Here is a 144,179-nt window from a genome sequence, read left to right on the forward strand (position 1 = left end):
AATAAACAACCTAACCTTATGCTTAAAGCAATTAGAGAAAGAAGAACCAAAAACCCCTAAAGTTAGCAGAAGGAAAGAAATCAAAAAGATCAGATCAGAAATAAATGAAAAAGAAATGAAGGAAACAAGAGCAAAGATCAATAAAACTGAAACCTGGTTCTTTGAGAAGATAAACAAAATTGATAAACCATTAGCCAGACTCATAAAGAAAAAAAGGGAGAAAACTCAAATCAGTAGAATTAGAAATGAAAAAAGAGAAGTAACAACTGACACTGTAGAAATACAAAGGATCATGAGAGATTACTACAAGCAACTATATGCCAATAAAATGGACTACCTGGAAGAAATGGAAAAATTCTTAGAAAAGCACAACCCTCCGACACTGAACCAGGAAGAAATAGAAAATACAAACAGACCAATCACAAGCCCCGAAATTGAGACTCTGATTAAAAATCTTCCAACAAACAAAAGCCCAGGACTAGATGGCTCACAGGCGAATTCTATCAAACATTTAGAGCATAGTTAACACCTATCCTTCTCAAACTCTTCCAAAAATATATCAGAGGGAGGAAGACTCCCAAACTCATTCTATGAGGCCACCCTCACCCTGACGCCAAAAGCAGACAAAGATGTCACAAAGAAAGAAAACTACAGGCCAATATCACTGATGAACATAGATGCAAAAATCCTCAACAAAATACTAGCCAAAAAATGCTAGTGTTAAAAGGATCATACACCACGATCAATTGGGGTTTATCCCAGGAATGCAAGGATTCTTCAATAAATGCAAATCAATCAATGTGATAAACCATATTAACAAATTAAAGGAGAAAAACCATATGATCATCTCAATAGATGCAGAAAAAGCTTTTGACAAAATTCAACACTATTTTATGATGAAAACCCTCCAGAAAGTAGACAGAGGGAACTTACCTCAAAATAATAAAGGCCATATATGAGAAACCCATAGACAACATCATTCTCAATGGTGAAAAATGGAAACCATTTCCTCTACGATCAGGAACAAGAGAAGGTTGTCCACTCTCACCACTATCATTCGACATAGTTTTGGAAGTTTTAGCCACAGCAATCAGAGAAGAAAAAGAAATAAAAGGAATCCAAATTGGAAAAGAAGAAGTAAATCTGTCACTGTTTGCACATGACATTATACTATACATAGAGAATCCTAAAGACTCTACCAGAAAACTACTAGAGCTAATCAATGAATTTGGTAAAGTAGCAGGATACAAAATTAATGCACAGAAATCTCTTGCATTCCTATACACTAATGATGAAAAATCTGAAAGGGAAATTAAGGAAACACTCCCATTTACCACTGCAACAAAAAGAATAAAATACCTAGGAATAAACTTACCTAGGGAGACAAAAGACCTCTATGCAGAAAACTATAAGACTGATTAAAGAAATTGAAGATGATACAAACAGATGGAGAGATATACCATGCTCTTGACTGGAAGAATCAACATTGTGAAAATGACTATACAACCCAAAGCAATCTACAGATTCAATGCAATCCCTACCAAACTACCAATGGCATTTTTCACAGAACTTGAATAAAAAATTTCAAAATTTGTATGGAAACACAAAAGACCCTGAATAGCCAAAGCAATTTTGAGAAAGAAAAATGGAGCTGGACGAATCAGGCTCCTGGACCTCAGACTATACTACAAAGCTACAGTAATCAAGATAGTATGGTACTGGCACAAAAAACAAAATATAGATCAATGGAACAGGATAGAAAGCTCAGAAATAAACCCACGCACATATGGTCACCTTGTTTTTGATAAAGGAGGCAAGAATACACAGTGGAGAAAAGACAGCCTCTTCAATAAGTGGTGCTGGGAAAACTGGACAGCTACATGTAAAAGACTGAAATTAGAACACTCCCTAGCACCATACACAAAAATAAACTCAAAATGGATTAAAGACCTAAATGTAAGGCCACTATCAAACTCTTAGAGGAAAACATAGGCAGAACACTCTATGACACAAATCACAGCAAGATTCTTTTTGACCCACCTCCTAGAGAAATGGAAATAAAAACAAAAATAAACAAATGGGACCTAATGAAACTTAAAAGCTTTTGCACAACAAAGGAAACGATAAACAAGATGAAAAGACAACCCTTAGAATGGGAGAAAATATTTGCAAATGAAGCAACTGACAAAGGATTCATCTCCAAAATTTACCAGCAGCTCAGGCAGCTCAATATCAAAAAACCAAACAACCCAATCCAAAAATGGGCAGAAGATCTAAATAGACATTTCTCCGAAGAAGACATACAGATTGCCAACAAGCACATGAAAGGATGCTCAACATCATTAATCATTAGAGAAATGCAAATCAAAACTACAATGAGGTATCACCTCACACTGGTCAGAATGGCCATCAGCAAAAGATCTACAAACAATAAATGCTGGAGAGGGTGTGGAGAAAAGGGAACCCTCTTGCATTGCTGGTGGGAATGTAAATCGATACAGCCACTATGGAGAACAGTATGGAGGTTCCTTAAAAGACTAAAAATAAAACTACTGGGCTTCCCTGGTGGCGCAGTTGTTGAGAGTCTGCCTGCCGATGCAGGGGACATGGGCTCGTGCCCTGGTCCGGGAAGATCCTGCATGCCACAGAGCGGCTGGGCCCGTGAGCCATGGCCGCTGGCCCTGCGTGTCCAGAGCCTGTGCTCCACAAGGGGAGAGGCCACAACAGTGAGAGGCCCGTGTACCGAAAAAAAACACAAAAACTACCATACGAACCAGCAATCCCACTACTGGGCATATATCCTGAGAAAACCATAATTCAAAAAGAGACACGTGCCACAATGTTCATTGCAGCTCTATTTACAAGAGCCAGGACATGGAAGCAACCTAAGTGTCCATCAACAGATGAATGGATAAAGAAGATGTGGCACATATATACAATGGAATATTACTCTGCCATAAAAAGAAACAAAATTGAGTTATTTGTACTGAGGTGGATGGACCTCGAGTCTGTCATACTGAGTGAAGTATGTCAGAAAGAGAAAAACAAATACCGTATGCTAACACATATATATGGAATCTAAAAAAAAAAAAATGGTTCTGAAGAAGTTAGGGGCAGGATAGGAATAAAGATGCAGATGTAGAAAATGGACTTGAGAACACGGGGCGTGGGAAGGGTAAGCTGGGATGAAGTGAGAGAGTGGCATGGACATATATACACTACCAAATGTAAAACAGATAGCTAGTGGGAAGAAGCTGCATAGCACAGGGAGATCAGCTGGGTGCTTTGTGTCCACCTAGAGGAGTGGGATAGGGAGGGTGGGAGGGAGATGCAAGAGAGAGGAGATATGGGGACATATGTATATGTATAACTGATTCACTTTGTTATAAAGCAGAAACTAACACACCATTGTAAAGCAATTATACTCCAATAAAGATGTTTTTTTAAAAAATGGAATAATAGTCAAACAAATTAGAATCTGAATCTAACTAAAAGGCTTTATTTGTGTGCATATGTATGCTTTGAAATGCTTAGGTGAAGTAAGATACTTTTTATATTAAAAAAAAAGGTCAATGAAAGATGTTAAGATACAAAATGATCTCAGTGTGGTTTGGAACCCTGACCCAGAGGTCCAGAGCCCAGAGTCTGGGGACCAGGAGACCATGTAGATGGGTCTGCTGGAACATCTTCTGGGGACTCTGGTGGTTGCTGCCTCCTGAGGTCCAGTTTGTGGGCAGAGCAATGCAAAGTAGGCAAGCAGGGAGCATCCTTTCTAGGAATTCCTTGCATCCCCACTTAAGGATCCTCCGTGTTCCCATCAGTAAAATGTCCCAAGCCCTGTTTGGGTTTGTTGTGAGGATTGAATGTGAAAGGATGGAAGATACCTGGCCTTTCCTATTCACGGGGGCTGACAGGGTTAATATTGCCAGCCCTGATTCCTGGGTGTGAAGATGGCATGTGAAAAAGTCCAGGTTAATAATTTAAAAATTCCTTCACATGACATAAATGCATCTTGAAAACAACAAGCTAAGGAAATGAGCCAGTCGTAAAAGACAGCATATTATATGATTCCATTTCTATGAAATTCCAGAGGAGGGCAGGGTTTCTTTTTGGTGTAATGAAGATTTTTTAAAATTGATTGTGGTGATGGATGCAAAATTCTGTGACTACCCTAAAGGTCATTGAATTGTATACCTTAAGGGTGAATTGTATGATATGTGAATTATATTTCAATAAAGCTGTTTTAAAAAAAAATCCTTTCACATTCCAAAGATGCAATTAGGCTCCAGGAGGTGAAGTTACTGACCCAGGGTCACACACCAGCAAGTGACAAACCTGGGATCCGAGAGTAGTCTGCAGGACCCCAAAGGCTGCTTCATTCTTTTGCTTCTGCGACCTCCCCCAGGACTGGGGGAGGAAGGTGATGGGTAGCGTTTGGCTCATGAAATATTAAACATCTCTGCAAAAGAGTGTTAGCTAATATTTTAACAATGTTGTCTCTGGGTGATCAGATTTTCTCTCTTTGTTCTTTCTGGTGTTGTATAGGTATTTTAATATAATTTAAAACACCCATTTTGAAAGAAAACATTATTCAGGAAAGGTAGGTAACAGTAAATATAATAGGCCTCCAGAGTAAACAATTACTCTTGAAATTGTTCAGCTAAGGTTGAGTGCTTTCTATGTGTAGGGTGCTGCGTTAAGTGTTCGGTGCATATTACTACTTTTATAAGGTAGAGACAATTATTGTCCTCGTGTTACAGATGAGAAAATTGAGGTTCTAAGAATGAAGTGGCATGTCCAAGGTGACACGGCAGGTCTGGGACTTGCCCCTGGGTCTGTCCAGCTCCAGAGTCTGCTTCTAAACAGGCATTTTGTCTAGACCAATAGAGACGAGGCTCTGGCCGCTGGGCACGCTGATGGGCTGCAATGGTCAATTCCAGACTCTGCCTTTGTGGAGGATAGGCAATGCTAGTAGGTAGAGAGGTGAAGGCACAGGGGTGCGTGTTGTATAGGAACAGGCTGGAGGTCTGAGGAGGTAAGGGGTAGGGCTGCAACACCATACTGCTTCAGTCTCTGCCAGGCTGTGCTGGGGTGGTCTTGCTTTGCGAGGCCAGGAAGGAAGAACAGAGGGAACTAGGACGAATGCACGAGCTCAAGTGGGGTGGGGGGTAGGTTGGGATCTAACTATCCAGAGACGGGATTAAGCAGCCTTGTAAGGTAGTGAGCTCCCATCACTGGAGGTGTGAAAGCTGAGGCTTGTACTGGTGAGGAGTGGCTTTAGGCCTCGGGCAGAGGTTGGACGAGATGCCCATATTAGTCAGTGTGTACTGGATAACAAACAACCTCCCCCAACACTCAGCAGCTTGCAACAGTAAGTGGTTGTTTTTCACTCCCTGACCTGTGGGTCAGCTGTGGCTCGCCTGGCTTGGATTCGAATGTGCTCCGTGTGTCTCCAATTCTTGGTCTTCCTGAAGTGAGCTCTTCTCACGGTCAACGCTGTAAGCATGAGAGTAAGAACACACATAGGCAATGCATCTTAAATCCTCTGCTTAGAATGGCCACACTGTCAAGTCCACTCAGGTTCCATTGGTCAAAGCAAGCCACATGGCCAAGTCCAAGCCCATGGGTTAAGGGTGTATAGTCTGCTCACAGGGTGCAGGACGGGAGCGAATACAGTCGACCACGATGACCGTTCAGATGATCTGATCCACACCAAAGAGATAAATTGGCACTTTTCCACATGACTGGACCCCTCCAGGGATGCGTGATAATCAGTAAATTCATGGCTGACTCCAGCTCCAAAGTGCCCCCTTGTTCCCTCCCTTTCTCTTGGTTTGTGGGCCTGCCATCCATTCATTTTTTCTCTCTTCCATCATCCTTCCCTGGCTCTGGGGAGAAACGGGACTGGTGAGATGAAACAGAAAGAAAAACAGCAACACACAAGCCCTGGGACTTCCTTTGCTCCTAGGGACAGGTGATGGGATCCTTGACCTAGCAGTTGGTCACAGAAAGGGAAACGATTAAATCAATGCCTTGCAGGCTCTCCGTGCAGCTCAAGGATGGCTAGCAGGCATGGAAGGCCCTTGGATGGGCTGTGGGTGTGCCCCAAGCTTCTAACAGAGTAGGAACCAGAGAACTAAAGTCTCCTATTCAAGAGGAGATTTAAAATGGAAAGACAGGGAACTGAGAGGGGCTACCAGGCTGTCCTGGAAGGGAAAGACCTAGAAAATGTCAACAAGCAAGCATCTAGCATCAGAGGGTCCATGTGGCCAGCGAGAGACTCCTCCTGGTGGGATTTTAGGATAATATTCAAGTTAAAGCCGTTGCCTATGCTGAGTGATGTGCAATATACACCCTCCATCCTCCTAAACTTTGAGTGAAAATCTGGTACACACAGAACCTTTTGTTCCTGGTAATTTGGGGGAGCGAAGTAATCAGGCCTGCGTCCAGTGCGGGGTGGGGCAGGGAGGCAAAGCGAACGTGGAGGGTGAGAACTCAGAGGAAGTAGTAGATAAGAGCAAAGGCTGCCTAGGAGAAATGTAGCTATCTAACATGGGGATGTGAGCTACCAATATTTTAATTTAAATATCCAAGAGCAGGCCTAGCCCAGCAGGCAGGAGCCCCAGAGATCTTCAGGGGGTTGTCACCTAACTTATATTTGGGGCGTATTTGGGATAATTTTGGACTCCGTGGAAGACCCTTTGCAGCTTGGGCTAACCGCTGGGCTAGGGCTGAGACAGAATCGTGTCTTTGGGGAGAACAGCCCTGGGCTGGGCAGACTCTCAGAGCACACCACAAAATCAGAAGGAAGGTGTGCAAACAAGTCTGAAGTTAGCCCGACAGACTTTGGGGTGTGGGGTTCCTCCGTTTGAAGCTGAACATTGCAGACAGTGTCAAGGCACCTGCAGGACTAAGAGAACTTTTTAGAGCCTTTCAGCCAAGACTATCCCCTGAGGCATATAGATTTGAGGCAGGACAACCCCAGGTAGTGAATAATGGGGTGTGATGGGTAATGGGGTGTGAAGAGGCTATACTTGGTTCAGGGAGGTGTGAGGGGTGAAGCCATCAACTCTGCCCTAGAGGCTCCAGAAAAGCTCTGCTTCATATGGGACCTTTCGGCTGGGCCTTGAAGATAAAGAGGAGTTTGTTACCTGGAGATGGTGGGGATGGGCTCCTTAGGCAGAAGGAAGAAAGTGAGGTAGACGCTAAAGAAGGATGACACATAATTTCACTAGTTAACGTGAGCTTTTAATCTCTTTCCTCATGTATTTCTATTTCCTGTTAAAAAACAAGACATGTATTCAGATTTATGCTAATTGCAGAGCCTGCACCCAGAATAGAAAAAGTCGCAGGCAGTGGCTTCAGAGTCGTCACTGCTGTGGGAACTTCTTGCCGTGCTTGTGGCTTCCGAGGAAGAAATCCGGACCCTGGAGCCTTTCACTCGTCCTGGGGTGTCCCCGCACTGTGGACACGTCACTGAACACGCAATCACGTGAACTGGGGGTTCAGTGCCTGACTCTGGCACTTGAGGGCTGCGTGACCTTGGCCAAGTCATTTTGCCTGTCTCAGCTTTAGCTTCCAAATCCTAAAATAGGGATGCAGATCTGTCCTGTCGCTCTGTCTCCTCTAGGACTGAGCACTTGTACTATCTCCCTGGTAGTTTGCCAGCTGGACGCCCAAGGCACATTCTTAACTTGATCTAGAAGGTGTCTCACTGCCTGGCCCAGAGCACAAGGTCACTTTGATCCATGTTTCACTCAGTTGTTAAAATGTCCTTTAAATAAGCAGGAGCAGGCAAGCACGTCCATCCTCCCTCCTTGCCGCTCAAGTCAGCTTCCTGGTAACTTCTCTCCCATGGTCAACACCCCCAGCTCTGTCAGTGGGGCTGGATCCTCACATCCCTGGCTTCAGGGTGATGCCCAGAGGGGACCTGTCTCCTTTGTACCCCATGTCAAGCAGAGTAAGGTCATCCCTTCTTTGGATCTGGAAGACCTGGGAATGTCCAGGGCCTGGATTTGAATCCTGGCTTGGCTGTGACGCCTTGGACAAGTCCACTAACCTCTCTGAACCTCGGTTTCTTAATCATTTAAATGGAGATGACAGCACTGACCTTCCAGACTTATGGTGAGGAAGCCATTAAATGGGAGAGTATGTGCCAAGTGACAGATGGTGACAACTATATATTTGCTCTTTGTTCCTGGTTCCTGGCACAGAGCTCCTAAAACCCTTGGAACACTCGACTTGGGAGTGGCAAGAACGCTTTTAATAATACACATCAATCTATATACAAAGACAGGAACAGCCTCACAGAGAAAACAAACTTATGGTTACCAAAGGGGACAGGGAGGTGGGGGAGGGATGAATTAGGAGTATGGGGATTAACAGATACACACTACTATACACAAAATAGATAAGCAACAAGGATTTACTCAATAGCACAGGGAATTATACCCAATATCTTGTAATAACCTATAACGGAATATAATGTGCTGAAAAAAACCCGTAATCACTATACTGTACTTCTGAAACTAACACAATGTTGTGAATCAACTCTACTTCAATAAAAAGAAGAATGTCTTTTATATGCTAATGAGATGACTGGTGTCTGGGGGCCCCTAAATAGCTTCAGGAGGGGGAATGGCTGCTAAAAGACAGGGCATGACTGGAGGGTTTGAACTTTCAGCCTCTCCCTTAAGCTCTGCGGAAGGCTGAGGGGCTGGAGAGTTAATCACGAATGGCCAATGATTTATGCCTACGGAATGAGACCTCCATAAAAATCCCTAAACAGTGGAGCTCAGAGGGCTTCTGGGTTGGTGAACACAGCGAGGTGCTGGGAGGGTGGTGCGTCCAGAGAGGGCATGGAAGCGCCCCTTCCCTCCCCCATACCTTGCCTTATGTACCTCTTCCAACTGACGCTTCCTGAGTTACATCTTTTTTATAGTGAACTGGAACTAGTAAGTAAAGCACTTTCCTGAATTCTGTGAATCATTTCTGGCAAAGTATTAAGCCTGAGGAGGAGGTTGTGGGAATCCCCTGAATTTAGAGCTAGTTGGTCAGAAGTACACGTGGCAACCTGGGAACTGTGACTGCTGTCTTAAGTGGGGCAGTTTGTGGGACTGAGGCCTCAACTTGAGGGGTCTGCACTATCTCCAGACAGTGTCAGAATTGAATTAAATTGTAGAACACCCAGTTGATGTCCAGAGAGTCTGTATCAGACCTGATTGTTGGCGTTGAAAAGAATCAGTTCACAGGTGAGTGGTGATCACTCAATAAAGAGCAGCTATGCACCTTCCAACTGGGCTGAATCTATTGAAAAGCTTGTGCGCTGAGAATACTAATGGGTTTTATACACTGCCTCATGGTTTATAAAGAACTTTCGCTTAGGGTACCAAATTTGACAACAAATTTCGGACTTTCCTCCATTCTGTTGCTTCAGTGGGGAGCCCACATAGGGTCCCTGCTGGGCTCAGCGAAGGGTGTCCTGGAGGAACCGAGCACACAGGGTGACCAGGGAAGCAATAAGGGGTACATTGTCTCAGAATTGAACAATAATGACAAAATGAACAAAACGTCAGTTTGCTTATTACTACCATGTGCCTGCAATTCTAAATAATGTTAGTGATAAAATATTCCTCCCTGAAAATATATTTGTTGATGCAAATTCTAAACACTTGCTTTGGTCCTGGTTGAGAGTTTTAATAATATATGTCGGCTTCCTATTAGCACATTTTTATTACATATTACATATTCTTTAAAAATATATCATTCTACCTGGAAATTAATTCTGAGAACACCCAATTGTACAGTTGACCGTGATACACTCAGGGTTAGCTACAAGCTCTCGTTTTAAGAGTAAGTTCATAACGATTTGAAATTGTTTTCTCTTTGGGAGGGGTTAATGATGCTGTATGTTCCCAAGTTTGGACAATAGACTTGAAATAAATGAAAGCATAGTAACCGCAAAGAAAAGGAAACTGAACTTGCGTTTCTTCAATTATGTTATTCCACGTGGCTACTTAGAGCTTGTATTTGTGTTTAAAATTTTAAACGGTGGAACAAAGTACCAACTGTGAGGTGTAATATTTTTGTTTGACAGTACAAATTTTAGTTTATACACAAAATATGTCAATTTCACTTTAGAATATGATTTTATTTCAGATTATTATAATTGAATATCCCCTTCATATAGAGGAAGGAATGCTAAAAAATGATCCACTGTGGGTGTCAAATATGGCAGGTACACTCCTGCCAGGGAACCAGCCAGGCTGAGGCCAGGTCTCTGGGGGAGCTGAAGTGGCTCCTGCCTTCCCCCCTCAGAGCAGGACTGCCCAAGGGTCTGGGAGACTGAGCCTGTGTGTGTTGTCGTCACATGAAGGAGGCAGCAGCTGGTGTGACAGATGAAAACACCGGCTTTGGAATCAAAGGAGCAGGTTTAAATAGCTGTGTGGCCTTGAGTAAGTCACTGCACCTCTCTGGGCCTCAGTGTTGGCATCTGTAAAATAGAGATGATCTAGCACCTACCTTCTGCTTTGATTGGAGGGTGCAATGAGATCATGGGACCAAACTCTGTCTGGCTCTCATCTGGTGGACAGGGGTTAGTGGCCATTGTTATTGATATAATTTCCATACACTGAGGGCTGGCAGGGAAGGGAAAGGCGGTAAGGCGAACAGAGTGTGAGCGTGGGTATTTCCAGTATGACCCAGGGTGGCTGTGGTGACCAGAAGAACAGAGGCTCTGTTTAAGGACTCAGGTCCAAGTGCAAGAGGTCCAAGCTTCAAAAGAAGCTGGAAATGGGAAGTGAAGTCTCTCATTTGAAAATGTTGGCTCAAATAGTTTTAAAACACTGCGAGGGTCCAACAAAACATAACCGTGGGCTGAGTTTGATCCATGGGCCACTAGTTAGCAACCACAGTCTAAGAAAAGATGGACCCCCAAACACAACAATAAGGAAGTCTACTGCTCTGAGAAACATCAATGAAACTCTCTTTCCCTTTATCTCTGGCTCTCGATCTCTTTGTCTTTGATGTTGACATTGATCATGTCATGACATTGACAATGTCAATGTCTTTGACATTGATCTCGATGTCTTTGTCTCTCTCCCGCTATCTACTTTATCTGCCACTCTGTCAGTAGTTGTCTCGAAAGATAAGGACTCTAAAAATGTAACCACTATACCATTATCGTACCTAAAAAATTAACAATACTTCATCAGATACGCAGTAAATTGTCAACATTTCCCCTGCTGCCTCACATTGCGTACTTTACAATTTGTGTGTTTTCAAACCTTTTCTTCATCACGGCCCCCTTAAGGAGCGATTTAAGACATTTTCTCCCCCCAGTCACAACCCTACCCACCCTGCTCCGTGAAATTTTAATACCACCGATGAACTGTATATTTCTTTATGTACTGCAGCCCTTTGGAGGGCCACATTCCATTGTAATAGCTAAGATTTTTCCACTCCCTCAAGAAGCAAGTTTTGCTCCCTTAGGGGGTGACTGCCCCCCTCTTGCCTCTCTTAAAAACGCATGCTGTAATGGGATCCAAGTATGGCATGGATTGCACCATAACAACTGATTGATGTATTCACCTCCTAGATCCCTTTTAAGGTTCCCCTGCCATCTCTCTCTCTCTCTCTCTCTCTCTCAGTTTTTAAAAGCAATTGTTTGTTGTTGAGGAAATGTGTTCATTTGTCTTGTTGCTTCTACCCCTCCCCCTCCCCACGTTTGCTGACTGCAGCCACCTGGCGTGGTTTAACGTGGTCCTCTGTCTCCTGCACTTCCTGTTCGTTGATGAGGCTGAATCAGTATGAGGATTGATCTTTATTTTCTTTCTTTTGCAAGACGACGCCTCTTTTTAAAATGGGAGCAGACACTGATGATCAAGGCCTGGACCCACTAATTCATTAGGAATTTCTTTCCCTTTTAAGGAAAAGAGTTCGATAGTCAATTCCTCAAAGGGCTGGAAATTTTAGCATTTCTTAAGGGTTTATCCATTGCACTCCCCTGCAAAGATATTTTAAACCTGTTTAATCTAAAACACAAAGGCTCTAGTTAAAAGTTCAGTTCTGGTGGCTTTTGGAAGGCAGTAAGATAATATACTTGAAATTCACGCATTTCATAGCCCTCTACAAACATGAGGGAAAAGGATGACCAGCCAGAAAAGGTATGTCTTTCTGCCTTCTCTTCCTTCTTTCCTCCATAAACAAGTCCTTTCCAAGCACCTATTGTGGGTGCTGGACCCTGTCTGAGGCACTTGCGATCCAGGGCTTTAGCTGGACTGAGCGGAGAGCTTACATTTGCAGAATGGACCCACTCCTTCCCTGCAGCTCAGTCACAATTTGTCTTTTCTCTTGCCCTGAATTTTTCTGTAGCATGAACAACAACAACAAAAGCATACCCTTGGTTGGGCCAGGGATCCTGGGGCAGGCATCGGGAAGAGTCCAAGCTGGGAACTCTGGAAGAAAACAGATGTCTCCTTTGCTGCTTCGGGAGACCACCCCCTGCCCCTGCAAGACTGCAAGCGCTGGTCCCCTTTCCTGCCTGCCTGCACCGCCATGTCCCAGGGTTAGGCACAGTGGTTCGTTGTGAGAAGGACTGACAATCCCTGGCTTCTGTCCACTCACGTCCCTCACATGCAAATATCCTCCCAAGGATCACCAAGTGTCTGCTGGCGATGCTGTTTTGTCCTTATTTTCGCCACTTCTAACTTCCTGTCCCTTCCCCATTGCAGATGCGGGGTGTCACACCTGGGGGCCGGGTGGAGACTCTATGCTCAGCTCCAAACAAGAAGAGCTTTGCCCCTGATCCTGCCATCTCCAGCTCCTGCCCTCTGTTTTCGCCTTCTCCTTAAAATAGAACGTCAGCTCCCACCTGCCGCCACAAGGGGAGGAGGCTGGAAAAGGATCTGCTAAGTAAACCCTTTAGGGACGGGCATTCAAAGAGTATCTTCAAGGTGTTTTCAGAAGGAAAGAGGAGAAGCTCCTTTAAGAGCCAATGTAAGCTTGGAAGGGAAATAGTCCAGCAGAGCTGGTTGCAGTGTAATTTTCACCCAAGGCCAGATTGTGCTGGGCCGGGCTTAGCCAAAGGCTTGTTTGCAATGCTAATTAAGCGGAATCCTTGAAGAGTGGAGGGAGAAAATGTGAGAATCTGAGAGGGGCTAAGAACTGGGATCTGCCTTCCTCCCTGAGCTGGTGTCTCTGGATATCTCGTGGGTGATCAAAACCAACTCTTTGAACATTTCAAATTACCTGAAGATCAAGTGAGAGCATGTAGAAGTGCTTTTGCCGTCTGTAAAATGCTGTAGTCGAGTGAAGGATTTTCTTTATTAAGGTGAATTTTTATCTTTTTTTTAATGGATTTTACTGGAGTATAATTCTTCACAATGCTGTTGGTCTCTGTCGTACAACAGAGTGAATCAGCCATGTGCACACATACATCCCCACATCCCCTACCCTCTGAGCCTCCCTCCCACCCTCCCTGTCCCACCCCTCTAGGTCATCGCAGAGCACAGAGCTGATCTCCCTGTGCTACGCTGCTGCTTCCCACCAGCTAACTATTTTACACTCTGCAGTGTATATATGTCGACAAGTCCACTCTCTTTGTCTATGTCTTTATTTCTGCCCTGTTCATCAGTTCCATTTTTTTTTCTTTTTTTTTTTTAGATTCCATATATATGTGTTAGCATACGGTATTTGTTTTTCTCTTTCTGACTTACTTCACTCTGTATGACAGACTCTAGGTCCATCCACCTCACTACAAATAACTCAGTTTCGTTTCCTTTTATGGCTGAGTATATTCCATTGTATATATGTGCCATGTCTTCTTTATCCATTCATCTGTCAGTGGACATTTAGGTTGCTTACATGTCCTGGCTATTGTAAATAGTGCTGCAATGAACATTGTGGCACGTGTCTCTTTTTGAATTATGGTTTTCTCAGGGTATGTGCCCAGTAGTGGGATTGCTGGGTCGTATGGTAGTTCTATCTGTAGTTTTTTAAGGAACCTCCATACTGTTCTCCATAGTGGCTGTATCAGTTTACAATCCCACCAACAAGGCAGGAGGGTTCCTTTAAGGTGAATTTTTATCTTGACCTTGGAGAGTGAGGGTGGAGTAAAGAAGGTAGGAAGGGGCGGGAATATTATATGCCAAGTGCTTTCAAAACGTGGATCTCGTTTAATTTTTATAAACTTTATATGAAGTAGGAATTCTTATTCCATGATTTATCAGACCAGAAGTTCATTTCTTATTTTACACATTCCAGAAACATACTGGATTGCGTGCTAGAATGAAGAAAGCCTTCCAGACAATTCTCCCAATCTGTTCGTTTCTTTATTCACTCATTCCTTAAATATGTACTGAGTGCTTGCTTCCCAACCATTTTACAAATGAGGACAGTGGAGTTACAGAGCCAAGGGCTTACCAGCTGGGTGACCTTGGCCAAGTCACTTTCCCCCTCTGCACTTTCATTTCTTTATGTGTAAAACGGAGATAATAAAATGGTCTTCTGGACTGCTGTCAGGATTCACTGAGAACCTGGCACACAGTGGGGACTCAATAAAGCCACAGATCAGAAGTTTTCCTTTACCATGTAGACCTGGGTTCTTTCCTGGATAATAACATCTCCAAGGGGGGGCATTTTGCAAATGGAGAGCAGTGATTCTTATTGTCCCAAGGATTGGGAACGCTGCTGGCATTTGGGGGAGGGGGCCAGGATGCTTGAGTCCTGCTCTGGGCATGAGGGTCCCACACAGCAAGGTACAAGGAAGAATTGTCCGCATTTCTCCAGGCTTTAAAATGTCTCCCCCAGGCTAAACAGTATAAATATAAATAATAACACTTCAATATTTTAAAGGAAAACTTTTTACAATACGCTGAGTGAAATCCCAGTAATTCAGGGGAAGATTCTTACAGAGGGAGAGACTTAAATGGAAGAAAAATTCTCTCTTGAGATTATTGACCAATTTCTCCCATCCAAGTACTAAGCAGGTCCCACCCTGCTTAGCTTCTGAGATCGGGTGCGTTCAGGGTGGTATAGCTATAGCCAATTTCTCTCTGACATGCCTCTAACTCATCTTCTCCCATCCAGTTTCCACCTCCATATTTAGTTGAAAAGGGCTTCCAGCAGACTGTAAAGCAGTCACTCCTTGCATATTCCTTGTAAGAGACTTAGAACCAAGTTTTATTAAATTAGTGGTGATGTGTGACGTGTAGAACCCTCACTAAATTTCATCACTAAAAATTTCTAAAATATTCAAAATTCTTGCTGTTCAAAAGAATTTAACGTTTTCTTTTGGCCTAATGATGAGAGAAATCTATGTTCTGAAAGTTACACATTAAATTTATTTATTTGGGCGTTGCCTGGGATTTTCCATTTTTACTCTGGTAGGATTTTCAGTTGACCATATACATAGGAACCATCTTCTAACGTAGTCAGGTCAGGGCACCGACATATTGAAATACGTATTATTGTATTATGAATTATTTTCTTTTACACTATGGGTGGGAGAGTTCCTATATATGTGCATATATATTAAAATCATGTGTATAGGTACATTTTATTATCTAAAACTTCAGGATAGTAAAAGGAATACTTTAAAAAAAAACTTAAGCAAATTCAGCTTCCCCGTAAGAGAGAACTCTTCGTAACAGCACAGATTGGATATGCCAGTTGCACATATTTCTGATTCACTTTCAAACATTTATTATGAAATGGTGGGTATTGTGTGTTTGAGGATTGGGAACCTCAGATCTGGAAGAGTCCAAATTACATCGGTCTCTGCGGAATTCAAGGCTCATATCCTGTCCTCGGGGGTCCCCCCCAGGACGTGTCTCCTCCCTGCTCTGCCCTCTGGCCTCTGTCACCCCCAAGTGACAGGCTCCCTGCATCCCTCCCTGCTTACCCACAATCAAGGAAGGGCATTCAAGACAGACAGTATGGGGCCCTTCATGTTTGGAGAAGCAGACGCAAGCACTAGTCCGTCTCTGTTGTCTCGGGAGGCTCAGTGAGTGGTTGGAAGGACCCAGGCAGCTCTTTACATCATGCTTCCTGAATCACTCCTTTGGTGCATTTTGAGGCCTTAGAATGGCTGAGGCAGAAGGGATGACTTGCTGGGTGCTTCCCAAATGCTAGTGTTTGGAGGACATCGCCATGTCCTGCCTGTGTCATGAAGAGGCTGTTAAGAGCACAGAACCTACGTCTCAGCTGTCTAGGTTCAGATTCTCCCTCTACTCCCTACTGTGTGGCCATGGCTGAATTACCCCACCACTGTGCACCTCTGTTTTCTCCATCCGTAAAATGGGTATAATCATGGCACCTACCTTATAGGATTATTATAAGGTTTTAATGAATTAATCCATGAATAACGAGTAAGCATTATAGAATTGCTGGATACACATTGTTTAATATTTTCTTGAGCTCAGTTCACTTTAAAAAAAAACTTGTGTAGCTCTACTCTAAGGAATAGCTCTCCATAACAGCACAGACTGGATATGTGAGTTATACATTTTTCTCATTTGCTTCTGAATAAGCGCACAACTATTAAAATGAAGACTGCAGTATGCACTTCACATCTTAGGAGGGCGGATAAATCTGGTCCCTTCGATGCTGGCAGGGAAGGCCTATCTTGAACCCTCAGCATCCAGGGCCTGGGCAGAGCAGGTGCTGCTGGGTAGTTCTTGGGTAACTGATCTGACAATTGAGGGAACTGAGTCCTGGGGCTTGTCCAAAGGCTCCTGCCCGCACCCCCCTCCGCTGCCTCTGGATTCATCACCACTGCTCCCCAGAGCTGCCAGGGAGACCGTGATTCCTTTTTGCTGAAATCATGTGTTTTGGAGTTATTTGGCTTGTCTCACACCCGCCTCTAGTCGGGGTGGCTGTGGAAATCACACTTTGGAAGAGAATTCAAATTTCAGGTGAGGGAGGAGCCAGGAGGCCTGCATCTTCTTCCAAAGAGATGTATTCATCAGCGGCAGGAGAGGGCCCAGCGGGACGCGGAGCCGCCCGACCTGCTCTTCAGCCCGGCCACCCTCTGCTCTGCTTCAGGCTGCAGCCTGGTCTCGCCCCTGCAGGGGTTCCTTACCTCCAATCCAGCGTGAACACAGCCCTTTCCAAAGCAAAGAGGACTCTGCCTCTCCTGATGAAAGCCCTTCTGTGGTCCCCATTACCCGACCAGCGGTTCTCGAAGTGAGGTACCCAGACCAGCTGCAGCATCGTCCAGGAACTTGTTAGAAAAGCAGATTCTTGGCTTCATCCCAGGCCTACCGACTCAGGGGGTGGTACCCAGAGATCTGTGTTTATCAACCTCCCCCTGCCACAGGTGATCCTGTTGCTTGTTGAAGGGGGAGAACCCCTGCCCTAGACAATGTCCAGCCTCATCAGCTGGGTGTCCAGGGCCTTTAGGGTCTGGCATCGGCCCTGCCTGCTGCGTGGCAGCATCTCTGCCATTGACTCCAACCAGACTCGGAGGTAGCTGCTGCACTGGCACTTACTCTGTGTCCTTGGGCGAGTCCCTCCACCTCATGGTGCCTTGCCTTTCTGCCTGTGCAACTACACACAGGAGTGTTGAGACTTGAAATGGGATGGCCGCAGAAGGTGGCTGGCTCAGGGCCTGGGGTGGAGCAATTCAATGACTGCTACTCATTGAGCAACTACTATGTGCCAGGCACTGTTTTAGGCATTTGGGGATAAGTTGATGAACAAAACAGATAAAGCTCCCTGCCCTCAGGGAGCTTATGTTCTACCTGGGGAAATACAGACCACAAACAAAAAAAACCCACCATAGATCAGGGTGGTCAGGGAAAGAGACACTTGAGCAGAGACATCAGGGAACGGCGTCCCTAACGAGCAGACACAGAGCCAGAGCAGAGGCCCTCAGCTTACTGGAGCAGAGGGCGCGAGGGGAGCATGGCACAGAGGGGGTTGGAAAGGGCACAGGCCCGGACCTCGTGGGTGGCCCAAATTAGAACTAAGGCTTTTCTTTGAGTGCAAGGGGACTCCGTGGGAATTTAATTTCAAACTTATACAGGCAGACCTTGTTTTACCGCACTCTGCTTTATTGTGCTTCCCAGACATTGCATTTTTTACAACCTGTGGCGAGCAAGTCTATTGGTCCCATTTTTCTGACAGCATCTGCTCACTTCCTGTCCCTGTGTCACAGTTTGGTAACTCTCGAAATATTTCAGGTTTTTTCATTGTTATTATATTTGCTATGATGACCTGTGATCAGTGATCTGTGACGTCACATTGCAAAAAATTACGACTTGCTGGAGGCTCGCATGAGCGTTATTATTTTTCAGCAATAAAGAACATTTTTTTGTTTGTTTGTTTTTTGCGGTACGCGGGTCTCTCACTGCTGTGGCCCCTCCCATTGCAGAGCGCAGGCTCCGGACGCGCAGGCTCAGCGGCCATGGCTCACGGGCCCAGCCGCTCCGCGGCATGTGGGATCCTCCCGGACCGGGGCATGAACCCGTGTCCCCTGCATCGGCAGGCGGACTCCCAACCACTGCACCACCGGGGAAGCCCTGTAGGTATTTTTGAGGCAGAAAAGTCAAGGGCACAGCTGGGGGGGTTAGGGGAGGGCGCCCCTGGGAAGACACGAGACATTCTCTATTTTTCAGTAGCTGGGGATGCTCAGAGAATGACTGTAGTTGGGTTTAAAAACAATGTCTGGCAGACCCTTTGGGGTTTTCTGATTCTCTAGGGGGCTGTGCCCTTCACGGTCTTTGAGCGAGCTATTTTACATCTCTGTAAGCTGTAGAAAACTGACAGTAAAGCAAATGACTCTTGTCCACATTGATGCAAGTGAATTTTGCTGTGGCGACTCAGTTGATTTCTGTCATGTGGAAGGCGGGATTTGCATCCACTAACAGGTTCATGGCAGTGTCCCTGGTTACTGATTCAAGTCTGTTCCTTGGATTCTCCTGGAACCTCTTGTGATAGCTTCTTTGTTCCTTCATGATTAATGAACTAAATCATATCTTTGACACAGGTTCATTTTGTATTTGTATGACAGTCATGATTTTGCCTTTTTAAAAAAATGATCCTTTAACAATCGTTTAATTTGAAAATGATAGCTAGTGTAGTCTGTGGTGAGTAAGCAATGGGCGTGGGGATGGATAGAGAGCAAAGAGAGAATGTTTGCTTTCCAAGGGATAAAACCCATCCAAACTAGTCCAGCTAACGTTGAGTTTTACTAGAAAGATCCAGGGTCTTCTTATGGAACCAAAGGGTAGGCAGAATGGTCAGGCCTCATCTAAACTGGGAAGGGGGTAGGGGACTAAGTTTGGCTGCATATAACTGAAATAAAATATATGAGAAATATAAAAGAAGTATAGAATTCAGAAACTCAGGGCTAGTATGACAGCTTCTCAGTGTCATAGAAGACTCAGACTCTTATTTTTCTGCCCTGTCATCCTCAGCATGCTTCCATCCTCAAAGTCACCATGGTGCCTCATATGACTGCTGAAGCTCCAGCCATCACTTCTGTACTCCAGGCACCAGGAATGAGGAAAGGAAGAATGACTCCCTTTTAAGAAAACCTCCAGCTAGATTGGCTACACAAGATTTTAATTGGCCGGAACTTAGTCAATGGCCATACTTAAATGCAAAGGAGGCTGGGAAATGAGGCTGCTTACAGCAAAATTAGAAACTCACAGTGTGGTTTGTAGATGTATTTTGGCTGGCCTTGACAATTCTGAATGCTTAGAAACATGATCAGACATTTAAATAAGGTTTAACATTTCTGGCCTCTCTTAAAAAAAGAAAAACTCAGAAGGTCTGACAGCCCCGGGCTCCTTTTAAAGCCCAGCTTGCCCCACCCCTTCAGGTTGTTTGCAGGGCTCATGCCTTTGAACTCCAGCCTGTCCAAGGGAGGAGCTGATGGTCCCAGATCACCTGGCCCAGTCGTGCTGGCCACTGGGAGAAGGGGTTGGCGGCCAAGGGGCAGTTCTCCAGATCGGGCTGTGGGGCAGCCTGTCTGTTAACAGATGAGAATTCATCTGCGTCGGCACCCTGGGGAGTCTTGCAAGACAGGGCCAGCTGTCAGAGCCTTAAGCTAGCTACCCAATGCCACATCCATTGGACTCCAAACCCGGTTTTACTAGAGTTTCTCAAAGTGTGGCACAGAGACCTGCCTCTGGCATCGGCATCCCCTGGAGAGCCTGTTGAAACCGTTGACTCCTAGGCTGCGTTCCAGAACTGCGGAACCAAACTGTCTATGTGGGGGCCAAGGACTCTGCATTTCAGCAGCCTCCCCAGGGAATTCTGACACTGCGGTTTGGGAGTGGCAGCATCATGTCAGTCAGCCCTGCCGTTCGGAGCGGGGCCAGGGGTCTGTCCAGGGAAGGCAGGGAGTCAGTAGAAGCTCTTTTATCAGGAGGCTGCTGGCCCTTGCAGGGCTCTCTATCAAAGGCACTCTGAGGCCACCAGCACATCTTCCACCCTCACGGCTAACCCTGGGCTGCATGGAGGGTTCTTCTCTTAATTGTCTGTTTCACTGAGGAGCGGGGAGGGAGAGGGACAGACGGGAAACCTAGAGAAGAGAATGGTCACATCAGGTTCCCCTCCTCCCTCCACCCTGGGCCTGGCTCACTCTTTGAGGCTGTTTTCTCCCCCTTATGTGGGCAATCATTAGTGTAATGGCTGATAGCTGTTTCATGCTATCTAAATGCTATCAGTTTTTACTTATCTATTCACCCCTTCTGCTAACATCACTTTCCTTTCCTGCGGGAGACTTCCCCATGCGCAGTGTACCAGGATGGGTCAGTGAGAGCCCGAGTTAGAACTTGAGTGGAAACCACGGGGAAGAAGGACATTCCCCTCCCTGGCTGGGAACTGTGGGGATGTAGGCTGTGCCAACTCGTCCCCTCAAAGGGCAGTTCTGCCTTGGAAGGAAGCCAGAGTGAGGGAAAGCAGGGCTGAGAGAAGAGAGGCCAAGAAAGCATCAGATGACATCCTGTAAGCCCCTGCCTCAAAGCTAGGCCCACTTCAGTATTAATGTGCCAGTGGATTCCTGTTTTCTGCTAAAGTTCACTTGAGTTGGTTTTCTATTGCCAAGGGAATGACAGAAGGCCCCAGTAGCTACCAAATCTGATAACCTGTGTTTGCTGTTAAGTATTGCATGGCTGCTATACAGTCAGTGCTTGGGCACTATTTTGCATCTTCTTTGGCTTCTTATAACTTGTGCTAGATATTTGTTCTTTTTCCCTTTATTATTTCACTCCTTACTGCTTGACCCATGGTAACAGCTGGTAGAGTTAAATGTGTATGCAGGAAAAAGCTTTCATGTAAGTGACAACTCTTTCCTAATTTGCTGCCTGGAGGGCTGGGTTAAGAAATCAGTGGGAAACAATGCAGGGCGTGATTAGCAATGTCTGCCATGGGAGCTGCAATCTAGCGTGGGTGTGCATATTATATTCTTGCCAGTGTGAATTATTCTTTTATTGGTGTTAATTGTTCCAAATCAATAAAAGGGAATTTTAGTGGCTGTGTGCTCCATGATTTCCCAAGTTGGGGCCACTTCTCAACCCAATTCAGAAATTGGAGGATGGGAAGATTTGTGGCCGGAGGTGAGTGAGGGAATTTGCAAAGGACTTGGGGCGGAGGCCAGAAGCCACATTTAGTGCCTGCCACCTGCTGGGTGATGCTGAGCAATCACTTTCCCTCCCTCAGCACCAGTGACTGAATCTGCAGTGAGAGGGATTTGAACCAGGAGGACTGGAGGAGGCCCTGTGACTTGTGTGCAAGAGGCATTGCCTGTGCTGTCCTGCCTCTGGTCTTAATGCTCTGGTGATGTTGACCTATATGTCATTCTCCGAACAAATTGTTTTGTCTCTGTCCCTTTGAGGACGTTTGTCTCCCTGTGAGACGCCACCCTCACGCACTCCTCATAATTCCTCAGCACCCTGCTCAAATATCCCCTCTTCCTCCTCGGACAGGAAGGCTCAGAGCCTCTACTTGGCTTGTTGTTTGTGCTGTGAGCTGCCTGAAGGCAGGTACAGGTTGGATTCAGCTTGTGCCCCAGAGCTTGGCCTGTGACCTGGCACAGAGCAAGTGTTCAGACAAGCTTTGTTGAATTCATTAGTAAATGACCGCTTTTCAGAGGCATGAGGCTGCCGAGAAATTGAGAGAAAGGCAAAAATACCAAGAAGTCTTTTTTGTATGTTTTCTCTGTATTTTTCCCCCCGCCCTCCCCTCCCTTCTTTCATCTCCCTTAAAATTTCCAAGAAGAAAGGGCTTGTGAGTTCACTGTCACCACCTTTGGAGGGGAAACCCCTGACTCACGGGACTGGCCTGGGCTGGCAGGGCTAGACAGGGTGGGAAGGCTCTGAGATTCCTGATCTGCTCTGACCTCCAAAGGCTGTGCAGCCAGGACTCTCCAAAGACTCAATCAGAGCCGCTGTTTACATGCTAAAGCCTGTTTCTCTCTGAACTGCCTGCAAATTGGACTGAATGTGCTAAATACATAATGACTCTGCTAAACTGTTTAATGCACTTCCAGTGCTTATTGATTTCCTCGTTGATTACATATAATTTGCAGAACTGATTTGGCTGTGTGACTTGAAAGACATTTGGGAGAGATCTCTGCAATTTGTCGCTCAGCTCGCCCTGGACTTTAAAATGAATACAGAATGATACATTAAAAGAAATCTCGGGGCTGCGATCCCAATTGCCTTCAGCTGATGGTGCCACATTCTGTGCAGCAATTTTTTAAACTGAGTTCTGATGATATGCCAGGCCCTGTGTGAGCTGCTGGGGTTTCACTGATGAATAGGAGTGCGTTTCTGACCTTGGTGTGCTTACAGTCTATGGGGTGGGGGGTTGGGGGGGGTAGATGGATAGGCCCACAGGTGCTTACCATTCAGAGAGTGGGAGCACAGAGGAGGAGCATATAAACTCATTTGTGAAGGTCAAGGAAATCTTCGGAGAGAATTTGACCTTTGACCTATCTCTTGAAAGATGTGCAGGAGTTTCCAGGCAGGCTAGGTGGAGAAGACAGCCACTGCTCTTGCCTTCCCAGCTTCCTTCTTCCCTTCACTGAAGACAGCTTGCAGGTTTTCTCTGAGAACTCGCCTCCTGCATTCCATATCCCATGAGGTACTAGAGAAACCAGGTGTACCCCACCTCCATCCCACAGCCAAGATATGGGTCCTTCAGACCTTATTCCTGGGACTCTCCATTTGCCAAGGTGTCTTAAAGGGACAGAAGGCAGCTGGAACCAAGACATCCCAAGATGGTCCTTGAATTTCTGCCGCTGAGATTCAGCCCTGTCTGGAGTATTTCCTTCTTGAATGTCAGTCTCTGAGATGCTCAGTAGCCAGGGTTGATTTCTGTGGCTCATAATCAAAAGGCCCTGAGTGACACACTAGGTGTCAAGGGACTTTCCCTCCTTCACTCACTCTGGGGAAGAATTGCTCCTTCCCTTCTGGTGAGACCATGAGCCCACAGCTATGCCTCTATCAGGGCCACGCGCCCATGACTCACATTTATATCTCCATCCTTGTGTTCTCCACTGAGCTGGGAATTTGTATATCCAACTGCTCTACTAACACGGTCACTCGGATACCTAATACACATCCAGAACATCAATCCCTCAATCCCCACTCCCCTTGCCCCCCAAACAATCACCTCCTCCCCTTCTAAGTAAATGACATCACTATCCACCTCTGAGCTCAAGCTAGTTGTTATCTGTCTACTTGGTTCTCTGCCTGCCCAATCCCATCCACCTGCCTGTCCTGTTGGTTCTACTCTCCTTCCCCTACAAGTTCCATTTTGAACGCATCGTTTTCTTTCTTTTTTTCTTTTAAATTAATTAATTTATTTATTTTTGGCTGTGTTGGGTCTTCGTTGCTGCACGCAGACTTTCTCTAGTTGCAGTGCACGGGCTTCTCATTGTGGTGGCTTCTCTTGATGCGGAGCATGGGGTCGAGGTGCGCGGGCCCTCGAGGTGCATAGTTGTGGCGCACGGTCTTAGTTGCTCCGTGGCATGTGGGATCTGCCCGGACCAGGGCTCGAACCTGTGTCCCCTGCAGTAGCAGACAGATTCTTAACCACTGTGCCACCAGGGAAGCCCCCTTTTCTTTCTATGTTGACTCCACACCCCTAGACAAAGTCACCCTCTCTCCTGGATCCTGTATTAGCTTCTGAAATCCAATCTTAGACTCCTCAATCCTATATGCCCCTCTGCTTAAAACCCTTCCAAGGCATCTTATTGCAGTTGAGATACAATTCACATTTCCCACTGTGGTCTTCTGGCACATCCTGCCCCATCTAGCCCTTTCCCACATTCCTGTCCTCACCTCCTAACGCCTCTTCCCTTGTATCCAACCTTCAGCCGACCAGCCTACCTGTTCCTGGCTCTCTCTGTCTGGGTGTGCTTCTCCCCCATCTTTACCTGGTGGCGCCTCCTCATCGTTTTGCATCAGGGTCTCCACTCAAAGGTCTTCTCCTTAGTGAAGTCCATGTTGATCACGCCAGGCACCTCTCTCCCCCACTCTAAGCAGATCTATCCAGTTTTGTTGTTCTCATCGCACATACTGCTGTCAGACATTGTCGGGTTCCTTTGTTCACTTGTGTGGTGTCTGTCTTCCTCACTGGAATGAGGGCTCCAGCAGAGCAAGCGCTTGTCTCTTTGGCTACTGCTGCATTGCTGCAACTCTGCACATAGAGTGTGCTTAAATATCTGTGTTGTGCAAACACATGAGTGAGTGAATGGACAAAAGAATTGAATACCACATATCTGAGTGTTTTGCACGTGCCATCTCTCCTGCTACTCTGAGCTCCTTGAGGACAAGTACTGGGTCTGTTTTTCATCTCAGTATCCCCAGCACCCTCTAGATAGCTGGCACACAGTAGGTATTCAATGAATGTGTGTTAAAAGGATGCAGAAGTAAATGGCATTTGTAGCAGAGGGAACAGGATAGGGAAAAATGCAGAAGCTTAATTTATGTTAAGCAGATTTACATACTCTGTTCTTGGAGAAGCAGTGAGCACAGCTATTTATGGTACAGGAGTGTGCATGTACACACATGCAGTATTTCGAGGGAATAGGTGAGGCAATGGAATTCCATCTGATAAAACCTTTAACGTGAACCCTCCCCTCCCATCTAAAGCAGTCCAATAGAAATGATTTCCAAGGATCAGAGCTCCCAGGGAAAAAAGATAGGAGTCAGGAATTCCCCTGTGAAGGGAAGTGGGGGGAGGGATGTTGAGACTTTGAGAACCATCCAGACTTTGTAAGATTGCGGGGTGAAAAGGGGTTTGATATTCTTCTAGACCAGAAGTTCTCAAATGTTAGCAAACATTAGAATGGAGATTTTTTTTTTTGGTAATAGCTAAATTTCTTTCTTTCTTTTCTTTTCTCTCTTTCTTTCTTTCATTGAAGTATAGTTGATTTACAATGTTGTGTTAGTTTCAGGTGATTCAGCAAAGTGATTCAGCTATACATATATACACACATATATATAAGATTCTTTTCCATTATAGGTTATTGCAAGATATTAAATATAGTTCCCTGTGCCATACAGTATGTCCTTGTTGCTTGTCTATGTTATATATGGTAGTGTGCATCTGTTAATCCCAAACTTCTAATTTATCCCTCCCCCACTTTGGCAAGCATAAGTTTGTTTTCTATGTCTGTGAGTCTATTTCTGTTTTGTAAATAAGTTCATTTGTATCATTTTTTTTAGATTACACATATGATTGATATCATATGATATTTGTCTTTCTCTGCTAGACTAACTTCACTCAGTATTATAATCTCTAGGTCCAACCATGTTGCTGCAAATGGCATTATTTCATCTTTTTATATATATACAATAGAATATTACTCAGCCATGTAGATAGACAGACAGTTAGATACCATATCTTCCTTATCCCTAGAATAGAGATCTTGAGAAAGGGGAAGATTCCTGGGGCCCATCCCCAGAGATTCTGGTTCTGTAGGTCTGGGCTAAAGTTTTGATCTGTGAATCTATCTTTTGATAATCACCCCCTGGTGACTTTGACATAGGTAAGTCATCAACCCCCAGACTGGAGAAATCCTGAACTGAAGCAAACCCTATTTGTTGTCTTGAATTCTCTCTGTAACATCCCCTCTGAATGCCCTTCTTTCTGCCTGTGATACCCCGTGATGGAAACTCACTGTCTTTGGACATCTAAGACTGTTAGGAAGTTTTATTCTGTGTGCATGTCTGCGTGTAAAGAATGCCATTTGAAGCAGAAGGTACAGCATATACAAAAGCTTTTAAGAAGAAGGAAAATTGGGCTTCCCTGGTGGCACAGTGGTTGAGAGTCCGCCTGCCGATGCAGGGGACACGGGTTCGTGCCCCGGTCCGGGAGGATCCCACATGCTGCAGAGCGGCTGGGCCCGTGAGCCATGGCCGCTGAGCCTGCGCGTCGGAGCCTGTGCTCCGCAACGGGAGAGGTCACAACAGTGAGGGGCCCGCGTACCGCAAAAAAAAAAAAAAAGAAGAAGGAAAATTGCTGGTTTGTTGCTGAAGGGTGAGTGGTGTAAAGCAGATGGAACATTGGATGACAGGGAGAAGTGCAGAGCCTGGAAGCTGGAACTGCAGATTGAAGCCAGATGAGGAAGGCCTTGGATGCCAAAGGGTGGAGTTTGGACATTGTTACCAGACACTTGGGACCTGCTGAAGAGTTTTTAGCAGAGAACATCTTACCTAAACCAGCACAGATGGGGTATGATTACTGGTGGGCATGACTTGATCTGGTACCCAGTTTCTTTCTCTCCCCTTCTCTTTGCTATGCTTTTTTACCAGGCCTCATATCATAAGAAGGCTACAGCAGTTCCAGCTCTTCCACCTTCTCTCTAATTCCTCTCTAGGCAGGAAGAGCCACGGCATATTTCTTAAGTTCACAGAAATGGGCTAAGGGCATCTCATTGGCTCTAAGTGGATCAGGTGCCCATCTCTGACCTAATCACCATGATTAAGGGAATACGACATTCTGATTGGCCTGGCTTACGTCACATGTCTATGGAAGGGGTAGAGTCAACTCGACTGGAAACAAAGTGATTGCCCATGGAGGATGGGTGGTCCCCCAGAAGGAGATGTGATGAGTCAATTTAGAATGATTTATTCAATGAGTACAGAGAACTGCTCTACTCTTAGCAGTGTGTTGGGTGGAGAAGTGTGTTTCCCCTCTGTGGCTCAGGGAACCAGGTCCAGGGAACAGGAGGGTGTGAGGTGGAGACAGTGGAGTGGCAAAGGAGGAAAGTTTTGGAGGAGACAGACCGGAGTGCGTGACACTTAGCAGGTCAAATCCTGGCTCAGCCATTTACTTCCTGGGTGGCCTTGGACATATTATGCCTTTCTCTGAGCCTCATTCTTCATTGCTGAAGTATTACATGAAATGTTTCCTTTAGAGAGCTGCTGTAGGGAGCTGATGAACTTATGTATAGTCCCTGGCACAAAATAACTGCTCAAATAACAATCAGCAATTACAGTATTTTCTTGGTTCTATGGAAGCAGTGATTATAGATGAATCATTGATTTAATAGGCTTTTGGAGAGAAAAAAGCTGTCATATCAATGGTATGAAATTTCAGAAATGTTGAAATTTGAAAAAGAAGTGTCTTTGAATTGAAGAAATGGACAGCAATGATGGTGATGGTGATAATGATGACGATGATGATGATGACAGTGATGATGATTTTTGGGGGGCAGGTGATCAGTGGGTAAGAGCACAGATCTGGAGCACAGAAACCCTGGTTTGGGCCCCCACTAGCTGCCTGATGTTGAGATATGTAAACCATAAAAAAGGACTCAACAAGCGGTAACTTCCTCTCCTTGCCCGCTCGGTGCCTCAGTTTCCCTTTTCACTCTCCTGTCCCATGACACCAAACTTCATGATTTTTATCTTCCTTATACATAGTTGTATTCACCTACTTTTCTACAATTTTTTAAAAAATAATCAAATTGTTTTGATAATTTAGGAAAATTTCTTCTAGAAAATTATAAAGAAAAAATCATCCTATTTCATTCCTGCCCGCTGAAGATGGCTCTTTACTATTTTATTGGATTCCCTTCTATGGTATTTTTCTGAGTATAAGGTTTTGTTGTTGTCGAACTCCTAATCATCCTGTAATTTCAATTTTGTATCCTATTCCCCTCCCGGTTATTACCATCTCTCCCTAAATAGAATTTTAATGACCATAATATTTTTCATCATGTGTCTGGAATTGGTTGACTTAATCATTTCTATATTTGAATGCTAAGTAGTTTCCAAGTTTTCACTGGTGTTGATGACATAGGGATGAACAATTTTCTGCAAATATTTATTTCATATTTCCGATATCATGAGGAAACAATCCTGGGTGTAGAAATATTGGGTAAAAGTTGGGACATGTTTTCAGTTCTTGGGTGCCAACATGTTTTTCAAGATAATTTCAACACCATATGATCTGGTAGCTATCTGAAAGGCCTGTTTCAAATGCTTGGTGTGTACACAAATGTGAATGCATGCAGAAAAACACATGTGTGCACACATGTTTAGCATTTGCCACGAGTCACCCGAGGACTAGGAACAGTGGGTCTATGCAGCCAGAGAAACAGCCCTTCAAAACCCTGCCACCCCCGACTCAGTGTTAAAAGAACCCAAAGAGGCTGACATAGGAGCAGGTTGGCAGGGGCCATTTCTCTTTCCAATTCTGGCTCAGACACTAGGTTTTTGCCATAACTCTGGGGCTTCTCCCTTAAATAAGGCTGAAACCTTCTTTCCCCCCTCCCTACATAGGGCAAAGGCCCCAGGGTAATTCCTTAGGGCTTAAGTGATTATGTTCCCCCCTATGCTTTCTTGTCCCGGAAATTCTCTGCTGGGCTCTAGGCAGCTACCCTCACCAGGGAAATTTGCTCTCACAGAGTGCAGGAAAATACACTGGGATGTGAGAATCAACATTAGAAGTTCTCATATTTTTAAAACTTTTTTGTGTTGAAAAGTAATACATGTTCAGAAAGGTACATGCAATACAAATGTACAGTTTAATGAATTGTTCTAAAATGAACATCCATGTAACCACCACCCAGGCCAAGAAACGAAAACTGGTCAGTGCCCCAGAAGCCCACCCCTTTCCCATCCAGGTACTAACCAGGCCCAACCTTGCTTAGCTTCTGAGATCAGACAAGATCGGGTGCTTTCAGGGTGATATGGCCGTAGACCCTACCCTTTTCAATTACACACCCTTCCATCCCTGCCAAACGTAACCATTGTCCTGCCTTTTATGGTAAGAGCTACATTAATGTTCTTCATACTTCTGTTATTTAGTTATGCATTCTTAAACACTCCAACTTAATGCCTGCTTTTGAGTTTTCTATAAATAGAATGAAAAATATGTGTCCTCTTATATCTGACTTCTTTTGCTCAAAAATACCTTTTTAAGGTTCATCCATGTTGTTCTGTAACTTTTTTGTTGGAAAGTATTATTCCATTGTATGAATATACCACAATTTATATGATCATTCAACCAGGGGTCTGCAAGCTACTGCCCATGGGGCCAAATCCAACCGAATGCCTGTAGTTTATAAATAAAGTTTTATTAGAACACAGCCCAGCCCATTCATTTTCATATTGTCTATGGCTGTGTTCACTCTCCGAAGGAGAGTTGATTAGTTGTGGCAGGGAATGTATGGCCCACAGAGCCTAAATATTTACTATTTAGCCTTTTGCAGAAAAAGTTTGCTAACCCCTCCCTTCTGCAGTTGATGTACAGTTGTTTGCCAGTTTGGGGTTATCACAATTATTTTATGCACATTTTTCCTGGTATGTAGGTGCCCAAGATTTTCTGGGGTATATACTTAAGAGCAGAATTGTTGGTTCACATGATATATGTATGTTCAAATTTTCTAGATAATGCCAAACTGTTCCAAATTAGTTATATTAATTTATACCCCTCACTCGTGTATAAGAGCTCTGGTTGTTTCACATCTTCTGAACACTTGTATGGTCAGACTTTTTTTTTTTTAACGCAACATGAGAAGTTATTAATTATTATTACTGCTGCTCTTAAGGACCTTGCAGTCCAATGGGGAAAGGCCATTGAGCAATTATTGCTAGGTTTGCAGAAAATACGTGTTAATTTTCCTTAAGTGTTATCTTTCTTGCCACCCTGACTCTTGTCTAACTTTGGTATTCATTTGGGAAATTACAAATACAGCTTATGTTAATCAGAGCTAGTGTCTCTGGAGTTTAGATGATGGAGGGAAAGTGCTCTCAGGCAACTATGGGTAAGTTCCTCTTGAGAACGTAAGAAAAGGTCACATCCTTCTTGTGGACAAAGGTGCCATTAGGTAGTTGCTCATTCTGGTTCCAGATTCCTTCCTATGTTGCCTCCGTTGCATTTATTCAGCAAGAACACCTCTGGGTTCGGCCTCTGTTTTGCTTGGAAACAGTAGAGGAAGACTCAGTTTTTAGCTTGTTTTTGTCACTACCTGTGACTAGAGGTGTTTCAAAATAAATTGATGGGTCAGATATGCCTTTACAATCTTACTCATGGTTGATTACCTCACTGTTTTACTCCAACTTTATCATGCTAAGGTGGTCAGACTTTTTAAATTTTGCCAATCTGACAGGTGTGAATTAGTATTTTGTAACTTAGTATTTACATCTCCCCGATAACTAATGAAGTCAGGCATCTTTTCGTTTGTGTTTTGGCCCTTTTATTTTCCTCTTCTGTGAATTTCTTGGTCATTTTGCCCATTTTTCATACAGTTGTCTGCTTTTTTTCTTCTTGATTTATAGGAATTCTTTAGAGTATTCTGTATATCAATCTTTTGTTGGTTATGTATTGCAAATACATTTTCCCTGCCTTTGACTAATCAATTTCACTTTCTGGTTAGCCATTTTCACTCAGAAGTTTTACATTTTAGTCAAACCAACTCCTTTCCCTTGTGCTTTGTGCTTTTTTTGTATATTATCCAAAAAAGGTTTTTCCTATTCCACTATTGATGACAATTTTCCTATAATAGCTTCTAAACTTTTGTCTGTGGGAGTCATTATATACAGCATCTTAGTCCTTTAGACAGTTCTGTGGACTGGAGCTTTATGTCCCCAATTTAAATGAGGAAAGAGGTTCAGAGAGGTCAATGACCTGTCCGCTGTGGCACACCTGATAAAAGCCAAAATGGCGTCTGATCTAGGCCTGCCTGCCACTCTCCAGGACACAGCCTCCAGAGTCCTCCCAGAACATCAAATCTTTCCTCCTCAACCGACTGGAGACAGAACACTCTGTTCAATTCCATTGCCCTGGAGGAAGAAGTTGAAGCTCCGAAAGGGAAAGTACATTCAGTGCTTTGTCCAGGGCGGTGAAAAGCATTGTATTTTTATGGGGCAGGCGGCACCAGGATGCAGACCACAGAAGCACCCCAGTGGCCTGCTTCCAGTGGGTCTCAGAACAGCTGGCCTGGTTGCCAGCCCAGCCCAGCTTGCCGGGTGGCAGGGCTGTTTTTAGGTCCCAGTCAGATGTGGCCTGGTCTTGGGGCTCCCTGGGGCTCAGCTGCAGACAACACGCCCATCGCTTTCCCACGATGGGCCTTCAAAGGTGGATGCCTTCCAAAAGGTCCTCTACTTTTCCCCAAAGTGGGAGCCCTGCTTCCCAATCTGCCTGTTCCAGGCAAGAAAGCTCACAGCAAGGTGTTGGGTATGTTTCAAGGACCCACTTCATAGGTCGTAACCACTTCTGCAGGAGGATCCATTTTTGGGTGGCCACTGGGGTCATGGTCCTGAGGGTGCGGAATCTGGGTCTGTCTCTCAGTGGTACCACCGGGACACAGAGGTGAATCAGACGTGTTTCCCACCTTGGACCCCTCTCTCCATGGGTTGTGAGTTGTGATGTAACCCCAAGTCCATAAGCGGCCTGGCCCCTTCATGGGGTTGCCTTTGATGATGGGGACCTAGATGCAAAATTTACTCTGGGGTCCAGTATTCACATATTCCCCTCAAACCACAAAAGACGTCCCTCCTACTTGGGCATTTTACTCCATAAGTAAAGAAGTTACTGTTTGGGTTTTCTGTGTATCATCTCACTGAGTTCCCATAACTGGTCCTATGAGGTCCCATTCTACAGGTTAAGAAACAGAGGCTTGGGACAGTCAGGCACCTTGACAACAAGGGCACACCCCTGGTAAGTGGCAGATGCACGACAATTTGTTTATTCATTCAACACATACAATCGAGATCTTACTACATGCCAGGTACCGTGCTAGATTCATGCAGAGATCTGTGGGAACAGGAATCTTGACAGAGAGAATAGCCAGCTAAAGGCTGCAAAATAGGAACAAGCCTGGAGCTTGAGGAGCACAGAGAAGGCCAGTGTGTCCAGAACATGGTGATGAGGGGGAAGAGGAGTGAGGGTGAGGTCAAGGCAGGCAGGGGAAAAATCACGCAGGGCCCTGTAGGCCACAGGAAGACTAGATTTGATTCCAATGCAATGAGAGCGCTTTACCTAGGGCAGGGACAAGACGTTATTTGCACTTTAAAAGTAGCACTCTGGGTGCCCAGTGGGGCAAGAGAGGGCTAGTCCCAGGGCCACAACTTCAATTCAGGGTGGAGCTGGCATTAGAGTGTGGGCAGAGGAAGTATAGACAGGCCAGGGCAGAGAGAGAACCCTGTATCTCCCAGGGTTCTTTTTTTAAAATTAAGATATAATTTGCATCCCATAAAATTTACCCTTTATGAGTGTACAGTTCAGTGGTTTTTAGTAGATTCACAAGGTTGTGCGACCATCACCACTATCTAATTCCAGAACCTTTCATCATCCCCAAAAGATGTCCCATTCCCATTAGCGGTCACTCCCCATTTCCTCCTTCCCCCACCACCTGGAAGTGAGTAGTCTCTAGCAATCGGTCTAGTCTGGACATTTCATACAAATGAAATCATATAGTAAATGGTCTTTTGTGTCTGGCTTCTTTCACTTACCATAAAGTTTTTAATTCACCCGTATTGTACCATAAATCAGAACTTCATTTCTTCTTATTGCCAAATAATGTCCCATTGTATGGATATACCACATTTTGTTTATCCATCAATCAGTTGATGGACTTTTGGATTGTTTCCACTTCTTAGCTACTATGCATAAGTTATCCTATGAACATGTATGTTCAAGTTTTTGTGTGGACATATGTTTTCAATTCTCCTGAGTATATTCCTAGGAATGGAATTTCTGGGTCATGTGGTGACTCTATATTTAACTTTTGGAGGAACTGCCAGATTGTTTGCCAAAGCAGCTGCACCATTTTACGTTTTTATCAACAGTGCTATGAGAGTTCCAAGCTTCCACCTCCTCATGAGCCAACACTTACTGTCCATCTTTTTTATTCTAGCCAACCTAGTGGTTGTGAAGTGGTATCTCATTGTGATTTTGACTTACATTTCTGTGATAACTAATGATGTTGAGCATCCTTTCATGTGCTTATTGGCCACTTGTATATCTTCTTTGAACGAATGTCTACTTAAGTTCTTTGCCCATTTTTTAATTGGGTTATTCATATTTTTATTACTGAGTTGTAAGTGTTCTTTATATATTCTAGATATAAGTCCTTTATCAGATATAAGATCTGCAAATATTTTATCCTATTCTGTGGGTTGTCTTTTCACTTTCTTGATAGTGTTCTTTGAAGCACAAAAGTTTATAATTTTGATAAAGTCCAATTTATCTATTTTTGTTATTGTCATTGTCTGTGCCTTTGGTGTCATGCCTAAGACATCTCTGGCTAGTACAAGATCACAAATATTTACCCCTATGTAAATATAAGAGTTCTATAGTTCTATCACTTATATGTAGGTCTTTGGTCCATTTTGAGTTAATTTTTCTATATGGGGTGACGTAGGGGTCCAACTTAATTCCTTTCCATGTGGATATCCAGTTGTCCCAGCAAAATCTGTTGAAAAGACTATTCTTTCCCCATGTCCCAGGGTCCTTGAGAGGACTTGATGAAAAACAAGAGGGGAAAATGCTGCACAGATGAAGTTTTCCCCACAATAACCTATCCATGAAATTCCATCTAGTCCTGGGCTCTCCCTCAGTTCCTGGGGAGAGAGCACAGTTGACTAGAGAAATGAGCTCAGAATTCAATGGACAGTTCCTTGATGCCTCACAGACTCAGAATGATGTCCCCAGAGGCTGGGACGGGAAGATCTGCTGAGTCCAACAGCCTCACTTTGCTGAGGAAGCATCCAAAGCTTAGAGAGAGGTGACTTGCCCAGGGTCACAGCCAGGTAGCTGTAGCTGGGCCCAGAGCAACCTCAGCACCCTCAGGATGTGATCTCTAAGTGAGCACAGAAGAGGCCCTTCCTCCCCTGCAGGCCTGGAGAGTCCCCAGGGCACAGGGCTACCTTTGAGGACTCTGGGGGAATGAGCTGCTTTTTTGGCGTAGATTCAGCAGAAAATAAAATACTTATCACTAATTGCAGCATGGAAAAATAATTATGGCTTTTAAAAATGCAAATGTTGAAGTCCTCTCTCTCTAGAAGGAATGTCTGCACTGCTGGTGCTGCTGGGCCATCACAAGCAATCCTCCAGGTGGGGGAGATACCAATGGTTGGTGGGAGCAAAGGTTTCTCAGAAGAGAGGGCTTGGGAGGGGGCCTTCAAGGACAAGTCTGTCCTTGCCTGGAGGATATAGTGTCAGGGAGAAGTAGGCACGTCAGTGGAAAGAATAGCAAGGGGGAAGGCAGGGATGGTTCTTCGGCGACATCATTCAGCAGAGACTCAGTTTCCTCTTCTGTAAAATGAGGTGTATCCACTGAGATGCTTTTGGCTATGTGAACAAAATACCTAACAAAAGTGGCAAAACGTTGGGGTTTTTTTAATGTCCTCGTCTGACAGGAAATCTGGAGGTTGACAGTTCCAGGCTGGATGCCCCAGCTCTGTTTGTCAGGACTTCCAGGCGGCCTCTCTGAGAATCTCTTTCCTTCTCATGCTTGCAATATGGTAGACCTGGTTCTCCAGTCTAGTAGGGCAAGACAGGTCATGATCTATCAATAGAATGCAAGCACATGCATGAATGTGACATGTGATAAGTGCTATGAAAATGGACAGGCCATGGTGGCAGAGAATAACAGGTGGGCTCGACATATATAGGGTGTCAGAGGAGAAGCCTCTGAACGCTCATACTTAGGCTAAGACCCAAAGTAAGAGAAGGATCTAGATGACAGAATGACTCAGGGAAGAGAGATCCAGGCAAGGGCCCCGATCCAGGCAGAACTCAGCTTCTCACCTTCTTAGCTTGTGACAACTGAAGTGGTACCCCTGGGGGCCATCATGGACACCACACAATCAGGAGCTCTGAAGTTTGGTGCAGGTACCCAGTTCTAAACGGGTCATCCAGGGCCTTCGGAATACACTGGCATTCACTTCCCAGTGATAATAACCACAGACATTTTTAGAGTGCAATAAACAGTCCAGGTGAGAGCAAGGAATCTCTGAGAATAGGGTCTCATGGAAATGCTGGTTCACTGATCTCCTTGTTTCTTGTCCTCCTACAGTTTATTCTCCAACCAGAAACCAGAGAGATATGACATAAATGTCCATTGAGATAATGTCATCCCTTTGCCCAAGGCCCTCCAATGGCCTCCAACTGCACTAGAACTAAACCCAGAGCCTTTCCCATGACTGCTAAGATCCTGCAGCATCCAGCTCCTTGCCACTTCTCTAATCCCTTGGCTCACCATCCCCTCTCACTCACTCAGTTCCAGCCTTCCTGGCCTGCTTTCGGTTCACTGCTGCCTCGGGGCCTTTGTACATGCTGTTTCCTCTGCCTGGAATCCTCTTCCCCAAATATCCACATGGCTGACTCCCCACTTCGTCCAGGGGTCTGCTCCAAAGTCACCTGCTCAAAGTCACTCTCTATCACCTTGCCCTGCTAATATATCATGGAGTTGTCTTTATATTGTCAGCTGCATCAGAGCAAAGTCTTGTTCTCATGTCTCCAGTGCCCAGACAGTGCCTGGCACATGGTAGGCATTCAATAAGTGTTTATTAAATGAATAAATGAAAAAAACATAGACCCACATTTGAAATCATACAGGTATTTGATATCCCAAGTTATGGTTTCTGAGCATGGCAGCGCTGTTCACAGCGACTGCAGGAGAGGGGAGCGGCAGGGAAAGAAAGATGGTGCGCCTGGTCAGAACACTGTGCGGTTGAGATGTCACTGAGGCGTCTTGGAAGATTATCAGGAGGGTGGGCTGGAGAGGGGGACTTAGGAATCATGGGAATGATGAGGGTAACGCAAATCACAGGGCCTGCCCATGGGAGTGTGCAAGACGAAATGGGAGCCCCATCTTGTGTGGACTGGGGGGACAAAGAGGAGGGAGGAAAGAGCATTAAAAGGGGGATGAGGAAAGGCAAAAGAAATAAAAGCAAAAGTAAACAAATGAGACCTAATCAAACATGTAAACTCTTGCACAGCAAAGGAACAAAATGCAAAGACAACATATGGACTGGGAGAAAATATTTGCAAATGATGCAACCAACAAGGGTCCATCGTTTTGCATTTGTAATTTCCAAAATATACAAATAGCTCATATAGCTCAATATCAAAAAACAAAACAACCCAATCAAAAGATGAGTAAAAGACCTAAATAGACATTTCTCCAAAGAGGACATACAGATGGCCAACAGGCACATGAAAAGATGTTCAACATCACTAATTATTAGAGAAATGCCAATCAAAACTACAATGAGGTACTACCTCACACTGGTCAGAATGACCATCATCAAAAAGTCTACAAATAATAAATCCTGGAGACGGTGTGGAGAAAAGGGAACACTCTTACACCATTGGTGGGACTGTAAATTGGAGCAGCATTATGGAGAACACTATGGAGGTTCCTTAAAAAACTAAAAATACAGCTACCATATAATCCAGCAATACCACTCCTGGGCATATATTTAGAGAAAACTCTAATTTGAAAAGATATATGCACCCCAGTGTTCATAGCCAAGCAAGCTAAGTGCCCATCAACAGATGAATGGAGAAAGAAGATGTGGTATATAGTCAATGGAATATTTCTCAGCTATAAAAAAGAATGAAATATTGCCATTTGCAGCAACATGGATGGATCTAGAGATTACCATACTGAGTGAAGTAAGTCCAACAGAGAAAGACAAATATATGATATCACTTATACGTAGAATCTAATCAAAATGATACAAATGAACTTATTTACAAAACAGAAATAGACTCAGAGACATAGAAAACAAACTTAGAGTTTTAAAGAGGAAAGTGGTGGCGGGGAGGGAGGGACAAAGTAGGAGTTTGGGATCAACAGATACACACTACTATATATAAAATAAATAAACAACAAGGTCCTACTGTATAGCACAGGGAACTATATTCAATAGCTTGTAATAACCTATAATGGAAAAGAATATGAAAAACATACATGTATAACTGAATTACTTTGCTGTACACATGAAACTAACACAACATTGTAAATTAACTATACTTCAATTAAAGAAAAAGTGGCGGGGTGGCGATGGGGGTGGAGGAGAGCCAAGGAGGCCCAGGGGACAGCGGCAGTGTCACAGGGAAATTGGGACAGGGAGGACTGAGCAGCGGTAGTGCTTTCAGGCACAGTGGGAAAATGAGACCTGGAAATGCATTTTTAAGATCAATTGTTTCAGTTGGCCTTTGGAAAATAAAGTGACATTTCAAAAATAACCATGAGGTTTAAAACTAAAAGCAGACAAGTTATTCCCAGTGTGGAAAGGACTACTTTTAATCAGAGCAATGAGGTTTGGCTTTTTTCCCTAAGTCCCAGATGAAGGGCTCACAAGTTACACTGGATCCACAATGAGGTTGTTCAGGGATCTTTAAAAATGCAGAATTTGCTGCTAACACTTAAAAATTGGGAGCGTTTCCATAAAAACCCAATTTCAAGCTTTTTGAAAAATGAGAATATTTGAAAGCACTGGCCTCTAATTCCCATGAAGTACCAGTTAGCTGTCCTCTTTATTTTATATTTAGTTTTGAATGTTTCAGTTAAGCAAATAACAATTTAAAAAAAGACCTTTTTATTATGAAAGCTTTCTAACATACTAAGAAGTAGAGATGAGAATAATATAAGGGCACCTCCCTGTATCATCACACAAATTGACAATTTTTAACATCTGCTTTTCTTGTTTCCTCAATTTCTTTTTTTTAAATATTTTTTTATAATTTATTTTTATTATTTATTTATTTAGTTTTGGGTGCATTGGGTCTTCGTTGCTGCATGTGGGCTTTCTCTAGTTGCCATGAGCAGAGGCCACTCCTCGTTGCGATACGCGGGCTTCTCACTGCGGTGGCTTCTCTTGTTGCGGAGCACGGGCTCTAGGTGCATGGACTTCAGTAGTTGTGGCATGCGGGCTTCAGTAGTTGTGGTGTGTGGGCTCTAGAGCACAGGCTCAGTAGTTGTGGCTTAGTTGCTCCGAGGCATGTGGGATCTTCCCAGACCAGGGCTTGAACCCGTGTCCCCTGCATTGGTAGGTAGACTCTTAACCACTGGACCACCAGGGAAGTTCCATGTTTCCTCAATTTATATCCCAAACTTTCTTTTTTTTTGGCAGGGGGATGGGAGGGCTGAAATAGTTTAAGTCAAATTCAAGACATCATATGATTCCACCCATAAATACAATAGTATTACTTTCTAAGAGATGAAGACCTTTAAAAATCATAACCACAATGCATTATGACACTCAACAAAATTAGTAACAATTCCTTAATATCATCTAATGTCTAAATTGTGTTCAATAAGACCCACATACAGCATTTAGTTGACATGTCTCCTAAATTTCTTTATCTACAAGGGTTCCTTCTCCCTCTTTTCTTTTTCATATTTTCCATTTATTGAAGAAACTGGGTCATTTCTCCTGTAAAACTTTGCATATTCTAGGTTTAACTGTTTCCACCTGCTGTATTTAACATGCTTGTCTATCTTTGTATTTCCTCTAAACCAGTTCGAGTTAAAGGCTTGGTTAGAATCAAATTTATTCTTTTCTTTTTGTTTGCAAGTGTTACTCATTGGTAGTGCTGTTTATTTCCTATTGCTTTGTATCATGTCTACTGTTCAACGCTTTTAAGAATGATTAGCAAGTTCAGATGGTGTCAGTGGATCTCACTGCAGTAAAGTTCACCATCATACCATCAATGATTATTGTCTAGACCACGCATTCTCAGTGGGGTGATGATGCAAAATATTGTTCTTGGATGGGGTTAGAAAAAATCTTGTTTTTTCCTATGCATAAAGCATAGGAGAACATATACTACATAGGTAGGTATACAGTATATTTGTGGTATTAAAATTTCATGGGAGTAGGGTGTGATTAGGGAGAAAAAAAGTCTAAAAAGACTCCTTAGGGAGGTGATAATGAAAAGTAAGTTGAGAAACACTGACATGGATATACTATTTCATTAGGGACTGCAAATTCTTGAACTTCTAATGCTATCATTCCTTTGCTATGATTCTTTTATATAAAAGAACTTTTCCATGCTATTTTATTTCCCTGAAATCTAATCCATGCAGGTAAGGCAAGTAAATGCTTAAATCTTATTCTTTATTAGTTTTCAGCATAATGAGTTGAAGGAAACCAATGAGATTTTAAAAGTATCATTTTGAACTTAGAGATGTCATATATTTTGTGTGATTTCTTTCAATCTATTTCAGTGAATATTCTTAATGCTCAAATTAATCTTGCTTTGGCCAATGAGAGCCCCTCCAGATAGGCTCTTATGTCCATTGACATACTCCCAATAGTCTGATAGATTCTTGATTTCACAGTCATGACACGATGCCCCAGATTTGTCTTTGACATTTCTTTTGCCAGATCTTCAAATACCTATTTCTCTGAGGAGCACTGGTTCATTTTAGAGAGAAATAATATTTAGAGACCACAGTGAGTGCTAAGGATGCTCATTGCTACTTGGTTGTCAGGGCTTCAGTAGTTGTGGCTTGTGGGCTCTAGAGCGCAGGCTCTGTAGTTGTGGTGCACGGGCTTAGTTGCTCCGCAGCATGTGGGATCTTCCCGGACCAGGGATCAAACCCATGTCCCCTGCACTGGCAGGCATTTTCTTTCTTTTTTTTTTTTTGTTACTTCTTTTTTTTTCTTAAACATCTTTATTGGAATATAATTGCTTTACAATGGTGTGTTAGTTTCTGTTTTATAAAAATGTGAATCAGTTATACATATACATATGTCCCCATATCTCTTCCCTCTTGCGTCTCCTTCCCTCCCACCCTCCCTATCCCACCCCTCAAGGTGGTCACAAAGCACCAAGCTGATCTCCCTGTGCTATGCGGCTGCTTCCCACTAGCTATCTATTTTACATTTGGTAGTGTATATATGGCCATGCCACTCTTTCACTTTGTCCAGCTTACCCTTCCCCCTCCCTGTATCCTCAAGTCCATTCTCTAGTAGGTCTGTGTCTTTATTCCCATCTTGCCCCTAGGTTCTTCATGACCATTTTCTTTTCTTTAGATTCCATTTATATGTGTTAGCATACGGTATTTGTTTTTCTCTTTCTGACTTACTTCACTCTGTATGACACACTCTAGGTCCATCCATCTCACTACAAATAACTCAATTTCATTTCTTTTTATGGCTGAGTAATATTCCATTGTATATATGTGCCACATCTTCTTTATCCATTCACCTGTGGATGGACACTTAGGTTGCTTCGATGTCCTGGCTATTGTAAATAGAGCTGCAATGAACATTTTGGTACATGACTCCTTTTGAATTATGGTTTTCTCAGGGTATGTGCCCAGTAGTGGGATTGGTGGGTCATACGGTAGTTCTATTTTTAGTCTTTTAAGGAACCTCCATACTGTTCTCCATAGTGGCTGTATCAATTCACATTCCCACCAACAATGCAAAAGGGTTCCCTTTTCTCCACACCCTCTCCAGCATTTATTGTTTGTAGATTTTTTGATGATGGCCATTCTGACAAGTGTGAGATGATATCTCATTATAGCTTTGATTTGCATTTCTCTAATGATTAATGATGTTGAGCATTCTTTCATGTGTTTGTTGGCAATCTGTATATCTTCTTTGGAGAAATGTCTATTTGGATCTTCTGCCCATTTTGGGGTTGGGTTTTTGTTTTTTTGATATTGAGCTGCATAAGTTGCTTGTAAAATTTGGAGATGAATCCTTTGTCAGTTGCTTCATTTGCAAATATTTTCTTCCATTCTGAGGGTTGTCTTTTCGTCTTGTTTATGGTTTCCTTTGCTGTTCAAAAGCTTTGCAGTTTCATTAGGTCCCATTTGTTTATTTTTGTTTTTATTTCCATTTCTCTAGGAGGTGGGTCAAAAAGAATCTTGCTGTGATTTATGTCATAGAGTGTTCTGCCTTTGTTTTCCTCTAAGAGTTTGATAGTGTCTGGCCTTACATTTAGGTCTTTAATCCATTTTGAGTTTATTTTTGTATATGGTATTAGGGAGTGTTCTAATTTCATTCCTTTGCATATAGCTGTCTAGTTTTCCCAGCACCATTTATTGAAGAGGCTGTCTTTTCTCCACTGTATATTCTTGTCTCCTTTATCAAAGATAAGGTGAACCATATGTGCGTGGGTTTATCTCTGGGATTTCTATCCTGTTCCATTGATCTATATTTCTGTTTTTGTGCCAGTACCATACTGTCTAGATTGCTGTAGCTTTGTAGTATAGTCTGAAGTCAGGGAGCCTGATTCCTCCAGCTCCATTTTTCTTTCTCAAGATTGCTTTGGCTATTTGGGGTCTTTTGTGTTTCCATACAAATTGTGAATTTTTTTGTTCTAGTTCTGTGAAAAATGCCGTTGGTAATTTGACAGACATTGCATTGAATCTGTAGATTGCTTTGGGTAATATAGTCATTTTCACAATGTTGTATCTTCCAATCCAAAAACATGGTATATCTCTCCATCTATTTGCATCATCTTTAATTTCTTTCATCAGTGTCTTATAATTTTCTGCACACAGGTCTTTTGTCTACTTAGGTAGGTTTATTCCTGGATATTTTATTCTTTTTGTTGCAATGGTAAATGGGAGTGTTTCCTTAATTTCCCTTTCAGATTTTTCATCATTAATGTATAGGAATGAAAGAGATTTCTGTGCATTAATTTTGTATCCTGCTACTTTACCAAATTCATTAATTAGCTCTAGTAGTTTTCTGGTAGAGTCTTTAGGATTCTCTATGTATAGTATAATGTCATGTGCAAACAGAGACACCTTTACTTCTTCTTTTCCAATTTGGATTCTTTTTATTTCTTTTTCTTCTCTGATTGCTGTGGCTAAAACTTCCAAAACTATGTTGAATAAGAGTGGTGAGAGTGGGCAACCTTGTCTTGTTCCTGATCTTAGTGGAAATGGTTTCAGTTTTTCACCATTGAGGACGATGTTGGCTATGGGTTTGTCATATATGGCCTTTATTATGTTGCGGAAAGTTCCCTCTATGCCTACTTTCTAGAGGGTTTTTATCATAAATGGGCATTGAATTTTGTCGAAAGCTTTCTCTGCATCTATTGAGATTATCATATGGTTTTTCTCCTTCAATATGTTAATATGGTGTATCACATTGATTGATTTGCATATATTGAAGAATCCTTGCATTCCTGGGATAAACCCCACTTGATCATGGTGTATGATCCTTTTCATGTGCTGTTGCATTCTGTTTGCTGGTATTTTGTTGAGGATTTTTGTATCTATGCATCTATGTTCATCAGTGATATTGGCCTGTAGTAGTCTTTCTTTGTGACATCTTTGTCTGGTGTTGGTATCAGGGTGATGGTGGCCTCGTAGAATGAGTTTGGGAGTGTTCCTCCCTCTGTTATACTTTGGAAGAGTTTGAGAAGGATAGGTGTTAACTATTCTCTAAATGTTTGATAGAATTCACCTGTGAAGCCATCTGGTCCTGGGCTTTTGTTTGTTGGAAGAGTTTTAATCACAGTTTCAATTTCATTACTTGTGATTGGTCTGTTCATATTTTCTATTTCTTCCTGGTTCAGTCTCGGAGGGTTGTGCATTACTAAGAATTTGTCCATTTCTTCCAGTTTGTCCATTTTATTGCTATAGAGTTGCTTGTGGTAATCTCTCATGATCCTTTGTATTTCTGCAGTGTCAGTTATTACTTCTCCTTTTTTATTTCTAAGTCTATTGATTTGAGTCTTCTCCTTTTTTTTCTTGTTGAGTCTGGCTAATAGTTTATCAATTTTATTTATCTTCTCAAAGAACCAAGTTTTAGTTTTATTGATCTTTGCTATCATTTCCTTCATTTCTTTTTCATTTATTTCTGATCTGATCTTTATGATTTCTTTCCTTCTGCTAACTTTGGGGTATTTTTGTTCTTCTTTCTCTAATTGCTTTAGGTGTAAGGTTAGGTTGTTTATTTGGGATGTTTCTTGTTTCTTAAGGTAGGATTCTATTGCTATAAACTTCCCTCTTAGAACTAATTTTGCTGCATCCCAAAGGTTTTGGGTGGTTGTGTTTTCATTCTCATTTGTTTCTAGGTATTTTTTGATTTCCTCTTTGATTTCTTCAGTGATCTCTTGGTTATTAAGTAATGTATTATTTAGCCTCCATGTGTTTGTAGTTTTTATGGATTTTTTCCTGTAATTGGTATCTAGTCTCATAGTGTTGTGGTCAGAAAATATACTTGATATGATTTCAATTTTATCAGATTTACCAAGGCTTGATTTGTGACCCAAGATATGATCTATCCTGGAGAATCTTCCGTGAGCACTTGAGAATAAAGTGTATTCTGTTGTTTTTGGATGGAATGTCCTAAATATCAATTAAGTGCATCTTGTTTAATGTGTCATTTAAAGCTTGTGTTTCCTTATTTATTTTCATTTTGGATGATCTTTCTATTGTTGAAAGTGGGGTGTTAAAGTCCCCTACTATGAATGTGTTACTGCTAATTTCCCCTTTTATGGCTGTTAGCATTTGCCTTATGTATTGAGGTGCTCCCATGTTGGGTGTATAAATATTGACAATTGTTATATCTTCTTCTTGGATTGATCCCTTGATCATTATGTAGTGTCCTTCTTTGTCCCTTGTAATAGTCTGCGTTTTAAAGTCTATTTTGTCTGATATGAGAATCAGCTTTCTTTTGATTTCCATTTGCATGGAATATCTTTTTCCATCCCCTCACTTTCAGTCTGTATGTGTCCCTGGGTCTGAAGTTTGTCTCTTGTATACAGCATATATATGGGTCTTGTTTTTGTATCCATTCAGCAAGTCTATGTCTTTTGGTTGGAGCATTTAATCCCTTTACATTTAAAGTAATTATCGATATGTATGTTCCTATTACCATTTTCTTGATTGTTTGGGTTTGTTATTGTAGGTCTTTTCCTTCACTTGTGTTTCCTGCCTAGAGAAGTTCCTTTAGCATTTGTTGTAAAGCTGGTTTGGTGGTGCTGAATTTTCTTAGCTTTTGCTTGTCTGTAAAGGTTTTAATTTTTCCATCAAATCTGAATGAGATCCTTACTGGGTAGAATAATCTTGGTTGTAGGTTTTTCTCCTTCATTACTTTAAATATGTCCAGCCACTCCCTTCTGGCTTGCACAGTTTCTGCTGAATGATCAGCTGTTAATCTTATGGGGATTCCCTTGTGTGTTTTTTCTTTTTCTTTTCCCTTGCTGCTTTTAATATGTTTTCTTTGTATTTAATTTTTGACAGTTTGATTAATATGTGTCTTTGAGTGTTTCTTCTTGGATTTATCCTGTATGGGACTGTCTGTGCTTCCTGGACTTGATTAACTATTTCCTTTCCCATATTAGGGAAGTTTTCAACTATAATCTCTTCAAATATTTTCTCAGTCCCTTTCTTTTTCTCTTCTTCTTCTGGAAACCCTGTAATTCGAATGTTTTTGTGTTTAATGTTGTCCCAGCAGTCTCTCAGACTGTCTTCAATTCTTTTCATTCTTTTTTCTTTATTCTGCTCTGCAGTAGTTATTTTCACTATTTTATCTTCCAGGTCACTTATCCGTTCTTCTGCCTCAGTTATTCTGCTATTGATCTCTTCTAGAGAATTTTTAATTTTATTTATTGTGTTGTTCATCACTGTTTGTTTGCTCTTTAGTTCTTCTACGTCCTTGTTAAACGTTTCTTATATTTTCTCCATTCTATTTCTAAGATTCTGGATCATCTTTGCTATCATTATTCTGAATTCTTTTTCAGGTAGACTGCCCATTTCCTCTTCATTTGTTAGGTCTGGTGGTTTTTTGCCTTGCTCCTTCATCTGCTGTGTGTTTCTCTGTCTTCTCATTTGGCTTAACTTACTGTGTTTGGGGGTCTCCTTTTCACAGGCTGCAGGTTCGTAGTTCCCATTGTTTTTGGTGTCTGTCCCAGTGGCTAAGGTTGGTTCAGTGGGTTGTGTAGGTTTCCTGGTGGAGGGGACTAGTGGCAGGCAGATTCTTAACCACTGTGCCACCAGGGAGGTCACAAATCTTTTCTTTTAACTTCCTCATTTCTCTTTCATTGTTTTTCTTTTTTTTCTCTTTTCACTCTATACTTCTCTAACAGTAATTTTCTATTGTGCCTATTAATTTTATCTCTCATTCATTCTTGGGATTGTCTAATTCTGTTTTATACCATTCTTTCTTAACTGCTATTTTTTTTTTCAGTTTTCTAGCTCATTTTGAAATATTAGGTAATAGTTTTCCTCTCACTGGGGCTACATATTTCTAATGTGTTATTGCTTTTCATAGATATATTACTCTGATAATTATCTGTTTTTTCTTATTCTTTGACCACAATCTTCCTCTGTTTACTCATATTTAAGCAGGATGGGTTTTCATACATTTTGGAGGAAGTTCTGATGTTAAAAGATGATTTTCAGAAACAGGTAAAATCATGACTCTCATGCAGATGTAAATATGAACACACGTTAAAAATTTTAATCTATTTGTTAATCAACAAGGGAACAAGGTGGATGTTCTAACACATTCAAAGAAAAACTCAGAAAAGCACTAATGTATGTGGAGTAAAGGAGTGTTGAAATGAATTGCAAATGAAGACAAATGTTTTGCACTTGTGTCAATGGGTATAAGACAGGACAGAATCCACGTGTCCATCAGTTACAAACTACTTACAAAGTTGTAAAAGGACTCCCACAGAATCAGTCTAATAAGGCAAAGAGTGTGCGATAGAATATGCATAATTTTCCACTAAAGTATGAGATTTTTTTCTACGCTGTGCAGGAGATGGGGTGGGCCATCTCTCCCAGCTACTGTGAACCATGGACTCCCCTATAGCACAGAGGATTTGCCCACACCATGGTAAGAGACTTGGCTAAGCCTTAGCCTGGCTTCCACCTGCACTAGGCCATGTCTCAACAGGCGACCCTAGGCCACTGTGCTGAATCTTTGTTCATGTCGACTGAAAAAAATTGCACAATGTGAGAGTTGTGAGTTAAGTTTTATTTGGGGCAAAATGAGGACTATAGCCCTGGAGACAGCATTTCAGATGGCTCTGAGAAACTGCTCCAAAGAGGTTGGGGGCAAGGCCAGTATATATGTGATTTTGGTGAGGGGGGAGTACATGCAATAAAGCATATATATTTTGCAGAAAGTTGCTGCTAGTCACGAGGAGCAGACGCCACCATGAAGGATTTTAGTGCTTTTCTAGATAAAAGGAGATGCAAGAATTGGCTCATAAAATCTTCTCCTGAAAATATCTAACTATCTGAAGACCTGTTCTGCCAGTTTTTTCCCAGAGCACAGAGTGCCTCATTCCTGATCTCCACCCTGATCTCCTTTCAGGGGTGTTGAAGGACAGGGCCTGCAGCAGCTCATGATTTAATACTTATAGAGGTAGATGGCAAGTGCTAATTTGTAGTTGGCACTCAAAAAAACATAATACAGCCAAACCACAAAATGTACCTTGTCCCAACCCACATGCTCAAACTATTTTCAGTAATTCTTCATTGAACTCCCTTCTGTGATTTTCCATTTCCTCATAGCCCCTTTCTGTTCTCCCTTAAAAAACTTCAGTCACCTTTGTCCCAGTCAGAGTTGAGCTCAGTTTGTACCTGGGTTTCTGCCCTACTGCCCTGGTCTGAATAAAATCTGTCTTGCTGCCTTTAACATGTGTCTGGTACTGTTTTTCTTTGACACTCCACACTTTTCTCTCTCTTTGCTGTTGCTTCCACAAAGTATTATCTTTCAGTACAGCCAGCTCCCTTTTTATTTTTATTTATTTATTTATTTATTTATTTTTGCGGTACGCGGGCCTCTCACTGTTGTGGCCTCTCCCATTGCGGAGCACAGGCTCTGGACGCGCAGGCTCAGCAGCCATGGCTTACGGGCCCAGCCGCTCCGCGGCATGTGGGATCTTCCCGGACCGGGGCACGAACCCGTGTCCCCTGCATCAGCAGGCGGACTCTCAACCACCGCGCCACCAGGGAAGCCCCCAGCTCCCTTTTTATTTTCAGAGCTCTGTATCTTCTGGTCATTTCCCTCACAGATAATTAAACCTTTTTTCACTTTTACTCACAAACTTTCTACCCTGGTTGTATTGCGTACTATTCTCAGCAGTTTCCCCCATGAGTGACTCTGTCTCTTTCCTGAGCATTTTGGAGAGCTTCGAGGTCCCAGGTTATCTCAGCACCCAGACCCCTTCTGTCCCTGTGCAGCCACCTGCAAAGCAGAGCCTTGTAGGCCTCTCCCAGTTCTGTGTACTCCGGACTGTTTCCGGTGAAAGTGAGGTTCTTGTCTCATCACAGAAAGAATTCAGAAATGAGACGGGGAGATCAAGAAAGTAAAGTGAGGATCTATTTAAGCAAGAATACATTCTCAGAGGGACAGCAGGCAGACAAGCGAGCAGCTGCTTTCCTGAGTTTCTTTGGCAAGCCGGTTATAAGGGGCGTACAAATGAAGGGGCAGAATAGTCATTGCGGAGGAAGAGGTTTGGGGGTCAAATTCCCTGACTTTCATCCCAGCTCCACCTTCCCTAGAGGGAAGGGAAGGCTTTCTGCCCACGATTCAATCGCCTCTTTTATTATGCAAATACTCCTTATTTAGCTTTGATTGATAGTATCATGGCATGGGTGCATGGTGGGTACTTTTAGCTGCAAGGCTAATTTTATTGTAATGACAGCATAATGAGCAAAATGTTACATTTGGACACTGGAGATTCCTGCCTTTTCCCACCTTTCTTAGTCTGTCTCTAGGGCACTTATCACCCCCAAATATGTGGTTTCCTGTCAGTCTGGAGGTTCCTGCTTTTCTTTGTCTGCCCATAGACCCCCGCTGTTTACAAGATGTGTGGTTTCCTGCCACCTGGCTGGTGCCCCCCGCCCCGCCGTTTCTCTGCTCATATGTAGCTACATGCCCGCTGTAACACGTCCACCTCTCAAGGACTCACTGCTGTCAGTCTCTGCAGTGCCTGGCTCTTAGAACGTCTGGAAGTCTTTGTTTTCCCTCTATCTGCTCCCACACAGCTGCGACCCAGGTGACCTTGTTGCCATCAGCGGTGTCACTGCAGCCTCCTGTATTCTGGGATCCTTGGTCCCCTGGTTTTATTAAATATGTTGTCTGTGGCTACTTTTCTTTTGCTCTCCTAGTTATTCTGTGCATGTGTGTAAGAGGAGGCAACTACACTGCCACTATCTCTTCCATCCTTGACTGTGCCCTTTTAGACAGGACACATGCAGTCCACAGTGCCAAGGTCCCCACCAGGTGGCTTCACTTCCTTACTCAGCGGCATGTGGGATCTTCCTGGACCGGGGCACGAACCCCGCTGGTCTCCAGAGGTCTGTTTCCACATAGCCTCTATTTTTCTCGGTGTATTTCTGACGCTCAGTGTGTGTTTCAGAATCTATCTGCTTATATTTTCTTTATATTTTTTTCTCTTTATAATAGCTAAGGAGTCAACCCCCACCCCCCTTCTTTCTTTGTTCATGTGTTCTTTTTTGGGGGAGGCAGGTATCTGTTTTTTTTTTTTTTTCTATATTGCTTTCTTTGTAAGAAAAACAATGAGATTCAATCCCTTCCTCAAGCACTTTCCTGGGACTTTCTTGAAACACCTACACCTCATTTCCTCATCTGTAAAATGAAAATAATATAAACACATCAAAGACTTTGAGAAGATTAAGAATATGGTAGGTCCTCAAGTAGTGCCTTTCTGCCTCTCCAACTGGTCATAATGTTGAAACTCAAGTACATTTCCCAGTGTTTTGTTTGCATTTATCAAGCAGTTTTACATCTTGTTTTTTTTTTTTTTTTTTAAAAAAGGATGTGAATTCAGAACGTTTTAAAATTCCACTTTGAAGAAATACCCTTCCCTCACCCCCTGCTGGGTAAGAAGAAGAAGAAAAGAAAAAGGAACCAGGAAATCAGTTCCTTTTCCTTCTGCTGCTGTCAGTCACTGCTGTCCCTGTCTGGGTCAGGGCCCCTCACAGCAAAAAAAAAAAAAAAAAAAAAAAAAACAGAGAGAGAGAAAGAAAAAAGGCTTTCTGCCCACAATTCAAATTAACCCCTTTTATGACCATTTTTTTCCCCTCCTGAATTGGTATCTCCCTGTGACACAAGCTTTAGCCTTTGAAAAAAACTGCTAGAAATGATTAGAATGGAGAACAAAAGGATTGCAGCCTCTGAAAGGTAAAGACTGTACACGTTTGAATTCAGTCACCTCTTTTATTATGCAAATACTCCCCCTTGGATTCCGCCTTTCTGTGTGATTAAATGGAGACTCTCTTAGGATAAACAGAGCACAGATGCTTAAATAAAGGACCCACATTTCTCAAGTCCCCTTTCCTCAGAAGCCAAATAACTCTCCTCTCCATAGTCCCAGTTGTTTCTTTGGAACGTTGTCCATGTTCCCTGGGGGAAGATAAATTTTGAATGACTGTTCCTGGCCATGGGCTAAAGACAAAAACAAAACCCCAATTCTCTGGTTTCCTAGAGACTCCATCATCCAGGTTGAGATCTGGGTAGTGTTTCCTGCCCGATAGAGGAAATAATGGCTCACATTTTTTTTTTCCGAGCACTTCCTGTGTGCCAGGCACAGTGCCAAGCCCTCTCTCTCCATCCAGTCCCTCCTTTCCTCCTCCCAACAGCTGCATGAGGTGGGCACTGGTTTGGATTATCTGATTTTGCAGATGGGGGGCGGTGCCCAAGACTTACCCAGGTGGAGTCACTCAGCTCGTTAGCGCCAAAGCCAGGATGGAAACCCACAGGCAGAATCACAGAGTTGGCACCATGTGCAATGCACAGAATCTCATGGGCTTTAGGGCAGGGGTGCAAGCCTGGGTTTTGTGTCCTGGACCCTGAGCTTCTGGAAACAGAGCCAAACATGAGGACTGGCATCATGTGCTCCAAAGAAAAACAAAGAAAGAATGAAAGAATAAACGAACAAATGAATGGATACCAATCTAAGAAAAATGCAGGATGATGGAGCAGAAAGAACATGGGCTTTGGGGTTGGGCATCTGGGTGACAGTCTCAGATATGCCAGGGGCTTGCTGTGTGGCCTGGTGCACATTATCTTTCCTCTCTGGGTCTCTCTTTGCTCTCTCAAGGTTGTGGGGAAGATAAAATAAAATTATCCCCAGGAAGCTCTTTGGTAACTAGCATTTTGTAGAGGGGGACAATATATTGTCCAAACCAGGATGATTTGGAAAGGGGCGCTATTACCAAGGACACCCAGTCAACCTGAATGCGGGACCATTCTCTTCTCAATGTGCAAATGATCTCCTGGCTTCCCTGAGAATAGAAGAGAAATCCTGCAGGAGGAGACCCTTGGGAAGTGTTTTTAAGGTCAGTAACTCAGCCCTCTAGGCACCTGACTTTGAGTACCTTGCTCTGTCCTACTCACTCACTAGATCTCTGGGTCACTTCATAGAATGGAGCCGTTTTTGGTTTAACTGAGCAGTGGTTGGGATGATCGATGCCAGAGTCTTTCTTTTTTAAACATCTTTATTGGAGTATAATTGCTTCACAATGTTGTGTTTGTTTCTGCTGTATAACAAAGTGAATCAGCTATACATATACATATATCCCCATATCTCTTCCCTCTTGCATCTCCCTCCCTCACACCCTCCCTATCCCACCCCTGTAAGTGGTCACAAAGCACCGAGCTGATCCCCCTGTGCTATGCGGCTGCTTCCCACTAGCTGTCTATTTTATGTTTGGTAGTGTATATATGTCCATGCCACTCTCTCACTTCGTCCCAGCTTACCCCTTCCCCCTCCCGTGTCCTCAAGTCCATTCTCTACGTCTGCAATGCCGGTCTTACTTTGAATATTTGAATCTCTTACAAGCTGTGAGATCTGGGACAAGATACATAACCTCTCCAGGCCTCATTTTTGTTTCCTGCAAAATGGGGCTATGAATCCCCAAGTGCACAAGTTGTGTGAGGATTGGGTGCTTACATGGTCCCTGGCACACAGAAGCCCTCCGTAACTGGTCGCTTCCCTTCTTTCCTTTGCATGGACCCTGGAGGCTGTTCAAGTATTTATTGAAATCCAAGCATCACAGAGGACAAGGAAAATCAGACTGAGTTGGTCATAGCAGTCTGTTATATTTAAGTGGGTAGTGAAAGAAAAAAATACCCTACTATGCATACCTGTTGTTACTAGTAATAATAATGGTAACTGTAACAGAAGTGATTGAAACCCCGCTGTACATGCCCCTGGCCCTCCGGGGTTGAACCGAAAGCTGAGCACCTCCCTCCTCGAGCTTCTGCATCTCTCTTCTCTGCCAAGGGCTTCTCTCCTCATGCAGCTGTGTCCAGATGCGCAGTGGGGCTGGTCACTGCCTCCCAGGGCAGACCCCTACGTCATGGGGGTGAGAGTCGGGGTAAACGTCCCAGCCTCCTTCCCGTCCTCCGGGGGGATGATACTGACATGATTCCACACTGTTTCTCAGAGGCTCGCACAAGGGCCTGAGTCCCAGGTGCCCCCAGCAGGAACCTGCTCAAAACAACACCCAGTACTGGCTTGGCTTCTGTCACACTCCTCCCGGCCCCCCACCGTGCTTCCTGGCATCACCTCATAAAAAAAACCACGAGCCCAAATTCTACTCTTTGATGAACCCCAGATGAGATGGTAACTGCTGTAGTCTGAACGTTTGTGCCCCCAACCCCCCAAATTCATATTTGAAATTAACCCCCAAGGTGATGGTATTAGGAGGTGGGACTTTTGGGAGGAGATTAGGCCTTGAGGGCAGAACCCTCCTGATTGGGATAAGTTCTCTTATAAAAGAGACGCTGGACAGCCAGCTCGTCCCTTCCACCCCGAGAGGTTATAGTGAGGAGATGGCCCTCAATAAGGAAGCTGGTCCCCACTAGACGCTGAATAAGCCAGCACCCTGCTTTCCACTCCTCAGCCCCCAGAACTGTGAGAACTAAATTTCCATTGTTTATAAACCACCCAGTCTATAGTATTTTTGTTACAGCAGCCCTAGCGGATCAAGATAGTGCCTAACACTTAAGTGCTGGCTGTGTGTGGGGCTGTGCTTAGCCCTCCATAAGCATCATTGAACGTGATCCTCCTGAAAACCCCATGAGGCAGGTCCTCATGGGACCTGCCTGGGAAGTGATTTATGCAAGTTCACACAGTGACTTAGTAATTTTCCAGGACAGAGATCCTGGGCCAGAAGCCAAGGTTGCACTGGTTGATTCTGTTCTATGTCTATTCCATTGATTTGATGTGAAGAGCCTCCTTCAGTGGGGACTTTAGAGACCACCTCCAAGGGGATGGGGGAAGAATATCTAGGCTCTAGAGATCTGGGTCATGAGATATTGACGAAAGTGGGGTTCTGAGCCATAGAAGAGCTCAGTCGAGCCCTGGGAAGAGGCCATCAGTGTGTTTTGATGATATTACTAGAGGCACAAAGGAGTTAAGTTCTCTCAGCCATTCTCTGTCTGCTTGACTCTTGGGAAGGAGGTGGGCCTCCTGGAACAAGAGGGGCAGCTAATGCATCACGTCTGTGGTGGGGCAGCTACCACACTGGGAGCCACCCGTGTCATTCTTTGAGGCACATTTCTTTCCTTCCTTCCCTCCCTCCCTCCCTCCCTCCCTTCCTTCTTTCCTTCCTTCCCTCCTTCCCTCCTTCCCTCCCTTCCCTCCTTCCCTCCCTGCCTCCCTCCCTCCCTCCCTCCCTTCCTTTCCTCCCTCCCTTCCTTCCTCCCTCCCTCCCTTCCTTCCCTCCCTCCCTCCCTCCCTTCCCTCCTTCCTTCCTACCTTCCCTCCCTCCCTCCCTCCTTCCTTCCTTCCCACCTTCCTTCTTTTTTTGTGAGTCTGCTTCTTTTCTGTTGTATTCACTAGTTTGTTGTATTTTTTAGATTCCACATATAAGTGAGATCTTACAGTATTTGTCTTTCTCTGCCTGATTTATTTCACTTGCACAATACCCTCCAAGTCCATCCATGTTGCTGCAAATGGCAAAATTTCATTCTTTTTTATGGCTGAGTAGTATTCTATTGTAGTATACACCACATCCTCCTTATCCATTCACTTGTTGATGGGCACTTAGGTTGCTTCCATATCTTGGCAATTGTAAATAATGCTGCTATGAACAGTGTGGTGCATGTATCTTTTTGAATTAGAGTTTTTGTTTATTCTGGATATATGCCCAGGAGTGGAACTGCTGGGTCATACGGTAGTTCTATTTTTAGTTGTTTGAGAACCCTCCATGCTGTTTTCCACATTGGCTGCACCAATTTACATTCCCACCAACAGTGTAGGTTGGAGGTGCATTTCTGATGCAAGGGGTCAGCCAACCCTGTTCTTGCTCTAACCTACAGCATCTCCCGAGTTTGGGTCTTTGGCCTTTGAGGGTTGCCAACCATGGGGAGACCGAGGCAGATCCTCCTCCACTCTGTGTGCACCGAGCGCTCTCCTTCCCACATTCTGACTCACGTCTCCAAGGTGGGACTTCTGATGCAACTTTACCAAGGAGAAGCCTTTCATTTCAGCTCTTGCTAAGGAATTTATGACCAGATTACCAGTAAACGTCATTTCCTAATTGGTCAAATTCCAAGAAGGGAAGTGTATTTTTAAAAATCTGGAGTTAAGGGCTTCCCTGGTGGCGCAGTGGTTGAGAGTCCGCCTGCCGATGCAGGGGACACGGGTTCGTGCCCCGGTCCGGGAAGATCCCACATGCCGCGGAGCGGCTAGGCCCGTGAGCCATGGCCGCTGAGCCTGCGCGTCTGGAGCCTGTGCTCCGCAACGGGAGAGGCCACATCAGTGAGAGGCCTGCGTACCATCAAAAAAATAAATAAATAAAAAATAAAAAATCTGGAGTTAATGAGAGTCTGGAAAACATCCAGGTGAGAGGGCGGAGCAATGAGAATGCTGGAAAGCTGCTCGGCATCCTCCCTTTGGGAGGGATGCAGACACCATCTCCAAGTCCAAGCCTGGCTCCTCCTCCCATTGGCTTTGGCCCCCGAGAGGAGCCACATAATCTTTCCACTCCTCGGTTTCCTCATCTATAAAAGGGGGATGATATCATTTCCTACAGCCGAGGATTCCTGTGGGGAATAAATGGCAGTGCACGGAGAACATCAGTGCCTGAGGTGTGCTAAAGGCTCGGTAAAAATTAGCAGAGCCACGAGGTTAATGGGCATAACGCCCATGAAAGATAAAGGGGGAAGAGGCAGGGAAAGCTTCAGACGGTGGCGCAGCTCTGAAGTTCAGCCAAGGCAGCATCAAGTTCTAGAGCAAAGGTTGTTTTTAGAAGAATCTGCATTGGACAGAAATAGCCAGACCTGAGTACCCATGACCCTCTCCTCCATCCCTCTGCTCTTTTTTTTTTTTTAAAATAAATTTATTTATTTTATTATTTTTTACTTTATTTTTTTTTGGCTGAGTTGGGTCTTCATTGCTGCATGCAGGCTTTCCCTAGTTGCGGGAGCAGAGGCTACCCTTCGTTGCAGTGTGTGGGCTTCTCACTGTGGTGGCTTCTCTTGTTGTGGATCACGGGCTCTAGGTGCGTGGGCTTCAGTAGTTGTGGCATGTGGGCTCAGTAGTTGTGGCTCACGGGCACTAGAGTGCAGGCTCAGTAGTGGCGCACGGGCTTAGTTGCTCCGTGGCATGTGGGATCTTCCCAGACCAGGGCTCGAACCCGTGTCCCCTGTATTGGCAGGTAGATTCTTAACCACTGCGCCACCAGGGAAGTCCCAATCCCTCTGCTCTTAAACTGTGCCTCCCAGCTTTGGGGAATGAGACAGTGGTCCAACACTGAGCCAAATACGTAACGTCTGCTCTCTTAGCAGCCGAAGACCCAGAAGGACCCAGAAGCAATCACATGTCATGTCTTGAGGTCATGTCTGTCCTTGTGTCTGGGGGAGAGGAACCCAGGAAGGAATCTTCTTTTGAATGCATGAGAAGCTTGTGCTTTAGAAGTCAGCCAAGGTGTGTGTGTGGGCTTGACTTTTTTGTTAGTTAGTTAATTAATTAATGTATTTAGCAGCCATTTATTGAGTGTCACCTATGTGCCAGGCACCTGGAAATTCTCTCAGAGGAAAAAGACACCTACTTGGACCCAAATATGAACAAAGAGGCAAGGCCAAGCTTCCTCTCAGAGAGTAATTTAGAATTATCTAGGTCAGGGCCCTAAAGCACTACTTTAGAGAGCACAGACTAAGACATTTCAACTGAAAAATGCTCAAAGATTAAAGTTATTTTATTTTTTTCTAGTTATGAAATAGTTACTCATGTCGAAACATTTAGAAAGCACAAAAAAGTATAAAACAGAAATAAATATCAGTCTCACTTCAATATTAATATTTTGGTGTTCTTGTTGGTTTTACCCTGGTCTCAAGAGGGGCCATTTTAACTGGGCTTTGAAGGATGAGTAGGAGTTCACCAGGCATATCAAAGATAGGAAAGCTTTCCAGGAAGAGGAAATGGCATGTGCACAGGCCTGGAGATGTGAAAGTACATGGACATGGTTTGCAAAAGCCAACGGGAAAAGGACAGGAGGGCCAGAGAGAGGATATTCATTTGCATAGTCTGGCAGGGAGGAAGTCATGGAGGCTCTCACATGTCAGACTGAGGAGCCAGGACTTTGTCAAATGGCTTCAGGGGAGGGTGTGCCTGCTCAGGCAAATGTGGAGGATGGGCTAAAAGAGGGAAGCCTGGCAGCAGGAGCCAGTGGAGGCTCTGGTCCAAGTAGGGGAGACAGTGGTCCAAAAGAGAATGGTAACAGTGGAGGTTCAAAAGATCTACCCCAAGGGATGAGAAGTAAATTTTTAAAAAGTGACCTTTAGATATTTAGTTCTTACAAAGACAACTATATCCTATCCTGGGGAGGGTGTGGGCCCTGTTGCTAGAGTGAAATACCTTTTTGGAGGACAGTCCATTTACTCCTTGGGTGGTTTGGGGCAAGGGTTTCAACCTCTCTAGGCCTCAATTTATTGTGTGAAAAGTGAGGCTAATAAGAGAATTTATCTTATAGAGTTGATGAGAGGCTCAAATGGGATAGTGAATAAATTGCGCTTATCAGACCTGGCACATCAAAATAAAGGCTAAATACAGTTAGCTTTCATCATCATCAACAAAATTTTAAATGCTCACATCCTAGGACCTAACTAATCTCCCTTCTAGGAACCTCTCTTAAAGAAACAACAGCGTAAGAATATAAAGCTTTGCACAAGGATATTCACAACAGAAATTTTTTTGTAGTAGCAAAATTGTGGAAATAACAGAAATGCCCGTCAATAGAGGAATGAATTATAGGAATTCACGTTTCAGAATTCTATGAAGCTCTTAACAAGAATGAGGAAGATCTATAAATATTACCTAAAAAATAAAACATTTGATGGGGAAAAGTGAGATTGTAGTAGAATATGTATATTTCATTTGTATAAAGTCAAACCAAATACACTTACAGGTGAGCGCATACATATGCAGTGGCCAGATGAACGGAGATCAAAGTCCACAGCCGTTACCCCCGGAGAAGGTAGCCTTGGGGTTGAGATTAGGAAAGGAGAAGGAAGCCATCTCTTTATACACTTCTGCGTCATCTTAGTTTATTCTTATGAGCGTGTATTATTTTGGTGGGGCTTCTTAGGTCAGAGAGGTTGAGGCAGAAAAGAAGGCTGAAGAAGGAGGAGTGTGAGGTGGAGCCTGACGGAGCCTGGATGGGAAAGGAGGCAGGAAGCAGCCGCGCGCCCAGAAGAGAGCACCAGAAGCTTCATCTTTCACATTGCAAACTCCACTCACACTGGAATCCTTCCAGAGCCACATTGTCCAGAACTAACAAGCCACTGCGGTCCTGGGCACATCTGTTGTTTGCCTCTGGCGATGTTCCAGAATTCTTCTCCCAGGCCTGTGGGAATGGAGCCTTGGTTGTGCTTACCCTGGGGTCAGAGGCTGGCTCGACACTACCCCCCGCCCCCCCCACCCGCGATGGATGGCAGGCTAAGGGGAGGGTCTGGGCAGGACACATAGGCCGAGGGCGTTCTGCCTACCTCTGCCACGTGTGAGCTGGCTATCTCTGGCAAGTCCCTGAAATGCTGCAGTTTCAGGTGTGAAGTGGGAGCAACTAGAGTCGCAGTTACTTGACAGGGTGTTGTGAGAGTAAATGAGGCTGCGATAGGGTAAAATAATTGCTCAGTGCCTGTTAGCCATCGCTGTCTGTAATGGAGGCTCGACAGTGGTCGAGTGCAAATAAATGATAACACAGGTCCACACTCCTAGTGTCCACACTCCTGGTTCACTGCGGGACGTCCCGTCCCCACCACGGCAGAGCACTAACCACTGCCCCCGCTCCCCAGCACCTCCAAAGCCGTGGAATCACTTTAACGTACTCTTCGATCTCGAGAACAACAGTTCTCAACCCTGGCTGCACTTAGAACCTGAGCCCTGGGGAGCCTAAAATGCCGATTCCCAGGCCACCTCCGAATATTGGGATGTGATTGGTTTGGATGGGACCTGAGCAATGAGACTTGTGAAAGGCTCTTCAGGTGATTCTGGAGTGAAGCCAAGGGGGGAGAAACCCTACCCTACACCCAAACGGGGTGCCTTCTTAATGCCCAGCATCAAGGATGGGGGCTGCCCATTGCTGCCTCTTTGTGTCCCCTCCCCCAAACCCTGTCTTCCCGGCTCTCAACTCCCAGACTTGAGAGTGCTGTCTACACCTGGTCCAGGCAGCTTTTCTGTCCAGCCTTCTCTCCCTCTCTCCATTATTTTTATTGTCAGCCTCTACTTGGGAGCCCTTTGCTTTGTTTTCTTTTGTTTCCCCATTGTCCAGATTTTGCCTTGCAAAGGAGCCCTGGGAAGCTGGAGGTGCACTGCAGAAGTAGAATCCAGTCCCAGCTTCTCTTTCGGTGACAGTATCCTTTTCCTCCTCGTCGGGTCATCCTCACTAGATTTGCCGATGTGACTCACCCCGCCCAGTGAGAAGGCTGTTGGAAGAAAACTTTCTGCTTCTTTCCTATGTCAGCCGTCCAGCGGGTAAGCCACCCGGCTGCACCTGAGGCCGCTCCCCTGGGGAACAGGGTTCCCAGCAACCCCACTCCTAGTTCTGGACCGAAATTATTATTCAGGGTTTGTATCAGGAGGTGGCATCCTTTGGAATTTCAATAGCATCGTCATCTTCGTCTCTGTTTTTAGCTTTGCGTTATTAAAAACCTTGTTCTCTCCTGCTACCATCTTTCTTGGAGATTGCACATGATTAAAATACATTTTCATCATAAATGAGAATACGAGGAAAGAACTTGTTCTTGATTGCAATCACACATGATGAATCGATTTCCTGGCCCCTGGAAACGTCACACTTGCCAAACCGACACTGTGACATGCTGGAAATGGCCTGCTTGTCTGTCTTTTCCATTTGGAAAAGGAAAAGGAAAGTCACGACTTCAGGTTCTCCATTTACCCATTTTAAGCTTCACAGCAAGACTGTAATGTAGGCTTTATTGTCTCCATTTTACAGATGAGTACACTGAGGATCGGAGAGGGGAACTGGCTGGTCCCATATGACAAAAACAGCAAGTGACAGAGTTAGGATCTGATTGTTGTTCCTCCCCGGGACAAAAGCCTCCAGAAGGAGTCCCTGCTTTCAGGATGAAGCCCGCACTCCTTCCCTGGGCACTGAAGGGCCCTCACGACCCTGAGATCCTGGTGGCATCTTCCCCAAAGTTCCCTCCTTTGCACACACCATTCAGCCACACTCTCCCTGGTTTCCAGATCTTTCCATGGAAAGGGAAGCCCATTCCGGTACGGAGAAGCCCTGGTTTTCTTCTTGCCCCTTTTCTCCTCCCAGTGAGAAATTTCTACTCCTCTTCCCGGTATCAGTTGAGATGCCACTCTTTAAATCCCTGATTCCCAGCTCCCTTTCCCTGAGCCAGCTTCAGGTGTGATTGGCCTGTGTCGCAGCACTGATGGCCCCGAGGGCAGGGGCTGGGTCTGGTCTACAATTGTTCTGTGTTCCGCACTGCCCCCCTCCTACCGGGAGTCAGGTGCCCTGTACAATAAGCCCCATTCCTAATTGTTGGCATCTTTCCAGCTTCCTGAAGCTGGAGAGATCATGTCCTCCTGGCTTCCTGCACCATCTTCCCGACCTGGCCTTGGAAATCCAGAGATGCACGTTCGAGGGCCGCAGTCTGTTGCCTTGCGCCACCTGCCGGCAGCTCTGGGGATCGGTGGGCTCCAGCCGCGCGATGTTGTAGGCAATGCTGCTCCCTGGCGGCGTCTCTCGGCGCTGCGGATCTCTCCGGGCCTGGAGCTCCAAAACCACAGGTTCAGGCCTGTCTATAAGGTAGATACTGTTTCCATCACTTCCAGGAGAGAGATGGAATCAAGGGGAGGGTCAATGATTGGCTCGGTAATCCCAGGGCTTGGGAGCTGAGAGGCTGGGGGTCACTCAGCGGCCTGAACTTGACGTGTTTCTGATTTTAGAACCAATACAGGTACATTCCAGAAAATCTGAGAAACAGAAAGCTGTAAAGAAAATAAAGATTACCTGTAAATCCAGAGATACCAACTGTTAACCATTGTGGTATATATTCCTCTAATATGTCTTTTTATATATATCAGTGCATATATTATTATAAAATTGGGACTATAACCTACAGGGTTGTTTTTTTTTTAAGTAGCATTTAATATGTCCTGAGTTCAGAAACAGAAGTAAATCTGTAAAACTAGAAAAGCATAAAGGAGAAAATTTTAAAATCACTTAAAATCCCACCATCCAGAGATAGCCTTTCTTCCCAAATTAGCTTATATTTGTGACAATCAACTGTTATTTATCCTTCTATCTTGCAAAAATCCAATTCAGAAATTAAAAAATTCTTTTTCCCAAGTGAAAATTTGTTCTTATACTTGGGATTACCCACAATAGTGTACACTTTTTTTTCCTACCTGGCAGTTTCTCACCATCTTCTGGAAATATTCTCCAACCTCCCCCTTCCTTCACTTCCCCCGACCATTCCATTCATATGGTTCCCTCCCAGGAGTAGACAGGTCTCCTGTGAACCCGAGTGTATCCATCTGTGGGATTAATTCTTAGACGTGAAATTGCTTTAAGGAGGGTACGTGCTTTTATAAGTTTTGAGAGATACACCCAAACTGTCTTGCAGGAACACTGCAGCAATTTGGATGTCTACCAGCAGTCATGAGAGTGCCTGTTTCCCTGTAGGATCACCAACAGTGTTGTCAAACTTCTGGCCCCGGGGATCGCATAAATTTAGCTACAATGCGTTGAGTGTACCCTGTGCCAGGCTAAGTGCTGTCCATTTATTAATTCTCATTGAATCCTCCCAATAACCCAATGACGGAAGTGGCATTAACATCATTTTACAGATGAGGAAACAGGTTTAGAGAGATTAGCCTGCCTCAGTTCATAGAACGGAGCTGAACACGACTCTAGCATTCATCCTAACAACCACCCAGTGGTTCTCAAGTTTGAATGGACTGTGTCAGAGTCACTCAGAGGGCTTGTTAGAAGTTGGCCGGGTCCCACCTTCGAGTTTTTGATTCACTACGAGAGGGCCTGAGAACATGCATTTCTAGTTCCCAGTGATGCTGATGCTGCTGGACCGGGGACCACACTTTGAAAACCATTGTTCCTATTACTCTAATAGGGGACCCTATCTGGAAATGACCTTGCTGATCTGCCTGTGACCTTGGTTGGGTCCTTATTGGAATTCCGTATGTTCCATAAACCTTTTGTTTGTGGGGGTGTGTGTGTGGGAACGTGAATACATCTTTTATAATCCTTTGAATCCCCCAAGTTAGGTTGGTGGTAAGTGATTTCACTTCTTCAAGACTGTTTCCCCACTTTTTAAATGGAGATGATGCTCAGAGGAAATGTTGGGGGTATTACAAGGAGTAATGTATGCAGAAATAAAAACACGTTGAAGATTGTAAAATGCTGTACCGAAGCTAGTTCTAATTATTCCTATTGATGGAGAAGCTGTGAAGTACAGCGGAAGACACTGGAGTCTGACAGGTCTGGACTGAGATAGCAGTTGGGCCACCGCATGACAGACAAATCAGCCCACATCTCTGAGCCTCAAATTCCTTCTCTTTAAAACTGGGCATATCGTGGTCTCCTTGAGGGCTCAACAAGCCCCTATGTGTATTGTCCCAAGTGCTCCTTCGTCTCCAAAAGCTACAGGGGCAGTGGTGTCCTCCGTGACGGTTGGGCTGGCTCCAGAACAATGGGTACAATTGGATGCTCATTTTGCCTCTCGGTTCCCAAGGATAACATTCATGGCCAGCTCTGGTCCCAGAAACCCTCAGATTCCCTGTTCTTTCCACATCTTGGTGATGACCTCTCCGTGACGCCAAGTGGCTTCCTTTCCACAACTGGAAATCGGAAATGTGAAGACCCTTCTTCAGATTCCCAGAAAGAGCCCAGGATGAACCCGATGACCATATGGGGACCCTTCGCTGGTGCCAGTTGTTCTAGGTGATGGAGCTACGGCCGTGGACAAAACGGAAATCCCTGCCCTCGTAAGCTTGTTGACCCTATGTCCCTAAGAATGTCAACATTGAAGCTGGAAGCCTCCTTGGAATCTGGTGAGGGGTAAATACGCAAATTCACAGAGTATTAGAAGTTGATCTGAAACTGACCCAGTGAAGCTCGGGTCCCTGGGAGCGTCGGAGATGTGGCACAGCCAGAACTTCTCCAGCTGCGATGCATACGGGGATCTCAGGGCTCCTGTTATCTGGCAGATGCTGGCTCAGCAGGTCTGGGCTGGGGCCCAAGAACTTGCATTTCTAACAAAATTGGATGTTGCTGGGCTATGGACCATACTTTGAATATCTAGAGTTTGATACTTTCTAACATCACTAACAGATGTAACCTGATCTTTCTTTGGCTTTTAGTGAAATTCTGAATACACAAGAATACACCAATTTGAAAAACGAATGTTATTGGACTGTTCCAGTCATTTACACTTTTGGACAGGGCTGTAGATTCAGGTGTCAGACCTTGGCTGCCACTATAGTTTTCAAGCGACCAGGAGCAGCCTTGAACTTGTACTACTTGAAGCCCCAGCCTTCTCATCTGTGAGCAGAGACTTTCCTACCTCTGTCTCATTTAGGCAAAACCTTAACTGTTGGATGTTTTAAAAGGATGGATTCAAGTGTCTCCCCGTGGCCACTTTAATCTGCTACTTTTAGTGAAGTTGTGGGTTATCTCTGGGGAAGTCGCCAAGATTCTGAAATCTTACCAGTAGATTGATATACTGGCATTTTGAATGCACGTCCAGCATCTGTAGACAATTGGCAATCATCCACTGAATGGTTACTCTGTGCCAGGCACTACGTCAACCGCTGTGCTGGAATTATCTTGTTTACAACGACTCTATGAGGTAGATTCAATTATTCTCTCCAAACGATCTAAACTAATAAAACTGAAGGTCACAGAGAATGTCACCAGCCCAGATATGTTTATTTTAAAAGTGGGTACAACCAAGATTGTACTGGCTCTGACTCCTAGGCCCAAGCTCTTGAATATATTTCAATAATTTAAGTGATAAACAGAGGTCCTGTAGCAACACAGAGCAGAGACGTGACCACGGTGGGTAAAATGCTCAGTTCTTTTTTACGTCTCTTAATAAGGCACTCCCCAATCCTGGGCTAAATTTAGATTTTCTCTGTGAACTATGGTAAACGCTAGTTCCACATCAGAATCTGACAAACAATATAAAAGCAAATTGACCTGACCACATGTGTAAGGGTGTCAGTCATCAGGGTCTAAGGCAGAATCTCATTCCCCCTGTGTCATAATGAACGTACCTGGAATTACGCTGTGTGGGGCTGCCAGGGGGTGGGGGTGGGAGCCTCTATGGTGTTCAAGAAGGTGGAAAACTGGTAGCCAGGACTAGAAATATATTTCCTGCTAAAGGCATAATACAAAAATATCTCTTCATCAGGAGTTACTGATGGTACCCAGATATTAAGTTAGAATGAAAGGTACCATTGAGTATAACATCAAAACTGCATCATCCTTTACATACAAATAAAAGAGAGAATTTTTTTTCATTCTGAGTTTATTTAACATTTCATCCAGTTGAACTGAAATAATACATCGACTCCAACACTGGCCAGACACTGTGCTAATACTGAAAAAAAGCTGCCAGTCGTTTAATACTTACAGTCATAATTCTTTATATCATGTTGCTAGAAATATTAATAACTATTTACCTTTACAAGCATATTGCACTTCATGTGAACTTTTCTCCAGAAGAGGTATTCCTAAGAGATCAGCAAAGATCGCCAATCTTGGTTCATTTTGTTCCTTTTTATAAACCATGATTCAACTATACAATTCATAGTTCTCTATAAAAGCATCAAGAGTCAGAAGCTTCAACAGATGATGTTTAAAAAGACACATCTCCAGGCTCATTATCCCTTTTGTAATGATCCTTTGGCCATCTCATCCTGGTGTGTATTAAAATTTTGGTCAGTTTGTCAATCTTCCAACCAGGCACTCATTAATTTTTCAACAAAGGTTAAGATTTGGACATGGAGCTGCCACCTGACTGGGGGTAAGCATTCTGAGATTAGCTGGGGCGAGTGGGGTAGGCCTCAAGGGCTTTAGTTTCTTGTTAAAAGTGCCCTTTAAGCACCTCGTGGAGCTCTGCCTTGAATTTCCTGCTTTTACCCATTTTTAAAGAGAAGCATCTATGGCCACAAAAGACATCCAAGGCCAGAATGTCACGGGGAAGCTCTTTTGCTTCAAATGGCTTAAGACAGGAAATCTAAATGAGAATATTCCGGCAGTACACAAAGGAAGGCTCAGAGTGGCCCAAAACCTTCAGGTCCATTCATCGTTTCAGAGAAAAGAGAAACACAGACACGAGGCACACCATTTTTTCTTTATGAGGAAATTCAGTCTGGTCACAGTGTCAGGAAAAATTTGCCCAAACTAGTTTCTACATTTTTTTCCCACTTTTAAGTCTCTGAATTACAGATCGAATCGAGTGGTCTATACTCAGTGAAATGACCACCTCACGTATGCCTTTGAACCTCTACAGAATTGAAACATAATCTATTAACATTAAATATATTATATGTGAAGATACTACAGATGATGTAAACAGTGGTCCATGGGTTCATTATTTTCAAACAGAGTGGAATGTAATATACAACATTCAAGTAAAATTCATTGAGTCATTGATTCACATACACATTATTTCCGTATCTTTCTGAACGCCAAAGAGATCTACGAGGATGACAAGAAAAGACATGTAGGCAGAGGGAACTGTTCTCTCGCTTCTAAAAAAAAAAAAAAATCAAACACGCCAGATTCAACCCAGTCATACAGCGTTGGTTTCGAATATACTTCCAAAATTTGACATTTGTGCATTTCCGTTATTTGATTAGTTGATTTAAATGATTGAATATAAAGTCAACAAGTGCAAGGTAAGATTGATATCTTCATAAGAATGTAAAATAGAATAAATTTCAAACTCAACCGAAGAAATCCACCAGCAATACGAAAGCATACAGCTGTTGACAGCAGGGACCTTTCACAATTGTCTATCACTCTGACTTCCGGGAGGTGTATGAAGGAGCTTTTATCCTACAAATGCAAAGAACTCATCATCTACTTCGGGTCACCTCCAGCCCGAACTGGGCAGGAAAGTAAACTGTCCTTAATATTTACGAGTCATTTTCTTTTACAGTTTAGCTTCAGAGCTTTTGTGGTTTCTCAACTCACTACTGAGCTCTCCTTGATTTGAAACAAGAGTAGGATAAAAATTCAGTATTTTAAACAGATTTCCTTTTCATTGACTGACAGTCAATATACTGAACATCTACTCTATACCTAGCGGTGCTTTTGAAAACTCTGGGTGAGGGTTGGGATATTGTCTTTGAAAAAAGTGACTATGAAAGCTACAGGAAGGGTGTTTCTGTAAATTATACCATGATTCAAATGTAAGGGGAGGCCACCCCAGGCGCTGTGCTATAAGTAGCAGCTTGACTCTAAAACGCTAATGTGGATCGTTAAAAGGTATCTGTCACCTGTCGACCAGAACCAGGATATTCCTTACCAACTTGGCTACACCACACTTGTGGTTGGTAGGATCCTCTGAAGATGTTTCTTTCCCTACTTTATAATCCCTTGTTAAAGTACACGCGCCGTATTTCAGGATGGGTCTCTCGGATCCTGGCTTGCAGCTCGGCCTCCAAGCTTGTCACAGACATGGAACTGGGAGAAGGGAGAAACGACAGACAGGGTCATTCCACGGGCGGAGGTGGGAATTAGAACCTGGAGAGAGGAGAGAGAGGAGCCCCACCCACCCCCCGTGGCTGGGACAACAGAGTCCTGTTTGAAAAATGCTTCACGTGCCCAGAAAACGAGTATCCTGTTCCTCTCAGAAAACTGTCACTAAATATCAAAGAAAGGCACCATCAAAACCCAACACTGAGATACGCTTTTTACCTCTCATCTTATTAAAAGCCTTAAAAACCACTTTTGCCAGCAAGGAGGTATGGTGATGACACTCTTAGACCCTGATGGTATTGGAAAACAACCTGTGGTCACGCCACTTCCCAAGGAAAACAACATAAATGTTCACCGTTAATTAAAAAAAGATATATGCACTCAGTGGAATTTTTTAGCACTACAAATTCACTTGCGTTAATCTGCTTTTGTCCATTGTATAGTAAAACATACTTATTCTAAAACTTTCAGAAAATACTAAAATGTATGAGAAAAAACATCTCTTGTTGACCACTGTTAGTGCTTGCTTTATACATTTAAAAATGTACTTGAATGTTTTATATGTGCATATGTATTAAGGATGAAGAAAAACTGTCCAGAAAAACTGTGGACATTTTGTTATTGAAAGCAACTCATTTGCCCCTTTCCTGTTTGCCCATTTCTGTTCCCCTCTAATCTTAAAAGAACCTAATGACAGGGATGAGATCACTAGGCGATTAGCCTAACTCCTGACTTGTGCTGTCCTGAATGCACACCATGCCTTGTCTAACCTGTTGATTCTTTTCCTAGATAAAAAGAAGAATGAAGAAGTAAGCAGTTAAAAAAATGACTAGTTCTCTACCTGCAACGAATCTCCCTAAGCAATCCCACAGGCAGATCATGTGGGCAAGATAACATGTGAAGAGAGTCAGCCAGTCTGCACTCAACGCAACGGAGAATGATGCAGAATCCAACCTCCTGCCTCGATGATTCGCTGAGATTCTTCCCCCTCCATTTTTTTTCCCTTTAAAAACTGTCATGGCTGAGCAGAATCATCAGAGCTGGTCTCTGGACACAAGTCCACCATCTCCCCAGACCGCCAGCTTTTCTGATTAAAGCACCTTTCCTTTCTACTGACACTTGCCTCTTGAATTATTGGCTTCTGAGCGGCAAGCAGCCGAACCTGGGTCTGGTAACACTATATAATTAGTCTTTTAAAAAGATTTGTTCTTTAATATAGTTGAGATGTGGTAAACTACGAGGTCAAAAAGGTAGGAGGCCTCTTGCCTTCCAAGATGGCCCACAATCTGTCTATGGAGTGTGTATCTCCCTGAATCAATCTTCTTTCACTTTACTACGTCTTGCTCTTGAATTCTTGCCTGCACACAGCCAAGAACCCACACTTGGCGGCCATCCCAGGGACTCAGACATGACTTGGGATGTGACCATCCTCTCGCACCCCACTCTCTTTCCTGCAACATCTTTTCTGGCACCCAATGCGGGGCCTCCAAGGCCATGATCTCGATCCGCCTATTGGGCTGTGGCTCCCCTCTGAAGGGTGGCTGGGACTTACCCTGAGCCATGTAGATTCAAGTAGCCCGTTAAGGGGCAGCTGACGTCGCCTGCAGGATCTGGCAGAGACCAGTTCTCTGGCCGTGAAGAAGCGCACTGAGGCCAAGACTTTCCCCCTCAGTCTTTCTCATTCTCCTATTGCTCTATCTCTTTGGACTTGAAAAGATCCACCCAGACGACCACCGAACATCCAAATGAAGACTGCGCGGCAAGTAACTGACAAGTTGGTTGGGTCTAAAGAACTTCCGCCAGGGGGCTTTCCTGGTGGCGCAGTGGTTGAGAGTCTGCCTGCCGATGCAGGGGACACGGGCTCGAGCCCTGGTCTGGGAGGATCCCACATGCCGCGGAGCAACTAGGCCCGTGAGCCACAACTACTGAGCCTGCGCGTCTGGAGCCTGTGCTCCGCAACAGGAGAGGCCGCGATAGTGAGAGGCCCGCGTACCGCGATGAAGAGTGGCCCCCGCTTGCTGCAACTAGAGAAAGCCCTCGCAGAGAAACGAAGACCCAGCACAGCCAAAAATAAAAAAATAAAATAAATTAAAAAAAAAAGATAGGATATAGATTTATAAACATATGCAAAAAAGAGAAAAACTATTAATATATAAAAAAACTAGAAAAAAAAACACAATGGCTATTTTTTTTCCATATAGTGGGAGCTTGGGTAATTTTAAAATCATGTTGCTGATGATAATGATAATGGGTATGACTTAGTACTCAGTTTCGGGGTCCGACGTTATGCGTTTTAACCCTTATAAAAACCTGGCAAGTCAGGGATTATCCTAATTTTCCAGATAAGGAAACTGGAGGTGTCACTGAGATTTGAAGTCAGATCTTTCTCGACCCAAATGCCATGTTCCTAAGTCACCAAGCGCAAGGTCAAGGGCTGAACACACATTCCAATGCGATATGCTAATGAAATAAACATGTCTTACCTTAAGCCCTGAGATGCTGGGGTTTGTACAATTAAATAGGTATGAGTGCTCCTCCTTAGGAAATTCATCTGTATTGGGCTTCAACAGAGGTTCTGAAGGTCCCGCCCTCTTCAAGGGGGGCTTAGCTATAGGCATCAAGGTGATAAAAGTTCCCCCTCCTTGAAATTTAAATCCCCAACTGAGAACAGTGGGGGTCAAAGGCAGAAGTGAAAGACTGGATAAAAGATGGATTTTTCTATCAGGTAGAGGGACCTGATGAAGTTAGTTCTAGAACAGAATACCTCATCCCAAACCCACTGTGAAAGCCTAGGGCATTAAAGGCCATATGTTTGGGGCCTGCTGGCCCACGAAGGATATTACAAGGGCAGGAGTCTGGTAACACAAACCACAGCAAAACAACAAAATGCTGCTCCTCTGTGCCTTGATGTTAGAATAGAAAAAAGTTGAAGCCTTAGATTTATGGGATGCTGATTTAAGGCCTGTCAATACAGTTCTTACATCAAAGGCAGGATTCAAGGGCAGCTTGTGATGAAAGACACGTGCACAATCAAGCTTTTAAGGCAAAAAAAGAAAAAAAAAAGAAAAAAAGAAAAAAAAACCCTAAGTAGGAAGAAGGGAAGCAAATATACCAACCACCAAAGCTAAGTGCATATAACTGCTGTCCCTGGGGGTGGAACTTAAATTCGAATATATCTGCATTATAGACGCATTTGCCAATGGATTGGACATCAAGCCATATTTACATTCTTATAAGAGCAAATTGGCACCAGAGTTAACCTGAGTCTTACACAAGAATAAAGAATTTTCAAATGTAACAGTAGCAGGTAGAAAAGAGCTGGGCAAAGAGAATTTTGATATGAGACAGACACGCATTTCATTTCTGCCTCTTATCTCTTCCTTTTAGAGGCTTGGCTTCATTATCTTTTTGAGACTCAACTTTCCTACTAGTGAAATGGACCTGTGTCTTCAACTGGTTTTTAGGATTAAAACGCATGATCACTCTGAAGAATAACAAATACATACCTTTTCTGAGGAAACAGAGCACAGCACAGAGGTGTAGCAAATACCAAACTTAAAAAAAAAGGAAAAAAATCAGAGCATTTTTGAAATGGTCGACTTTTCAGATTCTTTTTTATTATTTTACTTTGATGACAATCCCCTTTCTTTCTTTCGAGTATTATGCTGCCTCACAAAAATATGTCCTGTTCGTATAATTTTACTACCAAGGACTGCCAAAATAATTTTTTTTTTAAATCAAAGAGATAAAAGGAGTTTAAAAAAGAATCACACAAATAGCCCCAAATGTTGTAGGTTTCTCTAAAGACAGCTTACGTCTAGCTAATGACTGGGACCATAAGTTCCAGATGTTCTGGGATGGTCTCATTTTCAAAACGTGTGTCCCATATTATCCCTCACATTTCATATGCTGTATATTTATCTTAAAAAAAAGAAATTAATGACATCAAAGTAATTCTACTCACCAGAAGCCAACTAATCCAACTTGAATAGGCGCGCTCATCCATGGGAACCTCTGTGTTGAGAAATAAATTATTTTGAGTACTTTTTATACAGGCTCTTAGAAACAATTTCTTCTGCTGGTTAACTGGGACAGGAACCTCGCCACATTACAAGATCCAGCTGGAATGCGATTAGTGAAACGCAGGGATAACACTGTAACAGCGCTACAGTTAGTCCTGACTTCCCTCTTCGATCTGCTCATGAATGCACAGGCAAAGATTAAGCGGCTTCTCATTTTTCTCCCTTGCACATATAATCTGAGAGATGCCTGGCTATATGGGAGCTGGAGAAATGGTTATCACTTAGCTATAATTTCTCTCCTGGCTGTGGGTCTGTAGAGCGTGGTTCCAAGGCTGGAAGACAAACAAAATTGCAATCAAATCTCTGCCCTACCAGTTCATCCCCACTGTGGGAAAAGGGCATGGTCTCCAACCTTTGGTTCCTTCTCTGTAAAATGAGGATCACGACAGCTTCCTAAGAGCGTGTGAGTGAAGATATGCCAGATAACATTCATAAAGCACCTAGCACCGTCCCGGAACGTAGCAGAAACCCAACAAGTATCCCCCCTCCTCCTCTGCACCTTTCCTTTCTTGGTTTTAGTTGCTGTCGGTATGGCTAAAACTATTGCTGGCATGACAAATTTTTGCCTGTTACTTTTTTGTTAATGGAAACGAATGAGTTGGTTGGTCTTTTAGAGAATAAGTGCTGTTAGATTTTTAGTGTTCAAAAGGGAGTTTTAAAAAAGCATAATATGCAATATAAAGAGCAACGAAATATATAGATTATATCAATAAGGCCACTGAAAGAGCTGCAACCAAGTTGTGAACTGGCTGTAATGAAATCAGCCAACTTAGTTAAGTGTCAACACAAGCTGTTAAAAGATCATGACCCCAAGGAGGCTTGTGTGACAGGCATACCCTGGTCCCCGAGCAGACTCCTCTGGCGAAGAGGTACATCACATGGGTGAACGTGAAGGGAGAGAGGCGTGGACTGGAGAGGAAGGGAGAGATGTCATCAAGCAGAGACAGACCATGGAGCTCGCACAGAGGGGCCCCACCCCTCCAAGGAAAGCAGGAAAAGGAAATATTGTATCTGGGGCAACTGGCTCTGTCTGATGATGAAGGATTTTCATAAGGAGATGGTAAATCCTCTTCCTAGCACTTCCCAGATGTGTGTCATCTGTGCAGGTACACAGACTTGGTGATGGGAAGGCAAGCTAAGCCCTGAATGAGACCTTGAGGGAAGATGAACCCATGAGAGCCCATCCTCAGGTCAAGTGGACTCTTGAACAGCTGTGTGTAATCTCAACAATGGATGTGTACAAACCAAAGGCTGATGGCGGCTTGTGCAGAGGGTTTTGTTGGAAAGGCTCTCGGTAACGACAAGGATCCTGGAGAATTCTGATCTCTCCCATGAAACCCAACCTGGATGTCATCCCTCCTCCCGACTCCTTCCCAGCATCCCATCCTGCCTCCTTCATCCCTACTTCTTTTTTTTTTTTTTGCGGTACGCGGGTCTCTCACTGTTGTGGTCTCTCCCGTTGCGGAGCACAGGCTCCGGACGCGCAGGCTCAGCGGCCATGGCTCAGGAGCCCAGCCACTCCGCGGCATGTGGGATCTTCCCGGACCAGGGCATGAACCCGCGTCCCCTGAATCGGCAGGCGGACTCTCAACCACTGCGCCACCAGGGAAGCCCATCCCTACTTCTTAAACAGAAATTAGTCTGAGATTAAATAAGTGAGCTGAGGATGTTTGGTTTTCCCCTAGATAATCACAGAACTCCGTGAGGGAGGGACACACCTTATTTAGCACAGAATTGTGCAAACAGAGGATATTTTAAATGAAAAGTTTAAATGAATTAAAGACAGTAATCACAAGTTTAAAAGATATGTATTCAATGAAGTAAAAGCTCAAAAAGTTGATATGAGTAAATTCTTTCTCCTCCCAATGATTTTTCCTCCAACAGCTTTATGAAATATAATAAATTGCACATACTTACTGTGTATGATAAAAGTTCTGACATAAGTATTCAGCTGTGAAGCCATCACCACAATCAAAATAATTAACACAGCCATCATCCTTCATGTTTTCCTTGTTCCTCGTGCCCTTGGCAATTCCACCATCTTCCCTAAACCCTGTACCCATTCCCTGGCAACCTCTGATCTACTTTCTGTCATTATATACTAGGTTATAATTTCTAGGATTTTCTATACAGTATCTACTTTTTTGTGTAATTGTTTTGAGATTCATTCATGCTCTTGTATGTATCCATAGTTCAGGACTTCTTATTGCTGGGTTAGGTATTCCACTGCATGGAATGTATTGCTTTGATACTCCATTCATTCTCCTGTTGAGGAACATTTGGATTGTTTCCAGTTTTGGGCTATTACAAATAAAGCTGCTTTGAACATCTGTCTTTTATGGACATATGTTTTCATTTCTTCTAGGTCAATACCTAGGAGTGAAATGGCTGGGTCACATGGTAAGCATAGGTTTAACTTTTTAAGAAACTGCCAAACTCTTCTCCAAAGTGGTTGTATCATTTTACATTCCCACCAGCAGGGGATGAGAGTTTCAGGTCCTCCACAGCCTTGTCAACACTTGTTATGGTCAGTCTTTTTGATTTTAGCCATTCCAATAGGCGTTTAACGGTAGCTAATGTGGTTTTAAACTTGAATTTCCCCAATGACTAAAGATACTGAGCATCTTTACATGTGATATTATTTTATATCTATATATACTTGGTGAAATGTCTGTTCAAACCTTTTGCCCTTTTTTTAAAAAAAAAAAAACTGGTGGGATAGGGAGGGTGGGAGGGAGGGAAATGCAAGAGGGAAGAGATATGGGAACCTATGTATATGTATAACTGATTCACTTTGTTATAAAGCAGAAACTAACACACCATTGTAAAGCAATTATAATCCAATAAAAAAATGCAAAAAAAAAAAAAACAAGTGCGTTGTTTTCTTTAAAAATTATTGAGGACTCTTTATATATTCTGGATACAAGTCCTTTATCAGACACATACTTTGCATAAATTTTCTCCCAGTCTGTTTCTTGTCTTTTCAATCTCTTTACAGTTTTCAAAAAACAGAACTTTAACCTTTTGTTGAAGCCCAATTTGTCAATTTTTTCTTTTATGGACTGTGCTTTTGGTGTTATGTCTAAGAAATCTTTGCCCAAGTCTAGATCTCAAAGATGTTCTGCTATATTTTCTTCTAGAAGTTTGACAATTGTAGATTTTTCCATTTAGATTCCATGAACTATTGGGAGTTGATTTTTATATATGGTACAGTCAGTTCCCTACACATGGCCCACATCCCAGGCCACCTGACCATCTACAAGTCTCCCGACAAGCCATGCTCTGTGTCTTCTCTGAGCTTCTGCAAAGCAGATGTCCCTGGCCAGTTGTCTTCAAGCCTCTGCCCACCTAGGGCAGTTGGGGGCGAAACCTCTTCTATGCTCCCTCTGTGCCTCATGCTGTACTCACCGTGTATTGGAACCATTTGCCCTGTGCCTCTCCCCACCCCCATGCTATATGGTCCCTGAGAGCAGGGCCCAAGCCCTATTTCTCTGATGCTAGGACCTAGCACATTGCTTGGCATGCAACAGGCAGTCAACAAAGGGCTGCTGAATAAAATAAATGAATGAACAAATAAATGCTACATTCACACTCCATTAGCAGACAATCCTGAAAATCTACTGAGTAGACAGAGCCGTGCACTTTTATTAAAGAAAATATAAATGAACTAGAACTTAAGGAACGAGCAGCTCTTATCTGACCCAGACCATATCAACTTTATTCCCAATGAAAGTGCCAGCAAAGTAGAGAGACCACAGGAGCTATTCTTCAAGAACACTGTTGGGAAAAGCACCAGATTTTAAGCAGTGAACTTTTTGGTTTACTGCAAAGATTTCTGTGAGTCACCTGCCCACAGCTGATGCTTTTTGCCAGCGCTCCATTTGGGAAAAGATAAAGCGTGGGGGGGGAAGGATGAGTCATGCCGAAGGCTCCCCAAGCTCACCGTTTAAAAAAGCCAAGAACATTCAATTCATTTCATGTTTGCAGAGGAGTCTGGTCATATTCAAGGTAAAAGCCCAGATAAGTACATCCTTGCAGAGAGGCACATCTGGCCGCTGGAGCTGCGGGAACAATCAGAGGGCTAACCGACCCAGGCAGATGCCACCCACATGGACATGAACGGCCGAGGAAATGACCTCTAAGCCTTTGTAAAAGGGCTCAGAAAAGCCTGCCCTTCCAAATAGCATGTGAAAGTGCTTTGCAGATGGAAACATATGGATAGGAAGATAAGCTGCTCTGCCTATGCTTTTGTAATGGCCATAGGTATCAGTGAAGTCCTACAGTCCTCGCTACATGGGCAAAATGCAATATTTTGGTGTAACAGCAACCCTGAACATGGGAGTGGGATGTTATGTCTGAAGAGCTCAACGTTTAGCCATTGCTTTTTCAAAGCATCATCCTCCACAGAAGTCCGAACGAGTTCAGCTGCAGCCAGACCCTTTGTAGCGAGCGAGGTGCTCGGACTGACCCATGAGCTATTCTGACCTCCTCCCCCAACCCTGCCCCATGGCTTCTGATGCCAGCGGCCCCTTCCGGTTCCACGTGAGGCCCTTCAGTAGTGGAGTGGGGCGGGCAGAGGGGAATCGAGGTGGCACACCTCTATATGATTATTGAAGGGTACGGTACCAAGCAAAGCTGAAAACCACAAACAAAAACAAGGGAGGAAAACACAATATTTATTCATGTATTGCTGTGAAAAGCCTAGGGCAGAGTGGCAACAGTGGCTAACCGCTGGTATCATTTGCTGGTCGCTTCATGGAAGAAAATGCCAGGCTGTATCTACAGCAATTTCTGTCTGTCCCAGCAAGAAAATGATACAATATGCCCAGCTATGTCTCCTGCCCAGTGTTTGTCACCAAGATATGAGAGTAACCGTGGCAACTTTTCCAACAATGCCGAGATCCCAGGAGTTCAAAGGCAGTTGGGAGAGTAAAGGACCAAGTTCATTTCACATGTCTTCCCCAGTGACCTAACTCTTTAGCATGAATGTAGGTTCGAATGCAGACTTTCCTACGGAATTTCTGGAATCCCACGCCATGATCAGCTCACATGTAAGCAGCCACGTGTGCTCAGTATCCAGAGCCTGGAGTGAGACTCCGGGGAATAATGTCCCACCAGCAGCGGCAGCTGGCAAGATTAGGAGTCTCCACTCCAGAGCCGGGCTGCTGACACACCTCTGCTAACTGGGTGACGTTTGAGAGGCAGAGAGAAGGGGATGGGAAAGCTTCAATGGTGGGGACACACTGTCACTGAAGGTGGCCTCCCAACTGTTCTCACAGTCACCTGCAAATTCACGACAATCATATATTATTGATGGAATGACCCACACTTGCAAAAGTTCACTTTTATGCCAGACAAACTAACATGATGAGATGACAATTTCCAAGCCTTGTTATCTACCCAGAAATCTGGTCTTGCTTTAAAAACCTGATTTTGCTTAAATTCCATGGGAGGGGGAAGTTGGGTTTATTAAACATGGTTTTTGATTCTCCATTGTTCCCAAAGTTGGCATGCCAATACCTGAAGAAATTAACAAGCAGGCAAATCCAAAGGTTGCCTGGGTCAACATATGCCCTTACAGAAAGACTATAATCCTAATGACTTATCAGATCAAGAGCCAGCAGAGAAGAACCCAGGGCATCAATTCCACGTCTGCAAAGTTATGGATCCACTGGATGGGTCACTTCCTATTAGCATCCTGGAGGATGATGTTGATGGCCCCCTTTCTAAGTTCATTTGATAGGTTTTCTCCCTCAAAGCCTAAATTAAGTCCCATAAGGAAAGCAGGGATGGATAGAGGAAGGAGCATTAATTTTCTTTTTTTTAGATTATTTGAAAAATCACTGAGATGTCAAAGTTGGTGAGTTTTAGATGTTTACATAATTTAGTAGTTTTAAGATCTAGTCACTGTTCAAGCACATACACTAATTCCTTTGGCAGCTTTAAAGAGTTCATCTGTTTACATAATTTGGTAATTTCAAGATCTAGTCCCTGTTCTAGTACATAAACTAATCCCTGAGCAGCTTTAAAGCATTAATCTTTTCTAAATTTTGCAGCAGAAACAGACTTCAGCAAAGCCTTTTCATGAATCCTCAAAATAAGGGCTTATCGAAGTAGGTAAATTATGTCAAATGAGGTCACATTTACATTTTGGTCATCACTAATAGTGCTACTGATTAAATCAGTGTAACTGTTTTATATTTTTGTTTAATCTTACACTTAAGGCTGTAGACACCCTCACAGGAGATGGGACGGGGACTCAGAGCGCATTTGATGGGACGGGGATGCAGCCTCCTGGGGTGGCCCGGGGGTCTGTGGACACCCCTGGGAACGTTCCCAGGAGCAATGGGATAGTTCAATCACTACAGAGCCACTGTGACACCCTATCTTGCAATTCACATCGACATGTAAGATTGCCAGAGGAGGAAGCTCAGGGGTTATAATCTGCTCACGTACCCAAAGCTCCCAAGGAAGACCGGGAGGGGGCTGCTGAAGAGAGGGTCCCCTTTCCCTCACATGGGGTTGGTGCATTGACATGCCGGTCAAATGAGGCACACAACACTACTATTTTTTCAAAGCATCCTTTCTTGGCTTATTTTTCTAAGAATGTGATTGTATTGAAAGTATTTAGTATTGGCCTGGATGGAGCCCATAGGGTGAATAAAGGTCAATGAACATTTACCTGTTGGACACTTAGAATTCTCCTAATCACAGAAATCATTCAGGAAGTGTTTGGTCTGTGAACCATGTCCTTTTTTCAAAGTCCGATACTGTCCTCTCAGTGTGACGGTTCTGTCGCTAAGACCCAAACCAATTCACCCCAAGAGAGCTGCAGTGTTTACAACACACCTGCTCCTCCAGCAAGGAACTGGACCCATTCCTCCCCACAGGTGTAATGGTGTCAGTTTCTAGATACAGCAGGAGCCAAACGAGTCACTCTATCCCACTCTTTCCTACTTGTTACAAGAACTGGAAAGCTAAGATGGAGCATAAATATGATTGCATTAAATCATGGAAGTTACAAAAACAATGCAGACAGTGCACAGAGATTTCTCAGTGACAGTTTCATCCTGTAATATTTTCAGACCCTGAGGGGGGGGCGGCTGATAGATTAATAGATTATTAGATACGATCACCAAAGAAAAATACATCAGGGCACTAAATTCAGTGTTCTGTGAAGCTACTACTCCAGGTTATTTTTTCCTTTCTGATAGTATGTATCGGGACTTACAAACACATCATTCCAAATTCACACCATCTCCTCATTATTATCTAGCTAGTGATCCGACTGCTGACTACGATGAATGTGTACCCGGGTTATAAACTCTCAAGAGGAGTGGGCAGCATTCAATAAATGAAGATTTATGAGAGCTTTTTCAAATATCTGATATTAGAAATAAAATATTCCCTGACGTGCCCAATTGCCACTGGCCTTCAAATTCTTTACTCACTATTCATGTGGGAAATACTGCAATTTGAAGTCTGAAAACAAACTGAAAGGATTGAGACAAGGATAAATAGAAGTGGGGCTTACCTTGAGAAAGGCTTTCTTTTCCAAAGTGTTCATGATAAAGGGAGGGATGGCTGGAAGTAAAGATAGATCCACTTAAATCTTCATGTCTATTTTCAGCTCACTTTTTTTTTGTTCCCCCCAACAATTTCACAAAAGGCTTATATTACTTTTAGGCTATTTTCACACTGGCAGAGTAAAAGTAATTGCAATAATTCTTTAAAATACCTTAGTATTTTTTAAAAAAATCCATTGTTTCCATTCTCTAGATTTTTGAAAAATAACACAATGCTCTTTGCCAGCCAGAAAATTTTATGATATTGAAGAGAACTTTATATCTAACATTAAATACACAACAGTACAAACATCAGGAACTTCTCCCTCCTATACCAATGAAACAAATGCAGCCTTCCTGGGGTGTCCATCCCACGTAGAGTCCAGTATAAAGATTCCTGCTTTGAGTCACGCAGACCACTTGCTAGCTGGGTGAGCCTGGAAAACAATTCTCTGAGCCTCAGTTTTCTGTTTTCCTCATCTATATAATAGGCACAATTGTATCAAACTAGCCAGGATGATTAGATGCAATGATGCACGTAAAACACTGGATAGTGTTAGTTCATTTATTCATGATTTTTATCAGACTAAACTGTCACATCAATTTCAATATATGAATTACCTTTAGAGATTTCGCTGGGATAGAAAGATTGCGTTCCTTCTCCGGGGACTAAATAATGTTTAAAGTAACCAAGCCACTGGAAACAAATTTGTTGGCCCGGCTGAACTTCAAAGAGGAGCGTCCTTATTTCAAAATGGGAAAGAACAAAACCAAAAGCCCACCCAGGGTAGAAGCCGGAATGGCCACCTTGATTTCGGCAAATTGGAAATCTGGGCTCAGCAGGTGTTCTGGGGCTGCCTCCCCAGCCTCCTCGTAGGTTACTGACAACGTGCTGGTCCCGGACTCAGGGGACTCCTGGCCTACAGTTCACGACTGTGGTTTCCACCATTCACTCACCCCTACGGTGCACACCGCTGTCTCATGAGGGCACTGAGGTGCTTCTTTGTTAAATCACTTAATGGTGGTTAAATCAGATAACCAATTAGCTGGAGTGCAATTGGCTGGAATGCGCCTCCAAGTTTTCTTTCATGCCCTTTTCTTCAACTTTCCTTTGCCCACTCCTACTGTCTGCTGGTGAGCTTTCCCAGTGACAAAAGGAATTTAAAGACAACAAAAAATATTAGTGAGAAAACCTGACAGCACTTGATTAAGTATGCTTCTTTTGAGAGTTAATAGCCAAGTGCTGTTTGCATCTGATTTAGACAAGGAAAGTAAACATACTCATTTCTCTCTGTAAAATATATATTTATATTTTTCTGCAAAGAATTATGTACTCCCGGGCCCTCTGGTTTCTGAGTAAGTCTGAGAACCTTCTCGAGAGCCCTGGTCTGAGGGTAGCTGAAGAAGCCTTAGGAGTGGACCAGAGATTCTCAGGGGAACTAAATCACCATGGAGATTTTCTGCTTTTGGTTATGTTGAGTCCAGGCCCTGGGACAAAACTGAGTCACATATTAATAGCTCCTATAACTAACCCAACTTGGTTCATGCTCTAAGGTTTTCCCATTGATACGAATAAATCTTCAGTAGAAGTTATTCCAATTCAAGAACTTTTGGAAGTTTCTTTTCAAGATTTACAAAGATCAAATTCTTTCCCTTCAGATTGTCATCACCTTCACTGTCACTGCCCTGGTCCAACTACCATAATCTCTTGCCTGCAGCAGTCAACAGCTTCCTGAACAGTCTCCAACCACCATTCTTGGTCCCTCTTCAGCCTACTCTCAACGCAGGACCCTGAGTCACTCAGTTAAAACCTAAGCCGGATTATTATTACCACTCCTGTGCTCGAAACCCTCCACGGCCTCCTACCCCTCAGACTAAAAGCCAGGGCTCCAAACGCTTGCAGGGCCATCTGCGTTCTGCCCGCTGGGGCCTCGTCTACTCCTTTCTACTGTTCCCACACCCTTCTCTCCCCTCCCGCTGCACCTGCCTCCTCTGATGCTTCCATCACACTGGGCACAGCTCCCTGCTCCCCTGCTGTTCCGTCTGCCCAGAATATTCGACCCTGGAACCACTTGGCTCCCTCGCTCCCATCTGTCCAGTCTACTTCTGTAACCAAGCAGGACCGCACGGGGTCTTCCTGGGACAGACCCCTTCCCCATATCCTCTGCTGCATCTCCTCTCTGAAGTACCCAGCTAACAGTACCTCATGGATATTTCCCGAGTTTTTCAGATGCTAAAAACCACCACCCAATGGAAGAAATTAACTGTTTGATGATCATGAGCACGTAGCCCCCAGACCTTCTGGTGCCTAAGGATTGATAATGTTAACTGTCCTGTTACCTCGCCATCAACCAATCAGAGAATTGTGCATGAGTTGATCACACACCCTGTGCCCCCCCTCCCTCACCTGGCCTTTCAACATGCTTTGCTGAGACCGTTCGGGGGTTTCTGGGGGCATGAGCCACCCGTTGTCCTTGCATGGCCCTGCCATAAACCTTTCTCTGCTCCAAACTCCCAACATTTTGGAATCATTTGGCCTCACTATATGTGGGGCACACGGACTTACGTTCGATAGCACTTCCAGCCCAAGATCCGCAACCCTCTTCCCCCCGCCCCCGCTTAGCTCTATAACCATCTCACCTATTCATATTTTACTTATTTTTGTTAGTTTTCTGCCTCCCCCGCCAGAAAGTAAGTTCCACTAAGGGAAGGTATCCTTTGCAGTTATTGCTCACTGGGGCACCAACGCTTGTTTGATTGAAACGTACCGAACAAATAAATGGATGGCAAAGCTCTACTCACCCATGCCGGGGGCCGCCATGAGGATCCTGGAGACGACTACTTGCGTGATGGCTTGTTTAGCAGCGTTTGCCGACTCGCCCAGGCGGTTCCCGTTTTCATCTGTGACAGGAATGCCAACTTTGAGTTCCCTAGAGAGCAAGACAACGGGCAAAGAAGTTCACAGGTGCCTTCGCGGAATGGCCGGAAACAGCACTGAAGCTGTGAAAGCCCAAGTCCCTACTTAATCCAAAAATCCACTCCAGTGTCATTTTTGGCACTAATAAGTCTATTTTTAAAACCACAAACATGCTTAATCCTCGTGTGATAGACACACAAGTAAAATAATGCTAGTAAATTTTGTAAAAAAAAAAAGGTGTAGCATTTTGAACCACAATAGGACTCAACAGGTGAATACGCTAACTTAGAGATAAGGCTGATTTCTAAGCTCATGTGCAAATTTGAGCAACTTTCCAAATGAGAGATAGATATAATTACTAAAAAATAAACTAACTGTACTGACACAGGCGTCACAAGTACACGGAACTATTGCATATTTAACTATGGTCACTACTGCTACAATTATAGCTCCTACTGTTACCCTGTTTTTCGTTATCCATTCCAAAATGCTTTTTTCTCGTGTTTTCTTCTCCTTTAATTTTTGCCAGCACTAAAAAATACTTCCAGAGATATAGATTAATATTACTTGAAACCCCAAGAGAAAATTTGGGGGGAAGAACCTACTGTATAGAAGAAGCTTTCTAGGCATAGACGTAAGTTTGAGATCTATTTTTTAAACTTTTTATTATACAGAGGTAGAAAGACTATTCTAAACCCCATATGGCCATCAGCCTGCTTTAATAATCAGCAACTCAGAGCTGACCTTGTTTCATCAATGGACCCATCCTCACCCCCAAAACCAGATTATCTGGAAGCAGATCCCAGATCTCATAAAACTTCATCTAAATATTAAAATAAAACAAATTTATTTAAGTTTCAACAAAGCAGATTATTGTAAGACCCTACTGTCAAGCACAAGTGTTCTCTAAGAGGGCATATTAACCTTACCTTTGCCTCATTAATGGAATATTAATGCAATTAGCAGCAGCTACCGCAGCGAAGGGAACAAAGCGTCCTATGAGCGGAGAGACATGCTGCAGAAAAGATAATTCCAAAAGCAAGATCTTATTTTTCCTGTAGTGCTGAATGCAAGTACTTATTTCTTCTTGAAAACCTCTACAAATGCAGAGTCCTATTTGTATAGAAACTTGGGCCAAGAGTACGTTCAAAACTTGGTTTCCTAGAGGTACTTTCTATTTCCAGCCTGGGCACACTGGGACAAGGCAGACTTCCAAGGTATTTTGATGGCTTTATGTGGCTGATGGAGCAGGGGCTTTGGAGTCCCACAGTCTTGGGTTCAGATGCTGACTCCTCTACCTCTTCAGGGCAGTGCCTGGAGGTACCCAGCCTGGCACCCAGCCTCTGGTGGGCTGTATGGATGGGTGAGCATTTAGCATTGAATACACAGTGCCAGGTACAGACCAGGGTCTCGGCAGACGTTATTAGTGACACTCCTTCCCAAACGTATTGAAAGATACACTTTAAGAAAGCAGTCGGAGATAATGACTATAATAAGAGAGTCATAGGACTTGAACTATTTTGAGAAACTAACAGAGAGACTTAGAGCCAGGCAGGTGAGAACAAATTAAGAAGCTTTACTGCTATGGAAATAAAAATCTGAGTACCTTGGTTAATGCATTGAGTCCTAGAGCTGTCGCTACAGCACCTGTTGTTGCAGAAACATAAGCTGTTCCCAATTCACTGAAAAGAAGGAAAATGGTACATAAACAACAAGTGTGTGTCAGAAAACTCAAGCCCAACATTTTTGGAAGAAATCAAGATTAAGAATAGAGATTCCATAAAACATGACACAAATGAACTTATCAAAGAAACAGAAACAGGCTCACAGACATAGAGAACAGACTTGTGGTTGCCAAGAGAGAGCGGGGTAGGGGAGGGATGCATTGGGAGTTTGGGAATGGCAGATGCAAACTATTATATATAGAATGGATAAACAACAAGGTCCTACTGTCTAGCACAGGGAGCTATACTCAACATCCTGTGATAAGCCATAATGGAAAAGAATATGAAAAAGAATGTGTGTATGTGTTAACGAGTCACTCTGCTGTACAGCAGAAATTAACACAACATTGTGAATCAACTGTATTTCAATAAAATAAATTTTAAAAAGGAGATCCCACAGCACAACATTCGTCATCACTCTACAAGTAGAGATATTCAGAGAAAAAGCAAGGAGACCCATACAAAAATGGCATTCTTCACATAGAACCTAACTACCACGCCAAACGAGCAGACACAGAGAATACGCATGCGTGGTGGGGGGGGGGGAAGGAAGCAGGGACTGTGCAGGAAGCTACAAATGTGGGAAAATGCATATTAGCTTAAATGTTTGTAGCATATTTGCTTAAATAAAAAAATACTTCTCAAAATATCACTATACATACTGAAAGTAAAAATGCAGTGCTGCCATTCTAAAAATGACATCTTATGGTATAAAAAGACTAAAAGTCTCATCCTCAAAATACAATTAAGCCCAAGCCGTTCTCTCTTGCTTTAAAATAAATTTTAATTCAAGGATTGGATGAAATGAAGGTGTGACCAGCACTGCTGGGCTGCAGATTTCAATATTCTTTGTTCCCTAGGATGATAATAGAAGACTACAGATGGTCGAAAGCAATTTGAGAGTTAAAACAAAAGAGAAAACCTTTGAAGTGTTACTAAGTTAGGCTCAAAGTTTTGGTTAACTAATCACTTTAGTCTATCTGAACATCTTTTCACAGGAGGCAAAATTTTAAATCCATTCACTTTCTTTTGGGTTCCGGAGGCGTCCTATTTTAAAGACAAATCAGATACAAAATTCCCCTGGATTTCTGCAGAGATCACACTGTTGATTCTGCTACTTTTGATGTTGGTATCTGTCTACACCCACAGGGTGGATGGGGGTACAGTGTGTCATGTCACACAGGCCAGCCCTGAGCTGCCTGCTGTGTGTTCTGCGGGGGCGAGGCGGGGATGTGCCCTAGGGTGTGGGAGCCATGTCCTCCTACCAGAGCCACTAACGGCATGGATGATGTCTGGAAAGGCAGGCTGCAAAAAACCGTTACCTACATAGAAAGGGAGGAAAAGAAACACTACTGAAAAATATGCTCCCTAGGATTCCAAACCGTATAAACAATTTGTACGAATATACTTTTTTAACCAGGAGAGCATCACCAGTGAATCAAATGAACCCCAGAGAAGTGCAGAGGACAGTTAAATCTTCCAGTCTTACTTTACAGTGAGGGGAGCATCTCCACTTCTGTTGGTGTAATTGACCACGGCATTGAAGGACTGGTTGATCCACTGCCAGAACAGCACTGCCGGTGTGGTCCTGAAACAGATCGATCCATCACATACCCACCAGCGCTTGTGAACCAGCCGCCATGCAGAATGGACAACGTGAGCACCAGTAACCAGAGAGGAGATGGACTGGAGAAGGGAGAACGCTGCGTCCAGGACTGTGTGTTCTGGGTCAAAGGCCGAGGACCGGTGTGGCTGGGCAGATTTTTATCTCGTCTGATTCTCAGTTTCCTCATTCGTTAGATATGGATAGCAACAAACTCAGAGGGTTAGGGTGAGGATGGAGATAACTTATTTAAATTTTATCTTAAATTTGTAAGGGAGCCCAGCAAAGAGTGGGCACCCAATTAATGTGATTAATGTCAGGTCCCTTCTCTTAGGGAAAAAAGCCATTTGTAGGCTATTTCTGGTCCCTCCTCACTACATGTCTACACCTACACCTATACTTATACCTATAGCATATGAATGGATTAAACAGAATCTGCTTAGAGGATCTTTTTATTTTCTTTCTCATTTTCTTTTGGGTCTAAGATTTAGGGAGAAATTCAACCTCCTTTTGGGCAACAAGGAGAGTTCTACTCAACAGAGGGAAAAGGTAAAACAACCCCCTAGAGTTGCAACATTTATACAAAATGAAACGCCACATGAAATGACATTTATTTCGATTAAACCACTCACATAAAAACATGTACTTTAAGCTTCTGGAATATAAAGCAAACAAACTGTCGTTACATTGCCAGAACTCACCTATAGAATGTCATCATACAACCTGTGATGGTCATGTTCATTGGAACCTGAGCTGACATCCTTCCTATCAAGATCATCTTTTCACCAGTGTCGGGATGAAAAGCTGAATCATAGATGTACTTTGCTCTCCATAACTCATTTTCTGTGAGACCCGGAGGAACAATTCCTTGCCTAGGAAAACAGCAACAAATAACATGGCGATTGTTCATTCCAAATATCTCACCAGTGCTCTAGAGACATGTACCTAGAATGTTCTGGAGTTTATGTTTACCTAGAACATCTGTGTCTGGATGGAGTGACAAATCTAACTATTACAGAGTCAGGGAAAATTCTCATAACACAAAAGACAATAAACATTTAAAATGAGCATGTCAAACCCATAAACCTCAAATTGCCTATAATTTGGAAAAACAAAAGCATCTTGTATAATAGGGAAGTATTCAACTTTGAAATAGTCTTTGTTTTAAATGACATTTAAAAATGTACTTTGAACTCTGTAAATGCTAAGATATTTTTAACTCTTTAGACAAAATCTGTAGCAATCAAGAATGTGAATTCATTTTTAAACCTATAGTTTGAAAACCTAGATAAGAAAGGCTCACTATTTTTCCTCTTTATCAAAGAAACACATATTCATTGCAAAAAATTTAGAAAATACAGGAATTCATTAACACAATTAAAATCATTCAAGCCTCTCCCAACTTAGCACCACTAGCAATGCTTTGGTAAATGCCCTTTCAGGCTTTTATTGGATCTATTATACATGATATTTTTATTTAAAGGCATTGTATCAAATCACCTTTTTTATTCAATAATATTTTGTAAACATTTCTCTATATCTTTAGATATTCTTCTATATCATCTGTACTGGGTTGAATAGTGTCCCCCCCTAAAATTCTTGTCCACCTGGAACCTCAAAATGTGACCTTATTTATAAACAGGGTCTTTGCAGATGTAATTACATAGTTAAGATGAGGTCATGCTGGATTGGCGGGGGCGGGAGGGAGCAAATCAAATGATTGATGCCTTTATACGACCAAGTGCAGCCACGCAAAGAAGGACATGTGATGACAGAGGCAGAGATTTGAGTGACGTAGTTACAAGCCTAGGGCCACCAGAAGCTGGAAGAGGAAAGGAGGGATTCTGCCCTAGAGCCGTCAGAGGGAGCAGAGCCCTGCCAACACCTTGATTTCAGACTTCTAGAGTCTGGAACTGTGAGAGAATAAATTTCTCTGTTGTATTAAGCCACTCAGTTTGTGGTAATGTGCTATGGCAGCCTTAGAAATTATACCAATCCCCTACTGTTGGACATTTTAATTGCTTTTAACCTTTTCCACTGGTAAGGGATAAGGAAGTAAATATCCTTATAAATAAAACTTTTCCCCCATCCAAGATTATTTAGAAAGAAATGAGTACATTTGCTGAGACAAAAGCTATGTAAAATATTAAAACTGTAAATATATCTTTTATCCTTTTCCTCTACTTGAGTATGTCTTTTTTTTTTTTTTTTATCCTCAGCAGCAGTAGCATCATTATTACTTAGGTAACCTGTTATATTCTTTATACAATGTGGATAATTTTGTTTAGTTATGTTATCTGCCACCCTGAAAATTTTTATGATTATGCAGTCAGGTAGGAACAAATGAAGTTTCTGCCTAGAAAGGCGTGACCCACTTCAAGATTATAGGTATGTTCACCTATATAGTTCTTTGCATTTTCCTAATAGTTTTTTTTTTTTGGTCACAGTTTTAAGCTATTTGAAATTTATCTTAAGATATGAATATGTGAAATTGCTTAATTTTAGATTCCAGTTGGCTGGTCTGCCCTTCCAAGACCAAGATTTCAATGCTATATTTACCATCATGAACTTTTGTGAATGTTAGGCTGGACTTTCTACAGTGTGCCCATCATCTACACCTCATGCTGCCAAACCCACCATTTTAACTGAGGGTCCCTTTGAATATCTGGTAGAGCAATGGTCCTTTACTCCACTACTCTTCGTCTGCTTTCTCAAAAGTGCCTTACTTACACCCAGTAATTTGTTCTTCCAGGTAACTCTTACAATTATTTTGTTAATGTTATAGGGGATTGCAATTGTATTTTGACCAAAACTATATTAAGCTGAAGAGAACTGCTATCTCTACAGCAATAAGACTTTCTTTCCAGGCCTACCACATATTTCTCCAGTTACTCAAAGGCATCTTTTAATGTCGCCCAGTGGCCTCCTACTTCTGGGTAAGTTAATTCCCAGGTATTTAATTTATATATATATATATATATATATATATATAGTTCTTAGGAATGAAATTGAAAAACACTGTCTAATAGAAAACAAACCTACGGTTACCAAAGGGGAAAGCATCTTTTTGTGTTCTATGTCCCCATCACATTAAAAGAAATTAAATCTCTTTATTAAGGTATCATTTAAATATTATAAAAGTCATTCATTTAAGTATACAATTTGATGAGTTTTGAAAAATGTACACGGTGGTGTAACCACCTTCAGAATCATGGTATAGAATATTTTCATCTCCCCCAAAGTTCCCTCAGGCCCCTTAGGAGTCATTCCCCGCACTTCCCGGCAACCACAGATCTGCTTTCTACCACTACAGTATTGCCTCTTTGAGAATTTCACATGAATGGAATCATACGAGTGAGTAGTAGTACGTGTCTGGCTTCTTCAACTTTGCATAGTGCTTTCAGATGCATCTTTGTTGTATCAGTGACCGGTTAATTACTCCATTCAATGAATGAACCACAGGTATTTATCAATTCTCTTTTTAGCCATTCTAGTAGGTAGAAAATGGTATCTCATTGTGGTTTTTGTTTTGTTTTTCATTTTTAGACTTTCCAATGTATACTCTTTTCTTCCAGTTTCGTTGAGATATAGTTGACATACAGCACTGTCTAAGTTGAACTCATCCAGCATAATGACTTGACTTACATACATCATGAAATGATCAGCACAATAGTTTAGTGAACATTCATCATCTCATACAGATACAAAATTAAAGACAGAGAAAAAAATATTTGTCCTGCTGATGAGAACTCAGACTTTACTCTCGTTAACAACTTTCATATATAACGTACAGCAGTGTTAATTCTATTTACCATGTTGTACATCACATCCCAAGTACTTATTTATTTTATAACTGGAAGTTTATACCTTCTGACTGCCTTAAGTCAATTCCCCCTCTCACAACCCCCGCCTCTGGTAACCACAAATCTGATCTCTTTTTCTATGCGTTTGTCTGTCTGCTTGTTTGTTTTTGAAGTATAATTGACCTACAACACTATGTTAGTTCCTGGTACACAACATAGTGATTCGGTACTTCTGTACATTTCAAAGTGATCACCACGATAAGCCTAGTTACCATCTGTCATCTTACAAAGATATTAAAATTATAGTTATTGACATATCCCCACACTGTACTGTACCTCATGTATACCTGTGACTCATTTATTTTGTAATTGGGAGTTTGAACCTCTTAACCTCCCTCACCAATTTCTCTCCTCCCCCCAACCCCCTTTCCTATGGCAACCACCTGTTTGTTCTCCGTATCTATGAGTTTGCTTTTGTTTTATGTTCATTTGTTTTATTTTTTAGAGTCTACATGTAAGTAAAATCATACAGTATTTGTCTTTCGCTGTCTGACTTATTTTCACTTAGCATAATACATGCAAGTCCATCTGTGTTGTTGGAAATGACAAGATTTCATTCTTTTTTATGGCTGAGTAATAGATGTTTTACAAATCTATATATACCACATCTTCTTATCCATTCACCTATTGATTGGCAACTTATGTTGCTTCTATATCTTGCTTCTATATCTTGGCTATTGTAAATAATGCTGTAATAAACACAGGCGTACATATATCTTTTTCTAATTAGTGTTTTTGTTTTCTTTGAATAAATACCCAGGAATGGAATTGCTGGATCGTACGGTAGTTCTATTTTTAATTTTTAAAGAAACCTCCATACTATTTTCCATAGGTGGCTGCACCAATTTACATTCCCACTAAAAGGGCAGAAGGGTTCCCTTTTCTTCACATCCTCGCCAACAGTTGTTATTTGTTGTCTTTTTGATTCTGACAGGTGTGAGGTGATATTCATTGTCGTTTTAATTCGCATTTCCCTAGCAACTAATGATGCTCAGCATCTTTCCATAGGCTTACTTGATATTTCTGTATTTTTTTTGGTTGAGTGTCATCAGCCTATTCAAATCTTTTGACCATTTAAACACATTGGGTTGGAATGAAAAGAATTCTTTATCTCTTCTGGACATAAGTCCTTTATGAGCTTATACGTTTTGCAAATATTTTCTTCCAGTCTGTGAATTGCATTTTTGTTTTCTAAACAGTGTCTTACGAAGTGGAGAGACATATCTTTTCCCTTATTGTTCATGCTTATGTCTTATCTAAGAAACCTTTGCCTATCCCAAAGTCATACAGATTTTATCTTGTTTTCTTCTAGAAGTTTTACAGTGTTAGCTTGTATATTTAGGTCTATCATCCATTTCAAGTTATGTTTATGATTTTGTTTAAAGATTAATACTTTTTTATGTGGAAATCCATTTTTTTCCAGAACCACTCATTGAACAGAATATTCTTTCTCTATTGAATTATCCAGACATCTTTATTTAAAAATCAATTGACTATATATGTTTGAGTCTATTTCAGGATCCTCTATACTGTTCCACTGATCTATATATCTATACTGTTTTGATTACTTGAGCTTTACAGTAAGTCTTGAAATCATGCATTTAATATTTTTGTTGCTACTGAAAATATGATTTTTAAAATTTCAACTTCCAGTTGTTAATTGTTACTATACGGAAACCCAACTGATTTTTGTATATTGATCTTATATCTTGTGACTGTGCTAAACACTCTATTTGCATTTTTGGTAGATTCTTTCTATATAGATGATCATGTTTTCTGTGAATGAAGAGAGTTTTAGTTCCTTTCCTATCTGTACATCTTTTATTTTTGTTGCTCTTTTTTTCTTATTGGACTAGCTATGCTAGTCCAATGCTGAATAAATGTAGTGAAAGCTGAACTCCCTGCCTTGTTCCTGATCTCAGGGGGAAAGTTTTCATTCTTTCATCATTAAGTTTGGTGTTAGTTATAGGCTTTTCTTAGATGTACTTTATTCCTTCTATTCCTAGTTTGCTGAGAGTTTTATCATGAAGGGATGTTGGATTTTGTCTGCTTTTTCTGCACTTATTGAGAAGACTGTACGTTTTTCTGTCACAGTCTACTGATACAGTGATTTCCAAATGTTAAAATGAACTTGCAGTCTTGTGACGAACCATATTTGGGTTCTGCTTATTTTGGGTATTATGCCTTTTAAAGATGGCTAGATTTAAGTTGTAAATTTTGTTGAGGAGTTTTTGTGTCTATGTTTATGAGGGATATTGGTCTGTAATTTTTGTCTTGTAATCCCTTTGGTTTTGCTATCAGTGGTCTCATAAAATGGATGAAGAAGGGCTTCCCTGGTGGCCGAGAGTCCGCCTGCCGATGCAGGGGACACAGGTTCGTGCCCTGGTCCGGGAAGATCCCACATGCCACGGAGCAGCTGGGCCTGTGGCCGCTGAGTCTGCACATCCGGAGCCTGTGCTCTGCAATGGGAGAGGCCACAACAGTGAGAGGCCCACGTACCGCAAAAAAAAAAAAAAAAAAAAAAAAAAGGATGAAGAACTCTTTCCCCCTCTTCTATTTTCTGAGAGAGTTTGTGATGGAATTGATATAGTTTCTTTCTGTGAAGAAATAATTTCTTTCACCTGTGATGCTAATTGGCCTTGGAGATTTTTGTGGGAAAGTTTTATTTTTATTTATTTATTCTGCCATCTTGCTCTTTGTTTTCTGTTTGTCTCATTTCTTCCTTGTTCCTTTTTTTTCTCTTTCCGTGCCTTATTTTGGATTGAGTCAATTTTGGTAATTTATATATTCATAGAAGGCTAGACATTTCACTAATATTTCTAAAATTTTTAGCAAAGAGCTACATAGTAGGCTTCATTTTTTAAAAAAATTTAACTTATTTTTGGCTACGTTGGGTCTTCGTTGCTGCGCACGGGCTTTCTCTAGTTGTGAGCGGGGGCTACTCTTCGTTGCGGTACACGGGCTTCTCGTTGTGGTGGCTTCTCTTGTTGCAGAGCATGGGCCCTAGGCGCATGGGTTTCAGTAGTTGTGGCTTGCGGGCTCTAGAGCGCAGGCTCAGTAGCTGTGGCACACAGGCTTAGCTGCTCTGCTGCATGTGGGATCTTCCCCGACCAGGGATCGAACCCATGTCTCCTGCACTGGCAGGAGGATTCTTAACCACTGCGCCACCAGGGAATCCCCTTCATTTTTATATTTCTATTTCTCACAGGCAACTTTCTTATCTTCTTGTTACATACTTTGAGTTTTATTTATTTATTTTATATTGATTAGATGTGCCAGAGGCTTATCTTTCTCTGGGCTTATCAGAGAACCAGTTTTTCATGTATTTTTCAATTCTGTTAATTTCTGACCTTAAAAAAATGACCTTCTCTCTGTTTTCTTGGAAAAACAGTCTATATAGTAGTTAACAGCATGAACTGTGGAGTCAGACTGTCTGAGTTTCTATGCTGGCTCTGCCACTTAACAGTGGCAGGACTTTGACTTTTCTGCCTTAGTTCTTTCATCTGAAAAATGGGCATAACGAGAGCACCTACCTTCAAGGACTGTTGAGGCTTAAATGAATGCACATGAAGTGCTTCAGGCAGTATCATTACACAGCATGTGCTATTGTTATTTTCTTTTTATTATTTTGTGCTGTTCTTTAATTTCTTAAGCTGAAGTCTCAGTTCATTTGTTGTAAGCCTTTAACGTTTAATCAGAGAGACATGTAAAACTATAAACTTCCACTCAGAGTACAATTTTGGCACAATCCCTTAAGTTTTCATATTAATTTTCTCATTATTTTTACTTTGTAATTTTACTTTTGGTTTTTCTTTTTGTACAGTTAAAGTACTGAACAATTCTGATGTGATTAATCAAGTTCTGTCTGTATTTCTAACAGTCTTTTCTTTGTATATTTTGATGTAACATTAACTAGTTCATGAATACCAAACATGGTCATTTTATAAATATCAAATTTTTCTGATCTATTAGCCCTGAACTGAATTTTGTCCGATTTTCATACAGCTTCCTTTTTATTTGCAGTTACCTTCGTCCTGCTTTGTAATGTTAGCCATTTTTATTACCTCCCTTTGGATTCATACTAAAATAGTACGTTGGTATCCCATGAGGACTATAGATTATTGGTATTCATATTCCTTGAAGGTACACTGTACATGATACTTCCTTGACTCCAACTAACCCTTTGAGCTATTCTCCTCTGAGAGTTCACAGCTAATTTGTCTCTTAGTGGGTAGGGGGAGAACTCTGGGGTATTTCTTATCCATTAATTCACAAATTGGTTTTACTGAAGAATATATAGATAAAGATATAGATATAGATATATAGATGTATAATGAATATAAAAGCAGCATTATCCCTAATCCCCAGTGGAGCAATTTATGACACAGACTTTAAGGGTTTTATATTCCTTAAAAGGTGAAGAGAAAAGAAGGTGAGGTGCTCAACGATTCTTGGAGGAAGTCATTGTATTTTTCCATGCACAGTGACCTCATACAGAGATTAGTCATGTAGCTAGCAACCCTCACGCATTCTGATTGGGATGTCATGTCACTGTTGCGCTTTTTAAGTGTTTTTACACAATTTTAAAGTCTCTGATTTTAATAGAGGGTTTTAATCCCTTTTACACATACTGTTATTACTAAGCTGTCTGGCTTCCTCCATCTTGTTTTACGTTATTTTAAAAGCTTCTATGACAGTTTTTTGGTTTTACCTTTAGTTATACTTATTACGCTGTCTTTGTTTTTATGCCTTTGGGGTTTTAGAAGATATATACTAAGATTTAACTTGACTAGTGGTTACCATTAAGATTCTCAAAACCGGGCTTCCCTGGTGGTGCAGTGGTTGAGAGTCCGCCTGCCGATGCAGGGGACACAAGTTCGTGCCCTAGTCCAGGAAGATCCCACTTGCCGCGGAGCGGCTGGGCCTGTGAGCCATGGCTGCTGAGCCTGCGCGTCCGGAGCCTGTGCTCCGCAACGGGAGAGGTCACAACAGTGAGAGGCCCGCGTACCGCAAAAAAAAAAAAAAGATTCTCAAAACCATTCTAACATACATTTCTCTAACATGGTAAAGAGTCAAACCATACATACTTTTGAGTCCACCTCCTATTTAAGGTAAATATTTGGTATACTTTTAATTCCCCCTCTTCCTTTTTTTTAATTAAAAAAATTTTTTTTGATACTACAATCTAGGGCTTTAGATTCAGATAGCTATTACTATTTTTTACAAAACACTTAAAACTTCTTTTTGCCTATACATTGCTTTATAACTAGAAATGTAACAACTATTTCTATTTTAACAGTTTCGACATTCATCACTAGTCTATTTATATTACAGCTTTCTTTTTTTTACTGTAATACAGTATATAACATAAAGTTTACCATCTCAACCATTTTTAACTGTACAGTTTTGTGGTACTAAGCATATTCACATTATTGTCCAACTACTGCCACCATCCATCTATCTCCAGAATGTTTTCATCACCTCCAACTGAGACTGTATTCATTAAACAATAACTCCTGATTCCCTGGCCCCCTAGGCCCTGGCAACCACCATTCTATTTTCCGTCTCTATGAATTTGGCTACTCCTGGCACATTACATAAGTAGTATTGTACAATAATTTGTCCTCTTCTGACTGGCTTATTTCACTTAGCATAATGTCTTCAAGGTTAATCCATGTTGTAGCACGTGTTAGGATTCCCTTCCTTTTTAAGGCTGAATAGTATTCTATTGTGTGAATAGACGACATTTTATTTTTCCATTCATCCATCCATGGACACTTGGGTTGCTTCCACCTTTGTCTATTATGAGTAATGCCACTATGAACACGGGTGTGCAAATATCTGTTCAAGACCCTGCTTCCAATTCTTTTGGGTATATACTCAGAAGTAGAATGGCTGGATCATATGGTAATTCTATTTTGAATTGTTTGAGGAATCACAATATACTATGGATTTCCTATTTTTGAACTCAATTTTGCTTCATCTCCTGACCTCTCAAGAAGGATTTATGAGGAGTTTATTTTTGATGTTGTTATGTATTTTTCTGTTGCCTCTGTAAACAGAGACACTCTGGTATAAAATTCCTGGGTTACATGCTTTCTCCTGGAAACTCGGCACACGTTCCTTTACTGTCCTCTGGCACTCAGTACATAGATAAGAAGATTGAGACTTCTCTGTCATTTGTTCTTTTTTAATAACTTTTTTTCACTGTTTGAATGCTTACGAAATTTTTAAAAGTTGCTTTGTAGAAAAAAGAAAAAAAAAAATCTCCATGTGTGGGTCTCTTTGCCTGAAACAGGGTGAGCCTAATTTGTGGATGTCTGTCCTCACTACAGGACAATCCTTTTATCTACTTACTATGACATCTTTCGCATTTTTCTAGTTTCTCCTTGAGAAGCATCAATAAATTATATCTTCACTCTCCATCCTCTAGTCCCCTGAAATATAATCCTTTTCACACTCTCACCTTTTCATCTATATCAGGAGTTGACAAACTACAGCCCACGCCTATTTCTGAATAGCTGGTGCGCTAAGAGTGGTTTTTCCATTTTTAATGGGTGGTGAAGAAGCAAAACAACAGAGAATGAGACTGTAGGGCCTGCACAGCTGAAAATGTTTATCATCTGGCCCTTTGCAGAAAAAGTGTGCCGACCTCAGATCTTCATCCTTGGAGAGTGACTCAGGTTTATCCCCAGCATCTCTGTTTCCACTTTTTTCTCGGTACCATTGATGTCATTACTTCTCCACCGCTGCCTCCAGTGAAGATTTTAATTTTGCTCTTACAAGTTTAGGGGCTTTGCAATTGCTTTTATGGCTTCTTTTCAACTCCTCTAGCTGTCTTTACATCTCCACCTCTCCTCTTTTAATGGCTTTTATTCCAGCATCATGGAACATTGACTTGCTGGAATTCTGAAATGCGCTTCTGCCGTCTTCCTCTGCCTCGTTCCTCAGGACTTGCTCGTAGGGCTCCAGGACGTTCTGCTTCCCAGGGAGCCCTCTTTCTGCACGGCTGCGCATGCTAAGACCTGGCCAGACTCACTGTTTGGTAACAAAGTTTATAGACCGCCCTTGGTGGCCTCGCTGACTACCCATGTGACAGTCAAATACGTGCCTTGCATGGATTATTCTTGGCATGTTTAGGCTCACAGCTCCCACTAATCCAATTCTCAGCTTATGGCTGACTTTCCCTGAGAGCAGGAGTCAGCAAACTACTGTCTGTGGCCTGTATGGCTGGCTAGCTAAGAGTGATTTTTACATCTTTTAAAGGATTGTAAAACAACCAACCAAACAAAAAGCCCTGGAAAACAAACAAACAAGCAAGCAAACCCCCAAGACACTAAGAAGACTAGGCAGAACATTTAGAATAAGACAGAAATCCTCTGTAGTCCACGAAGGTTGAAATATTTCTTATATGGTCTTCTATCAAGAAAGCTGCATGTCCATCAACAGATGGATGGCTAAAGATGTGGCACACACACACACACACACACACACACACACACACACACACACACAGGAATACTACTCAGCCATAAAAAAGAATGAAATTCTGCCATTTGCAGCAACATGGATGGACTTGGAGGGCATTATACTAAGTGGAATAGGTCAGACAGAGAAAGACAAATGCTGTATGATATCACTTATATGTGGAACATATACATACATATACAACAAACTAGTAAATGTGACAAAAAAGATGCAGGCTTGGGCTTCCCTGGTGGCACAGTGGTTGCGAGTCCGCCTGCCGATGCAGGGGTCACGGGTTCGTGCCCCGGTCCGGGAAGATACCACATGCCTGAGAGCCATGGCCACTGAGCCTGTGCGTCCGGAGCCTGTGCTCCGCAACGGGAGAGGTCACAACAGTGAGAGGCCCGTGTACCGCAGAAAAAAAAAAAAAAAAAAAAAGATGCAGGCTCACAGATATAGAGAACAAACTAGCGGTTATAGTGCGGCGGGGCAACATAGGGGTGGGGGAGTGGGAGGTACAAACTACTGGATGTAAGATAGGCTCAAGGATGTATTGTACAACACGGGGAATATAGCCAATATTTTGTAGTAACTGTAAATGGAGTGTAGCCTTTAAAAATTGTATTAAAATATTAAATAAATTTAAAAAAAAAAGAAAGTTGTGACCATTGCCTTAGAGCATGTCTCTTCTCTCACCTCATGCCTGGCTTTTTGAACTGACAGAGTCCATCCCAAACCTACAAACTGTGTCACCAGCATCCTTCTCATCTGAGCTACTGTATGTGGGGTTTATTCCCTGGGGCTTAATCTGAGAAGAAGCGAACAACCTACCCTAATTCTTGACGACTTGCTTTTTGTCAGATGCAGTCTCTATCTGGAGACAGAAAGTTGTGGATGCAGGTGTGGTTGTATTGTCGAGCAGAAGGCAGGGCTCTAGAAAGGGGACCTCACGGATTCGCACCTATGAGTTGGAGGGATGGCTGGCTTATTTTCAGGTTACTACGAACCCTGGATATCTGTGTTAAGTGTCAACAATGGGGAATGAAACACGTCTTCCTATTTCTTACATTTTTTTTTTTTATAAAAAGGAATCAATTGCAAAAAAAATGTTGAAAAATCACTAAGGGAAGGTTTAAAGACAATAGGCTAACATGATGATCTATTAATATATTAAGCCCCAAAGCATACTTGTTAACGTTACCTGTAATCATGCACTACTTTCCTTGCATCCTCTAGTTGTTCGTTGGTTAACAGAATATTCCTGGGATCAGTTACAGTGAAGAAATGATTGGCTCGTCCAATGAAAGTGCTTTGATCCCATCGAGGTTCCTTGATGTTAATGTTTGGTGGAAGTTCTCCAGACATTGTCCTGGACTGTAGAGGGTCAAAAGGACAGGCCTAGTTAAGACTTACAAAGTCACTACACATTTAGAAACTTTGTAGTCACACTAATCTTCAAATAAAGAGTTATGTACATTCCTATTTATGAAAATAATTTTGCTGTAAATGGCAGAAAGGCTATTTAAATCCAAAGCTAAATTTGTCTGTAAATCTCAATTTATCTTAACCAAATTTCAATGATTTCCCACATAGTTCTTTTTATAAGGACATAGTATTTCATCATCCCTTACTTTGGAAATCTATCCTTCAGAAAAAAATATAAAGAGTTAAAATTAACATTAACAATAACAGTGTCTGAAGTCTGAAACACTTTTTCTGGATGAAAGAACCAACGTCAAACTACTGCGGCATTCTGGTTTACTAAATTTGTTTTTCCTACAAGTAGAAGTGACTAATTATGCAAAAAGGCTTACATGCTAAAATTTCTAGAATTAAAACAAGATTCAGATTCATTCAGCCTTATTCAGCGTATAAACCACCAATCAAAAATGAAAAATTATTCTCCTCAATCTAACAGAGTCATAGTGGGAAAAACACATTTTGACAACCCCATAAATAGTAATAACATAGAACATATTATTTTCCTTATAAAATACTTATTTTCTGGCTAAGAACCATTACTTCTTTCTAAAGTAACTAGTTTCTTTCGCTGAGTAATATACGCTTATTTTTAGAGCTGCTTTGTATTGCTGTAATACATGCTTATTGTAGTATTTTGAATAATATAAGCTTACTGTAGAAAATAAAGAATAAAGAAACAAAATCTGCTATAATTTAGCCATGCTGAAATAACCATTGTTGATGTTTTGATATATTTCCTTGCAGACATTTTCTATACATATTATCCTCTAACTAAAAAAATAAAGTGACATCATACTCTATATTTTAATATCTTGATTGTTTCCTGCTGTACTTATTTCACGAGCACTCCCTGTGGCACTAAATATTCATTTCAGGTATTTAGCAACACCTTCAACCTTTATGTTATTTTCAGTTTTTCACCATGAAAAATAATGCTGTATCCTTGTCTATTAATTTTTTTCCTCATAACTGGTGACTTCCTTCAACTAGATCTCTCTATGTGATATTAGCAGGTCAAAGGATCTTATCACTATAAAGGTTTCAAACCATTGCTTTCTCATACCTCTTTCCTCTTTCTATATTTCCAATATTGGTTCTTATAGTGGCTTTCTTTTCCAGGTATTTTTCATGAAGTTATTTTTCAGTGCTTCACTAGATCATAGGTCTGTTAAGATGTCAGGTGCAGACGCCTGTCACTTGAACTTTATCAGAATCTCAAATTAACACATTTCATGGCCCACTGGATCAAAATCAAGCATGTTAGGCCCAGAGATGTGAGGAATCTAGTATATGTAAAACAGCTGGTCAGTTGAAAGTAAGAAAGTAAAAATCAGCCCCATTATTCATAAAGCAGGCTGGGATGACAAACACAGATAAAGGCAGCTGCAAAGCTAATAGGAAACTGTATTTCTCCCAAGGTCACACTGAAGCTAAAAGGTGTCCTAACAACCTTCTTCTTTGGGTGACCACTGCTTTCTTATCTCATTGAGAAACCCTGTTCTCCACCATCACAGACTGTCAGAAACTTTGCTGTTTGAAATCACACTAGGAAGAATGAATCATCCCACTTTAACACAGAAAAGGAGCCTGGATTTCCAGCCCAGATGCAGAGTTTCAGATTAGGGAGTTTCTGGACACAACATTCTATATCTTTTTTCTTTTTTTAAAAAATTAATTTATTATTATTATTATTTTGGCTGTGTTGGGTTTTCGTTGCTGCACGCGGGCTTTCTCTAGTTGTGGCGAGCAGGGGCTTCTCTTCCTTGTGGTGCGTGGGCTTCTCATTGCGGTGGCTTCTCTTTGTTGCGGAGCATGGGTTCTACGTGCATGGGCTTCAGTAGCTGTGGAAGGCAGGCTCAGCAGTTGTGCCTTGCGGGCTCTAGAGCACAGGCTCAGTAGTCGTGGCGCACAGGCTTTGTTGCTCCACAGCATGTGGGATCTTCCCAGACCAGGGCTTGATTGAACTTGTGTCCCCTGCATTGGCAGGAGGATTCTTAACCAGTGCGCCACCAGGGAAGTCCCTTCCATGTCTTTCTTAACTCTGTAGTTTCCAAGGAAACTTTGTAGTTTCCAGGTCATGGGCTACTTCACAGTTCAGATCTTTACACCCAGCCCTGCTTTGAGCCAATCAAAATATTGCTTCATTAAACTTCCCTAAGTTCCACCATTCTCCAAGATGCTCTGAAAGACCTATCTTTTCCTTTGTTGGTGAGACACTGCCAGTTCCTCCAGTGTGTGGTCTCCCTCATTGAAATACACATGACTTTGTTTAACTAAGGTTTGTCCCTGCTGGTTTTCAGTCAGCTGGGCTATGATAAGAGAAGTGTCTAAATTTCAAATTAGGACACCTCTAAGCCATGAACGTCAAGTCCAGGGATGTAAGGATATAATTTTCACTTCAAAGAGCTGTGTCATTGTATGAAGAAATGTCTCAACTTTGAATAAGAATGTACCAAATGTATTATTTATAAAACATACAAAAAGTCAAACAAAAACTCTAATTCACACCCAGGAGAACAGTTCTCAGACTTGTGTGCAGGGACCTAGGGCTCTGCTGAGGCATGCTAGTGACCTGCAGGGAGTGGAGGGGTGGGTTCTGAGCCCCTGAGTTTATAGTCAACTAGAGCAGGTCTGCTTTCATCTGCTCTCTACATCTGGGTTTTATGGCAATGATCATTTAAAGGGAGGGTTCTAATGCTTGAGGGTTGGGGGGGGGAAGAAAAAGCAAAAAACAAAAAAGTTGAAAATCACTATAGGAGAGGAAAATCTGAAGACCTATGAGACGATTCATAAAGGTCCAGAAGGTTTCAAGGTTTTTTTTTTTTTACTCCAGTTTCCTAAGTCAGCCCTGGCATCCATTTGATTAGTGCCTCTTCAACTATGTCCGGTGAAGGACCTGCTTTGGTTGTTCTAATTTCCGGTCCCATCATGAACCAATACTTTTGTAAACTATATTAAAAATAAATTTTGAAAAAATGAAATAAAAAAGTGGGACACATACAAAAGCCCCCATTTTTATTATTAGGTTCAGCAGATATACTAGAACTCTATCATATTGTTATGAAAGTTCCTAAATGCTTACCCCCAATTTCTGTATTTTCCCCAATATGAGGACACTGGCCTTGTCCAAGGGTCATAATTTGAATTTACACTTAGGCGTATAGATCACAATTTGTTTCTATACTTAAACGTCACCAAATAAATGCTACATATAATCATGTAACTAGAAAAGACAGATAATCTGGTCTAACTCACTTCTGTTTTTGAATGGACCACTAGAAGGTATAATTCTTACCCTCAAGTAGATCGCATACTAAATACAGAACAGATGAAATTCTGACCAGGACAAAACTTTTAGCTTTGTTTTTTCTTTAAGGTCTAGAAAGTGCTCCTACCTTTAGTGTTCACTGACTGGGCACCCACCACGTGACAGATTCTTGGGCTAAATCAGTGAACAAAAGACAAAAATTCCTGCCTTGGTGGAGCTGATGTTGGGTGCTGGCAATGGAAGGGTATACAGACAATAAACAAGGTAAGCCAAGTGTCCACTATATTAGTAGGTAATAAATGGTTTGGGGAAGAATCACAATGGGAAGCATCATGAGGACAGACTGCATTTTTAGACAGGGCAGTCAGGGTAGGCCTCATGGAGAAAATAACAATGGGGCAAGCTCAAAAAGAAGTGAGGAACTGAATCATGTGCGTATCCAGGGGAGCAGCATTCCAGGGAGAAGGAACAGATGTTGCAAAGGCCCTGAAGCAGGTGTCTTCAAAGAACAGCAAGAAGGCATGCAACTGGGGTGGAGAGAGGAAGAGGGAGGGAGACAGGAGATGAGGGGTCAGAGAGGTATGGGGAGGGGTTTAGTTGGAATCACACTGTTTGGCACCTCGTGGCCACCGCGAGGCCTTTGCATTTTACCCTGAGGGAAATGGGAGTCATTGGTGGGTTCCAATCAGAGGACTTACAACTGAAAAGGATGTCTCTGGCTGCTGTGTGGAGAACGCAGTGGGGCTATCAGAGTGGATGCAGGAAGAGCAATTGTAAAGCTCCCGCAGGGATCCAGGAGAGGGCTGATGGTGGCGCAGGTGGCAGCAAGGAGGGGCCACAAGTGCTGACCTTCTGGATACTGTGTTGATGGAGCCAACAGGATTTCCTGAAATCTTGGATGTGGGGTGTGAGAGAAAGAAAAGGCATGACTCCTAAGATGTTTGACTGGAGGAGAAGCAGGTGTCAGGGATCAAACAGCAAGTTCAGGTTTGGATGGATGGAGTTTGTGACGCCTAGGGGACTTCCAAGTGGAGATGTCCAGGAGGCAGTTGCATACGAGAGTCCAGAGTTCAGAGGAGAGATTTAGTCTGCAGATCTTCATCTGTGAGCAGAGACGGCTGAAACTCAAGCAATGGGAGAGCGACAGACAAGTGAACGTAAACAGAGAAGAGATCCGAGACCTCCAATGTTAAGAGGTCAGGAAAGACTAAGTTATAGCAAAGGAGGCTGAGAAAGAGTGACCAGTGGGTAGGAACTCAGCAGAGCGTGGTGTCCTGGAGGACAGGTGAAGTGAGTCTACCTGTAGTCCCATTGGCCAAAAGGAAGAACACCTTGGTAGTTGGTTACTCCCATCTTGGGCTAGTGAAGAGGGGGATACAACTCCTGAAGGGCCATCTAGGGAATGGGAACGCTACAAAGATGGTTATCTTGGCAAATTCTAAAAATTCTTAGCAATGGTGATGGCAAGTAGGGAGTGAATGCACAGCACATTAAATGCCCCCTCTTCGGGGCACTGTTTATTCCTGCAAGGTCACCGGCACAGACTGGTGGTTCCTAACCAACAGAACGCATTGAAATCACCTGGAGAGCTTCTGAAAAAGACAAATACTATCGCCGTTCTAGAGATTCAGACCTAGGAGGTCTTACATAAGGCTGGGCATGTGATTCTGCAGGCGCTCTGGGTCTCGACCTCCAGCTCTCTGGGCACCAGGCTGTGACTCTCCATGAAGCTGGGAGCTGTTTCCTTCCCTGCATCTTTCTCTGTGCCGCCTATGCCTTCCCCCAGGCCCGAGCAATCTGCAGTGCTTCCCAGTGGATATCTGATACTGATTTTTTTCTCATAAAATTGAGTACCAAGCAATATATCTTCCTTTTAAAGTATAATTCTCACTATTTCCCCTTCACACTTAATATATATAACAATAGCACGAACAAAAAATTAAAATGTAGCTTTCATAGAATTCTAGTTCTTAATAACCAACCGTCTCCAATTTGTTAAACATAGGGCAAGCTTCAGGTCAAGCTGTTGAAAACATGATCTGGTTTTACAACATGGTGCTTCATAAAATAAAGATGTTCTATTGCATAAGAGCTGGAGAGGGTCTTAAAAATAATCCACCCAATGTTCTCATCATGTAGAAAACAGAGGCACAGAGGGGGAAATAACTTGTCCAGGGTGTGCTCCTGGTGATGGTGGCAGAAGGAAGTGGGCGAGGATGCAAAGCCAGACAGAACTCCTGAGCACTGGTCAACCCGTTTACTCTTTCTACTCTATTACTCTCTTTTAGCTATTCCCCTCCCCCCCCCCCCCCCCGGCCAAAGTACAGCAATTAATGTCTGCACAGAATTGGTATCTTTGAAGCTCTCCTTTTCTCCTTTCAATAAAAACAGCTTTACTCACACCACGAAGCTCTGCGCTACGCTAACCCTCTGGTGCCTCCATAGTGTATGTGAGAAGAATGCTGTGGAGGCCTCACAAAGTCTCTTTTTTGTTTTTAATTGAAGTACAGTTGATTTACAATGTTGCGTTAGTTTCTGGTGTAAAGCAAAGTGATTCAGATATATATATATATATATATATATATATATATACACACACACACACATACCTATGTATGTAAGTATGTGTGTATGTGTGTGTGTGTGTGTGTATGTGTGTCTGTATTCTTTTTCAGATTCTTTTCCATTATAGGTTATTATAAGATACGGAATACAGTTCCCTGTACTATACAGTGGGACCTTGTTACTTATCTATTTTATATAGAGTAGTGTGTACAAAGTCGCTTCTTAAAAAGGCAAAGAAAAAGGAGATAGATGGGGAAAGGAAACCCCACATTTTCGGAGTTTCTATTGCATACAAGGAACTGGGCTGGATGCTTGCCTAAGAGTGCAAGCCCCTACCATGTGCCAGTGGCAGAAGAGTCTATGTCAGTTTTCGCAACGCTGTGCTTTACGCATATTGTGCACACTTCACAGAAGAGGAAAGTAAGATTCTGAGACGTCACTCACAGCTACCCCCTTATCTCCCGGCAAGGGAGGAAGCAGGCTTATCATCAGACTACAGGCCAAGCCCACCAAAACCCCAACACTGAACGCTTATACTGATCCACTTCGTATAGACTTGGGGTGGGCAGAATCGTGCCCGCCCAAAGATGTCCACCTCCCAACCGCCACAGGATCTGAATCGATTACCTTACACCGCAAAGGTGGTTGCTGGTATGATTAAGTTAAGGCTCTTGAGACTAGGAAACCACCTTGGATTATTTAGGGGGGCCTGTTAATCACAAGGGTCCTTATAAGAGAAAGAGGCAGGCAGGAGAGGCAGAATCAGAGAAGTAGATGTGACAAGGGACAAGCAGAGCTTGGAGTGATGCCACGAGCCAAGGCAGGTGCACAGCTTCTGGAAGCTGGAAACAGCAGGGAAACAGATGCTCCCTTGGAGCCTCCAGGAACAATACAGAACCATTTAGGCTTCTGGCTTCTGACTTCAGAACAGTAAGCTAATACACAGTTGTTTTGTTTTAAGGTACATTTGTGGTAATATGCTAAATAGCAATAGGCTACTAATTCAGCACTCTTTTCCCCTACTTAAAAGGATTTTATTTTGTAAATAAGTTCATTTAGAAAACAAACTTACGGTTACCAAAGGGGAAAGGAGGGGGGGCGAGGGAGGGATAAATTAGGAGTTTGAGAGTACCATATATACACTACTATATATAAAATAAACAACAAGGACCTACACCTATAGTTCTCTGTGTGTATAGCACAAGGAACTATACTTGGTATTTTGTGATAACCTATATGGGAAAAGAATCTGAAAAAGAACATATATATATATATATATATATATATATATATATATATATATATATATCTGAATCACTTTACTGTACACCTGAAACTAACACAACATTGTAAATCAACTATACTTCAATAAGAATAAATAAATAAATAAATTTCAAGAGAATTTTAGTAGAGCTCTATACTGGTGTAAGTAATACCAACTAGACTTGAGAGCCTGTCCTGCCCCCACCAATTTCAAAACCATAAGGCTAATCAGGAATACCATATGAACATTCTTACAAAGCTGATCTCAAACCAGATAAAATTTTAATTATTGACTAGGACTCCCATGTTCCAATTAGACAAGCATTTTCACACACCAACCTTCAAGCCCAGGAACAGTTTTCACTTTTTTCCCACTCTAAAAAAATAACCAGTTTCTATAATTAGGGGTCCAGTTTTCAAAAAAAATATTTCTTATTTTGCACTAAAAAAACAGTGCATCCAGGCGCTGCTGCCCTGGATCACTACTGGTCTCCCTCCAGTTGTGGACCTGGGAGCAGCTCTGCACATCTGGCCAAGACGCAGGGGGCCACGGCTGGGGCTCCTGACCCAGTAGCGGCCTCCGGGGCCAAGGCACCCCCATGGCCTTGGTTGCTATGCGGGGGTCCCTGGGGTACATCACCTTCCTACCTGCCTCATCGCCAGGGCTTGGTGGGCTGGTCACTTGGTCGGCGACCTGCAGCATCCAGGACGCCCACCAGCTGCCGGGGTCTGCGCTTTGGGATCATCCACCCCACAAACTCGGTACCGAGCAGTGGGCCAGGGGCGGAGGCCACCGCGGGCACCTTCGTGGGAAGGAAGCGAAGTCCCAGGGGTGGTAGGGCAAGAAATGGATTTGGTTTCCCCACTGTCTGGTTTCTGCAGGAAGAGCACAGCCATCCCTGAACTTGTGGTTTCTGGACTTTCCTCTCTGTCTCCTCACCAAGGTTGACGTTGGTCAAAGATCAGATACCTTTCCAGAGAGTTCTTAAGCACCACTGACCACGCAGTTCTGACAGTATTTCATGACAATGTATGGTGACAGTTTAGAACAAGTGCTTCTCAGCTAAGAATTTCTGCAAAGTAGACTGCGTAAGTCATTCTGCTGTACAGCCCTAGCAATGATACTGGGGACCATGCGGATGATTGCAAAGCCACAATGGCTCAAAAGAAAGTTTCAGAGAACAAGGTATATATATGTATATATACATACATATATGTATATATCGTCCAATTTCAGGGGTGGCAGAGATAAGGGAAAATGCCACACCTCCAAGGGACAGGCTGCACGGGACACCAAACAATGTGTTCAAGGAAGTGCAAGTGTATCAGCTTTACAACAAGCCATGCAAGTGAAAGATGCCATGGACAGACTTAGAAGAGATGAGTGGGAGGATCTTCTCTCTGCCACGTCTATCTGAGGCTTTGACAGTTATGCAGAAGGGTGGAAATATCTTCAGAAATTTAGAGAGGCTATAGAAGGAGAGACAGGAGAGACAGGAAAGGTGGAAATATCACAGCTACAGATTGATTAAGTGAAGAGCTTCCCAAGGAGAAATTTACTAACCAGTGACCAGCTGATTGAATAGCTGCAGATGGTCAACTGTGGAATGTTATGGTTTACACATAATCTTATCAGTAGATTTCTGATGTTCAACAAACTCAGTTTCCATGACCTGAAGAAATGATGGAATAGGGGGTGTAGAGAAGCAAAGGAGGCTGGAAGATTCTGGAACAGAGGCGTTAACAGGAACTGACCTGTGAAAGGAGGTGTCTGTATATTTCAATAGTTATAATGTTGCTTTTTTTTTTTTTTTTTTTTTTTGCGGTACACGGGCCTCCCACAGCTGCAGCCTCCCCTGCCGTGGAGCATAGGCTCCGGACGTGCAGGCCCAGCGGCCATGGCTCACGGTCCCAGCTGCTCCGCGGCATGTGGGATCTTCCCGGACCGGGGCACGAACCCGCATCCCCTGCATCGGCAGGCGGATTCTCAACCACTGCGCCACCAGGGATGCCCTATAATGTTGCTTTTTGACACTTGACCAACTGAGGTGTTAATTCTGACTTAAGAATCTTTTTTTTAAAATGAATGATTTCAAAGAAAAATTTGGATTGTAAAGGTATGAAAATATTTTTTTGTATGAGAAAAGAAGTGGGATTCAAAAAAAATTTCTGTAGTGACTGACATCACTTATGCTAAGAAATAAAGTCAAGGCTTTGTTACCTAAAGACAAAATCAATAAACTAAGAATGACAGCTATCTGGGGCCATTAATAATTATAGCATTAGATTGCATTTAAATGAGTCATTCCTAAAGGTATTATTTTACAGATTATATACGTTAATACATTAATTAACCCCTCAAAGGGGATAGAAATAATCTCTTAGAGGGGAAAAAAAATCCTGTTAAAATTCAATCTCTTGGCTAAGGGGTTTTGGGTAAATATAGTATCATGAAGCCTCATCAAAACTCATCAAAATGAATTTCTCCAAGTTTTCTTTATTCATTCATTCATAAACGAAATTAATATATGCATTCAGTATGCACTGAAGGCCTCTCCTATACCCAGCACTGGCTTGGCCCTGGATTTGGAAAGACCCACCATGCGGTAAATAAACTGAAAGGCTAACATATTCTAATGAAAACAACCTAAACTTCCCCAAACGTACTTACAGACACCCTTCTCATATAGAGCTCATTATGGGTGGACATCACCCACCTCTGTCCATGCAGTCTTCAACTGAGTTATCAGATTACTAACCTGGGTAAACCTTATTGAAGACTGTGATACGAATGATTCTCATATCCAAATCTGTACACACTTTTCAAAAACATCTATTATTTCAGTGAAGTAAACCTGGTTTAACATCCACAATAACTCAGTCAGAATTTATAAGCTTTTAAAGCCAAAATGAGTGCCATGACAAAGATTCTCTAGTCGTAATATTGTATTACACATTATAGGCCTACTGGAAATGGTACTTAACTCCATCTTTTTTCAAGTCATTATTTAAGTTATATCACAACCTTCATCACCAATTCTTGGAGGGCAATACTGTCTCCCTTTTAGGTTAGATGTTACACAGTCAGTGCACAGCTATGCAAGGGCGAGGACCACCCCCTGACTCAGAGGCCCAGGACCACTTCCCACCACACACAAGCCTTCATGGCTGGTAAACAGTCTGCTCCAATTAGACAACGGTGATCAGTTTCATTGCCAAATAACTTTACTGAACCAGTTGGTTAGTGGAACTTGAATTTCTGGCTCCAAGCCACACCTCCCTAACTGCCCTGTAACCTGGAATCCTCCGATGGAGGTGATGAGGGAAGGGGTGTGTAGTGGTTAGGGGCTTATGCTGGTGGAGGCAATAGACCTGAGTTCCAATGCCAGCTCCACCGACGACTCTGTGACCTTGTACACATTATCCCAATGCCCCAAGTTTCTGCATCTTTATCAGCAAAATTAGGATGCTGCTTAATAATAACACTAATGTTTAATAACCACATATCATAAGAGCCCTCCTTATATGACCCCATCTAACCCTCATAAGGGTTTGGTTACAAGGAAGCGGTGCTGCCAGGGTGTGATGTTTTATTACCCGGCTCCAGAATCCCTGCTCCTTGGGGAGGTAGTGTTGACCTGGAAAGCAGCTTCCTGGAAATCCTGATTCAGTAAAGCGGGGGTGGAGCCTAGGAAGGTGATCCTTAAGAAATACACCAGGGGTATCCTATGATCAGCTAAGTTTGGGAAACACTCTGTGGGAAAGGATATAAAACCTATAGATAAATAACCAAATGCCCTACCAGCTAAGGGAAGATTCTTACCTTCTTTCAGGGGCAATAGAAATATTTAGATGACTCCATGGCCACTCAGGCTGGTTGCTGGCTGGGTCCTGTCGAGGAAGGCTCCCTGCCCTGCAGCCTGGTCTGCTGAGTACCTACCCTGCCAACCCACGGAATTGAGAACTGGACTTGAACCACTGCAATCTGGATTAGAGTCCTGACTCTGTCTCTTCCTTTCTAAGCATGTCACTGGGGGAGTCATCTCCCCTCTCTGAACCTCAATTTTCTCGTCTGTAAGATGGAGATGAGAGTTGGCTGACACAGTTGGAAGAATTAGGAAACTGAAGTGTGCAAGAGGGCTTTATTGACCTTTATTAAGTGTAAAGGGCTAAACAAAGGTAGAGTCATTACTAACATGTCATTCTCCAAGCAAGGAATCTCCTGCCCTCATTGGCTCAAGTCCTGCACAGAAACACAGTGGCTGGTAGTATTGGTGGGGTTGGTGGTGGGGGGAGGGTGGGAAATGCAAGGGCACTTGGCTTCCTGAAGATGATGCCTAAGAAAAGTGATTTTCCCTGAGATAAGCTTTATTTCAAACTTTTAGCTACCAAGAAAATGCTTAACTACTGGGAAAAAAAAAAAGAATTTTCCAAAACTTCACAGAAAACAAACTAGCAGGGAATGTGCTTTCTCAGGGACTTGGTAAGAAAGACCTTTAACCCTGGCTAAAGATTAACAACGCTAATTAAATTATTAAACTGGAAACTTATTGTTAGTTATGTTTTAACTAACATAATGCAGTTGTTTACTGCATTTGAAAGAGTTGAAAAAGAGTCTGGTTGCTCTTGGTTTATTTAGTTAGGGCCAGAGAGGTGTGATGTACCCTATCAAAGTCACTATAGGGGTACATGGCTGAGCACCCATTGTGGGCCAGACACAGGGTGTTCCACGTGTTACTAGACTGCTAAATTCTCACTTCAGCTAAGAAATTTCCCCCTACTTTGCAGAGTTACTCAGAGAAATCAAGTGCCACGCCCAAGAAGGCAGTTCGGCCTGACTTTATACCCCACTTCTGACCCTTGCGGGGCCAGAAGTGATGTGCCTGGCAAGGGCAGTCACGTTCATTGAAGGCACACATTTCCTCATTTGGCTTTGTGATGGTCGTCCACACACAGCATTTCTCTCTTATGGGCATGGCCACACAAGAGATCAAATTATAGATCAGAGGGGCTTCCCTGGTGGCGCAGTGGTTGAGAGTCCGCCTGCCGATGCAGGGGACACGGGTTCGTGCCCCGGTCTGGGGAGATCCCACATGCCGCGGAGCGGCTGGGCCCGTGAGCCATGGCCGCTGAGCCTGCACGTCCGGAGCCTGTGCTCCGCAATGGGAGAGGCCACAACAGTGAGAGGCCCGCGTACCACCAAAAAAAAAAAAAATTATAGATCAGAAAGTTGAATCCTGTGCTAAGAAGCAGATTCTTTCAAAGGGCATTTCCACTCAGCAATAGCTTTCTGTTGCATACCCTCCTCTATTCCAGGGACAGGTCTGCATGGAGACATGGGGCCTGTGTAGTAGAATCAGGAACCCATGGGGAATGACTGCCTTCTGTCTGTCTCCCTGCCACCATACTCCCTGCCTCCACTCCCCATCCACATGGCAGATCCCATTCTTCTATGAACTTTAAAACACCCAGGTAACAATACAATCATTGTTCATATTCTGGTGAACCTCAAGATCAACTTTGGGTTTCTTAATCAATTTCTTATGATGAGTGAAGTTCTTATCCATTTTTTAAAAAAAATTCTATTAGTTTTTACTTGAGATGGTGGTATCAGCCTGTAAAAATAATAAAGTACTCCCGAACTGTAGTATTTTGGACATATTCAGTTGAATATTTTCCCACCTACTTTAAAGAATCAAGTAACAGATTATATATACTGTGTATGAAAATATTTCACAAAGTAATAGCAGTTAACTAAAAACTTAATAACTTTGAACTTTGTATAATTAAGTATAGGTTTGATATGTATTCTGACAATAATTTTTCACTGTCTAGGTAAGAGTCAGCCTTTTAAAAAAATGACTTAGTGCTGATTTCTTACCTTTAACCTCAAACAAAAGGTTGGTTCTATTCACAATTATACTCCAGCCGAATGCATCTAACCACGGCTTGCTTAGTAGGATGTAGATGCCATATTTCATTCTAATGCATCAGAGAGCAAAGAAGTTTTATGATGGATCTGCTCTAAGGGTCACTGCTGCTCTGGTTGTCTTCTCAGCTTCCTCTGCAGGAAGTGAGGAGGGGGAAGGGGTCCCCTCCCTCTGACAACATCTTTGTATACTCATCCACATGGGATTTCATAAAACTTTTACAGAATATTAAAAGCATTCTAAATATTTTCCTGATCCTGAATTACATCTACTCCTTGCTATACAGCTTCTTCTCTGACAACTGCAAGCACAGATACCCCTTTCCTGAAAGCCCATGGGACTTAAATGCTTGCCTGCTCAAGCAAAGCCTTGAATACATACTTAAAGCAATCATATGTTAGAGCTGGATAGAAACCGATATATCCTCCTCTCCAAACACCATCATTTTTTGCAAACTAGACAACTGCAGTCCTGAGGCGAGCAAGGAGCTGCTTGAGGTCCCAGAACCTCCTGGTGGAGCCTCCACTCATCCTCCCAGATTTCCCTCTCAGCTTACAGCTCTTACATGGCAAGTTCAGCACCACAAGAGCTGCAAAGTCTCCTTATTTACCTGTATACCCGAGCACCTATTACAGTGCCTGGAACATGGAAGCAGCTCAGCAAACTGCGGACGGGCAAAGGAAGAGAAAAGCTGGAGACACGCAAGTAAAAATCTAGAAGATGAGGCAGAAGAGAGATTATGACTGAGAAAAGTAAAAACAAAATGCCATGGGGCTTCAGAAGGCAGTTGCCCATGGAGTGGTTAAGTGCCCGAGCTCTAAAGTCACTCATACTGAGCTTTCTCATTCAGGCACTCAACAAATATTCAGTGAGGGTCTCCCTGGTGCAGGGAACAGACAGATGAGCAAGACAAACAGAGGCCCTGATCACAAGCAGAGAATCAAACAAGCAAGTAAACAGTTAATTTCAACTGGTGACAAATTCTCTTAAGGAAAAAATCACAGGGGTAATCTAACAGAGGATGTGTGCATGAAGGGGCAATTTCAAACAACACAGCCAAGGGAGAGCATCTCTGAGGAAGTAACATGTAAGCTGAGACTACAGATGACCAACTGTGTGACTTTAGGCAGGTTACACAACCTCTCTGAGCCCCAGTTTCCTTCCCCATCTGGATTAGGAAGGCAAGGCCAAGTACCTCATGGGGCTGGAGGAATGTAAAAGTAGATGGACCTGAATCACATGCAAACTCTTAGTAGGCATTATGTCTATTGTCATTCTGAGAAGGTTAGAGGCTCGTGACAAGTGGGAAAGCTCAGGCGGTCAGCACGGAAATGCAAGGTCCGGGCAGGATCACTCCTGTTCCCATTACCTGCTTTTCTCTTCCCTACTAGATTGCGAGTTCTAGGGCAGGGGCCAGGTGGTCTCTGATCTCCGAGCCCCCCCCTCTGCGCCAGGAGGAGAAGCCAGGAGCTAGGACCTTGAGGGGCGTGGGAGTCGGTGCCACCGAACCACCGAGCAATCGCTCGCGCCAGTCCCCGCCGTGGCCTGTCCCCGCGGCAGCCATCTTGGGTGTCCTCCCCGCGGCGAGTTTCGTCACGCGGCCGCGGGGACAGCGTGGCAGGGCGCGTGCGGGCGTGGATGGGTGAGCCCCCTCCCATGCCGGGAGACCCACTCCACCGCGGGGGCTCAGGGGGAGCTCGGAGGAGGTCAGGCTGCTAGAGATGGGGAGCTCAGGCATTGGGATGGCAGGGGTCTCCAAGGTGTAGGGACCCCCTGGCACGGGGAGTCCCGGGCATGGCGAGGGGGCTTCTGACCTCCCAGCCCCGGTGTCTCCTGGCAGCCGGCCCGCGGGAGCGCGCCCCCGCTCCAGCCCGCGCCCCTCCGCCAGGCTCCCTGCGCGTTTCCAACCCACAGCACCCGGGTCCGCGGCCCACGACTCACCGCTCCCCCCCGGCCACAACCCGCGCCGCTCTGGGAACCCGCTCAGCGCCGCCTCCGCCGCCACCGGAAGCGCTTGTCCCGCCACGGCCGCCCTGCGCGCCGCCGCCGTCCGGAGCGCGCCCTCGGAGCGCGTCCCCGTGCGGAGCCCAGAGGCCCGGCTGGGCTGGGCGGCGGCCGCGCGCGGGAGGCCCCGGACGCGCCATCGCAGTCGCTGCGCTCTGGAAGCAGCCTCCGCCTGGTCCAGGCGCAATCCTCTGTGCCCGCGCTTTTGCTTCTGGCTCCATCATGAACTCCGAAGTTCACCCTCACCGCGGTGCGGGCTCCGTGCCATGTTTCCCATTTCGGTTTCCCCGAGACCGACCCCTTACTTGATCATTTCTCAGTTCCCAGGGTCTTACATAGTCAGCATCCTCTCATTCATTCATTCAAACCATTGTTTCCCAAAGTGTGGAATTTGGCACCACTGGGGCTACAAGGCGATTTTAGGTGGTACAAGGGCCATGACCTGATTTATGTCTAAACAAGAACCATCATCCTGGCTGCTGTGTGAATAGGCTGTAGAGGAGATGACGTGGAGGCAGAGGAGCCAGTAGGGAGGCTACCCGGGGCTAACCAGGGGAGAAATGACGGTGGCTTGGACCAGGTTGGTAACAGGAGAGGCGGTGAGAATTATTGGATTCCGGGTATATCTTGGAGACAGGTGAAATTTAATAAGTAGTGAAATTAAATCATGTTCATGGATAGGAAGATTCGATTTTTAAAGTCGTAAATTCTCCCCAAATTAACCTAAAAATATAATGCAATACCAAACAAAATTCTGTCAACTCTAGTGGGTATAAGAGTTTGGTGTATAACTTGACAGGGTGACTGTAAAATGTATATGAAAAATAAAGAGCCAGAAATAGCCAAAACTATTTTGAAGAAAAAGAGCAGGGTGGAGTGACTCATCCTATGAACACAGAGAGGTTGTGTGTTTGTGCAGGGATCAACAAATAGTGCAGGCAAATAAGAGGTACCAGACACACACCCTGCACATACAGAAACCTTCTATTAGCTGCATCCTAAGTGAACGGGAAGGTTAGATATTCATTAAATGACGCTGGGGCAATTGAACCCCTACCTTAAACCATATATAAAACTGAACTTCAGGCACATTAAAGACCCAAATATGAAAAAAAAAAACTCCCAACTTTTTAGCAGACAATATAGGAGGGTATTTTTATGACTGGGGATAAGGATGCATTCTTAAATAAACACAAAATGGATGGAATATAAAGGAAAGATTGAAAAGTTAAACCTCATTAAAACTAAAAAAGTCATGCTCACCAATGATAGCATAATAAAAGGGAAAGAGTTCACAGACTGGCAGGAAATATTTTCAATACATGATCTGGCAAAGAATACATATGGAGAAAATATTAAAAAGTTTTCAAATTAATAAGAAAAAAGAGAAACAATCCAATAGATAAACAAATAAAAAACAAGAAGCATGCAATTCACGGAGACAGAAAAACAAATGACCCTGATACCTAAAAAAAAAATCAACCTGGATAGGGATTTGGGCACTCAGCGTAGGTTTCACAGATAGTTTTTTTTTTTTTGCGGTAAGTGGGCCTCTCACTGTTGTGGCCTCTCCCGTTGCGGAGCACAGGCTCCGGAACCGCAGGCTCAGCGGCCACGGCTCACGGGCCCAGCCGCTCCGCGGCATGTGGGATCTTCCCGGACCCGGGGCACAAACCCGTGTCCCCTGCATCGGCAGGCGGACTCTCAATCACTGCGCCACAAGGGAAGCCCTACAGATAGTTTTTTGGTGGGACTCCTCATTCTCAGAATTCCTAGGAACGTTTAACCGGTTTCTGTTCTTTACTACACTCTGTGCCAAGTGTTGGGCTCAAAAAGATTTAAAAAAATTCCTCCCTCAAAGAGCTTAGTGTCAAGGAGATATATATATATGTAAACAAGTAGTTACAATAGATGATTACAACTCAGTATAAACATTGCAACAACATACTTTGGGTGATGTAAGTGCGTGAGCACAGGAGGGATGCCCCACTCTGACCGCAGAATGGTGATGTGAGAGAGGTCTGGTAGATACAAAGTGTATCCGTTATCTGTTGCCACGGTGATGCTATAGCAGAACCACAAAAAACCTCAGGAGTATACAAAAAAAAAAAAGGTTATTTTTGTTTCTGCATCTATGGGTTGGCTGGTGGTTCTGCTGATCAGAGCTGGGCTCTGCAAGGCTTCTGTAGTTGGTGGCTTTGTGGGTCTTGGCAGGGTTTTCTCACTGTCTGAGTCTCCAGCTAGGACATGTGGACTGACTTGGCTCTGTTCCAGGTCTCATTTTTCCAGCAAAGTTACGGAGAGAGAATCCTCAAGGCTGCCTTCACTTCTGCTTTAGCCTATTTGTCAAACCAAGTCACAAGACCAGCCCAGATTCTTTATCTCTTGATGGGATGAGCTGCAAAGTGACATTATAAATAGATGTGATACATAGACAAGTGGAGACTTGGGGGCTTTCTTTTTCAAAAATTCTTTCTTGTGTGTATTTTGCCTTCCCAGCTTCCCAGTTTCTTTTGGGGATCTCCTCTCTCTCACTTCATTTGATCCTGGTCAGATTGTCAGTCATGGGACTTTTATCTTCTCACGCCTGCCACTGCCATGGGTATGTGACCCAAGCTCGGCCAAACAGAATCCCGCTCTGAATTTATATGTAGACACCGGGAAAAAGAGAAGTCATCCCCCTCCTCTGACCCTATAGGGGTTGCTAAGCTGGGAGAATGTGGATCAGGGGCTGCCAGGGCTGCTCTTTTTGCCTGTTTGCAGAATTGAAAGTAAGCTGAAAGAAGGCAAGAGAGAGAGTTCAGATGACATAACTGCAGGCCCTGGGCTCAGCCAATCCTGAAGCTAGGTCTACCTCCTAGGCTTCCAGTTATAAGAGCCAATAAATCCACCCACATACAGTTTTTGTTTTTGTTTTTGTTTTTTTAAATCATAAGCTCTGTTGAGTTGGAGTTCTGTCTCTAACTGACTGGGGCTTCATTTTTAAATCATAAGCTCTTTTGAGTTGGAGTTCTGTCTCTAACTGACTGGGGGCTTCACAGAAGTGGTGACATTTGAGCTGAATGAAATCAAATTTGAAAAATCAAGGAAAAGAAGGAAGATGAAGGAAGAAGAAATGAGCTAAGGTTTAAAGAATAAAAAGCAGGTGTCCACATGTGTTCCTACCATTGTTTTAAATAAACGTCTTTCAGAAAGAGCTTCAAAGGAAGCTAAAGTAGTATTTTTCACCTTTGTTGATAAGGAAACTGAGGGCTTGGGAATTCTTGCTAGTCCAGCATTGACAAAGGTTGCAAAACCCTGGCATTTTAATATGGACTTTGAACTGTTCAGGGCATGGCAAAAACGAAACAACGCTTAAGTCAGCAAAGATAGGGGGACATTTCTGAGCATAGCAAAAGTTCCGTGAGCTGAGCAAAGATCTTGCAGAATATATCACAAGGTGAGAGTTTCCTCATGGTAGAACAGGGAATTCAGTGAGACTTAATATGTTTCTTTTAAATTAATATTTAAATGAAAACCTTAAGTTACAGATTCAATTAGCAAATTTATTTGTGATGATAAAAGAAATGCATAATCATGAATTTGAGAGGTGTGGAAAACTTCATGTACACACTCCATGCGGTTCCTCAGCTCTCTCCCTGGGAGATTTTTAGTATGTTTCCTTCTAGGATTTTCTTTTCTTTTCTGACCTAATCAAACTTCTGTTCTTCCTGAGCCTTATAGGAGAAGGAACATAGGGGAATAACAGTCATTGAGTGCCCACTGTGAGTTGGGCACATAGTAGACACTTTCACAAACATCTTTTCTAGTCCTCAGAGAAACACTGAGAGGTTAACTACTTGTAGTAGTCAGGGTTCACTGAGAGAACAGAACCAATAGGATACATCTCTATCTCTATAGCTATCTATCTATCTATCTATCTATTTTTGCTGAGGAATTTTTTCACATGATTGTGGGAGCTGGCAAGCCTGAGATTTATAGGACAGACCAGCAGGCTGAAAACTCCTGTTGATGCTGTAGTGTTGAAAGGCTGAACTTCTCTGGGCAAATCAATTTTTGCTCTTAAGGCCTTCAACTGCTTAGGTGAGGCCCACCCACATTATGGAGGACAATGTTCTTTATGCAAAGTCAACTGATTACAGATGTTAACCATATCTACAAAATGCCTTCACAGCAGCACCTAGATTAATGCTTAATTGAATAACTGGGCTTCTAGACTAGCCTAGCTAACACATAAAACTAACCATCATATTACCCTTCCCCTGATTTTATAGCTCCATTCACTCTTGCCTCTAATAATTCACCCCCTGATCTTTTGAAAATGTGAATCAGATCAATTCTTGCCCCGCTTTAAAATCCTCAATGGCTGCCAGTTTTATTTACAATTGAATTTGAACTTTCCATCATGGCCTATGGACCCTCATGATCCGTCCTGTACTATTTCTGTGGTTTCATGTTAATATCACTAAACTTCCTGACTTCTGAACAGGCCAACTTATTCCTACCTCAGGTGCTTTGTATATGCTGGTCCAGCTGCCTGGAATGCTTTCAGGTCAAATATCACCTCCTCAGAGAAGCCTTCCTTGACCACCTGAGTAGGAGTAGCCCCTCCCACTCCCCCTGGAGCTCATCACTCTTTTATTTCTTTTACTGCACTATTACTATCCAAAATCACCTTCTTGACTTATTTGTTGACTTGTTTCTTCTCCGTCTCTTGCACTAGAATGTCCCACCATAAGGGCGGGGGTCCTGTCTGCCTTATCTGCCACTGTATTCTCAGCTCCTTGAACAATGCTTGCCGCAGTTACCCTCCCCGCTCAAATCACGCCGCAGCACCACTGTGGTGAGGATCCTACGGCTCCACCCCGGATGTCGGACCCTGCAGCTTACACAAGAGTTACTCATGCTCCTGGAACTGCTTACTACAGCCGCTGCTGGAACGGATACTCCACCGCCTGGGCAGGCGCGTCTGATTGGCTGAGCCGCGGTCACGTGCCAGCGCCACATCAAAACTTTTCTGTAGCTGTCTAGCACTAATTTCTAATTAGCTTTGTCTGTTCTGGAACTTTAGCTAAATGGCATCATATAGTATGTGCTTTTTTGCATGTGTGTCTGGTTTCTTTCACTCAGCATGTTTCTGAGATGTATCCATGTTGTTGGATGTAGCTGTAGTTTGCTTTTTCCTAATGTGTAGAATTCCACTTCATATGAATAGACCACAATTTTTGTGTCCATTTCCCAATTGATGGACATTTACCGTGTTTCCAGTTTTTGGTTATTATGAATAAAGCAGCTGTGATATAAACAGTCATGTACAATCTTTTTATGGATAAAAGAGCAGTTCTTTTTTTGCATTTAGTTCACATGTTTGGGGCATGTGTTTTCACCTAATTTCTGCCTCCAGAGTGATGTTACCAAGATTTGAAGCTCACGTCACTCCCCATGTGAAAGTTGGTCTTGCCTCCTGATAAAGTCCAACCTCCCTGGTACGGTATTCACGGCTTTTTGATACTGACCTTAACTTCCAATCCATTACATCTTTTGCCTTACACCCTGATACAGGCACATCGACCAACTCACTGTTTCTAGAATGTACCAGGTTGTTTTCTTCCTCTTGGCCTTTGTACAGCTTTCGTCTGGAATGCCTTTCCCCAGAGAGTCTTGATTCCTGGACAAACTGTTACACATCCCTCAAAACCCAGATGAAAGACACCTCCTCTAGGGAGCGTCCTTCAGTTTGTCAGGCACTTTATTGTACTCTCCACTGGGTACACACTTTGGTATAAATGTTTGGTATTAATGTTGTAGGAGGACTTATTTCATCACATAAATTTCTATGATCATGGTCTGTCTCCTCTTGTCTGTGAGCTCTGGAAGGCAAAGAAGGACGCTCAGAGCTGTGAAGTAAGGTACCTAAACGCCACGCAGCTTCTATGACTGAAGGTTTGCCTGATTCCAGGTTAAATGCTCTTAACACCACAGTGCATGGTGGAGTACATGCTAATCGCCATGTGCAAGGTTAAAGGAGACCAGGGGTTGGAGCTCAAAGGGCCTGAGGGTCTTGGTCTTGGTCTTGGTGATGAGAACAGCAGAGAGCATGGAGCTGGGCCGAGTGGTCGGGGCGTATCTGCTGGAGAGTGCAGAGTCCTCCCAGCCCAGCACATGGTTGCCATGGTAGTATGAGCTCCGAGGGGCCACATCTACTGATTTGTTTCAAGAAAAACCAGAAATCCACAAAATATGTAGAGTTTCCTAATTTTTGAATGTTGCTAAGTTATTTTAAGTACAAGGTAAGACAATCCAAAAACATCTGTGGGCTGGATTCAGGCCATTTTTCACTCATTTGCTTCTTGTACTTCAAACATCGTCATGCAACATCTGCATTCTGATCATTCTTACTTTGGAAAGTTAAAAATAGGAATGTTAAGTGACTGCTTGTAGCCCAAACAGAGATGCACCTGAACACCAAGGCAAATGTCCTAGTTTTCTCTGATGTCCCATTTGTTTGTTGGTTTACTCACCACGTTCTCTGATGCTGCATCAGGTTAAGGCCCCTGAGGGTACAGCGGCCACCGAGGTGAGTTAGACACAGTCCACCTGCTGGTAAGACACTCAGGGCCCAACACAGGCAGGGCCAGGTGGTCTCAGCAGCAGATATGGAGCCTGGAGGAAGGCCCAACTGGCCTTTTCTGTGTACATGTTGCGGAAGGGTTCCTGACAGAGGTAATAGGTGAACCAGGGCTTAAGGGACAAGTAGGAGAAAGCAAGGTAAAGGGGCAGGAAAGGACATTCTTTGCAGGGGGAGCAGTATGTGCAATAACATAGAGGCCAACTGGTTGGGCATGGGTGGGAGAGCTGTGGCCCGTGTGGGGAACGAGGGGCGTGGGGTGGGCTTGCCTGTAGATCTCAAGGGGTGGGGATAGGTGGAGATGAGGCACCCAGACAGGAGAGGGGTGCATAGCTAGAGGGCATGTAGGAATCCTCCCGGGGAGGGGTGAGGTCAAACCTGGAAAGAGTATCCTCATGGGTTCCTTCATTGGAGAGATTAGGGAGGGAATGGGGCCAGGGCCAGGGCCCAAGAAGGGAAAACTAAGGGACCAGTAAAGCAAAATGGACAAATGAGAAGCTTAGGGCATTTATGGAGGCAGAGTGCCGGCAGAGCGGGATTTCATGCTGTTTGCCTAAGTCCTACCAGGGTCCTTTTAAAAGGCTGCAGCTTGGAATCACCTGGGGATCTTTAAAATCTTCCCAATTTTATCCAATTTCCTGGGCCACAACCCAGATGAATTACATCAGGATCTTAACAGGCAGGACCTGGAATCTGGAGTTGTTTTTTTTTTTTTTTTGCGGTACGCGGGCCTCTCACTGCTGTGGCCTCTCCCGTTGCGGAGCATAGGCTCCAGATGCGCAGGCTCAGCGGCCATGGCTCACGGGCCCAGCCGCTCCGCGGCATGTGGGATCCTCCCGGACCGGGGCCCGAACCCGCGTCCCCTGCATCGGCAGGCGGACTCTCAACCACTGCGCCACCAGGGAAGCCCTGCAATCTGGATTTTTAATGCTTCAGTGTGAAGCCAGGGATGGAGGGTCACAGCAGTAAAGGGATGGACCAAACAGCAAACCCACAGAATCATCCTTCAGTTGATTAAAAGTGGCCCCTCCTGTTCTTGAGGTGAGGGTAGTTGGCTACAGAGATCTTTGTGGGTAATTGCAGAGTTGACCTGCCATCCCCCCAAGATGGGGGCTGGCCTGTGGGCAGCAGGCAGACAGGCCTTAGGCTTCTGTACCTCAAATATGCAGACAATAATCCTGAAAGCATTCTGTTTGGGAGTGAAAACTCAGTGTGTCACACACAAAGCATCTGAAAAACACATCATGAATTGGCTCTGTTTTAAAATAAAGCAGCGCTGAATATCACTTGGAAGCCAATTATGTCTTAAACAGGTTCTAGAGGCTAAACACAATGTTGATTATTCTGAGAAAGCTGAGTCACTCCATTATGCGTTTTAAGAAACTGGTCCATTAGTCAAATTAATCTTAACATAGTAGGAGAGAAATAAGGGAGAAATAATACTTCACATTTCTTTTTGCTCAGGTTAAGGACTTGCCGTTCCTTTTCCGTAATTTTTCTGAAAAGAATATGACATCCTGCTCGTCCTTTAGGTCCAATCCATTCATCCATCCAACGTACATCTACTGAGCATCTATTCTGTGCTGGCACTGGACAGGCACCAGTGAATGAGAATGAGTCCCTCTCTTGGGGGGAGCTTGCACTCCTATGGGAGACAGACAATAATCCAATACATACAGGATTTCAGGGAGTGAAAATTGGAATGAAGAAAGCTGGATAAGAGGATAGAGCAAGATAAGGATGGAGAGGGGGCTGATTTTAGAGGGGATGTTCAGGGAAGGCGTCTTTGTGGAGGTGACATTGGAACAGAGACCCTGATGAAGGAGGGAAGGAGCCAGTCCAGATCAGGGAAGAGTGTTCCAGGCAGAGGGAAAGGCCAGTGAAATAGCCTCAGGACTGTCCTAAAAGCAGAGGCTACAAGGAAACCTTTGAGTTGATACGTGAATTTCTGATAATGTTGATCAGTCTGAGACTCAGGGCCCCAGCTGGCACGTATAATACCTTGGTAGAAGTTACAAAAGGTCACTCTCTCTGGCAGACAAATTACTAAAAGGCTCTCCTACCTGTGATTAAAGCAACTCCAGGTTGGCCCAGCTTATAAGCAGAGCCCCTGATGGATTCTAGCTCCCCCTCACTCCCTTGCCCAGGGGCATCTTTGTGCAGTCCACAGACTGTACAACTGCATGTAGCAGCCCTCACTGAGGTTCATTTAAAACAGACTCACCCAAGCCATAGGAAAATGATAAGATGGAATAGACTTTCTTTTTCTGGATATTTTTAAAATTTATTTTACTGAATCATAGTTGATTTAAGATGTTGTGTTAATTTCTGCTGTATAGCAAAGTGATTCAGTTATACATATACATGTATATATACACACACACATGCATTCTTTTTAATATTCTTTTCCATTATGGTTTATCACAGGATATTGAATATAGTTCCCTGTGCTACACAGCAGGACCTTGTTGTTTATCTATTCTCTACATAATAGTTTTTATGGGTTTGAAAATGCTTACCAAGAAGACTGAAACTGTTGCAGTGGGATAATATTTTGAGAGGTCAGCTGGTTAGCTGATTAACCGGTCTCCTCCACCAACCTCCTTTCTGGTTCCCTTCAAATGACTAAGCTGTTCTGGGCCAACTTCCTTTATTCTTTTCCTTTATTTCTTCCTTTATTCTTCTTTCCTTATTCTTTTCCATTATGGTTTATCACAGGATATTGAATATAATTCCCTGTGCTATACGGTAGGACCTTGTTGTTTATCCATTCTATATATAATAGTTTACATCTGCCAACCCCAAACTCCCAATCCATCCCTCCCCCACCTCCCCTCCCCCTTGGCAACCACAAGTCTGTTCTCTATGTCTGGGAGTCTGTTTCTGTTTCATAGATAAGTTCATTTGTGTTGTATTTTAGATTCCACATACAAGTGATATCATATGGTATTTGTCTCTCTCTTTCCGAGTCACTTCACTTAGTATGGTAATCTCTAGGTCCATCCATGTGTGCATATCTTTTTTGTTCCTTCTAACTGTGGATACAATTCCTTGGAGTAAAGCCACAATATTTTACTCATCCACTATCCATGATGGGCACCAGGGTGCCTTCTACTTCTCAGTGCCGCAAACAACTCTGTGATAAATGCCGTCTCGTATGTCCAGTAATGGTCCTATTTAATAAAGACTCTGGGAACGTACGGAGGGGTGAGATTTCTGCACATACAAGCACACTTAATTTAGATATGTACTGCCAGAGAACTCCCCAGAATGGCAGCAATATCTAAACACTCACCAGCAGTGTGCAAAAAGACCCCTGTTCCTCACATCTCACCAAGAATTACCATTATCCTTCTCTCTGATCTTTGCCAGTCTGATGGGAATAAAGTTCTATATTATTGTTTTGATTTGTAGTTCTTTGGTTATCAGTGATTTTGAGAATCTTCTCATCTACTTAGCACTTGCTTGATCATATTCATTGCCTTTTTTTTTTTGCGGTACGTGGGCCTCTCACTGTTGTGGCCTTTCCCGTTGTGGAGCACAGGTTCCGGACGCGCAGGCCCAGCGACCATGGCTCACGCTCTGCGGCATGTGGAATCTTCCCGGACCGAGGCACGAACCCGTGTCCCCTGCATCGGCAGGCGGACTCTCAACCACTGCGCCACCAGGGAAGCCCGCCTTTTTTTCCTGAAAGCAGTTTTTCTGTCTTTGTTCCTTTGCACGTGTTCTGAGTCTGTTGTAAACACTGTGAATATCTTCTCCCAACTTGTCATCTTTCTGTTAACTTTGTCTACAGTGTGTTTTGTTGAACAGAATTTTTTTTCTTTGTCTGAAGGTTTTATTTTATTTTTATTAATTTTTCTTGTAGTATAGTTGCTTTACAATGTTGTGTTAGTTTCTGCTGTACAGCAAAGTGAATCAGTTTTATGTATACATATATCCCCTCTTTTTTAGATTTCCTTCCCATTTAGGTCACCACAGAGCTTTGAGCAGAGTTCCCTGTGCTATACAGTAGTTGAACAGAAATCTTTAATGTTGATGTAATGAAAGCCACTTACTTGTTACCTTATGTTTTTAGCTTTTGAGGTCTGGTTTTAGAAGGTCTCCCCCAATGCTATTTTGTAAAATTACTCTCCAATATTTAATTCTTTTGTTGTGTAATTTTATGTTTCACACTTAGGTCTTTAATCAATCTAGAATCTACTTTTGTATATAGTGTGATGTAGGGATTCAACTTCATTTTTCTCTAAAGAATGAGCCTGTTTTCACTACACTGTCTACTAAACGGTGGATCAGGGGATTTAAGGAGTGTAGGATTTACTCCTTCCCCAGACTGGGAATGATTTCATCATGCTTAAGGAAGAGGAGAGAAGAAGAAGAATGCTGAAAATCCAGATATTAATATGTTCCAGGGAGAGGGAACCTGCCTCTTGCTTCCCTGGCAGACTTTAATGAGTCTAGGGAGATGGAGTCTTAGCTTCATAGAGATTCTCAGGCTCTCAGGTATGGGTTATGGAAACAGAGCTAATAGATCCAAAGAGTGCTGGCAGACAGAAATGAGGGATGTATAAATATTGACATTTACATAGGGGTATGTGAATGTGAAAATAGCAACCTCTTTGAATTAACGAAAGATTGATGGGCCCTTCTAACCTGCCTTGGAACTTAGATTCAACCCCAAGAAAATGTGAGGGTAGGTGAACTTTTAATTAACTAAGATAAAATTTCAACCACCTCAGTGGAATGGGAGCTTGAGATAGAGATTTAGTTCATTTACAGAAATTGCTCACATTATTGGCTGAGTGAAGCTCAAATATACATCTTGTTATTTCACTTTTGTCTTAATATATCAATCAATAACTTTTTAGAACTAAACTTGCTGATCAGTTGCAACATAGTTTGGCTAAGAATACAGGAATTTGGTAAAAATCAATGAAACATCTTATGAGAATCAGTTGCCTATGTGATATAACAAAGAGTATTATATAATTTATTGTAATTTTTAAATTTTCTTCTACACATCCTTTGTATCAGTGTATTTATAATAAAATTATTTTATATATGTATATATATATTTCTCAGAGTACTGGTTGTTAAACATATAACCTAAACCTCTGGCTCAAGTCTCAATTTTCTTTAACTATCTACTCTCCCCACATGTCACCCAGGAGTAAGTTTTAATTACTCTAAGCCATTATTTGCTGTTTCAGTTTCTCTTTTTGCTGAGGATTGATTCCATATGGCCATGTAACTCTGTTCTGGCCAATGAGATATAAGAGGAAATCGGCCGGGAGGCTTCTGGGAAAAGTTTCCTTATACTAAAAAGAGACTTTTTTCACCAAGTACTTTTTTCTATGTCTGGATCTGTAATGCCTGTGTGATGTCTGGAATTGTGGCAGTCATCTTGTTGCCATGAGGAAAACGAACTGAAGATAAAGCCACATTCTAAAAAGGGCAGAGTGGGGGATTCCCTGGTGGCACAGTGAGTAAGAATCTGCCTGTCAATGCAAGGGACATGTGTTCGAGCCCTGGCCTGGGAAGATCCTACATACCACAGAGCAACTAAGCCCATGCACCACAACTACTGAGCCTGAGCTCTAGAGCCTGCAAGCCACAACTACTAAGCCCACGTGCCACAAGTACTGAAGTCTGTGCACCTGGAGCCCGTGTTCCACAACAAAAGAAGCCACGACAATGAGAAGCCCACGCACCACAATGAAGAGTAGCCCACGCTCACCGCAACTAGAGAAAGCCTGCACACAGCAATGACCCAACACAGGCCAAAAAAAAAAAAAAAAAAAAAAAAAAGATGGCAGAGTGGAAAGACGGAAAGACCTTAATTCCTTATGGCAATATTGAATAGTTGAATTAAGCAATCCTGGAGCTGTTGGGAACTTGTATTTTGGTGAGTAAGAAAATTTTGTCATTGTTTAAGCTAATTAAGTTAGAGTTTTTTTCCATTGTTTGCAGCCAGACTGTTCTCACTGATACCCTGATCATGTGAATTGTTTGTGTGCTAGTAATTATCTCTCTGTACAGAACCCAATTTTTCTGTACTCTGCTTTGTGATTCTAGGACTCTGTAAGCCACATTTCTGCTTTGCCAGGGCCTGGGGAAAATGAGAGGCTGAACAAGGAAGGAGGGACATGTCCCTTCCTGTTTGCTTCCTATTCTTTTTGGCATCACCACAGCCTTGCTTCCTCATCTCAGAGGCCAAGTGTTTTAGACACTCCCAGACTCAGACTCATTGTACCTCTTCAGAGATACTAGCACTGCAGATGGGGTGCCCCTCCTCAGAGTTCTGGGTCAAGCTCCAGGAGCCATCTCCTCCAAGCTCTGAGACACCAGCAGTATCCAAGCTGTGCTCTCTCCCCCAGTTCTCTAAGATTTAATGAATCCAGACCCCTCCCTTCATTCCCCCACTGCATAGGGCTGAGGCTGATTCCTGCAGTGGCTACATTCTGATGGCTCAGTGTTCCTTTTTCCATTCCACTGTTCTAATACCCACCCAGTTAAAAATTCTTTAGATTAAATCCTCTCTGTTAAACTAACGTGTGTAGTTTCTGTTTTCCTGAATGAGACCCTGACTGATAGAATGCATTCAGTGGACATTTGATAATTGCCTTTCAGTATCCATTGTCCTCCTCCTGCTGAGAGTACCCTGATTTGGAACAGTTACCTCTACACTGTTTCGTAGCAGCCATTTGTTTTAGGTGGGATTGAGTCAGACTTCAGCTCCAAGGTGATTGTCTTATCAGCATATCACATCCTCTTAGCTAGAGCTCTTGGCTCAGGGATAAGCATGGGTCCCAATTTGAAACACAAGAGAGTGCATCCAGGATGCTGTGATGTGAGAATGAGGCCCAAAGAGAGTGGCTGGAGCTGCTGGGAGGGAGTGGACCGTGTGGAGACAGATGATGGGGCTGGATGTGGTTGAATACAGAACAGAGAGAGGGAGAGAAATCCAGGGTGTAGTATGGATGCAAACCCTCTGGATCCAGCCTTCCCTAAAGCCAGTGCTCTTCAGCTGTTCGGCCAATAAACTCCCCTTTGCTTACATAAGTTAGGTTGTATTGTCTTCTACTTGCAGTCAAAATAATCCTCATTGATGGAATGGAGAAAGCAAACCAATATATTGAGCACACGCCATTTGCCCAGCTCTAAGCTGGTTACTTTCAAATAAGCTGTGTTGTATAACTTTCCCTGTAATACTGTTTCTACGTTACACATGTGGACACTGAGTCTCAGGGAAGTGAAGGATCATGCTTGATGTCACACAGAAAGTCAATGGCAGAGCCTACTTTTTTTTTTTTTTTCAGAAAAATGCTAACATAGCATTTTGTGGCAAGGATAACTCTCATTCAGATTTAGCTGACAGCAAAACTCTCTCTACTCTCAGAAAGGTGAAGGGGCATGTATTTGAGAGGAACAAGTAGCAAGGGGGTTTTCACATAGATTCACACAGATTTCACATAGATGACACCCATCCTGCTAGGAATTTCTGATGGGCATGTATTTGAGAGGAACAAGTAGCAAGGGGGTTTTCACATAGGTTCACACAGATTTCACATAGATGACACCCATCCTGCTAGGAATTTTTGATGGATTTTATTTAGGTATAATTGGTACAGAATAAAATGCACAGCTCACTGAAAGTTGTATAGCTTGTTGAGTTTCCATAAATGTATAGACACTAGTGTAGTTACCACAACAATCAAGATATAGAATGTTTCCATTGCCCCCCAAAATTTCCTTTGTGCTCATTGGCAGTCAAGCCCTCACCACCCTGACAACCACTCCTCTGCTTTTTTAATTTTTTTCTTTTTTATTAATCATCGATTTTACACACATTAGTACATACATGTCAATCCCAATCGCACAATTCATCACACCACAACCCCCACCCCCCGCCACTTTCCCCCCTTGGTGTCCATACGTTTGTTCTCTGCATCTGTGTCTCTATTTCTGCCCTGCAAACCGGTTCATCGGTACCATTTTTCTAGGTTCCACATATATGCGTTAATATACAATATTTGTTTTTCTCTTTCTGACTTACTTCACTCTGTATGACAGTCTCTAGATCCATCTACGTCTCAACAAATGACCCAATTTCGTTCCTTTTTATGGCTGAGTAAAGTTCCATTGTATATATGTACCACATCTTCTTTATCCATTTGTCTGTCGATGGGCATTTAGGTTGCTTCCATGACCTGGCTATTGTAAATAGTGCTGCAATGAACATTGGGGTGCATGTGTCTTTTTGAATTATGGTTTTCTCTGGGTATATGCCCAGTAGTGGGATTGCTGGATCATATGGTAATTCTATTTTTAGTTTTTTAAGGAACCTCCATACTGTTTTCCATAGTGGCTGTATCAATTTACATTCCCACCAACAGTGCAAGAGGGTTCCCTTTTCTCCACACCCTCTCCAGCATTTGTTGTTTGTAGATTTTCTGATGATGCCTATTCTAACTGGTGTGAGGTGATACCTCATTGTAGTTTTGATTTGCATTTCTGTAATAATTAGTGATGTTGAGCAGCTTTTCATATGCTTCTTGGCCATCTGTATGTCTTCTTTGGAGAAATGTCTATTTAGGTCTTCTGCCCATTTTTGTATTGGGTTGTTTGTTTCTTTAATATTGAGCTTTATATTTTGAAGATTAATCCTTTGTCCATTGATTCATTTGCAAATATTTTCTCCCATTCTGAGGGTTGTCTTTTCATCTTGTTTATGGTTTCCTTTGCTGTGCAAAAGCTTTGAAGTTTCATTAGGTCCCATTTGTTTATTTTTGTTTTTATTTCCATTACTACAAGAGGTGGATCAAAAAAGATCTTTCTGTGATTTATGTCAAAGAGTGTTCTTCTTATGCTTTCCTCTAAGAGTTTATAGTGTCTAGTCTTAAATTTGGGTCTCGAATCCATTTTGAGTTTATTTTTGTGTATGGTGTTAGGGAGCGTTCTAATTTCATTCTTTTATATGTAGCTGTTCAGTTTTCCCAGCACTACTTATTGAAGAGACTATCTTTTCTCCACTGTATATCCTTGCCTCCTTTGTCATAGATTATTTGACCATAGGTGCGTGGGTTTATCTCTGGGATTTCTATCTTGTTCCATTGATCTATGTTTCTGTTTTTGTGCAAGTACCATATTGTCTTGATTACTGTAGCTTTGTAGTATAGTCTGAAGTCAGGGAGTCTGATTCCTCCTGCTCTATTTTTTTCCCTCCAGACTGCTTTGGCTATTCGGGGTCTTTTGTGTCTCCATACAAATTTTAAGACTTTTCCGTAAAAAATGCCACTGGTAATTTGATAGGAATTGCATTGAATCTGTAGATTGCTTTGGATAGTATAGTCATTTTCACAATATTGATTCTTCCAATCCAAAAACATGGTATATCTCTCCATCTGTTGGTATCATATTTAATTCTTTCATCAGTGTCTTGTAATTTTCTGCATACAGGTCTTTGTCTCCCTAGGTAGGTTTATTCCTAGGTATTTTATTCTTTTTGTTGCAATGGTAAATGGGAGTGTTTCCTTAATTTCTCTTTCAGATTTTTCATCATTAGTGTATAGGAATGCAAGCGATTTCTCTGCATTAATTTTGTATCCTGCAATTTTTCCAAATTCATTTATTAGCTCTAGTAGTTTTCTGGTGGCATCTTTAGGATTCTCTATGTATAGTATCATGTCATCTGCAAAGAGTGACAATTTTACTTCTTCTTTTCCAGTCTGTATTCCTTTTATCTTTTTCTTCTCTGATTGCTGTGGCTAAGACTTCCAAAACTATGCTGAATAATAGTGGTGAGAGTGGACATCCTTGTCTTGTTCCTGATCTTAGAGGAAATACTTTCAGTTTTTCACCATTGAGAATGATGTTTGCTGTGGGTTTGTCGTATATGGCCTTTATTGTGTTGAGGTAGGTTCCCTCTATGCCCACTTTCTGGAGAGTTTTTATCATAAATAGGTGTTGAATTTTGTCAAAAGCTTTTTCTGCATCTATTGAGATGATCATATGGTTTTTTATTCTTCAATTTGTTAATATGGTGTATCACATTGATTGATTTGCCTATATTGAAGAATCCTTGCATCCCTGGGACAAATCCCACTTGCTCATGGTGTATGATCCTTTTAATGTGTTGTTGGATTCTGTTTGCTAGTATTTTGTTGAGGATTTTTGCATCTATATTCATCAGTGATATTGGTCTGTAATATTCTTTTTTTGTAGTATCTTTGGTTTGATATCAGGGTGATGGTGGCCTCATAGAATGAGTTTGGGAGTGTTCCTTCCTCTGCAATTCTTTGGAAGAGTTTGAGAAGGATGGGTGTTAGCTCTTTTCTAAATGTTTGATAGAATTCACCTGTGAAGCCATCTGGTCCTGGGCTTTTGTTTGTTGGAAGATTTTTAATCACAGTTTTAATTTCATTACTTGTGATTGGTCTGTTCATATTTTCTGTTTCTTCCTGGTTCAGTCTTAGAAGGTTATACATTTCTAAGAATTTGTCCATTTCTTCCAGGTTGTCCATTTTATTGGCATAGAGTTGCTTGTAGTAGTCTCTTAGGATGCTTTGTATTTCTGTGGTGTCTGTTGTAACTTCCCCTTTTTCATTTCTAATTTTATTGATTTGAGTCCTCTCCCTCTTTTTCTTGATGAGTCTGGCTACTGGTTTATCAATTTTGTTTATCTTCTCAAAGAACCAGCTTTTAGTTTTATTGATCTTTGCTATTGTTTTCTTTGTTTCTGTTTCATGTATTTCTGCTATAATCTTTATGATTTCTTTCCTTCTGCTAACTTTGGGTTTTGTTTGTTCTTCTTTCTCTAATTCCTTTAGGTGTAAGGTTAGATTATTTATTTGAGATTTTTCTTGTTTCTTGGGGTAGGCTTGTATAGCTATAAACTTCCCTCTTAGAACTGCTTTTGCTGCAACCCATAGGTTTCAGATCGTCGTGTTTTCATTTGTCTCTAGGTATTTTTTGATTTCCTCTTTGATTTCTTCAGTGATCTCTTGGTTATTTAGTAATCTATCATTTAGCCTCCATGTGTTTGTGTTTTTTATGTGTTTTTCCCTGTAATTGATTTGTAATCTCGTAGCGTTATGGTCAGAAAAGATGCTTGATATGATTTCAATTTTCTTAAATTTATCAAGGCCTGATTTTTGACCCAAGATGTGATCTAACCTGGAGAATGTTCCATGTGCACTTGAGAAGAAAGTGTAATCTGCTGTTTTGGGATGGAATGTCCTATAAATATCAATTAAATCTATCTGGTCTCTTGTATAATTTAAAGCTTGTGTTTCCTTATTTTTTTTTTCATTTTGGATGATCTGTTCATTGGTGTAAGTGAGGTGTTAAAGTCCCCCACTGTTATTGTTTTACTGTCGATTTCCTCTTTTATAGCTGTTAGCAGTTGCCTTATGTATTGAGGTGCTCCAATGTTGGGTACATATATATTTATAATTGTTATATGTTCTTCTTGGATTGATCCCTTGATCGTTATGTAGTGTCCTTCTTTGTCTCTTCTAACACTCTTTATTTTAAAGTCTATTTTGTCTGATATGAGTATTGCTTCTCTAGCTTTCTTTTGATTTCCATTTGCATGGAATATCTTTTTCCATCCCCTCACTTTCAGTCTGAATGTGTCGCTAGGTCTGAAGTTGGTCTCTTTTAGACAGCATATATAATGGGTCTTGTTTTCGTATCCATTCAGCAAGCCTGTGTCTTTTGGTTGGAGCATTTAACCCATTCATGTTTAAGGTAATTATCGATACGTATGTTCCTATGACCATTTTATTAATTGTTTTGGGTTTGTTTTTGTAGGTCCTTTTCTTCTCTTGTGCTTCCCACTTAGAGAACTTCCTTTAGCATTTGGTGTAGAGCTGGTTTGGTCTTGCTGAATTCTCTTAGCTTTTGCTTGTCTGTAATGCTTTTTATTTCTCCATTGAATCTGAATGAGATCCTTGCCGGGTAGAGTAATCTGGGCTGTAGGTTCTTCCCTTTCATCACTTTAAGTATATCATGCCACTCCCTTCTGGCTTGTAGAGTTTCTGCTGAGAAATCAGCTGTTAACCTTATGGGAGTTCCCTTGTATGTTATTTGTTGTTTTTCCTTTGCTGCTTTCAATAATTTTTCTTTGTCTTTAATTTTTTTTTTTTTTTTTTTTTTGTGGTACGCGGGCCTCTCACTGCTGTGGCCTCTCCCGTTGTGGAGCACAGGCTCTGGACACTCAGGCTCAGCAGCCATGGCTCACGGGCCCAGCCGCTCCACGGCATGTGGGATCCTCCCGGACCGGGGCACGAACCTGTGACCCCTGCATCGGCAGGCAGACTCTCAACCACTGCGCCACCAGGGAAGCCCTGTCTTTAATTTTTGCCAATTTGATTACTATGTGTCTCAGCATGTTTCTCCTTGGGTTTATCCTGTATGGGACTCTCTGTGCTTCCTGGACTTGGGTGGCTATTTCCTTTCCCATGTTAGGGAAGTTTTTGACTATAATGTCTTCAAATATTTTCTCTGGTCCTTTCTCTCTCTCTTCTCCTTCTGGGACCCCTATAATGTGAATGTTGTGTTTAATGTTGTCCCAGAGGTCTCTTAGGCTGTCTTCATTTCTTTTCATTCTTTTTCTTTTCATTCTTTTTTCTTTATTCTGTTCCACAGCAGTGAATTCCACCATTCTGTCTTCCAGGTCACTTATCCGTTCTTCTGCCTCAGTTATTCTACTATTGATTCCTTCTAGTATAGTTTTCATTTCAGTTATTGTATTGTTCATCTCTGTTTGTTTGTTCTTTAATTCTTCTAGGTCTTTGTTAAACATTTCTTGCATCTTCTCAATCTTTGCCTCCATTCTTTTTCCGTGGTCCTGGATCATCTTCACTATCATTATTCTGAATTCCTTTTCTGGAAGGTTGCCTATCTCCACTTCATTTAATTGTTTTTCTGGGGTTTTATCTTGTTCCTTCATCTGGTACATAGCCCTCTGACTTTTCATCTTGTCTATCTTTCTGTGAATGTGGTTTTTGTTCTACTGGCTGCAGGCTTGTAATTATTCTTGCTTCTGCTGTCTGTCCTCTCCTCTGTTTTCTTGAAGTAGATATTAGTTAAGCCTCCTGTAGGATGTCAAGTGAATGGAGTAATATACTACTAGCCTTTTGTGTCTGGCTTCTTTGGCTCAGCATGACTGTGGATCCATCCACAGTGTTTCATGTATCAGTACTTCATCCCTTTTTATTGCTGTGTAGTGTTCCATTGTGTGAATATACTACAGTTTTTTAATCCAATGAACAGGATTTTTGAGACCAGATTCTTGGGAGACAGGAAATGCTATATCTGCAGCCCTACTGGAGTAGGGGCTTTTGATCAAGAGGCCTTGGGGGTAGCACCATTGTGTCTGAGGTGTCCTGGGGGTGGTGCGGTCCTGGTGTGCTGGGCAAGGTTCTTCTCAGATGGCTCCTTCAGGGAGGGGTGGCCTCTGAGCGTGCTCTTTGTCTCAATTCAGTGGCCTTTCAGATCACCTCGTCTTAGCTTCCTAGTTGTCAGTTTTTTCAGTGAATTCCTGACATTGACCCTGTGAGGTGGGAGAGGAGGAGACAAAGGTTGGGGAGGAGTGGCAGGGCCACTTTCTCCCCCTTGGAGCATGCCTTTCCCTCTCATTAATTTATTACTGTTCTGTACAACATCTGCACCAGCACAGGAAGAGATCCTTACTATGATGGGCTTGCAGGTCAGACCTTGATGTTCTTAGCTGTTGCACAGTATGGAAAAATCACTGGAAGAAAATTGTCTAGGATTTGCTTGTGGTGGTCCAATAGGGAGAGATGACCATATTTTTTCTCTGACTTACATTAAAGACTGAAAAGAGATGTTTTCAAAAGGGCTCATGAATAAAAAAACCTTGTGAGCAGCTTTTCTGTGTTGTAGCTAAGTCCACATTTCCAGCACTATTATTTTGCTTTGTTGAGAGATGCTGAAGTTAATTTACATCTAGCTGGAAAGAAATTCTGGCTCTTGCAAGGAAATTTCTAGCAGACCTGAAAGCATCTAGACTCTCTTAACCAAAACACTGTGAGGTGTGTAACTGATTTTTAAAATATTGTCTATACGCTGCAAAGGCCAAATTGTGTGTGATTCAGTTAGGAGGAACGCCACTCTGAAGTGTGCCAGAGCTTGGGAAATGCCTTTGCATCTAAGTTCCATTTCCCTGCTGAATGGTGCATGTGTACCCTTACAGTCTAGTGCATTTTACCCAGTACCATCTCTCTGAGGATTCTCAGTTGCAGACAACAGAGGCCCCTCCTCCTATTTTAAACAGAAGGGCATTTGTTAAGGGATGTTAGAAAGTTTGCACACCTCCAGGGTGTTTGAAGAATCAGCCTTGGGAAGGCATATCCAGGAAAAAAACGCAGTTGGGAGAAACAGATCAACGACTGTTCTAGAAAAAACCCTGTGGTGCTGGGGACTGACAGCCTCTGCCACAGGGCTCACCAGGTGATCCTCTCATCTGCTGGCAGCCCACCTTCCCTTGCTCACTGCAACATCCACGTCTAGGGATATGTCAGGCAGGCTGAAAAGAGGTCACATTCCTGTACCCTATCAGCAAAGGATTTTGGGAAATGTAGTTTTTAGTTCTTCATCTGCTATAGCCCAGAGAGAGAAGCTATAGGAGGGACTTGGGATGGGTGCTGGCAGTGGCTGCTATAAGTACTAACCAGAACTTGACAGACACCAGGCCATTAGAGGATGACAGCCAAACTCTATGTACTCTCACTCAAAGAAAAGTTTCAAAGTAAGATTTTTGAACCTCTATTTCCTAATTTGTAAGATATGTCTAAAACGCCAACCTTACAGGGCATGGTGCCCTTCTTGGGTCTCCCTTCAAAAAGAATTTGTTATTTTACTGCAAGGAGTGAATGCAGTTGACAGCCTCTAGTTAGAGCCTTTAGGATCTGCCTTCATGTTCAAGCAGAGGCCACACTCTTTCTGGGAAGATGACCAAGCACAGTGGGAACACTAGGGCCTGTCTATTTCTGCCCAGTGCAGGATTCCTGTGATGGGAAGTCTTTGTTCTGAAGCTCCCCATTGGGTTGAGTGGGCTGCAACTTTGTCAGATCTACATCACAGTCCTTACTCTGTCCAATTCTGCTTCCTTCCCTTTTTATCTTCCACAGGCATTGCCTCTATTGTATTCCTAATCCCAACTCAGTGTCTGCTTCCCAGGGGACCCGACTGACACACAGGACTCCTGTGAAGAAAGCAATTCTTCATGATAGCATTGGATAGAGTGCTTGATGTACAATTTCAATAATTTCCTCTTTAATTCCTCCCTTTCCTTTTTTTTTTTTTTTTTTTTTGTGGTACGCGGGCCTCTCACTGTTGTGGCCTCTCCCGTTGTGGAGCACAGGCTCTGGACGCACAGGCTCCGGACGCACAGGCTCAGAAGCCATGGCTCACAGGCCCAGCCGCTCCGCAGCACGTGGGATCCTCCCGGACCGGGGCACAAACCTGTGTCCCCTGCATAGGCAGGCGGACTCTCAACCACTGCGCCACCAGGGAAGCCCCCTTTCCATTTTTAAAATTTTATTATTTTTTTGGCTGCACCGGGTCTTAGTTGCAGCATGCGGGATCTTGGTTGAGGCATGCAGGATCTTTCATTGCAGCATGCAGGCTCTTCATTGTGGTGCGTGGGTTTCTCTCTAGTTGTGGTGTGAGGGTTTTCTCTCTCTAGTAGTGGCACACAGGCTCCAGGGCACATGGACTCTGTAGTTTGTGGCATGCAGGCTCTAGCTGAGGTGCGTGAGCTCAGTAGTTTGGGCATGCAGGCTTAGTTGCCCTGCAGCATGTGGGATCTTAATTCCCTGACTGGAGATCGAACCCACGTTCCCCTGCATTGCAAGGTGGATTCTTTACCACTGGACTACCAGGGAAGTCCCCTCCCTTTCCATTTTAATCTATGTCTAACCCAATAAAAAATCATGTCCTTTCCACCTTCAAAATGAATCTTGAACATGGAAACAGCCCAAGTGTCCATCAACAGATGAATGGATAAAGAAGATGCAGTATAAACACACACACACACACACTGGAATATTACTCAACCATAAAAAAGAATGAAATAATGCCATTTACAGAAACATGGATGGACCTAGAGAACATTATACTTAGTGAAGGGAGAAAGACAAATACTCTATGATATCACTTATACATGGACTCTAAAAAATAATACAAAAGATTCTATATACAAAACAGAAGCAAATTCACAAACATAGAAAACAAACTTATGGTTACCAAAGGGGAGGTGGGGGGAAGACATATTAGGGGTATGGGATTGACATATACAAACTACTACACATAAAATAGATAAGCAACAAGGATTTACTGTATAACACAGGGAACTATATTCAATATCTTGTAATAATGGAATATAATCAAAAGAAATTGACAAAAAAATTACAAAGTGTATCTTGAATTTATCTGCTTTTTATACCATCCCCAAAGCTATCACTCCAGCCCAAGATACCACTGTCTCTGTCCTTATATTCGTTTTCTGAGGCTGCATAAAAACATACCACTGACTGTGGCTTAAGCAACAGAAACTTACTGTCTCAGAGTTCTGGAAACTAGAAGTCTGGGATCAAGGTGTTGGCATGGCTGATTTCTTCTGAGGGTTGTGAGAGAGAATCTGCTCCATACCACTCCCCTAGCTCATGGTGATTTTCTGCCAGTCTTTGTCATTCCCTTACTTGTAAAAACATCATCCCAGCATCTGCCTTCCTCACATGGTGTTCTCCTTGTGTACGTGTCAGTATCCAAATTTTCCTGTTTTATAAGGATACCAGTCATATTGGACTAGGGCCCACTCTACTCCTGTATGACCTCATCTAAACTTAACTAATTACATTTGCAATGACCCTATTTCTATACAAGGTCACATTCTGAGGTACTGGGATTAGGACTTCAACATATAATTTTGGGGGGAACACAATTCAGAAAGAACACAACTTTAACAGGACAACGCAATAGCCTTGTACTTGGTGTCCCTGCTTCCTTTCCTGCTTTATAGATTATAGGGAAATCTGTTAAACACTTGAATCTGATCACTTCATTCCCCTGCTTGGAATCCTTCAGCAGCTTCCTATCACACATGGAATGCAATCCAGCCTCCTCCCTTGGCTCCCACTTCCTTATGCTCAGCTCAGACATCTCTTCAGCCTCATCTCTCACCACTCTCATCAGCTCCTGACACGGAGGCCATGCCAAGTTCTTTCCCACTTTAGGGCATGTGCACTGCCTGTTTTTATCCTTGCTGGGAAGCTCTCCTCTCCTGCTCTTTACCTAGCAGGATCCTGCATTCAGGACTCATCTCAAATGTCACTTCCTCAAAGAGGTCTTCACTGACCACCCTCTAAGAGGGTATATAAGTCAGGGTAAGGTATGTTATGCTGCACTAACAAATGAGCCCCAGATCTCAGTGACTTACAACAAAGGCATGTCTACCAAGGGTCAGCTGCAGCTCTGATCCACTAGGGCTTCACTCTGGGACAGACTGATCACAGTCTCTACCTGGGACCCTGCTGGACTCAGGGGAGAGAGAATAGAGATGGTAAACCCTGAACTGGTTTTAAGGCATCTGCCTGACAAAAACACACATGACTTCCAGCCACATTCTATTGGTCAAAATAAGTTGCATGGACACTCCTGAGTACAACAGGGTGGGGATGTATAATGCTCCCCTAGGGAAGCACTATAAGTCCCAGGGCAAGCCTAAAGTCAATGAGCTGGGGAAATGTAATATTCTTCCAGGGAAAGGCAGCAAATATTTGGAACAACAATATAATCTACCAAAAAGTTCATTCCCAATCTGCATTCTCTTTTATTTCCTCTTTTTGTTTTCTTTCACAGCAATGACTACAGCTGTAAATTGTAAACAAATCCACATTTATCTAAAAACAGTGTGTGTGTGCGTGTGTGTGTGTGTGTGTGTGTGTGTGTGTGTATGTGTGTGTCTGTATGTGTGTATCACAGAGGCCTGGCCCATGATAGATTTTTGATAAATCATTATTGAATGAATGATCACATAAACATGAAAAAACATAGAAAGAGCCCATGCTTTTCAATCATATAGAATGAGGGGTGTGTGAATCCCAGCTGCCTTTTATTAATACGTGATATTACTGTGCTCCACTTTCTTCATATTTAAAATAAGGCTGATGAAACTTTCACCAGAATTGGCCCATAGATGGCACTAAAAACGTTAGTTTCTTTCCCACGTTGTTGCTTTACTGGCTCTCATTCTTTTGGTGTGTGTTTCATTTTAGCACGTATGTGTGTGAACCTGACATTTACTGTATTGCAGCAAATACAAAACAACATTTTTATACTGGTGTTGATTCAGAAACCTTCATTTGGCATTGGCTGTGTTTTGTGATTTTTAACCCAAGAGGACCTTAGTGATCTCTGGCTCTGCTACTGTGTCTCATATTCTCTAATTAACTTGCTAAATCTGGCTTTTAAAAAATGACATCTGTTGATATATTGACTGTTTTGTTTCATTTGATGAATTTGCTTTTTATGTTTTAAGAAATCCAATTTTTTAAATAATGAGTCCTAGTCCCAAGCCAATGAATGTGATTTCAGAGAATTAGCCCTGACTCTTTTGTATTTGATGCAATAATTACCCCTGATATACAGAACATCAGCCATCCTCTATCCAACATAGAGAGATTATGGTCTTTGGAGTCAGACAGGGCTTGCAAGACTCTCACTCTACCATCTCGTTCATTAGGTGGCTTTGGACAAATCAATTTCCCTCTCTGGGCTCCCATTTATCTTGGGTAAAATAGGGATCATGTTTGAATAGTTTCTTTTTTTTTAACATCTTTTTTGTAGTATAATTGCTTTACAATGGTGTGTTAGTTTCTACTGTATAACAAAGTGAATCAGCTATAGATAAACATATATCCCCATATTTCCTCCCTCTTTCTTCTCCCTCCCACCCTCCCTATCCCACCCCTCTAGGTGGACACAAAGCACCGAGCTGATCTCCCTGTGCTATGCAGCTGCTTCCCACTAGCTATCTATTTTACATTTGGTAGTGTATATATGTCCATGCCACTCTCTCACTTCGTCCCAGCTTACCCTTCACCCTCCGCATGTCCTCAAGTCCATTCTCTACTCTACGTCTGTGTCTTTATTCCTGTCCTGCCCCTAGGTCCTTGAGAACCTTTTTTTTTTAGATTCCATATACAGTGTTAGCATATGGTATTTGTTTTTCTCTTTCTGACTTACTTCACTCTGTATGACAGTCTCTAGGTCCATGGGTGCTGACTATTACTTCATGTCCAAGAATTAGGACCAGTGCAAGTTGGTAATTTTTTCTGGCTCATGGATTATGGTGCCTGTCATCTAGGGAGGTGAAGAGGGGAAAGAATATTGGAGAGAAACCAATACAGAAACATGAGTGTACTGTCAAAAAAATCTTCAGTTTGAAGACCCTGGACATGCAAGGTGACCCTGGGTTGACGTGTCAGGTACAGGTGAAAACAGAGTGGATAAAGGATGCTCATCTAATGGCAGATAGTCTTTGTTCCATAGAATAAATTAGCAATGCTTCCTCATAGGCAAATAGCTGCAACCATTTTTTGCAGAATGTCAGCATTTCAGTTAATATCTATTGGCCAAAAGAAAACTATCCTGGATGCCTTAGGCTAAAAGAAGACTTCAGAGTGAGGATAATGGGAGTTCACAGACTGGAAAAGAGAGCTCTGGTCCAGCTTTCCTTGGAAGGTCTAGGGAAGCACTGGAGCTTCAACAGCAGGAACTCACAGACCACCCTCTGGAGGCTGCCATCTAATGGCTCAGTTCTGATCTCCCGTGCTCTTTATTGCGGTAAAATGTACATAATACAAAATATACGATTTTAAGGATCTTTAAGTGTATAGTTCAGTGGCATTAAGCACATTCACATTGTTGTGCACCCATTACCACCATCCATCTCCAGAACTTTTTTCCTCTTCCTCACTTGAAATTCTGTCCCCATTAAGCAATGACTCCCCATTTGACCTCCCCCAGCCCCTGACAACCACCATTCTACTTTCTGTTTCTATGAATTTGACTAGCCTAAGTATCTCATATAAGTGGAATCCTGCAATAATTTTCCTTTTGTTAACTGGCTTATTTCACTTAGCATAATGTCCTCTCTGCTGTAGTATGTGTCAGAATCTTTCCTTTTTAAGAATTAATAATATTCCGTTGTATATATATACTACATTTTGTTTATCCATTCATCTGTCAATGGACACATGGGTTACTTTCTTTTTTTAAAAAATTTATTTATTTTATTTATTTATTTTTGGCTGAGTTGGGTCTTCGTTGCTGCGTGTGGGCTTTCTCTAGTTGTGGCAAGCAGGGCTACTCTTTGTTGTGGTGCACAGGCTTCTCATTGCAGTGGCTTCTCTTGTTGCAGAGCATGGGTTCTAGGCCCACAGGCTTCAGTAGTTGCGGCATGCAGGCTCAGTAGTTGTGGCTTGTGGGCTCTAGAGCACAGGCTCAGTAGTTGTGGCTCACGGGCTTAGTTGCTCCACGGCATGTGGAGTCTTCCTGAACCAGGGCTCGAACCCATGTCCCCTGCATTGGTAGGCTGATTCTTAACCACTGTGCCACCTGGAAAGTCCTACTTTCATCTTTTAGCTATTGTGAATAATGTTACTAAGGACAGGGGTGTGAAAATATCTGTTTGAGTCAATTTTTAGGGGGCGTGTAAGTATCTGTTCTCAATTTTGGGTGGAGTATATGCCCAGAGGTGGAATTGTTGGATCACATGGTAATTCTATTTTTAACCTTTTAAGGAACTGCCACAATATTTTCCATACTGGCTGCACTATTTTTATTTCCATCAGCAATGCAATGCACAAAGGATCTAATTTCTCCATACCCTTGCCAACACTTGATATTTTCTGCTTTTTGATGATAGCAGTATCTCATTGTGATTTTGTTTTGCACTTCCCTAAAGATTAGTGATGAACATCTCTTCATTTACTTATTGGCCATTTGTATCCCTTCTTCAGAGTAATGTCTAATTAAGTCTTTGTCTATTTTAAAATTTGAGTTGTAGGAGTTCCTTATAGATTCTGGATATTAATTCCTTATCAAATATGATTTGTGAATAGTTTCTTCTATTCTGTGGGTTGCTTTTTTAATCTGCTGATAGTGTCCTTTGATGCACACGTTTTTACTTTTGATGTATTCAAATTTATCTAGTTTTTCTTTTGTTGCCTGTGGTTTTGATATCCATTGCCAATCCACTGTCATGTGTTTTCACCCTATATTTTCTTCTAAGAGTTTTATAGTTTTAGTTTTTCCTTTTAGATTTTTGATTCAGTTGGAGTTAATTTTTCTATATGGTGCTAGGTGAGGGTTCAACTTTATCATTTCGCATGTAGATATCCAGATTTCCCAAAAACATTTGTTGAAAAGACAGCTCTGACTTCTTTGTGTTCCTCTGTGTCTCCAACTCAAATTTCAGATGCCTGAGAAGAGTCTGAACATGGTAGTGCAGGTCCTGTGCTCGTCCCATGTGGTCAGGGGAATTGAGTGCCATGATAGGCAGGGGAGGAAAGTGCTGGGTGAACAAAAACTAGAGGTGTCACTACACCCAGAGACAGAACCCTAATCATGAGCATTCACTGTTTGAAGAAAAGGAATCCATCAGATTCATCCAATTATTTACCTTTGTAACAAAGAGACAGGGTTGAATTTTCTGGTTGAATGTTCTTTCTGGTAAAGAACAATGGCAGTTTATGAACCTGACAGGAATAATAGCTACCAATTTGAAGAGTGTGCCTGATGATGGCCAATCACTATGAAAATCCTTGAGAGATTAAAAGCGCATTCAACAGGAAAGACCCTGAGTCTAGGTATCTCCAAAGAGAATTTTGTGGACAATTGAGGGCCCTTGCTGTTTTCTAAACAGAGAACTGAGTTTTATTCTTTTTAAATGTTTTCTGTCTCCGTATTTATCTAAACTTTTTTCCCCGAAGGCTGTACTGTTTAGGATTTTATCTCCAAGTGCAGCTACACCAACTTTTTTTGTTGTTGTTCCTTTGCTTGAATTAGGAGGGTTTCTTTTGAAAAGCTGCAAGTAGAATTCCTTTTGCTAGAATTGAATCCAATAAGGTGATGCTTAAAGAAATCTAAGAGCCAATAGAACATATACAGAAATAATATATTTTAAAGAAAAGGACAAGTAATGTATGATATTTGCTACTATATCCAGTAGCATCAAGTAGGAACATGGGAGGAGCAATTAAATGTTCTGCTCATCCCTACTAATTCCATTTCACAAGGTGTCTCTGAAGACTAGAGACACATAACCCATGACTTAACAACTCATTAAGGTATATACTGGGATGATGATTGGGAGGCTGGTTGCATTAACCAAGTGAGAAATATTGAGACCTGGATTAGAACAGTAGTTTTGGAAACAAAGAGAAGGGAGCAGATGTCTCCATGGATCTCAGAAAAAGAATAAAAAAGAGTGTATGATTTTAAATGGGAAGAAGAAGGGAATAAAGACATCAGGTAATGTGTTGGCTTCCATTGTTGTATCTGGGGGAGGAGAGGTGTCTGTCACCAAGAGAAGAATCACAAGGGGAGCAGCAAGGAGGAAGATGATGAGTTTAATAAAGGACACAATTATGATGACCTGGTGGAGATGTTGAGTAAGCAGTTGGTGACACAGTAGTTCCAGAGAAGTCGGTGGCTGGAGACTGGGGCCACACAACTTATAGGTGGTATGGAGAGGAAACTTTTTTGGTCAAGGTTGTTGACCATTCTCTGGACCCTTCTCCATGTTCCCTATCTCTTCCAAATTGGAGCTACTGAGTTATGGGGGACTTCTGCCTCTAGTTTCTCTGCCCCATGAACACAAGTCCTGTTGCTTATATTTGAGACCCCCCCCCCATAAGCCTCTAAATAAAAGGATATTGACCTTAAAATTGCTTGAGCTTCCAAAGCAAAGGTGGGCCCTCCTCTTTATATTTCTTCCAATCTTCCAAATTCATCTCTCATCATTCCCCGCACCCTCTCCCATCACCATCACTCACATATATTGTCCCCTCTGCCAAACATACCTTTCCCTCCTTCTTCATCTGGATTATTTCCTTCCTTTCTTTTAAGATCAGATTAGGTGTTGTCTCCTCTGGGAAGTCACCCTTGGTCCCCCTATCTACATTCCTGAAGCTGGGAAAGGTGCTTCTACTCTTTGGAGAAGTAGCCAATCAGGTAACTCCCAGTGTCCAAAATGTGGGCATTGAGTGCCGGCTGGCCCCAAGGATGCCAGGTGGAGGTGGCCAGAGCAACTCTAGAGATCAGGGGCAGGGTGTTTCCCACTAGGAGCAGGTAATGCATTGTATTGTTCATTTAATCTGTTGAATATCTTGGTTATAGGGAATGAAGGCTGTAAATGAAATAAGTCACTGGGAGGACTCATCACTCTACAAATTAAATGGGCTCTTTCGTTAGTTAGGAAAAATCCTGAGACCTCTATGTATAATTTGTCTCCTTGCTGGCTAGGCAAGTAAAAATGGTGGCTCTAGTTGATTTGAATCCAAATAAAACAAAAAACATGTTTTTTTTTTCCTTTTTATTCTGCTGATCAAATAGAGCTATCTGGTTGTAAGCAACAGAAATTCACTATGGCTAACCTAAGCAAAAGGAAATTCACTGGAAAGGTAACACTGAATGGAGGGGAGGCCATAGAAACAGGCTTGGGAATAGACAGAGAGCAGAGCACCCATGGTCCTGGAAGGAAGAGTTATAGGGATAGTCTCACAACAGAAGCAATCTGGTCAAGGTGATGCTGATGGGATGAGTGACAGCCAAATGTTTTCAGTCTCTTTGTCACTCTGTGTAAGATTCAAATCTCAGGGGCGAAACATCATCAGGTCATGTGTCCATCCTCTTAGCTACAGAGGGGCAGTCTACCTTATCAGACCACTAGAATGTAGTCAGTAAGGAACACGTAACCAGCCGCCCCACTCCCCCTGCCCATTCCCCCGAATCTGGGATGTTTTTACCAGGAGAAGGTGAAATGTGTGCTGGGCTGGTAAACCCAACAAAAGATGCATGACGAACAGCCTTTGCTAGGACAGAATGTAAAGCGAGGTAACATTTCCTGATCTTTGTCTACCTACCTGATATTTCATAGACAGAATCTCATTCAATCTTCTTAACAGCCTTGCATGGTAAATAGTAGTATTTGCATTTTCAAGGGGTAGAAAAAAGAGGTCAGAGAGGTGAAGAAACTTAACTAAGTTCCCACAGCTAGCTATTATAATAGTAGAGTCAAGGTTCAAATCCAGGTCTGTCTGACTCAATTTCTTTCCACTGCAGCTCCATGTGACCTTCTCACAGAACTGGGACACATGAAGCTGGGGGTTTAGATTGACCAGTGATTACGTTGTCAGGAGGGACAATAACTTAACCAATGGCAGAGATAGACTGGGAGGAAAGGCCTCAGCTCATGAATTCTTTTGTGAATTGAAGGATGCTCTCTGGGGTCCTCTAATCATAAATTACCTCATAGACCCAACAGACGAATTAGCATCTTTTGTGTCTTCACAGAGCATTGATTTACAGCCTCAAGAGCCTGCTTCAGCATTTTTTTCTGCAAAGTCTCTCCCCTGGGCTTTGTGTTTTCTGTAAATGGCCTAAAGAAGACTCTCCAAGGTGACTTAAATAGATTCTATATTTAAACAGTGTAAACAATTTTTCTGAATGAGCCCATATTTTATCTTAGCTTAGATTATGATTTTGCCAGTAAGGGCATTCATTTTTTTTCAACAAAATTGAAACTCATGGCAATTCTATATTGTGTTGTACAAAAGACATTTATTATTTAGCACAGGAATATAAATGTTACGAGGACAGGAATGTTTATTTTGTACAGTGTTGTGGTTCCAGTGCCTAGAAAAGTACCTGGCCAATAATAGGCACTCAAGAAATATTTACGGAATGCATGATGGCATTTGTAACCATTCCATCTCTTCTCAGAGCACTGACTCTGTCCACAACCCCAGAAGGCCAGGCTGGGCCAAACTGACTCCATATATCTCTCAAGACTGAGGGATTTAGATGGGGGAAGAGGGAGAACACTGGAGTCATAATATAGGTGGGCCAGTAGCATAAAAAAAAAAAAAAAAGAAGAAGAAAATCAGTATTGCTGAATCAATCTTCATTTCCAACCCCAATTTCCCTTTCTGGCTTGATTCCTTTGCCTTTTTAGACTTCAAATTTTTAAAGTTGAGACTTCTATTTCCAGACAGGATAGAGTAATAGGGACTGGATTGATCCTCCTATCTGAAACAAGCAACAAAATGGGCAGAATATATGAAACGATGGTTTTCAAGATACTGGACATCATGCAACAAAGGACGGTGATCTCTCAGAGCAGGGAACCAAGTGAGGTGAGCCTTACAACTGCCCCAGCTTACTGACTCAAGAGAATTTCCAGGTCATGGTGTGGGGAAGGGGAGCAGAGGTGGAGTCTGGTGGACTCCTGGAGTTGAGGAGACAGAATTGAGAGTCCAGGGACACCAAGGCAGCTAGAGGTCACAGAACAGAGTACTGGAAAGGAGAGACCTGGGGGGGGAGAGAGAGAGAGAGAGAGAGAGAGAGAGAGAGACAGAACTCCAGAGATCTTCAGGGTCCCTTAGAGTATTCAGCAGGAAACTAATCAGTATATGATGTGAGGAAATGGGAGTGTGAAGATTATAGGAACAGTGCTTGTTGCCTCCAGCCAGACTGGAAAACCTCATAATTCACAGGGCATTGGGCAGAGTACACAGAAGAATCTTGCCCCTGTCATGGAAAATAATCAGTCCCAGACTGAACACTGCTCTTGTTCTACATAACAAGTCTTCAAAGCAAATACCTGATAGGATAAAATTGTTTTTAAGTAATTTAAATCTGTTCTAGAACAAAGCTCAAGAATATTTGTAGGAATATAAAAAGATCCAGTACCCAACAAGATAAAATTCACAATGTATGGCATCCAGTCAAAAATTACTGTGGATGAAAAGAATTGGAAAAATGCAACCCATCATAAGTAAAAGCAATCAATTGAACTGACACAGAGGTTGGAATTAGCAAAGAGGGACAGTGAAACCATTATTAGAACTATATTTCATACATTCAGAATGTTACATAGAAACATGGGAGATATAAAAAAGACACAAAAT

The 144,179-nt window shown here is 42.8% G+C and overlaps 1 protein-coding gene across 3 annotated transcripts; it reads right to left on the reverse strand.

The window, feature by feature from the left end:
* Positions 1 to 63,407: 63,407 nt before the first annotated feature.
* On the reverse strand, positions 63,408 to 111,354 carry SFXN1 (sideroflexin 1). 3 transcript variants are annotated; one of them, XM_082836272.1, is made up of 12 exons: positions 111,264 to 111,354; positions 96,016 to 96,188; positions 84,186 to 84,356; positions 83,371 to 83,469; positions 81,764 to 81,839; positions 81,087 to 81,172; positions 80,043 to 80,170; positions 77,210 to 77,259; positions 70,512 to 70,584; positions 69,558 to 69,607; positions 69,100 to 69,147; positions 63,408 to 65,578 (listed from the first exon to the last, which is right to left on the reverse strand). In XM_082836272.1, the coding sequence occupies exons 2-12, from the start codon at positions 96,177 to 96,179 to the stop codon at positions 65,516 to 65,518; spliced, it is 1,008 nt and encodes a 335-aa protein (XP_082692398.1). In that variant the 5' UTR covers positions 96,180 to 96,188; positions 111,264 to 111,354; the 3' UTR covers positions 63,408 to 65,515. The 3 variants fall into 3 exon arrangements, with proteins under 3 accessions (XP_082692398.1, XP_082692396.1, XP_082692397.1); XM_082836270.1 differs by lacking the exon at positions 70,512 to 70,584; XM_082836271.1 differs by lacking the exons at positions 63,408 to 65,578; positions 69,100 to 69,147; positions 69,558 to 69,607; positions 70,512 to 70,584 and adding an exon at positions 73,846 to 74,958.
* Between the last annotated feature and the right edge of the window lie 32,825 nt (positions 111,355 to 144,179).

This window comes from Leucopleurus acutus, assembly GCF_964270905.1.
Source record: "Leucopleurus acutus genome assembly, chromosome: 3".
NCBI classification, from domain to species: Eukaryota; Metazoa; Chordata; class Mammalia; order Artiodactyla; family Delphinidae; genus Leucopleurus; species Leucopleurus acutus.

Excerpts from the sequence above, each read along its gene's own strand:
- SFXN1 (XM_082836272.1), bottom strand. The coding sequence starts at position 96,179 with ATGTCTGGAGAACTTCCACCAAACATTAACATCAAGGAACCTCGATGG. Across the intron at positions 81,173-81,763 it reads GACTCAATGCATTAACCAAG|CATGTCTCTCCGCTCATAGG; the intron begins GTACTCAGATTT and ends TCTTTTCTGCAG. Across the intron at positions 69,148-69,557 it reads GTTGGATTAGTTGGCTTCTG|TTTGGTATTTGCTACACCTC; the intron begins GTGAGTAGAATT and ends TTTTTTTTTAAG.